Source organism: Hibiscus syriacus, unplaced genomic scaffold, assembly GCF_006381635.1.
Source record: "Hibiscus syriacus cultivar Baekdansim isolate YM2019G1 unplaced genomic scaffold, ASM638163v2 tig00116970_pilon, whole genome shotgun sequence".
Classification (NCBI taxonomy): domain Eukaryota; kingdom Viridiplantae; phylum Streptophyta; class Magnoliopsida; order Malvales; family Malvaceae; genus Hibiscus; species Hibiscus syriacus.
The window spans coordinates 778,267-901,377 of NW_024063494.1; the positions used below are offsets into that span (position 1 = coordinate 778,267).

Here is a 123,111-nt window from a genome sequence, read left to right on the forward strand (position 1 = left end):
TTAGGGTTTATAATTTAAGATTTTAAGTCAGAGGTAGGATATAAAACGATGCAATTGAGCAACTTCGAATGCTAAATTGATACGAAAACACGATAGAGACGAAACTGATAAATTGAGTCTACTACGGAGACAAATGTGACCTTTAAGCCTATTTTTTATTTTAAAATAAAAAAAATATTCTTTTAATTTAATAATAATATAAATAAGTATTAAGTTCAATATAATAAATAAAAGATTCACATTATAGTTGAGCAGCTAAGTTTCGTTTATTAATTTAAAGTGTCATATATTTAAATTTTACCGTCATCAGAAAATATTGATTTTATTGTTAAACCGTTATATAAGATGAAAAATCTAAATAAAAACCACGTCCGATTAAGCAGGGACGGAAACGCATGTGTGGTGGGAGGGGCTATATTTTAGGTTCAATTCCTTATTTAGTCCCTTTTAATTTTAAAGTAAGATAAACGAATCCTTGATTCGTCTCAATTTTTTCGGTTCAATTGTATTTTAGGTCTTCTTAGCGTTGAGGGTAGGCAAATTAAGTATTGGTTCCTCAATATTTTGGTCAGATTACTTTGCAGGTCCTTTTTAGTTTTAGGTTAATCTAAAGTTGGATTAACACGTGCTTTTATTTTAGGTATACCGAGACCCGTTCATTGATAAGTGTGGTTTGTGACACATTACATAGTCTCAAAGTTTGGGGGTCTAACTTCGGGGAAAAAATCTATTAACCTCAAAAAATATTTTTCTTATTGTACACGTGAAGAAAATATATGTTTGGATATTTTTATTTTGTATGAAATAATCATGATATTATAAACTTTGATATTTTATAAATTTTTTTATTATAAAATAATTCAGGGGCTTATTTTAAAAAGTATGACAAAACCTCCATATATTTCGGGACGGACCTGGGTACACCTTCGGTTGATGGGTATTCAGCAAGGTGGAGTTGCTTTACCGTCAGATGCAGTTGAGGAGCTCGTCTTTGTAAATGCAAAGCAATACCATGGCATCTTGCGAAAGCTGAATCAGAAAACAAACTTGCCAAATCTAGGAAAGTATGTTAAATTTCAGTTTTCGTTCGTGGGGTCGGGTCGATTCAAATGTTTGCCTTTAGTTGTGATATTGAATCTTGTATTCCCCACTGCAGTGTTTGCATGCATCCAAAGAAATGATCAGAGGATAGATCACAGTCCAACGTCAATCTGAGATTGGACAAAACTGTGGAGGGAAGAAGCAATAAGCTGAGAAAACAGGTTTGACACCAGCGTCCGGCTACATCGTTCTGTCTAGCTCTGTATTTACAACTCAGCAGCCTGTATAGATTTCCATGTAATAGGCATTAGGCAGAGGAGCATTAGTAGTTATGCTGCACATCTTTTCCACAACTTGGATAATAATTTGGAGCTGGTTTAATGGATTTCATGTTATATGGCAATGGCATGGCCAAGGTAAATGGAATGCTTTTTGAGTTAAAGATGAAAATTTGCAAGAGAGGTTTATGCATTTACGCCGGAGTTGGGACAAACTGTTAGCACACATGTATAGTCAACATAAGAAGAAAATAATGACACCTGCTTTGGGCTGGTAATTTTGGCAGCATGACCAGGAGAAGCAAATCGTGTTATTTTACGTAAGGTTTCAGCTGCATTGGCATGCACCTCAGCAGAGTCCTGTAAAAAGACATTTGAACGTTTTTCAAGAACTTAACCACTATCAGTGCCATGAAAACCCTGAAGTAGAAGAAGGCAAGCTAATATTTTCTACCTAAAGGGCTCCTCACTTGGGAAAGGGTGGAAGGGATAGAAAGTGTCAAATCATTTGAAAAAATTGAGGGATATTAACCTAAAACAATGAAGGAGAAATGAAAGTAGGTAAATGCAGCAAAGCAAGTTACTGAAGAGTTGAATTTATCCACAATCATCTCCAATACATCTGTATCCTCTATCCATTGCATTGACTCATTATAGTTTGAGTACATATGCTCATCAGCACCAATAAGACGTATTGAAACCTGTTTAACAAGAAATGACTAGCATAAGCTAACAAAACCTTTCACAGTGTTAGGGAGTAGCAATCCAAGGTCAAAAGTTTAATTTATTCATAACAAAACAAACTTTATTTAACAACCAGATGCACAAATCCTTTAAATGAATAGAAATATAAAAAACTATAGTGAGATATTCATTTACACAAAATAACAACAAAGATAGACTAACACCAACCTCCATTACTGAAGTTATGCCAATCAGATCAACTAAACGCTTGACAAATTCCTGACGGCCCTGGACAAGATCATAAAGGCAACAAATTGGACAAATAAAACAGATGCATCTTTGAAGCCAATTCAAAAGAACAGCTATATTTGCTGTACACAGTATCACATCAAGTATAAGCATCCGCAATTTCAACACAGCTATAGAATAATTCTAGAAGAAAAAGTTTAAGAGTCCATTTCGTGCTACATTGACAAGCATGCAACGTCTTAGTCCAAGGGATTCAACCACGTAAAGAACCCCACATTCGTGTTATATTAAGAAGCAACAACATCTTAGTCCTTGTTACATTAACCTATTGAATTTATCTTAGTCCTTGCCAATAATAATCCCTCTTCATATAGGCCAGTATATTACTGTCGCACAAACTTCAAACTTCTTTAAGTATGGACAGCAACATCTTCTATTACACTACATCCTTAAAGCAAAACAGGCAAAGAAGACAAGGGGAAAAACATCAAACTTTACATCTTTAACTGCTCTATTAGAAACTAAAAAATGAAGTATAAGACTGCAGTTTATTTCACACAGTTTACATGGCTGAGTACATCAGTTTTATAGCTACAAATGGTTGAAACCGTCTGCTAACAGCTCATCTAACTAACTAACAGCTCAACAGCCTAAGGCTTTGCTTACATACATCCGAGAGCACCCTAATTATGTACACATTTTACACACCATGCACGTGATCTCTCAACATGCTCAAAGAAGATATGAACAGAAAATCAGAACAGAGACAAAACCACCTCCCAAAACAAGCGCACAACCAAATTTGATAGGTAGATGGACACAGAGAAAAGCATATAACAATGTCGTAATATTTCAAGGTCATTTGTTTAAAATTTTGAAACAGTCAATCTTAGAATACTATATTGGCAATATATAATATTAAACTAAAATAAAATTAGATTTTGTCAAAACCACAATGTTGGTGAATGAAAACATTTTATATAAAAAATATATTTGTAAAATTTATTCAACAAACAATTAGAGGTGAAATGGTAAAGGATATGTATATAATAATTCATTAGTCACATGTTTAATTCATAAATAGTAGTTTTTAGTTGTTTTATTTAAATATTTTATAGAGGTATTAAAAGGAAAGATACCTTACAATAATAATTTTAGAAATAATTTAGAAAAATGATTTTTCAGTCATTTGTTTAAATCGAATTGAGTATTGTTTACTTATAGTTGGTTAAATCTAACTTTTAAATCCTAAACCCAACATAATCACTTATTGTTATGGACCCAAAATGAACTAAATGTTGTTGATTATGTTGGGTTAATTAGTGGGGAAATTTAATATTTAGGGTTTAGGGTTATTGTTTCAAGTTCAGTTTGTTATGGTAGATTTTGAGAATGAATTGTAAATTTGGGGTTGGGCATGTAATTGAAGTATTTTGGAATTTGAAGTTTAGAATGTAATTGAAGCATTTTGGATTTTGGGGTTTATAATGTAATTTATGACTGTATTGCAAGTTTTAAAAGTTGGAAGACCTAAATGCAAGCGCCTGAAAAATTAAGTGACCATTTATATAATTTATCCTAACGGCAGTGAAACAGTCGTTACGCCGGGGACCATATTGCAAACAAACTAAATGTTTGGTGATTGTATTGCAAGTTTTAAAAATTGGAAGACCTAAATGCAAGTATCCAAAAAGTTCAGTGACCATTTATATACTTTACCCTTTTGTTATTAATAAATTTGAGAGGAACGGAGAGATTTCTTACGATTTGAACCCATGCATATCTTTCGCCGGACAATCAAATCGTATATCCTACACCGATCCAACTTTTTTCTATGGAACAAGCATCCATGTGACTCATTAAGCAAATCATTCGAAAACTAAACGTCGATGGATTTAACTTTAAATTTAGGGTAAATTATACCATTGTCCACTCAATTATGCAATCCTTTTACTTTTGCCATCTATCTTTCAATTTTGTCAAACAAACCACTTAACTATTTAAATGTTTCAGTCGGCCCACTAGCCGTTAATGGTTGATAGAAATACTGACGTGACAGTTAAAGAAATTGACATAATTATACATTTAGTCTTTAATATTTATATATTATATCAATTTGGTCCTAATTTAAATTTAATAAATTTAATCCTTTAATCATATTATGACATGTGTCACAACACGAATGGAAGGTATTTTTTAGTTTAATTATTTTATTTTCATCCAACCATATGGTGACACGTGTCACCATCAAATTGGACAAAAATTTGAAAGTAGAAGTGAAACCCCAAAGTAGGGGGGAATTAAGGGAATCAAACCTAAACAAGGATGGATAATAAGCCACTGCCCAACCCAGCAAGCTAGGACCACTAATCGGTTTCAAAATGCAACATGTATATAACATATTGTAACAAACGAGAAAAAAAAGTTAAAAAAAGAAGAAGAATTTTTATTTAAGTTAAAAAATAATGTAATGATTATATATATATATTATTGTTAATTATATCAAATAATTTATTTTTAAAATAATTTCATAAATATTCTAAAAAAAATAAGGGTAAAGTATAGTAATGGTCACTGAACTATTCTGAAGCTTGCATTTAGGTCCCTCAACTTTTAAAACTTGGAATACAGTCCTCCAACATTTAGTATGTTTGCATTATTTTCCCCGACGTAACCGTCCGTTTGACGCCGTTACACTGCCGTTAGAAGAAGATGATGTGGCAGTCCTCCAACATTTAGTCTGTTTGCAATATGATCACGAAACGTTTCAGGCGCTTGTGTTTAGGTCCCCAAACTTTTAAAACTTGCAACATAATCCTCAATTTCATTCTAAACCCCAAATTCCAAAATAATTCAATTACATTTTATACTCCAAATTTGAAAATACTTCAATTTAAGGTTTAGAATGTAATTGAAGTGTTTTGGAATTTTGAACATGAATTTGCTATTTGAAAGTGTTTACTTCAATATAAATTTAAGGTTTGTTGCATGCACATCTAATGGGTTGTCGCACATTGAACAAATTAAGTTAAATGGATTTTAAGATTTTCCAAATGATTTTCTAAGTATATTCGATATAACTATTCGAATATCAAAACATTACTCCAAATATTTCAAAAATCATTTTTAATCCTTACTTAAGTGTAAAATTAAGTTTTAATCATAAAACAATTTCAAAATAATTTTACAAAGTATTTCGAACCAATTCAAAGCCAAAATTTCCAGATTGCTCAGAGGGAACCGATTCCCCCCATAGGAGGAACCGATTCCCCCTGAATGGTTTGGCTCCGAGAATTCCAGTATGCTCGGAGGAAACGATTCCCCCCAAGGGGGTACTGATTCTCCCCTTGTACAACAGTCGAAATATTTGAATTTTACACTTAGGGAACCGATTCCCTATGAGGGGGAACCGATTCCCCCCACGCTCCAAGCTGTTTTATTAAATGTTTTCACACTAAAACGGCTATAATATCTTCTCTAATAATCCCCAACGTTCAGAAGTGATCCAAGGTGTATTTAAGCAAGCTTAGAAACCATTGATCAACAACAAGAAACATCAAGCAACTAGAATCAAGAGAGAATCAAAGAGAAAGCATCAAACCTCAAGTTTAAGCATTTCAAAGCCCATTTTCATTCAATATTCATTTTGCTTTCAAGAACACTTTTTGTGCTCAATTGTATTCATCTTTGAGTGTTCTTTTCTTTGTTCTAGAATTGTGCAAACATCTTACCTTGTGAGGTTTTCTTGTAAGTTTGCAAATTTGTAATCTTCTCTTTGAGAAAAGAGTGTTCTCAAGAGTAGGGGTATACTCTTGAGGGGATTGTAAGGTTATCTCTTTGGCCTCAAAAGAAAGAACAAATTAGTGAATTTGTTGGAAAATCCTTAGTGTGGATAGCTAAGGTAGTGGACGTAGACTTTGTTTGAGAAAGTCGAACCACTGTAAATTGCTGTGCAATTACTTTCAATTTTCTGCAAAAGCTTCCACAAAATTTTTATTGCCAAATCACCCCCCTCTTGGCCAATTTCGTCATTCGATTAACTCAACAATTGGCATCAGAGCCTAACTCATTTGAAGGTTTTATCGCCTTTTGAGTCGATTCGGGAAGAGTTATATCGATTATTAAAGTCATCAATGGCCTCCGCTTCAAACTTCGACTCCGGTCTCGATTCGATGCCCGTCAACAAGCCTCCTTTCTTCAATGGAGCTAACTACGCCTATTGGAAGAATAGAATGATGTACTTCATTCAAGCAAGTGACATGGGAGCATGGAATGCCGTAGAAGAAGGATACATTAAGCCTATCACTCATCCAAGGTTGTGGAGTGAAGGAGATACTAAAATGTTCCAGCTCAACTCCAAAGCCATCCATATTATCTTTTGTGCTCTTGGACCAGATGAATACGGAAGAGTTTCATCGTGTACAACCGCCAAAGAAATATGGGACAAGCTTCAAGTCACACATGAAGGTACCGATGAGGTAAAGAAATCAAAAATTAGTATTCTAACGCATAGCTATGAAAATTTCAGGATGAAACCAAATGAAGACATCAAAGCTATGACGGATAGATTTTCAACGATTGTCAATGGTCTCAAATCATATGGAGAGATCATCTCAAATGAAAAGCTTGTGAGGAAGTTAGTATACTCCCTCCCAAAATCATGGCAATCAAAGAAGACGGCAATCATCGAGTCTAAGGACCTATCGTCCTTAACTCTTGAAGAACTTATCGGTTCACTCCTTACTCATGAGATGATTCTTGAAGATGAGGTGGACCTTGATAAAGTTGAAGAGACACCAAAGGAGAAGGAGAAGAAGAAAAACATTGGCGTTGCTCTCAAATCCACAAAAGATGAGAGTGATTCTAATGATGATGATGATGACGAGGAAATGGCATTGTTTGCCAAACGGTTCAGAAAAATGATGAGACCTTACCAAGGAAGAAAATTCAAACGAAACGAAGGCCTCAAAAATGAACCAAAAGAGAAGGACCCAATCATTTGCTATGAATGCAAAAAGCCGGGGCATGTCAAATATGATTGCCCATAATTGAAGAAAAAGGGTCAATCAAAGAATAAGCACAAGGCTCATGTGGCTACATGGAGCGATGAAGAAGGTTCCGATGAAGAGGAACAAGAAGTAGCAAACTTGTGCTTGATGGCATTTGGGGAAGATTCTAAGGTAACCTCTAACTCATCCGATTTTGATGATTTATCTTATGATGAGTTATTTGAGGAGTACAATGGGTTGGCTTCGGATTATGAGAAATTGTTTTTAAAATATAAAAATGATGTTTCAAAATTGAAAAATGAAAACAAACTCATATCCAAAACCAACAACGATCTTGAAAGTAAAATCAAAAATTTGCAAATCAAACTAGAAGAGTTTGAAAAGAAAAATTTAGATTTGCAAAATTTACTTTCAAAGATCAATGATGATCATCAAAAGAAAATTGATGATCTTAAAAGTTCTTTTGATAAAGTTGGAACAAAACATTTTGAAAAATGTGGAAATTCAAAATCCAACTTTGTTAGAAAAAGTTTTAGAAACTACAATCATAGAGGTCCCCAAAGAACATCTAATGGAAAAATCATTAGAAGTGTGTGGGTTCCTAAAGAACTCATTACTACTAAAGATAAAAATATCCTACACAAATGGATACCTAAGGGGACTAGGATTTTGGAAACTAATGAATATGGACCCAAAAGAATTTGGGTACCAAAAATCAAAAATTAATCTATGTTTGTAGGGAAAGGAGCATTGCTACAAGGCACGGGAAACAAATTCAAACTCATGGTACCTTGATAGTGGATGCTCAAGACATATGACCGGAGACAAAAGCCGGTTCATTGAGCTTAACGCCAAAAATGGAGGAGAAGTGACTTTTGGAGACAATTCAAAAGGTTACATTGAAGGTATTGGTACAATAGGTAATACCTCTTCCATACAAATTAAGAATGTTTTATATGTGAATGGATTAAAGCATAATCTATTGAGTATTAGTCAATTATGCGATAAAGGATTCAATGTCTTATTTGAAATTAATGGTTGTAAAGTCATTGACATTGCATCTAATCGGATTATGCTTGTTGGTCATAGAATAGGAAATATTTACATGGTGCATTTAGATTCTATTGATATGACTAATTTATGCCTAGTTGCTAAGGATGAGCATGATAGTTGGTTATGGCATAGGAGACTAGGTCATGCTAGTATGAGTGTTTTGCAACGGTTAATTCAAGGAGACTTAGTAAGAGGGTTGCCCAAGCTTAAATTTGATAATGATAAAATCTGTGATGCTTGTGCTAAAGGAAAATAAAAACGAGTTTCTTTTAAATCTATTAATGATGTATCAACTAGTAGAGTATTACAATTGATTCATTTAGATCTTTTTGGGCCAACTAGAACTACTAGCTTGGGAGGAAAACAATATGCATTTGTCTTGGTAGATGACTATTCTAGATACACTTGGGTTCTATTCTTAAGTACTAAAGATGAAGCATTAGAAAATTTCATCACATTTTCAAAAATAATCCAAAATGAAAAAGGTTACTCTATCACTAGTGTTAGAAGTGATCATGGAACTGAATTTGAAAATCTTGGATTTATTGAGTTTTGTAATTCTAATGGTATTAGCCACAATTTTTCAGCACCTAGAACCCCTCAACAAAATGGAGTTGTTGAGAGGAAAATCGAACTTTAGAAGAAATGGCTAGAACCATGCTTTGTGAAAATAATTTGCCAAAATATTTTTGGGCGGAAGCCACAAATACCGCTTGTTATGTTGTAAATCGAGTACTGATTAGGCCAATTTTTAAGAAAACTCCATATGAAATTCTCAAAAATAAAAAGCCTAACATTAGCTATTTTCATCCTTTTGGATGTAAATGTTTTGTTTTAAACAACGGTAAAGAAAATCTTGGTAAATTTGATGCTAAAAGTGATGAAGGAATTTTTCTGGGTTATTCCTTAAATTCTAAAGCTTATCGTGTATTTAATAAAAGAACTTTAGTTATAGAAGAGTCTATACATGTTGTTTTCGATGATAATCCCCTTCCGAGGAAGGATTCTTCTGTTAATGATGATGTAGGTATTGTACAAGCAAATGACGTTAGACATGACGTTGGAGAATCATCATCAAAGGAAGAAACAAAAGATGAGGAAACTCATGATCCCCTCGAGAATCCAACCATTGAAGAAAGGGAAGTATCTTTTCCAAGAGAGTACAACTATGTCAAGGATGGTGAAATTATAGGTGATCCATCAAAAGGGGTAACTACTCGATCTTCTCTTAGAAATATCTGTAATTATGTTGCATTTATTTCATGCATAGAGCCCAAGAACATCAAAGAAGCATTAAAAGATGAACATTGGATTATGGCTATGCAAGAAGAATTAAATCAATTTGAGAGAAGTAAAGTATGAACATTAGTTGAAAGGCCTAGTAATAAATCTACTGTAGGTACTAGATGGGTTTTTAGAAATAAACTTGATGAAAGTGGTAATATAGTGAGGAACAAGGCTAGACTTGTTGCTCAAGGCTATACTCAAGAAGAAGGCATAAACTATGATGAAACATACGCTCCCGTAGCTAGGATGGAAGCAATTAGAATGTTATTAGCATTTGCATGTTTCAATGAATTTAAATTATATCAAATGGATGTTAAAAGTGCATTTTTAAATGGTTTTATAAAAGAAGAAGTGTACGTGGAACAACCTCCAGGTTTTGAAGATTCAAATTTTCCGGATCATGTTTTAAAATTGACAAAAGCTCTTTATGGTTTAAAACAAGCTCCTAGAGCTTGGTATGAAATATTGTCAAATTTTTTAATTGAAAAAGGTTTTTTAAAAGGAAAGGTTGACACTACATTGTTTTTAAAGAGAAAAGGTAAAGATTTATTAGTAGTTCAAATTTATGTTGATGATATAATATTTGGTTCTACTAATGATGTTCTTTGTCAAGAATTTTCTAAGCTAATGCAAAGTGAGTTTGAGATGAGCATGATGGGGGAGCTCTCATTTTTCTTGGGACTCCAAATCAAGCAAAGAAAAGATGGCATCTTCATTAATCAAGCTAAGTACGTCAAAGATATGCTCAAGAAGTTTGGACTGGAAAATGGGAAACCTCATGACACTCCAATGAGCTCTTCAACAAAGCTTGACTTAGATGAAGGAGGTAAATGTGTAGATGTTAAATTATATAGGTCAATGATTGGCTCTTTGCTTTATCTAACTGCAAGCAGACCGGACATTATGTTTAGTGTTTGCTTATGTGCTAGATTTCAATCATGTCCTAAGGAATCACATTTACTAGCTGTTAAGAGAATCTTTAGATACCTTAAGGACACTCCTAGTTTAGGACTTTGGTATCCTAGAGACTCTAGCTTTAACTTGCATGCTTTTTCTGATGCGGATTATGGAGGATGCAATTTAGATAGGAAAAGCACCTCCGGTACTTGCCAATTCCTTGGAAATATGCTGATTTCTTGGTTTTCAAAGAAACAAAATTGTGTTGCATTATCTACCACTGAAGCCGAATACATTTCAGCTGGTAGTTGCTGTGCACAAGTTTTATGGATGAAACAACAACTTTTTTATTATGGAATTGAAGTAGGTACCATTCCTATCAAGTGTGACAATACTAGTGCTATTTGTCTCACTAAAAATCCCATCCAACACTCTAGAACCAAACACATTGAAATAAGACATCACTTCATTAGAGACCATGTCACTAAGGAAGATGTAGTTCTAGAATTTGTTAATACTTTGCACCAATTAGTGGATATCTTTACAAAACCCTTAGACAAGGAAAGATTTTGGACACTTAGGAGAGAATTAGGTTTGACCAACCTATCTTCACTTAGTGTGTAAAATAATTTTAGCACTTTTAATAAATCTTGAAAAATGCTTATAATAATAATTTTTGATTGCATTCTTGCTATTAGTTAGGGGGAGTTTGTGATTCTTAGTGAAAATTAATTTTATGTTAAAAATTAATTAAAGATTAATTTAATTGTTTGAACATAATTAATTTTTGATATATGAGTTGCCAATACCACTAGAAAAGATTAATTTAGCATTTTGTGCTTAAAAAATCGGATTTTAGCATTTTGGTGCAGAGGGAATCGATCCCCCCCTGAGGGAACCGATTCCCCCTTTGAAGGGGAACCGATTCCCCCCACAGGGGAATCGATACCCCCCTGGGGTTCTGTTAAAATCGGCAGAACACCCCCAAAATCCCAAAACCCTCTTCTCTTCCTCTCTTCCGCCGTTCTTCACCTCCTACACCCTCAAATCTCCATTTTTGTCTCAAATCGACGATATTAATCGGAATTTACTTCATATATCATCTTCTAAACCTGTTGAAATCATTAAAGTCGTGCAAACAACATCTAAATCCCCTCAATCTTCATCTTTCAAGGTAATTTTTCTAAACTCTTTATTTCATTATTTTTTAACATAGGATTAGTTTTAATTAGTTCTAGATTGAAATAGTGATCGGGCATTGATTATTTAGTGATTAGAAACTAGATGTTACAACTAATTTCATCAAAAACACAAGAATTTTTCAAATTTTTTTAATTTTCGAAATAAAAAAAATGTTATTTTTCAAATTATTGTGTTTTGATTAAATTATGTTGTTATTATGAAAACTATACATATATTGTTTCTCAAAACCATATTTTTCAAAAGTTTCTCAAAAACTTTGCCCATTAGGATTGATTTAGAGAACCTTGAAATATTGAGGACTCAATTGAGTTTTGGGATTAATTGAGTTGCATACATTTGTTTTAAAATTGCAGGTTATTCTATCTATTCCGATTTCCTTCACCATGTCAAATCCTAAACGTCCTAGGTCTTCATCTAGTCGTTCTAGTCGTCAACCAAATCCACCTCCAAATCCTCCTTCTATTCCAATTTCTAATCCCAATCCCACTGATCCTAACTTGACTATTCAAAATTCGTGTTTTAATCATCCTGGGTCTAGAAATCACCGATTTTGGTATTATCAATATTTCGATTCTTACAAAATCCGGGAAGAACGTATTCCTTCTCGTCAAGCTATGTTAGCTATCGATTTTAAATATCTTCCCATTTTACAAGAATGGAAATTTGATAAACTATTTGATCTTGAACCCATCGTTTACCATCAACTTGTTCGTATATTCTACTCTAATGCCGTATGTGTTAAAAACCAAGCTGAAACCGAAACCATAGGAATTCGTTCCTACCTCCTAGGACAATTCTTATATATTGACCCGGCATATATAGCCAATACATTTGGATTAGATAATGATGGTATTTCGAATGAAAAACAAATTTTAGGTTCTCGTTATAAAAGAAGAGATAGTGCGAGTGTCTTAGACCTACATGAGCGTTTTCTTCATCTAATGATTTCTTGGTGGTTTCGACCATCCGGAGGTCTTTATTCTACTCTTAGAGCTTTGGATCTTTGGTGGTTACATTGTTTCGAAAACCGTATTAAAATTAACCTACCTCAGATTATTTTTGCTGAAATTGTTGAAACCGTAAATCTTGTTCCTAACAAGAAACACTGTTCATCTCTAGTTTACGGTTGCTTTTTGAGTAATCTGTTTTCCAAAGCTGGGCTTAGAGTCGGTCTAGATGTCGTTTTTCCTCTTAAGAAACAAATAAATCTCCTTTCCTTAACGAGAGCGGGATGGGTAAAGAACAAAGAAACCTGTGAATGGGTTCGATCTTCTACTCCGGGAGCTAGTTCTTCACAAGCTCCACCCGAAGCTGACGAAGATCCCGAGCTTGAGCAATTAATGCAAGATATCGATGAAGCCGAAGATGAGCCTGATCAGCCCGAAGAGCAGCCCGAGGAGCAAGCACAACAAACGCATCAAATGCCTCCATATTTTCAATCCTTTATGGAGACATTCGATTTCCGATACGCTACCATGGACTCGCGCTTTTCCTCTATAGAGTCTCATTTATCCACAATGGGAGCTCAACAATTAGAGATTCTTCGGGAGATGCGTGCAAACAATGAATCAACCAACGCTCGTATCAATGAACTCACACACGAGATGGCCGCTATGCGAGCCCGTTTTCCTCCTACCGATCCGGATGTTTGATTATGTGTTTAGTTTTAAAACTTTGAACAAAAAGAATATTGTTTCAACATTTTGGATATTTTGGATTGTTTGATTTTGTGGATTGTTGGATTTTGGATTTATGAATGGTGTGAACTTATATGTTTGGTGTTTTATTCATTTTTGCATCATTTACATCATCATTAGCAATATGAGCAATTTTGCCATATCACATTATTTATGAATATTGATTTATAAAACTAATGGCTAATCTCTCTTTTGATTGTGATCTTAGCAGCTAAAGCTTATAATTAATAAATCAATTGGATAAATGATTTCAAAACCTTGTTTTACAATGTCTTTTTGATTTAACAAAAAGGGGGAGAAGAAAAGGTGTTAAATGTTTTTACATAACAAATTGAAGAAGTGTTAAAGTAAGGGGGAGTAATTTTAATTTCAAAACTTGATTTCAAAAATCTTAAAATTACTAAAATGTTTTGTTATATCAAAAAGGGGGAGATTGTTGAAACATTTTGATATTTCGATATAACAAATTAAGTTAAATGGATTTTAAGATTTTCCAAATGATTTTCTAAGTATATTCGATATAACTATTCGAATATCAAAACATTACTCCAAATATTTCAAAAATCATTTATAATCCTTACTTAAGTGTAAAATTAAGTTTTAATCATAAAACAATTTCAAAATAATTTTACAAAGTATTTCGAACCAATTCAAAGCCAAAATTTCCAGATTGCTCAGAGGGAACCGATTCCCCCCATAGGAGGAACCGATTCCCCCTGAATGGTTTGGCTCCGAGAATTCCAGTATGCTCGGAGGAAACGATTCCCCCCAAGGGGGTACCGATTCCCCCCTTGTACAACGGTCGAAATATTTGAATTTTACACTTAGGGAACCGATTCCCTATGAGGGGGAACCGATTCCCCCCACGCTCCAAGCTGTTTTATTAAATGTTTTCACACTAAAACGGCTATAATATCTTCTCTAATAATCCCCAACATTCAGAAGTGATCCAAGGTGTATTTAAGCAAGCTTAGAAACCATTGATCAACAACAAGAAACATCAAGCAACTAGAATCAAGAGAGAATCAAAGAGAAAGCATCAAACCTCAAGTTTGAGCATTTCAAAGCCCATTTTCATTCAATATTCATTTTGCTTTCAAGAACACTTTTTGTGCTCAATTGTATTCATCTTTGAGTGTTCTTTTCTTTGTTCTAGAATTGTGCAAACATCTTACCTTGTGAGGTTTTCTTGTAAGTTTGCAAATTTGTAATCTTCTCTTTGAGAAAAGAGTGTTCTCAAGAGTAGGGGTATACTCTTGAGGGGATTGTAAGGTTATCTCTTTGGCCTCAAAAGAAAGAACAAATTAGTGAATTTGTTGGAAAATCCTTAGTGTGGATAGCTAAGGTAGTGGACGTAGACTTTGTTTGAGAAAGTCGAACCACTGTAAATTGCTGTGCAATTACTTTCAATTTTCTGCAAAAGCTTCCACAAAATTTTTATTGCCAATTCACCCCCCTCTTGGCCAATTTCGTCATTCGATTAACTCAACAAGTAACAAGATCAATTTGTCTTGTTCGTAGCTACCGCACTTTGGTATGACAATCCAATAGGTTTGCATGGAACTTGAGCATGCACATCCAACGACTGCGAAAATAATAAAGAGTTTTAGTTCATAGGACTACAACATACAACCAAGCAATAACTAAAATAAAACAAGAATATCAATTAATAACTCATTCAAAAGGAGGACTTAATAAATAAAGGGAAAGAGGTTCGGTCATAGTCACTCCAAAAGCTAAGGCGTCAAATGGGTTGTTTAAGATAGACATTAGATGCCAAATACAATATTATCAGTTGCAAATGCATTAATGACCTACCCTTTTAACATATAATTGCTTCTAATGCTCCATGTTTAATGTTCCTCAATAGCCAAACATGATAAAAATCTAAAGCAGATAACGGAACTAAAATCATAGGACCCCATAATTCTTGTAAATTCATGGCATGCCAGCAATAAAAGACATTGTAAAACATAGAGGGCACTGCAACAAACATATATATGCCAAAAATGAAGGTGCAAATGTGCAATGAACGAGCAACATATCAAGTAGTTGCTCCAAATATACTACCCTGTCATGATGTCTTTCGAGTTACGTGCATGCAGGATTGTCTGCTAAAACTATAATTCAATACAGATTCAACTGTAAAATTTCCAAAACATGTAAAAAAATCCAATTCGTTCATGATATATCAGTCCCATAATCAACATAAACTTATTAAAAAGAATACAAGTTCATAGGACACCAAAAACCACATGTTCGATCAATACAATTCCCAGTAAACTAGTACCAGCAGTCTCTCGGATTAAGCCTGACGATTTCACCATGTCGATACTCACAACCAATTCCATGATTTAAAGAAAAACCAAACAAGAAGATTAAAAAAATTTAGCTTAGGATCCTCTTTCACTTATATTTTGATGGACTGAATATCTTCCATAAGAAGTACTAAAAGTTTTTATTAAGAAGAAAGAAATAAAATTAGATGGTTTTGGTTCAAAACTAACACTAAATATCCAGATCCTTGACATGCAATTCAAGAAACATAAAAATTTCAACAAAAAACACACAATGCGAGCTGAAAATGGGAAAGCGCAAAAGAGGAAAAGCTTACTTCCGGATAACCTAAAAGAGAAAATAAATACCTTCTTGCAAGTGAGGGGAGAGGCTAAGAAACAAACGCAACCGATGTTGCGTTTCAGCAATTCTTCCTCCATTTTTTCTTTGTAAATAAAAAGCTGAAGGACATAGCACTGCTTGGCTTTACAATTTTACATGGCGGAAAACTGAAGAACAAAAACCAAACGAGAGTGCATGTGAGCGAAAGAGACTGAGAGGTGAATGTGCTGTTTGGGATTTCATTATATTTGATCATATGTTGAAAAATATTTAACCACAAGGATTAAACAAAGAAATTATTATATGTCATTTATACAAAATAATTTCAATTGTTGTTGGCGACTTTCAACAATGATACTTAGTTCATCTCAGTAGTATTTGTCAGCTCCTCATTTCTAACCCCATTTTTTTCTCACAAGCATTTCATCGAACATCTATGCTTCACCTGAGATGACATGTATCTAACATTACACCTTGAATCGTTGATGGTCCCGATAGTCCCTTGATCGAGTATTCTCTCAATGAACCCTTATTCAAGTCAACACCTCTACAAAATTCAAAGTTAGATCAGAATTTCCCATGCATCTCCGACTAAAAAGTTATGCTGAACATGAGAAGAGATAAGCAAAAAAGAAAATTCGAGATCGAAAATGAATTTGGAGTTTAGAATGAAATTGAGGATTGTGTTGCAAGTTTTAAAAGTCGATGGACCTAAATGCAAGCGCCTGAAAAGTTCAGTGACCATATTGCAAACGTACTAACGGCAGTGTAACGACGTCAAACGACCAGTTACGTCGGGGACCACATTGCAAACAGACTAAATGTTAGAGGACTGTATTGCAAGTTTTAAAAGTTGGGAGACTTAAATACAAGTTTCAAAAAAGTTCAGTGACCATTATTATACTTTACCCTAAAAATAAATTAATTTATATACATGTAATTATTAGTAAGTTAGTACTTAAATTACAAAAATAAATTTAATGATTATATATTATATATATAAATGTGTTTATGTATATTGTTGTTGTTAACTTGATCAAAAAAGTGTATATATTTATTAAAAAAATAAATTGAATTATATATATATATATGTGAGATTATTACTTCTTTTTTAACTTTTTTTTTCTCATTCATTACAATATCTTATATATTATATTTTACATTTTGAAACCAAGCAAGTGCTCCTAGCATTTTAGTGGTTTAGGCGTTGGTTTATTATCCATTCGTGTTGTAACACGTGGCACAATATGATTAGAAAATTAAATTTATTAAATTACATTTAAATTAAAACTAAATTGATAAAATATATAAACATTAAAGACTAAATGTATAGTTATGCTAATTTCTTTAACTGTCACGTCATCATTTTCGTCAATCATTAATGGTTAGTGGCTTAATTGAACATATTTAAATAGTTAAATAATTTGATTGACAAAATTAAAAGATCGATGACAAAAGTAAAATGACTATATAATTGAGTGGTCAATGGTTTAATTTAACCTTAAATTTATCTTTTAATCCTAAAGTACACTTTCGAACCAAAAGACAAAACTCAAATACAACATTCATGACACTGGGTTTACGATTAAACCCTACAATGATACAGAAACATTAGCAATCCAAAATTTGAGTATCCACAACAGCTAAGGTTACTCGTTTCTATCCTGCTCCATCTTATCCCTAGTAATCAATAACTCCCAAGACCACCCCTAAATTACATAATCTGATCTAGCTTTATCGACAGCAATCTTACATATCCGAAGCAACTTCGATTAAACTACGAGAATAGATGGCATGTTTGTCGATTGTGAATAGATGGCATGTTTGTCGATTGTGTCCACCTCCTTGGCACTTGCTGCAATGCATTAGCCGCTTAGAGGGTCCTTTATGTGTGTTTCTTTTCCTTTTCCTCTTGGAAGGATCAGAGACATGACGGAGAGCAGGCGGCCGTACTTCAATTGTGGAGGATTTCTTTTGCACAGCCATATCTGGCATTGCAACTGGGTTTATAGAGTTTGAATATGTTGACCGGAAAGCATCGGTTGTGAAGTAGTCGGAGCAATAATCATATAAACTCCTTCCCAATTGCTGTAGGACAGAAATTGCATGGCAACACGGAAAACCATTCAGTTGCCATTCCCTGCAGCTACAATCCCAGAGATCAATGTTCACTACAGATATTGCACCCAAACTGTCACAGACTTCGAAAGTGCTACCGAGTGACACTAGCACTTGAAGCATGTTAGCTTTCAGAATATGTTGTTCTAATTTGAATTCCAGCGCAGGAGTTAATTTTGTCAACCACTGGCTTGAATCTGACTTTTGGGAACTCATCAATTCCATCATCTTACAGCAGATGGTCTCAATCAACTTAGCAATTGGTATAATTGGAAGTTTAGTTACCCAACTATAAAATGTCTCTGCAATATTTGAAGAAAAATGTCCATATCGTGAACCTTGAAAAAGAGCATTTGACCAGTGTTCAGGTCCACTTTGCAAGATCCACTCACAAGCCTCTGGTGAAATATTTCTGATATTCTCAATAGATTTTCTGAATCCATTAAGTGTAGTTGCGCGAGCAGCATCATAGAAATGCGTGATAATTAATTGAAGAACTTCTTCAGTACATGAGCCACTGAAATCCCCTTTTAATCCCTCTATCAGACGATAGAGACAATAACCATGGTGAGAATTCTTAAAGATCATCGAAATAGGCTTTAAATACCCAACCTGTCTATCTGCCACAAACGTTATTGGTTGGAATATTGAAAGTGCAGATTTCAATTGCAACAAAAACCAATGCCAATTATCATCATTGACAACATCAACTACAGCAAAAGCAACAGGGAAAATGCCCTCATTTCCGTCCAAAGCTGTAGCAGTCAGCAGCTCAGACTGATATTCTGATTTTATGGTCACAATGTCAAGGAAAAGGAGGGGGCGGCAGCCATTCCTGAAGCCATGTAATGAAGCTTGCAATGCAACAAATAGAAGATGGAAGCTTAAGTCCTCTCTGGTGACTAGTGTTGCTATGCTACCAGGATTGTTCTCGAAGATCTGCTTAAATAGACTAGGTAATTGATTGTAACCCTCGTCATATGGAACTTGAGGCTTTTCTTTGGCAGACTCTAGTCCTCTCCACACCTGTGCATATCTTGCTTTGAATCCATAATCCTGAAGAATTTCATTAATAATTTCCCTTGGTTTAGCATTTGGTGAATCTCGTAATTTTTCCCTTACCAGAAAATGGACCAATGTACTAGAGACCTTGGGATGCCGAGATGAACCTTTTCCTGCTCCGCATGTATGAGTTTCACTCATCTTTTTAATCCGAAACAACTTCGTGGTAGATAACCTTGCAGCTTGGATGGTCCAATGACAACCTTCAGCTTTACAATTTGCAATTTTACTCTTAGGCCTGTTAGTCTTAAATGTATATTCAAATCCATGAGCCATGGAGAACTTGTCCAAAGCAACACGAAAATCGTGAGCATTATTAAACTGTTGCCCCGGACCAGTTAAGCAATTCTCCCATGATTTAACAAGTTTCTGAAGTGCACTAGCATTGGGAGCTTCAGGAGTAAAGTTATTTGGAATGTCAATATCTCTCGCAAGAGAAGCCAACGAATCAAGCTGCTCAGTGTCTCCAGAAACAGAAGCAGCATGAGTAAAACTAGGAGTCACAGGATCATCCATCAATCCGGACCTGCAAAGCATCCACCAAAATCACATAAGATTTTAAAGGTGATACGGGAGTACAAGATTAATCAACCATAGGGTTGGACTTTCTTCCTAATGATGTTATCTTGAAGATGAATTTAGTTATAGCCACAAGTCCACAAGGCATCTTATTTGTTCCAGGTAGGAACCACTATAATTCCTCATTACCTAAGCATTGAAAAGTGAATACTACCTACTGGGTGACATAGTCAACTGGTCACTTGTTTGATCCTCATTTGTTAAGACATAAACATCCACAGTTGCTGAGTTTCCGTGAAAATCCAGCAAGTGTTGCAGGTCTATGTCGTTAGAAACTGTGATAAGCGTCTTATTGTTGTGTGGAAGAAAGTACTTAATGGTCAAGGAATCAGGATCATAATTCCACATCTCTGCCAGTTCTGCTTTCAGCTCGTCATATTTGCTTTCAGTGTTTATACTAACAGCATGAGCTTCTCCACCACAATATGACAAGGAACCATCATCACTTAATGTAAATTTTCCCCCCGACTGAGAAATTACAATAAGCTTTCCCTTAGCCATCCCTTTGCAAAGACTCTTTGAAAATATCCTTTCCCTGCGCCCAAAACAAAAGGTAATAAGCAACACTGTAAGAAACTAGTCTTTTCAATGAGGATCAAGGGGTCTCTAACAATATATAAATCTGCCACCAAAGATAATAATTGACAAACTTATATTTCGTCACCTGTTTTCATTATTAATCTTGTGACCTATATTACTCCAATTCTTCATTTCCTTGAAGAATCATGTCTGACACATATTCAGGCATGGATATGGGTGCACGATCCTTCAAATATATTGAAAAACTTAGAAAAAAATGACAATATCCGTGTCAGGCACATATCTATATCCTACCCTCACCCCCAAACACAACTTTTGATTCATATGTGGTGACAAGAATTTTAACGATTGTCACTGTCAGACACAAACAAAATATAATTGTCACTAAAAAATCCTGCTAACTAGCCACTACCATTAGAGAGTTCAGAATTGAGAACAAGGCCAAAGTTTTATTTGTTGAGACATTTGAGAAACAAATCAATTCAGCCATCGAGTACCCTGGCTGATAAAAGACAGAATAAGAACAGCAGTTTCATATCTCAGTGCTGAAAGAACGAATTACCAAGATTTACTACAAATTGATATGAGACAAATTACTACTAAACAATTTACATAGTATGAACACCTTTTACAAATAAAATTTCACTATTACGTTTATTATTTTCAAAAGTCCATAAAAACAGTATTATGAAATTGCTATCCACCGCGATAGAGAAGATTCACACACACGTAGCGGTGTCTCGAGGTTTCAGATACTAGCGTTGTTGCATTTTGGTTCTGATACAGTTTTTCCATTTCAAATCAAAAACCCAATCCCGACCGAAAAAAGAACCATACCCAAACAGAACAATCAAAACCCAACAAATTTATGCTTCAATCAAGACGATGGAAAAAGAGGGAAAATAAAGAAAGATAACTCAGTCGCCAAACCTTAAGAGCGGAAACCTAAGTTGTTTGGAAAAGAACGCCGCTGGAGTAGTCAATTGAAACAAGAGAAAATGGGGGAATCCGTGATTCTTCATTTTCTGTAAAGGCTAAAATTTAAAGGTAAACTATAGGTATAACCACTTGATTATTGCAACTTTTTACTTTGACCACCTATTTTTAAAATTTTATTAATCAAACCATTTAATTATTTAAATGTTATCAATCATACTACCTAAAAATTATATGTTTACACAGTCAATCAAATTACTCCTGATTATTTTTATTAGAATATTTCATTTATTTTATTTTTTAATAAAAAAATAACGCGTATCACAATTTGATTGAAATAAAACATAATTAAAGAATATATAAGACGCGAAATATGAAACTCGAAACACAAAGGGAAGATTCCACGTACCTCAAACATGGGGGCAAATCCAATTGACAGTTATGAATTATAACATTTGTTTTATATTTCAACAATTACGTTAGTTATACGTACATGATTTATACTTCTCTCTGTGATTATCAATTTCCTTAAACCAAAAGGCAAAAGTCACCTTTACAATTATCAAGACATCAGCTTATTTTTCTTTTTTTCATAAGGGATTAACGGGGGAATGATTTATACGTTAGTTGAAGACGCATCTTCCATGGAAAAAAAATGAAATCGCATAGTAATTTATGCGTTTTTCTCTTGAGACTGTAGAAAACATTCTAATTTAAGAAATAATTTGATGAGAGTGAGGAATTTTTTTTCCAACGCCCTATAAGCGAGGAAGTTGGATTGGTAGTGAGATTACACTATCTCCTATGATATGATCATATTCATTACATCATCAGGTGTACCAATAAGGTATATAGGCTTTAGGGGAGGATTTAGGCATATCTCCTTATTCCATCAAACACTTTGTTGTTGTCTCATTTAATATTTTTAAATTTCACTTACCAATCATGTCTCATCAAATTATCTGTGTTGTACAATCAAAATATTCACGTGTTTCTCATTCTCCTTTATTATCTTTATGACATCCTCACTGTTTGTTTCAAGTTGAACTTTCCCAGCTACACTCGCCCAAGCTGCTTTTAATCCCTCGTACAAACTCCATAGTTAGGCATGTAAGCAGTAAACAAAACTGTTGTAAGTAGTTAGTAAAACTACTGTTAAAGTGGTTTGTCACACACCTTGTACATTCTCACGTATAGCAATTCCACTTTTTATGGATATGGGTATGGCATGAAATTTGGGTGGGTTTTTATGGGCAAACCACACTATAAATGTGAGACATAGCCAAGGTCCTAAACATAAAAAATATTTATTCCAAAGCATTCCATTTGAGAGCATTTGGAAATCTATTCCATCTAATGATGTTTGTTTTGAGTGCTTAGAAGATCTTTGGCGGCTATAGTTTTTGTGTAGCCAAGTTTAAAGTGCTCAAAGGTGGTTCACGGTGGTTTGACGTATTTAACGGTGATATATTCAAATCCCGAATTTCGGCATACATTGTACGCAATAACTTGAGGTATTTACAAAGATCTTTTTTCCGCTGCATTTATGCTCGATGTATAAATGCATGTCTAACATTTGGTATCAAGAGCGTGGTTAAATATCTATCTTGCTTATTTTTTAAAATTTTATATGTTTCTCAACTTTTTTATTCCATGATTTCTAAAGTTTGAGAAAATTTTCGTTGTAAACTTATTGCTGAACTCATTGGATTTTATTACAGAGATATTTTTAAAATTAAACATGTTTATAATAATGTAAAATTTTAAAAATATAATTTAAAAATATTATATGAATTTTATATGCCTAAATTATGATTAAATGTATGTAAATCGTATGGTTATTAATAATATATATTTTAGGTGCATGAAACTTTAGTATTATTGCATAAAGTATTTAGTAATAAATTATTATATTATATGTCTAGTGATTTAAATAATTTTATTTAATTATAGAATTAACCACAACAACTTAAATAAATTTATTTATTATGGTAATGAGACTATAGACTAGCCACAACATCTTTAGTTAAATAAAATTACTAAAGTTAAAAATCACATAAATAAAGCTTATGTATTAAATCCTATTAATTAATTTACTAAGGTAAAATTATTATATGCCTTACATAGTTACCCACGAGAATTATGAAAGTGAATTTAATAATAATCAAAGGGGATAGAAAATAATTCTATCATAAGATGAGTCTAATTGAATTAAAAAAAGAGAAAATAATCTCAGTGACCAAAAATCCCATATAATATACGATTTTAACCAACTTTTTCCGGATTTGCCAAAATGACCAACAAAATCGCAATGCGATCGCTAATTCGCAACGCGATCTCCATTATCGCAAATTCGCGTTGCATTTCGCGTTGCGATAGTTGGAAATCGCGTTGCGATGGTATACAGTGTCGTTGCGATTTTCCCAATTCGCTGTGCGAATAAGTAAATCGCAACGCGAATTGGGAAAATCGCAATGCGATACTGACTATCGCAATGCGATACTTACTATCGCAATGCGATAATACAAAATCGCAACGAGATATTGACTTTCGCAACGCGATTCTGACTTTCGCAACGCGATTTACATAGCGCCATTCGTATTAACGCGTATTTTTTTCAAATTCCAAACACGAATTATTTCTTAATAAATCGGAAACTGAATCGTCCACAGTAATCGCAACTCATAACCTCAAACCCAAAATCACAACACTCAGTCCCATCTCCATCTCAGACTCTCTACGGCGAAATCCGTCCCCATCTCCGAAGATTTCCGTCCCCATCGCCGGCGAAATCCCTCACAACCATTCACAGTCAAAAATCCCTCACAATCATTCAGAAATGGAAAATCAACCTCCGAGTGTTAGTTTTTTTTTTTTTTTTTTGAATATTTTGCATTATTTTAGGTTTTTCATATTGAGATTGATGATAAGTTTACTGGTAATTTCAATAATAGATTAACCATTTCACTTAGATTTCTTATTAAATTCATTTGATTGCTGCCAATACTGCTAAACTGTTTAGCCTGTGAAGTTAGTATTTGTCTTTGTTTTGTCTTTTGGTTGAAGTAATGCAGAAGAAGAATAGTTTCGAGAATGAAATTTGCAACGCGGAAATAACTATCGCAACGAGAGAATCGCAACGCGAACTAAAAAACGCAACGCGAAACAAAAATCGCTTTGCGATTTTCATTTCGCGTTGCGATTTTTATTTCGCGGTTGCGATTTTCATTTCGCGTTGTGATTGTCTGGTCGCGATAGTCATTTCGCGTTGCGATTCTCTCGTTGCGATTCTCTCGTTGCGATAGTCATTTCCGCGTTGCGATTCTCATTATCTCGTTGCGATTTTCATTTCAACCAAAAGACAAAAACAGTGTTGCAAATTTTAGTTTCAAGAATAAACTACTATTTATGTTTATTGTTTTGTTTTTGGTATATCTTGACAGTGTAGTTTTTGGTATATCTAACTTGGTATGTTTATTGTTTTTTTGTAGAAATTTTTTTCGGCTTCATTGACATTAAGGAATAAAGTTAGCATAGCCACTACAATTGCTTCGAAGCTTTCACCTGCACAAAGAAAATTGTTTGAAGAAACCTGCTTCGGGCCATGGCTGAGAGTACAGCATCCGGGTGGAGATGCTAGTTTGACCCATTTGTGGCTTCAGACCATGACTAGCGATCTACCCGACCGTATACAACGTGGTGAGGAAGAGATATGGTTTCATTTTCCACCGGCGTATACTTGTTTTGGGCGGAAGGAGTTCTGCTTAATCACTGGTCTACGATTCGGACACGATGATGTAGGCCGGTACACTCGTCATATCACCCGCCCATCATGGTTATCCAGGGTTTTTCCTGATGAGTCAATAGAGAAGCCGAACTTACACGTCGACGACATGAAGAAATTGTTTAATAAGAAATATGGTTTTACTCGGATGAATGACGTCGATGTTGTCCGAGTATGTCTTCTACTACTTTTGTATGCCGGCTTTTTAGGCAGAGAGGCCAGACAACCTATTCCTCAGGAGCTAATATTATTGGTAGAGGACCTAAATGCATGGAATCTGTTTCCGTGGGGTTCGTATATATGGAAAGCTACCTGGACTAAGTTGTCGTCTGCCTTTGATGACCGCAAAAGTTTGCGGGGCGATGGGTCGAAATACACTTTGTCAGGCTTTGTTTGGGCCTTTAAGGTAAGAATTTCTATATAATGTTTTCAAAATTATAATTAATTATTTAACAATTACTAATGTTTGTTATTATATTGTTTGTAGATTTGGATATTCGAGGCCTTTCCCGCCATGAAGACATATGCAATAAAAACTTCAAATGATATTCCCAGGGCTATTTCCTGGAAGAGGAAACGTCTGTTGGATTGGGAAGACTTAATACCATATACGACAATAAATAATGTAAGTTAACACAAATACTATCATATATAAACAAGTTATTAATAGTAGACGTTTAACTTTGTTTGAGTTTTTATATTTTTAGGAGGCCAACATTCCATTAATGAGACTGACACCCATGGAGGCTGAGCTTGTCACTGATTGGTGGCAAGCTAGTCAGCGTTTTCTTGATGGCACGAATGATGAGCAGCCTCCACTTCCTCCACTTCGAGAGCCATCACCTCACCTAGAGCCATCACCTGATCGACCCGACTATACACCTCTACAACGAGAGCCATCACCTATCCCGTCACATCATCGAGCCTCTTCTCCACCATCACCTCATGATAGGCGACTGGCAAAGATGCCACGACTTCTATCTCACTATTCTCCACCTCCATGGGATGAGTCAAGGGAGTTACGTGATGAGGTCAATGCCTTGCATGAGGAGATCGGTACTCTACTTGATAACGATGGTGCATGGCGTGTGGAGGTGTCTACTTTACGTGGTGAGGTTGCCGCTCTATGTGAGATGGTAGTATCGTTGCAGAATGAGGTTCATACTCTACGCAACGAGGTAAGTTTAAGATTTTCCATATTTAACTTGATGATAAATTTACTCGTAATTTCACTTAAATTAACCATTTCACTTAGATTGCTTAGTAAATTTATTCGGTTGCTGCCAAAACTGCTAAACTTTTTACTTTAACACTGTGAAGTTAGTATTTGTCTTTGTTTTGTCTTTTGGTTGAAAGTTTAAAATATATTTATCTTTGTTTTCACTGTTTAAATATCATGTCTGTTTATTTACTTATATTTGTATTTAATTATTTAGCAGACCGATAAGGTGGATGCTTTACGTCGGGTTTTTCTTGCACGACAGAGTTCACGCATCAGACGGCGTGCACGTGCTATTAAGTCTCCGTATACCCCAATAGTGCGAAGACACCGCAAGAAGAAGCTCGACTCGCCTGTCATCCCTCAAGAGTCCACTCCTATCGTTGAAGAGGCCCCTATCATTCCTCGAGAGTCCCCTCCCACCGTTCAAGAGGCCACTGTCATCGTTGAAGAGGTCCCTCCCACCATTCAAGAGCCTGATTCATATGGCGTCATATGTAGGATTCTTGAGAAACCCTCTGACGTGCCGGACATGATGGATTCAAGTTGGCTCTCGTATGAGTTACCGGCCAGTACCATACCGGTATCTGAAGAGGAGAGGAAACAACTACCGGACACAATTCTGGATAACACCCTTTGGGCTAAGACCGTAGTTGATTTTTATCTACATGAGCGAAGCCAGGGGTGTTTCACTGACATATGCAAGCTCAATGATGATATCTATTTGTTGCTTGATCAGTCTTGGTGGGGCGTATTATTAGGGGTCGAAGACAATGGCTATTTCGATGGAGGGGTAAGTCTTATATTTTTCTTATATTTTCATTTGATTATTTTTTTGTAAATTTATGTAAGTTACTAATATATGTCTTTTTTGTAAAACAGCATATCGATGCATGGGTGTCACGTCTTCTAATAATTAGGAAACTTAAGGAAAATAAAAGAAATACACGATATACAATTATGCTGACGTCTTTTAACGCCGTTCACTTGAAGAATCAACGAGATGAATCATTTGCGTTGGGCAATGGACAAGCTAAACTTTATCCTGCATGGTGGGAGGTCGATAAGGTTAGTGTTTATTTTAGATTGAGTTTAAAGGTATTTAAGTGCGCAAATGAATGAATTATTACTTATGATTGCAGGTGTTTATCCCTGTTTTAGAACGTAACCATTGACTTCTCGTCGAGCTTCAGATCCCATCCCTTAAGGCAATAATATATGACAACATGATAAATTACATATCATTGGCTGATTTAAGAGATATTATTAAGGGATGGAGCTCTTATTTGGCTAAATTCTTGGATGCGATAAATTATTGGACTCGTTCTGGAAACAAGAAGCCAAAGAAGCTCAATATTACAGTTAGCAGAGACGAGACCGCACCACAACAAATGAAAGGACCCAGAGGGGATTGTGGTCCTCTCGTATGCTTGGCGTTGGACCGTTTGATCACAGGAAGTATAAAGTATCTACCTCCCACCGATATAGATAGAGCTGTAGTAGGCTTGTGGTTTCGACATTATATGGCTAGATCGATATATACGAGACGCTGCCTACCTGCATCCGCGTTATAAAAATGTCCATAAACAATTGGTATGTTTATAGGCTTGTGGTTTGAAAATGTTTGGTTAAGTACCTAGAATTCAATAATTTGCTGTTTGTAGGTTTTAGATGTGTAGAAAGTGTTGTTTGAGCAAATGTTTGGTTTATGCAGGTTAATCTTAGAAGTGAGCTGCGTGAAAATGATGTATGGCTGCAAAAGTTGATTCAATAGTAGAAGTGTTATTTTCTCTAATAATTATTGCTTATTTTTTGATTGTTTAATTGATTTGTAAAAGGTGATTTGTAAAAGTTGATTTGTTTAATTGATGTTAACATAATTCTTATTTGTGCTTGTTTAATTGATTGAAATGTAATGGTTGATTTTGTTGATTTCAATCTGCATTATGTTGAAGGCAAAAAGTACTATCGCAATGCGAAATTAGCGTTGCGATTTTCATTTCGCATTGCGATTCTCTCGTTGCGATTTTCATTTCGCATTGCGATAGTAATTTCCGCGTTGCGATAGATATTAAGATGATTGCCTATTAAGTGATAACAACTGAACAGATCATAGCAATTTTCAAACTCAAGTTACTAATACATGCCTAACTGAAAATGTTAAAAGTTCACACATAAAATCTACATAATACAACGTTTGCATTTAAAAATCACCTAAGTTAACAGTCCCAAAAGGTGAGGAAAAACTTGGGTTCTTGAACATGTATGTTTATCAATAAAAGTCCTAACTTGAAACATTGCGCAATCTTTTATCCTCTTTGCAATCATACGCCACGTACAGTTTTTGTCAATCGTATACCTTGTTTCGAAACGATCTTTGCTTGATTTGTTAACTTTTAGTTGATAGCCATCTTCCACACATTTCGTATACAAAGCTATCTTCAAGTCTTCCTTTGTATCAAAACAATCATCTTTCTTGATACGAATAACTTTTGTGTAACAATCAACTGCTTTCTTTGCCAACTCTTCTTCCGGTAGCTGAAGTAATTCTGGCATATTCCAGTTATACTCCCGTGGCATTTTCTTTTCTTCGGGGACTTTTTCTTCTCCTTTTTCTTCTTTAGGATTATATGAATTACAGAATGGATGTTCAACATGTTCATTCACAGTCGTAACTTCCTCCTCATTATCATCAACAACATCTTCCTCGGCAACGGGTGTTTCATCATCAAAATTCGGGTATTGACCAATATCAAAATCATTACACGCAGGGTCTGTTTCTTCTTATGAAACATCATCAAAATCCGTGTATTAACCAATATCAAAGTTCGGGTATTGACCAAGATCAAATTTCGAATACTGACTAGTACTCACAATTTTTTCTCTTGGCTCATCATCGTCTAATTGGTCAATACGAAAACCGGAATTTGGTGCTGAAAGTTGATTTGGATTTGGATTAGAGAAAGGCTGTGGGTTTTGAGACCCACTTAGTTGATTGCTACCCGCTACTGACCCAACAATACTACTTCTACGTTCAACAACATACAATGTAACATCATCACTTGAAACATTAATGTAAGCAATGAATCGTTCAACATCTTCATTGTCGGTTAATAAATAAACTTTACCATTTCTCTGATAAGATAGCCTAAATCCACTTAGGGGCTCTAAATTCAATTTCTTTGAAACACATTATATTAGGGTTTCATAAGTTAACTTCTTTAATGACAGTTTTAGTTGAAGATTCATGGGTAAAGGCATATATTGTAAAACACCATGAACATTCTGCCATGACCCTCCAAAATACAAATCTATCCAAACATGATCAACAATAGATGATTTCATGGTTGTAACTAAACAAACGAGATACGAAACTAAGACCTGTTGCCGGATGGGGAAGGATGTCGTTGGATATAGGAACGGATGTCGCCGGAGAGAGTGATAGATGGAGATGGAATGAGTTGCGATTTAGGGATTTAGGTTATGAGTTGTTGCTGCTGCGTAGATATATAAACAAAAAATTTGGCTTGCGAAACTAAAACCTGTTGCGAACTTTGAAACCCGCATTGTGATTCTGTATTATCTCGTTGCGAAAGTCAGAATCGCGTTGCGAAAGGCAATCATTTGACCATCGTAATGCGAAATGCAAATCGCAACGATAGAATCGCAATGCGAAATGAAAAAGGCAACGAGGATTAACATGCATAAACTTTTAACAATTATTGAATTCTAGGTACTTAACCAAACATTTTCAAACCAAAAGGAGTATATATGTTAACAAAACTTGCATTATGTGTATTTTATGTGTGCACTTTTAACATTTTCAGTTAGGCATGTATTAGTAACTTGAGTTTGAACATTGCTATGATCTGTTCAGTTGTTATCACTTATTAGACATTCATTTGACTATCGCAACGCGAAAATGGCTATCGCAACGCGAAAATGGCTATCGCATTGCGATTTTCTCGTTGCGATAGCCATTTCGCGTTGCGATAGTCTGTTTTGCCTTCAACATAAAGCAGATTGAAAATCAACAAATCAACTATTACATTTCAACACAAATTATGTACACATCAATTAAACAAATCAACATTTACAAATCATCTTTTACAAATCAATTAAACAATCAAAAAATAATAATAATTCTTATTTCTTCATCAATTATTGAATCAATGAAACCACAACTTTGTGACCCCGTACATCCATTTCACGCAGCTCACTTAAGGATTAACCTGCAGCAACCAAACATTTGCTCAAACAAGACTTCCTACACATCTAAAACCTACAAACAGCAAATTATTAAATTCTAGGTACTTAACCAAACATTTTCAAACCAAAAGAAGTATATATGTTAACAAAACTTGCATTTGACTTACAAATTAACAATGGACACTTTCATAACGCGGATGCAGGTAGGCAGCGTCTCGAATATATTGCTCTAGCCATATAATGCCGAAACCACAAGCCTACTGCAGCTCTATCTCTATCGGTGGGAGGTAAAAACTCTGTGCTTCCCGTCGTCAAACGCGCCAAGCAAAGGCATACGAGAGGACCACAATCCCCTCTGGCTCCCGGCGATTGCTGTGGCACGGTCTCGTCTCTGACAACTGTGACATTGAACTTCTTTGGCTTCTTGTGTCCAGAATGACTCCAATACTTAATCACATCCAAGAATTTAGCCAAATGAGAGCTCCATCCCTTGAAAATATCTCTCAAATCAGACAGTGATATGTAATTGATCATGTTGTCATACACTATTATCTTCAGGGATGGGAGCTGAAGTTGGACGAGAAGCCAGTGACGACGTTCCAAAACAGGGATAAACACATGCGATCATAAGAAATAATTCATTTATTTGCGCACTTATTTATGAACACCTTTAAAAAATTTAAAAAATAAACACTAACCTTATCGACCTCCCACCATGCAGGATAAAGTTTAGCTTGTCCATTGCCCAACAAAAATGATTCATCTCGTTGATTCTTCAAGTGAACTGCGTGAAAAGCCGTCGGCATTATTGTATATAGCGAATTTTTTTTATTTTTCCTAAGCTTCCTTATTATTAGTAGACGTGACACCCACGCATCGATATGCTGTTTTACAAAAAAAATACATATATTAGTGAATTACATTAATTTTTAAACAAATTAATCAAAATCATATATAAGACAAATATAAGACTTACCTCCCCATCCAAATAGCCACTGTCTTCAACCCCTAATAGCACACCCCACCAAGACCGATCAAGCAACAAAAACATTTCATCGTTGAGTTTGCTGATGTCAGTGTAACACCCTTGGCTCCGCTCATGTAGATAAAAATCAACTGCGGTCTTAGCCCAAAGGGTATTATCCACAATTGTTTCCGGTAGTTTTCTCCTCTCCACTTCAGATACCGGAAGGGTACTAGCCGGTAACTCATATGAGAGCCAACTCTCATCTATCATGTCCGAAACCGGTGGGGGTTTCTCAATACTTCGATATATTACCCCATGTGAATCGGGCTCTGGAATGGTGGGAGGGACCTCTTCAACGATGACAGTGGCCTCTTGAACGGTGGGGGGAATCTTGAGGGAGAATAGGGGCCTCTTGAACGATTGGAGGGGACTCTTGAGGGATGACTGGTGAGTTGGGCTTCTTCTTGCGGAGTCTTCGCACCATTGGGGTGAACGGAGACGTAATAGCACGTCCACGCCGTCTGATGCGTGAACTCCGTCGTGCAAGGAAAACCCGACGTAAAGCATCCACCTTATCGGGCCGCTAAAAAAAATTAATACATAAATCAGTAAATAAACAGACATGATATTAAACAAAGACAAATATGTTTCAAACTAGCATTGTATTCACCCAAGTCATTATTCTATCATAGTTCATAAAATGCTCAGATAACATTCCAGAAGTAAGCACTTATATAAACATTTAAAAGGACAACATATATAAACATTCCAGAAGAAGAATAGTTTACTTTCGCAACACGAAACTTAAAATCGCAACGCGAAAATGACTATCGCAACGCAAAAATGGCTATCGCAATGCGAAATGAAAATCACAACGACAAAATCGCAACGCGAAATGAAATCGCATTGCGATTTTGTCGTTGCGATTTTCATTTCGCATTGCGATAGCCATTTCCGCGTTGCGATAGCCATTTCCGCGTTGCGATAGTCATTTTCGTGTTGCGAAAGTAAACTATTCTTCTTCTGCAAATTGAAACTTGAATGGATTGCATTACTTCAACCAAAAGACAAAAACAAAACCAAAAACAAATACTAACAAAAACAGTTTAGCAGTATTGGCAGCAACCGAATGAATTACGAGTATGAAAAATCTTAAACTTACCTCGTTGCGTAGAGTATGAACCTCATTCTGCAACGATGCTACCATCTCACGTAGAGCGGCTACCTCACCGCGTAATGTAGACACCTCAACACGCCATGCACCATCGTCTTTGCGTAAAGTACCGACCTCCTCACGCAAGGCATTGACCTCATCACGTAACTCCCCTAACTCATCCCGTTGAGGTGGAGGTGGAGAACAGGGAGATAAACGTCGTGGCATCTTTACCGGTCGCCTATCTTGCGGTGATGGTGGAGAAGAGGCTCGATGATGTGACAGAATAGGTGATGGCTGTCGTTGTGGAGGTGTATAGCCAGGTCGATCAGATGATGGCTCTGGGTGAAGTGATAGCTCTGGGCGAGGTGATGGCTCCCGAAGTGGAGGCTGCTCATCAACCGTTCCATCAAAAAAATGCTTACTAGCTTGCCACCAATCAGTGGCAAGCTCAGCTTCCGTGGGTGTCAGCCTCTGTAGAGGAGTGTTGGCCTCCTAACAATATAAAAGCTCAAACAAAGTTAAACGTGTACTAGTAATAACTTGTTTATAAACATATGGTAGTATTTATGTTAACTTACATGATTTATTATCGTATACCGTAGTAAATCTTCCCATTGCAAGGTTCGTTTCCTCTTCCAGGAAATAGCCCTGGGAATATTATTTGAAGTTTTTATTGCATATGTCTTCATGGCGGGAAAGGCCTCAAATATCCAAATCTACAAACAATATAATAACAAACATTAGTAATTGTTAAATAATTACTTATAATTTTGGAAACATTATATAAAAATTCTTACCTTAAAGGCTCAAATAAAGCCTGTCAATGTGTATTTGGAACCATCGCCATGCAAACTTTTTCGATCATACAAGGCAGACGATAACTTATTCCATGTAGCTTTCCATAAATACGAGCCCCACAGAAATAAGTTCCACGCATTTAGGTCTTCTACCAATTTGATTAGATCATTTGGAATAGGTTGCCTGGCCTCTCTGCCTAAAAAGCTGGCATGCAAAAGAATTAGAAGGCATACTCGGACAACGTCGACATCATCCATCCGAGTAAAACCATCTTTCTTATTCAATAATATCGTCAGGTCTTCCACATGTTGATTCGGCCTCTTCAGCTCAGGAAAAACCCGGGATAACCATGATGGGCGGGTAATGTGTCTAGTGTACCGACCTACATCATCGTGTCTGAAGCGTAGACTGGTGATTAAGCAAAACTCCTCCCGCCCAAAACACGTATACGCCGGTGGAAAATCAAACCATATCTCTTCATCACGACGTTGTATAGTATCTGGTAGATCCCTAGTCATGGTTTGAAGAAATAGGTGTGTCAACATCGCATCTCCACCAGGATGTTGTACTTTCAGCCATGGCCCGAAACAAGTATCCTCAAACATTTTTCTTTGTGCAGGTGAAAGCTTCGACGCAATTGTTTTGGCCAGGCTGACTTTATTTCTTAAGGTTAATTGAGCCGAATAAAATTTCTACAAAAACAATAAACATACTAAGTTAGATATACCAAAAACTACACTGTGAAGATATACCAAAAACAATAATAAACATAAAGAGTAGTAGTTTATTCTTCAAACTTAAATTTGCAACACTGTGAATTTATTATTTGTCTTTGTTTTTTGGTTGAAGTAATGCAATTCATTCAAGTTTCAATTTGCAGAAGAAGAATAGTTTCTGAAAATGAAAATCGCAACACGAAAATGACTATCGCAACGAGAGAATCGCAACGCGAAACTAAAATCGCGTTGCGATTCTCGGTTGATTTAATAAGCAATCTAAGTGAAATGGTTAATCTATTATTGAAATTACCAGTAAACTTATCATCAATTTCAATATGAAAAACCTAATAATAATGCAAAAATTTCAAAAAAGAAAATAATTAAAAAAACCAACCCTCGTTGGTTGATTTGGTTGATTTTCCATTTCTGATTGTGAGGGTGGCTCTGAGAGATGGAGATAGACGGATTTCGCCGGAGATGGGGACGGATTTCGTCGGAGATGGGTGAGAGAGTGAGAGATGGAGATGGGACTGAGTTGTGATTTTAGGTTTTAGGTTATGAGTTGCGATTACGGGATATACTGTGGACGGTTCAGTGTTCCAATATATTAATATTCGTGTTTGGAATTTAAAAATAAAATACTTGGCCAGGATACTAATGGCACTTTGAAAATCGCATTGCGATTATGTATTATCGCGTTGCGAAAGTCAGAATCGCGTTGCGAAAGTCAGTATCGCGTTGCGAAAGTAAGTATCTCGTTGCGATTTTGTATTATCGCATTGCGATAGTCAGTATCGCATTGCGATTTTCCCAATTCGCGTTGCGATTTACTTATTCGCATTGCGATTTTCCCAATTCGCGTTGCGATTTACTTATTCGCATTGCGAATTGGGAAAATCGCAACGACACTGTAGACCATCGCAACGCGATTTTCAACTATCGCATTGCGAAAATGCAACGCGAATTTGCGATAATGGAGATCGCTTTGCGAATTAGCGATCGCATTGCGATTTTGTTGGTCATTTTGGCAAATCCGGAAAAAGTTGGTTAAAATCGTATATTATATGGGATTTTTGGTCACTGAGGTTATTTTCTCTTAAAAAAAATTATGTTACTAGATTTATTGTTTACATAATTTGCATTGATAAATTATGATTTATGTTTGCCTCAAAATTTTTATTAAACATGTATGTTCATTATTTCTTGCAGTTTTACAACCTATGAATATGTTTGATAATCGAGTAAATATCCCTGAATTAACCAGTGAAAACTTTAAGATCTAGAAGGAGAGTATTATTCTTTAATTGGGGTGTTTGGATATTGACTATGTCATAAGCAAATATGAGCCACAAATCACTGAAACCAACACTCAAATTGATCTTGCTCTATATGAAAAGTGGGAACGATCTAATCGCCTTGACATTATGTTTATTAAGAGCAAGGTTACTGTTGATGTTCGATACTTAATTTGAGCATTATGAGAATGTACAAGAACTATTAATGGCTATTGAAAAGCAATTCAAAACTTCTAAAAAATCCTTAATTAACACACTAATTATTAGGTTCACGTCCATAAAGCTCATTACTATGAAATGCGTACGTGATCACATCAATAAGATGTTTAGTAGCTCGATTTAAAGCATTAGAGGTTGAAATGTCTGACTCTTTCCTGGTGCACTTTTTACTGAACACTCTTTCACCTCAGTATGGGCCATTTAAGATCTCCTTTAACACACATAATGATAAGTGGTCTATTGATGAACTTTTGACCATGTGTGATCAAGAGGAGGGTAGACTCATACTAGATACGGGAGAGAGTAGGCTGACAATTACTCATAGAATGAGATCAATCCAAACTAAGCCAAAGGGAAAGGTTAAAATCAAACCTCAAACTAACATTAAAAAAGAGTCCAGTGTTTCTTTTGTAAAAAGAATAAACTCCTAAAGAAGGACTGTATCAAGTTTAAGATCTGGCTTGAGAAGAAAGGTAAATAAATCTTACTTGTTTGCTTTGAGTCAAATATGATTGATGTTAGTTATAACACATGGTGGATTGATTCTGGTTCTACAATTCATGTATCAAATTCCTTACCGGGATTAAGGAACTTGAGGGAATCAGTGGGAGCTGAGCGATATATCTATTCAGGAAATATGGTGCAATCGCATGTGGAGGCTATCGGGACCGGCGAATCAGTGTTTAGTAGTGACTTTATTTTAATTTTAGAAAAGACATTTTATATTCCAAGTTTTTCTAGAAATTTAATTTCTATTTCAAAACTTGCACCATTGGGTTATTGTTTTAATTTTTCAAACAATGAATTCAATTTATTTTATAAATCATAACTTGTTCGAAATGGAATTTTATCTGATGGTCTTTACTTTTTAAATTTACAAAATGATGCCACTCATAACGTTATGCACATTCAAACTGATTCTAAACATTGTGTTATAAATAAAGATTCTTCTATTTTGTAGCACGAGAGATTGAAAAATATATTCATTGAAAGGATACAGAGAATAGTAAATAATGGTGTACTTAGTACCTTAGATTTTTCTGATTTTGATACTTGTATAGACTGCATTAAGGGTAAGCAGACTAACATATAAAAAAAGTGTCAAGAGGAGTTCGACCATATTAGAAATCATTCATTCTGATATATGTTACCCAAATATGGATATACAAGGTCAGAAATACTTCATCACTTTTATAGATGATTACTCACGATACATTTATCTCTACATGCTTCATCACAAGAGTGAAGTATTAGAAGCTTTAAGGTTTTCAAGGTTGAAGTAGAGAAACAATATGGTAAGCAAATTAAGATTGAGAGAATTGATAGAGGTGAATATTATGGTAGATATACTAAAGATGAACAAGTACTTGATCCATTTGCGAAGCTTTTTTCAATATAATGTTATAGTTGCCCAATACACTATGCCAGGATCACCTGGTCAAAATGATATTGCGAAAAGAAGAAACCGAACTTTAATAGACATGGTATGAAGTATGCTTATTATCTCTAAGCTACCTAAGTCTTTATAGGTTGAAGCTCTCAAAACTGTTGTGTATATATTAAATTGAGTTATAACCAAGGTTGTCCCAAAGACACCTTTTGGGCTGTTTAAAGGTTGAAAAACGAGTTTGCGATATATACTCATATGAGGATGCCTATCTGAAATGAGAATTTATAACCCACAAGAAAAGAAATTGGATCTGAGGACCATTAGTGGTTATTTTGTTAGATATTCTGAAAGGTCCAAAAGATACAAATTTTATTATTCTTCACATATCACTATAAATGTGGAATCAAGAAATGGAAAATTTTGTGAGTATGAATCAATCAATGAGAGTGATGTGCCTCAAGACTCAATTCATGTAGATCAACTTTCCACTTCAAGTGAGAGATTAGTTATCTTACATAACACTCCTCACGTACAGCTGGGTGTTGAACAACCAATCAATGAAATTTCACAAACTGTTAAAAATATTATAGTAGATCAAGTTGTTCATGAAACTCTAGAAATTATTAAACAACAAGTTGAACAACATGATCCACAAGAAAATGTTGATTCAACATTGAAATCAACATTGAGGGGATCTACTAGAGAAAGGAAATCAATAATTTCTAGTGACTACAGTGTGTATCTACAAGAGTCTGACTTTAATGTTGGAGATAAAAATGATTTTGAGTCATTTCCATAAGCCATGAGCTGTAATTGATTGAAATTGTGTTACAATGCTATGGAAGATGAGATGAACTCCATGGAGAGCAATGATGTTTGGGATCTTGTATCGTTGCCCGATGGTATAAAAGCTATTTAATGTAAATGAGTCTTTAAAACAAAAAGAGACTCAATGGACAACGTTGAAAGATATAAAGCAAGACTCGTTACGAAAATATTCACTCAACGAGAAGGAATTTATTACATTGAGACTTTTAGTCTAGGATATAAGAAAGATTCTTTACGCATGTTAGCATTAGTAGCTCATTTTGACATTGAGTTACAACAAATGGATGTGAAAATTGCATTTCTCAACGATAACCTAGAGGAAAAGGTACACATGAAACAATCTGAAGAGATTCTCCTCTAACCATGATGAATAATTGGTATGCAGTTTGAAAAAGTTAATATATGGACTGAAACATGTCTCCCGACAGTGGTATTTAAAATTCCATGAAGTTATATCTTCATTTGGTTTTGTTGAGAACATCATGGATCAATGTATATACAAGAAGATCAGTGGGAGTAAAATTTGTTTCCTTATTCTATATGTGGATGACATTTTACTTGAAACAAATGACAGGGGTGTGCTACATGAGGTAAAATAATTTATTTCTAAAAATTAGGTCTATCTCAGGAAACATATATCAACAAAATTTTAGAAAAATTTCAGGTGAAAGATTGTTCACCTAACGTTTCTCCTATCGTGAAAGGCGATAAGTTTTATTTGAACCAATGCCCAAAGAACGATTTTGAGAGGGAGCAAATGAAAAATATTCCATATGTTTATGTTGTTGGAAGGTTGATGCATGCTCAAATCTGTACAAGACCTGATATTGAATTTGTGTTTGGAATGTTAGGAAGATATCAAAGTAATCTGGATATTGACCACTGGAAAGATGTAAAGAAAGTTTTGAGGTACCTAAAAGGGACAAATAACTACATGCTTACGTACAAACAATCAGATAGTTTATAGGTGATTGGTTATTGTAGACTTTGTTGGTTGTGTTGATTCACATAGATCAACATCAGGGTACATATTTATGTTTGCTAGTGGAGTTATATATGTGTCAAGTAAACCTTACCTGCTACTTCCACTATTAAGGTTAAGTTTATTTTGTGTTTCACATGGTGTATCGTTACAGAGTTGTATTTATAGGCTTAGACTTGTGGACTCAGTTTCTAGGCCATTACTGTATATTATGACAATTATGTTGCTGCCTTTATAGTTAAGAATAACAAAAGTGGAAGTCAAAGTAAACACATCAACATTAAGTATTTGGCCATAATAGAACGTGTTAAAGAAAATAAAGTGGTAATTATGCACATTAACACTGAGCAAATATTAGTTGATCCTCTAACTAAATTTAAGGATCATAAATTTAACTAAAGGGTCATAAATTTAACACTGAGCAAATATTAACTAAAGGCATGCCACCACATAAATTTAAGGATCATGTTGTCACTATGAGGCTTGTTTCCACTTTGTAATTTTTCGTTGTAAGAACGATTTTAATGAAACTCTATTAAGTTTGATATTTCTCATTTTGTTTTGTTCACATTAATTTTAATTATTTCGAGAAATATCACTAAAGTTTGGAGCTAGAATACACATTGAGTTTATTCATTAAGAAATTTGGCTAAGTGTTGAGACATGATACATTGTGATACATAGAATATATTACTCAAATATAAGAGAAAATATCGCTATGGTTCGTGCATTATGTTTTGACTTTATGTACACAACAATATGAACCAAGTGAGAGAATGTAACCATTAAACAAAACTGTTGTAAGCAGTTGATAAAATTGTTGTTAAAGTGGTTCATCACACGCCTTGCAAATTCCTACATTTGGCAATTCCACTTTTATGGAATTTGGGTGGTTTTTGATGGCCAAACCACACTATAATATATGAGACATAACCAAGGTCCTTAAGTATGAAAAACATTCATTCCAAAGCATTCTATTTGAGAGCATTTGAAAATCTATTCCATCTAATGAGGTTTTAAGTGCTTAGAAGATTCTTAGCGGTTATATCTTTTGTGCAGTCAAGTTCGAAGTGCTCGAATGTGGTTCGTGGTGGTTAACGGTGGTCGACGATGGTCTAGCGGTAGTCCGACGTATTTGACAGTGGTGCATTCAAATCCCCGATTTTAACATACAATGTAGGCAATGGCTGGAGCTATTTATAACGATCCATTTTTCATTGTATTTATGCTCGATGTATGAATGCATGTCTAACACAACCTCGAGCTCTGGGCACGTTCTTATTCTCTTCGCAAAACCTCTTAACCACTTCCCATTACAATCGCATATAGCTCCTCCACAAATTATTTCTCCCGATTATTTATTTCTTGCTCTGTAGTGTTAACCTTTATCCACGGTTCTATCGGTGCTTGCTAAGTTGTGCTCTCTTCCTCTTGGGTTCTAACATTTCTTCTTCGGATAGAGGATCTACTGCAGGTTATTTCCTCTGTCAGTCTTTTCTGACTCTTAAAATTAGCTGACCTTATTCCCATATGTAATGGGGTAAAGGAGAGGTAGGTTAGTAGGCTGCCCCAACACCAGGTTGAGAGCAGCTTCCGTGAACGACCACAAGGTTAAAAGCCTTGTAGGTTATTTTTCCTTTTAATTGTATTTTTGGTAGAATTATTTTTAAATGAATACATTTTATATGTAAATATCATTTTAAATAGTGATAAAGTATACTCATGTGGAAATTTATTTCGTGTTTATCTTTATTTTATTGTCTATATATAGAATAGTGGAATACCCATGTGCATATACAATATAAGAAATATATAATTATATTATCATGATAATTTTAAACGTGTAATTAGTTTCAAATTTGTATAAATTATGAATTTATAAAAAAATTGTATAAATTATATCATTGATTTGTGTATGCTGTTCATATTTACGTTGTAATAATTTATTAAATTTTTTTTGAACAATTTCCATTTTTCCTCGAAATATTGAACAAATTCAAATGTATAACTTGATTTTAAATTTATTAAATTCTGATTAAATAATATGAATGGTACGTTTTAAATAACATGAGACTTTAGGAACAAAATTCTTGGATAAACATGTTTTCTCACTAAACTATAAATGAAATTTTGTTTTGGTCATCAAATTGTTAACAAAATTTTATTTTATTCATACTTTTTAGTAAATCGGTTATTAATATCCTATTTTTTATTTTAAAACAGTTACGGGTCATTTAATGAAGATATTGTTACAATAATAGTTTTAATTTTTAAAATTTATAGATTTTTATTATTTTAGTCCCAATTAAAAAGTAATTTAACAAATTTAATCATAAATATTTATATATAATTTTAATTTCATTCTCATCTCAATCATAAATAATTTAAAAAATTTAACCATTTAATGAGATGGTATCATATGTCATCATATTTTTATTAAAAATCAAAGAAAATATAGATGAATGGGAGGAAATCGAGCTTGAGACCTAATTCAAAGGTGTATTTATGACATAGTTGACGAAAATAATATTTAAATTAAACTATAATTAACAAAAGTAATTAGTGTTACCTACCTTAAGTCCGAAGTTTGGTCATCAAATTCATTCATATTTCCCTCAATTTTCATATATTAAATTGATAAAATTTTAAAATTTTAAAATTATTATCATATGAGGTCACATTGTTAACTTTACTAAAATTTAGTAGAAATTTAACGGTCGGTGTAGTAAAAGAGAAAATAACCTCAGTGACCAAAAATCCCAGATAATATACGATTTTGACTAATTTTTTTTTGGATTTGCGAAAATAACCAACAAAATCGCAATGCGATCTTTAATTCGCATTGCGATCTCCACTATCGCAAATTCGCGTTGCATTTCGCGTTGCGATTTTCCATTTCGCGTTGCGATAGTCTACAATGTCGTTGCGATTTTCCAAATTTCAAGTTGCGATTTTCCATTTCGCGTTGCGATAGTCTACAATGTCGTTGCGATTTTTCAAATTCGTTGCGATAGTCTACAGTTGTCGTTGCGATTTTCCAAATTCGTTGTGATAGTTAAAAAAAAGATTTTGTTTCTTAAGAATTTTCTCTAAAAAGATAGTATCCGCGCGGACGTGTCGAAGACACGTATGGCCACGACCACGACCACGACCACGACCCGAGACGAGACGGACGGCGGTGGCGCGCGAGAGTCCTCCTTGTTCTCTATCACTCAACAAGGAAGTGTGAAAGCCAAGCCTTAAATACCATTCCCAATAGTGTTTCCAATACTATGTGGGATTTGAGCATTACCAACACTTGTTCCCAATACTATGTGGGATTGAGCCTTAAATAGTGATATTATTTTTGAATGTTTTGCTTAAAATTGCAATAATCGCTATTGATTGTAGATTGACTTTTAATTATGACATATTTAATCGTATAATACTAATGCAATTGGTTGCTGATTCAGTTGTTTTAAGGTGCATGATTGTTAATTGTTTCCTGAATAATCACATTGTATTGGAAACAAGTGTTGGTAATGCTCAATCCCACATAGTATTGGAAACACTATTGAGAATAGTATTTAAGGCTTGGCTTTCCCACTTCCTTGTTGAGTGATAGAGAACAAGGGGGACTCTCGCGCGCCGCCGCCGCCGTCCCGTCTCGTGTCGTGTCGTGGTCGTGGTCGTGGTAATACGTGTCTTCGACACGTCCGCGCAGATACTATCTTTTTAGAGAAAGTTCTTAAGAAACAATATCTTTTTTTAACTATCACAACGAATTTGGAAAATCGCAACGCTAACTGGAAAATCGCAACGCGAACTGGAAAATCGCAACGCGATTTTCAACTATCGCAACGCAAACTGAAAAATCGCAACGTGATTTTCAACTATCGCAACGCGAAATGGAAAATCGCAACGCGAAATGGAAAATCGCAACTCGATTTTCAACTATCGCAACGCGAAATGGAAAATCGCAACTCGATTTTCAACTATCGCAACGCGATTTTCAATTATCGCAACGCGAAATGCAACGCGAATTTGCGATAGTGGAGATCGCAATGCGAATTAGAGATCGCATTGCGATTTTGTTGGTCATTTTCGCAAATCCAAAAAAAGTTGGTCAAAATCGTATATTATCTGGGATTTTTGGTCACTGAGGTTATTTTCTCGTAGTAAAATCCTAACATCAGTGGCTAAAATAAAAATAAAGATAGTTTGATGATAAAAACAGAAATATGGTAATAATTAGGTAACCAAATGTGTTGTTTAAGCAAAAATCTAATACCTCGAAATAATTGAAAGCCAAAAGAACCCTATATTCTGACGTCCTAAACCGAAACCTAACGATTTTCCGACAAACAACAGCACAAATTGCTTTCTCTTTACATTCGTGGAATCGATAGTATAATGGTAATTCAACGGAAGTGAACACTGAACAGACTACTTCATCGTCTGCACCAGTTTTCCCGAGCCACAGCCTCTCTTCCATATAGATTCCCATTCCAATTCAAAGCAACAATCCCTCCAGCGGCATGCTTTCATCACTTGTCAAACACACTGCCCTCCGCTTCCGTAGAACCCCCGTCGGGATGACGTCGTCCTGGTCGTTTTGGCGCCAAAAATGGGACGGAACGGAGGAGTACGACCACATTAAGGCTGAAGTGAACTGCCCCCGGTGCTCCAGTCAGATGCCCGTGCTTTTCTCTAATCGCCCACTCTCCATCACGGTTAGGGAGCCAGGTCTTTTCCAGGCTCTCAATCTCTGCCGTAACTGTAAGACCGCCTTCTATTTCCGGCCGTTTAAGCTGGTTCCCTTGCAGGGGAGCTTCGTGGAGTTGGGGAGGGTCAGAGGAGATGCCGAGGGGATTTCGAGGAAAGAGTCTGGACAGATTCGGAAACTGAATGATGATTGTGATGCCAACAAAGATGACGACGATTCGGGGAAGTTAGAGAGGAAATTACCAACCCCCAAGGAGATTTGTGGGAGGCTGGATGAATTTGTCATCGGCCAACAAAAGGCAAAGAAGGTGGTTCCTTCTACCTTTGGTGCCTGTTTTGAATTGAATTCAATGACTATTTGGTTGAGTATTTTCAGAATTTGAACAAATAAAGGTTAACTATGCTTCAACTCAGGGGACATAACTACATTGTTTGTTTTAATTCATGAATACGGGTAATGATGATTTTCCATCTTAAAAAGGTTTTCCAAGGATTCCTTCTACGTGTTTATTAGAATGGAAGAGAGGAAAACGGAGGGAAGGAAAGAAAGTGGATTTTTGTTTTTCACTACATATGATTAGTACAACATATGGATAATGGAAAGAAGGAAGCAAGCAAATCTTAAAATCCTAAATAAAATCACTATTATTTTGTTGAATGTTTGATTTGCATCCTCTTTCCTCAAATTTTTCGATGGTTTGATTTTTGAAGGAGAAGGAAACAGCAAATCATAACACATCTATTCCAACACTAACGAGGAAAAAGAAAGTCACCTTTATCCCCCCCCCTCCTGGTTCCTGCTATTCCCTAAACTTCCTCCCAAGTTGAAACCCTTACTTCACATTCATCAAATTTGTTTGGCCTGCAATTATTATTATTATAACCCTTTTTATGAGAAATGTTAGGGGGAAAAATACCATTGTTAAGTTTTCCAACAGCAGTTATCATTCATAATTTCATTGTTTTTTTTAATGAGACCTCCTATTCCTATAAAAAAAATAATTTCATTGTTTTATTGAAGGTCTACTCATGTAACAGGTGCTATCCGTGGCAGTTTACAACCACTATAAAAGGATATACCATTCCTTGGAGAAAAAAGAGTTAGTGCTCTCTGGTCTTTTTGTTTAATCAGTTTATTACTCAATGAGTCCTCAATTAGTTGTTTATATAATTTCTTCTATAACAGATTGTTGGTCTGTTTGATGTTACTTTTTTAGACTGAATATTTGCCTCACAATGCTAGAGCATCTGAATTGGGTGACAATGATGAACAAGGCGTGAATGATTTTGTTGAGCTGGATAAGAGCAATGTACTGTTAATAGGTCCCACTGGTTCAGGTATGGTCATATTTTCCGAATAACTTCTTGTTGATTCTATTGTTTTTTTCCTTTTTTAATTTTGAAACCTTGATTATGAGGACAGGAAAAACATTGCTTGCCAAGACACTAGCACGCATTGTGAATGTACCATTTGTCATTGCTGATGCAACAAATTTAACACAGGCAAGTAGATCCTCAGCTCAGATCTGAATTCAACATTCTTTACCATTTGCCATTTCCAAGACACTTGCACACATTGTGATGTATGCATTGCATTTTCCAAATAAAAAATTTTCATGTTCAAAACATAGAATTAGTAATCATATGCATGCTCATATTGTTTGCAGTTGGTAGAGGCACTAGGAAAGAGTGATGTACTCATTAGCCAATCTTTGTTTCAAATATATTGTTAATGACTGAATGATTTCTAAAAATAGTTAGTCCTAGAGGACATTTTTAATTTCAGCAAAGAGCATAATTAACAATAATGTTTATACATTCGGTAGCATGGGCAACGTTGACAGCTTTGCATCATTGAAGTGTGAATATAGGAATTGAAAACGAACTACTGGTCAAAATATTTTTCTTGCTATGAAATTGCTTCTCTATATTGTAATGAGAAACCAATTTCTTAAATGTACTGTTTTTTCTATCTTCTTGATCTTTTGCACTCTAAAAGGGGAAGCGATGATAAAAGTTGACATAAAAGGTAGCATGATTGTAGATCTTTTTGGACTACTTATGCTCATGTTCTGAAGTGCAATGAAACGGTGCTGGTTTTGTTTCTCGTTTAGTATGGATAGGAATATATTTTTGCTGCTACTGAGCTTGAGGTCTGCTAACAATTTGGCCTTTTATTCTCCAGGCAGGTTATGTTGGAGAAGACGTAGAATCAATATTGTACAAGCTACTTGTGGTATGTCATAGTTTACATAGACTCATACATAGAAAATATGACACTCCTCTATCTTTCGTCTCCCTTATGTTTTTCTTTCTTCTGTTAGTTCTGATTTTTTATATTAAATAATTGAAGGTGATGTACGTGGAAAAAACTGATTTAGGCAAAATTGTAGAAGACATAGAATCAATATTGTATAAGCTACCTGTGGTATGTTTCACCATTATAAATTGGAATGTTGTCTTCCCGTAGTATGTCCTAGTTTACATATACTCACTCATACACAGAAAATATGATACTCCACTATCCTTCATCTCCCTTATGTTTTGCTTTCAACTGTTATTTCTGTTTTTATATTATAAATATCTGAAGGGAGCAAAATTGACTTACCTTAGTAATGTTTCTTCCCCTTCATCTTTATTGCCTCTTTTTTGTAATCTTGAAGCATGAGACTGTACTTTAGCTCTTAAGCTTCTGAAATTTTATGCCTTATCTTTGCATATCCTGTCGTATCTTATATCAAGTGGTACAATTTGTTTGGTATTATCTTGGCGTATAGGAAGCAAAGTTTGATGTTGAAGCAGCTCAGCATGGGATTGTATATATTGATGAAGTCGATAAGATAACTAAGAAGGTATTTTGAATTGCTAATAAACCATGCATATTGATGCTGGTTATTCATTTTGATAGCTTATATTGTTTTTCCTTCAGGCCGAGAGTTCAAATATTGGGAGGGATGTATCTGGAGAGGGTGTTCAACAAGCATTGCTAAAAATGCTGGAAGGAACAGTGAGTGAACTATTTTGCTAATTGGTATTTTCCTTTAACATATTATATGTTATTACTTACTATAATTGAAATCAGTTTAGGATCCCATTATACTGTCACTAATTTGCCTTATACATAGATTTTGAAAACAGTTTTGGATCTCCTTATACTGTGACCAAAGCAATGATCCCTTATTCCCGGTATATAGAAAAGGAATCCCCTATTTTCACCACCTGAGATGATGAATATTTTGTTGTCAGATAGTGAATGTTCCCATGCCTGATAAAGGAGCTCGTAGGAACCCTCACGGTGATAGCTTTCAGGTATACTCCACTCTCTCTCTCTCTCTCTCTCACTCACACACAGAATATTTCAAAAACTTTGTCCGTACTTAAATAAGAAAACTGCCACAAACCCTAATTAGCTAGTTATCATACATTAGCCAGTTTGTTTTAGGTTGAATGCCTAACAGTGGTATGGTAGTATTATCAAGAAGCTAGGAAGTTTTATCCCTTGATCGGTAGCTTTCTACTGACTTCTTTTTTGCCGTAAACCAAAGCACAAATTTGCAAACACACACACACACTCGTATAGGGATAGGATCCTATTACATAGTGTAAATCTCTTTTAGTTTTATACAGCTCTCTTTCCTTCTCCAAGTTACATACCTTGAATTTTGATTCCAAAATTCACTCAAACAAAGGGTTTCAAAATTTTAATTTCTAGATTAAAGGAAATAAGTGTTTAGTAAAACATTGCTTCTTTCATTCATGCATTGTATTTTGCCAAATGAAAATGAATGATTTAATAAGTTTTTAATCACTGCATTTAAAATAAAAAATCATAATCCAAATTTAATTTCCCAAACAGAAACTAATTGTTCCGGAGAAAGGTATTCCGCATTCAATTTACTGATTTCATCTAATTTAAATGACTATCATTTGATTTAATATGTAATGATATGGGATTCTCTTCAGCTAATTATTATTAGCTGGAAGGAACACATGAGGATAACATATAATAAGAATCCGGAATTATTAAATCTTTTACTTCAGTTTTAGTGTATTGATATGTTAAGTTGTTAACCTCGTAATGTTGCAGATAAATACAAAAGATATACTTTTCATATGTGGTGGGGCATTTAATGATTTGGAGAAAACCATTTCAGAGAGGTAACACTATCATTCAATGCCTTAATACTCATGCCCATTGTTTGTTGAACTTTTATTTTATCTGTGGTTTTCTTTTCTCAGACGGCAAGATTCTTCTATTGGCTTTGGAGCACCTGTCCGTGAAAATATGAGGACCAATCCCGTGATTACTGCTGCAGTTACATCATCATTGTTGGAATCTGTGAGAATCAAAACTCAATATGGCTAAAATGCAACTAAATATCTTTTCACTATATTGGAAAGCTAACCTCATTCTTGGTTATGAATCCGGAGGTCGAAAGTGATGATCTTATTGCATATGGATTGATTCCTGAATTTGTTGGCCGCTTTCCTATTTTAGTTGGTTTGTCTGCTTTGGATGAGGACCAACTTGTTGAGGTGCGTTCCATTTTGTGCTCAGTATGAATTTTGTTCTAGGACCTTGGACATGTATATTGCTCTGGAAAGGGTATTCTACCTGTGATATTAAATTATATAATTGTTGAGTGATGTTTAGAAATTCAAAATAAACTAAATGGATTCGCTAAATTTGGTGAACATATACTATATAGGGTAACATTAAAGAGTTCCCTGAAGACACTTCCCAAAGAAGAAAAAAGGCTCTATTCCGGACCCTTTTGATCCTTGTTTAGTGTCTTTCTTTCTCACCAACTGATTTCTATCTTCATTTTCCCCACCAACCCTTCCATTGTCCTTTCATTCCTTTTTCTGTGAAATGGGAAGGTCAAAATGGTAGGTTTGGGCAGTAGTAGTAAAAGAGAGGAGAGAGCCAAAAGTGGGTGCCACATGGACAGCTCCATCGAGCTCCCTCATCTAGAGAACGTTGTAGGGATGGATTTCTCTGTTTCAGACATATTTGTTAGGATGATTGACAGAATGTAACTGTTTGTTCATTAACAGGTCCTCATGAAACCAAAGAATGCTCTTGGTAAGCAGTACAAGAAAATGTTTAACATGAGTGGCGTAAGCTTTCTATCCTTTTCTACTGTTGGTCAAGAAACTTTTTAACCTTTTTCTCTCTTTTCTGTTGCTTTTTTAGGTGTTCCAGAAAATGATTCAAGCATTTCATTTGTTGTACCTTTGTATTAATTGTTTCAGTTTAGCTTCTCAGGTCAAATTGTACTTCACTGAAAATGCACTGAGGTTGATTTCAAAGAAGGCAATGGCTAAGAACACCGGTGCTCGTGGTTTAAGAGCCATACTAGAAAACATTCTTACAGAAGCTATGTTTGAGGTATATACAGAATGTTTTTGTACTTTGTCATTATAACTTGATTGCAAACTAGTTCCTGTTAGTGCTTTTTCCTACGCTGGTTTTTCCAAAAGCCATTATACAAGATGGCAGGCTTTCTTTCACCAGAAGACAAGATGTCTGCTCATGGACATTATATTATATTCTACATAGAAAACATAGTTTTTAGTTGCAGAGAATTGATGTTTACCTTTTCTTTTCTAGAAGTGACATTTTTGAAGAAGTCTATTCATTTTATGCCCGGTATATTCCATACATTTTGGACAGATTCCAAACACCAAGATGGAATCTCACAGGATCAATGCGGTTCTGGTTGATGAAGAAGCTGTTGGGTCAGTGGATGAAACAGGATGTGGAGCAAAAATTCTTTATGCTGACAATGAAATGGATCGGTTTCTTGCTAAAGAAAAACATTGAACAACTTTGAGGTAACTTCTAATGCACCTCTTTGTAGTTGATTTTGAACCTCAAGCATCTTTTTACTATTGTTTGCCTTGTCCTTGAGAATCGGTGGAAGTGTTGAAACACTTAGAACTCCCATTAGGAAAGCAGGTCACAAAAAGAAAAGAATAGTCTCAGCATGTGAATTTAAAAAAGCGCAAATTTCAGAAATTAAAACCTGTCAGGATTCATATGAGGTCGGTCCCTCAGAACATTGAAAATCTTTAATGTATTTACACTAATGGGAATTAAAACTATGTTGATGCCAACTTCGTGAAAAATCAATTATTTATCTCCTTTCAGTCCGTCCTCCATCCCCTTTTTTCCACTGCTGCGAAAATCTCAAATCTCTCCTAAATAGTAGCCTTGGACATTGGATAGGTCCAGGGTATCCAGGAAATACATACACAAATCTGCATTGCATATGGACTCTGATAACAGGGTGACAGTGAAGCCTGTTAGAATTATGTTTTCTTAAGCTGAAAGGTTTTCGGCCTTCATTTATCCGAAACAGATACGCTACAGAAGGACGTAAGGAAAGAGGAGGTAATAAAAAATTAGAAATCATAGTATGCTCTAAAGCAGTAACAGAAGTTTGTGCCTATGATGTAGTTTTATTTAATAATAAAGAAATAGAGTAAGCTAGCTTTTATGGATGATTATTCTAATTGAAACATGTAATAGTTTCTTTTACATTTTAAAATGGTATGACAGAGTGCTTGAAGATGTTGATCAAGTTTGGTTGGCAGGGGAGAGAATGGAGGTCAAAGACACCCAAGTTTTGGTAAAGTTGGGATTCACTCAACATGACAGTGGCAGTCCAGAGTTTGTGAATGCTTTTGTCGTAAAAATGTGTATATATACTTTAGGCTTAGATCGAAGTGCTAAAGCTGAACTGACTCATTAGGAAGAGGCCTCGAACTCACTTATTACCCAAAAATAAAATAAAAACAGTGATGATAATAATATTAACGGTAATAAAATTCTTGCCACTTGTTTTTTTTTGTGTGTGTACGCGTATACATTTAGCCTTATCATTACTAAATGAATAGTGTGATTGAACATTTGTTTGAAAGGGTGATTAGGACCTTGCGTGAGATGAATAAATTGACAATGCACATCTTCCTCGTTTCACTCTCATCACTCTCTTTTTAAATTGTGTTGGCCTTGCTCTTTGATTAGCTAATGGACATATTAGAATTAACCAGCTGCTTATTACTTATCCATGGATAATAATGGTAATAAAATACAAGTATATAATTAACTATTTGTGCTTTCTGATTAATAAATTACATTATTGATTTATATAAAATTAAAATGAATATGATATTAAAATATGAATACATCAAAATTTATATAAATTAAATTAATAATTTGTCAATCAAAATTTTATTAATATATATTTTAAAAATAATTATAATGCGTTAAGTAGCTAGCTAGCAATTTACAATGGCCTCAAAACTTAAAATCTTAAAGTAATGTATTTATCTGTTGGAGGTATAAATTATTCAGGTTGCATTTTGACAACCGACCACAATATTTATCACTTGTAATCCGTGTGTTACCTAAATTCAATTTATTGAAAGCCTTAGAATAGCTAAATGTATTGTATTCCTATTAGAATGAACAACTTCAAGTTTTGAGGAAATTTGTATCTTAAAATTGTCTAGCTTCTTTTGTTTGTACTGTATATCAGTAAATCAGAAGCTTATAAATTTTGTTGAAATTGAATCACATGTTATGGTAAACAATAAGTTTACAAGTTTGAAAAAAATTAATTAGTTGACATGGCTGGTTAGACCATCCCAATCAATAATGATGCGAAGATTATTGAGATTTGCATAAATCTAAAGAACATGAAGTTCATGTGTTATTTGTTCTCAAAAGGAATTTAGAACATTACTAGTCAAAGTTGAGATTTAATGTCTTGCATATCTGATTGAAATATGACTCATTTATTCACAAAGTGATTTTTTTATATGATTTCAATAGATGCATCTACGAGATAAATTACATATACATTATCAACTTGAATCGAAAAAACACGAACCAAATTTTAACCCGAGCCGAAAGCAACCTGAATCGAATTTAACCCGAACCAAAAGCAACCCGAATTGAAACTAACCCGAACCAAAAGTAACCAGAAACGAATTTTAATATGAATTGAAAGAAACCCGAACTGAAAGAAACATGAACTGAATTTAACCTGACCCGAAAGCAACTTAAACAAAAATTAATTTGAACCGAAAGTAACCCAAATCGAAAGCAAACCGACTTTAATTTACCCAATTTGATTTGAACGGAACATTGCCCTATTTTTTACTTAATAAATGAGTAAAAATGGACGAGTGATTTATTGTTATTATATATATTTTAACAATGTGATGGATAGTAAAATAATATATTTTTTATTCTTTTTTTAATTATACTCCTAGTTAGCCACCAACTTTGGAAATAGTTTAATGAATATCAATATCACCTTTGATAATAGTTTAATGATTTAATATTAATTTTTAGTTTAAAAAATTATATTCATATTTGATTCGATAATTTTTAAAAACAATGAAAAAAATTTTGAATAAAGAATTATAAAATAAATTTACTACCTAGTATTTTGTTTTATATGATTAACATTAATTGTCATCATTTAGATAATATACTCAATACTGTATATTTTAATTAACTTTAAAAGAAAAAAATTCACTTTTTTATAAACACAAATTAACATGAAACACAAATCTCAAATAAATAATTCTCATTTAAAGAATAAAAAATGATATGTAGTTACTACTCTTGCACATCAAACTCAATTACATTTTCTCAATAAAACTTTCTTAACAAAACTTAAAAGATCAATAAAATAGTTTAAACGAATCAAATTCAACCCTCTTAAATCTTAAAATATCACTAGACACAAATACTATATGCATCAATTGTTGAATTAAATCCAATCCACATCAGAACCGACAAACTCATCTTCCTTTGTAGCTACATAAATTAAAAGAAGTTATTAATTTGTTTACCAAAATAAAAAATGAAATAGATTAATAATAATAATAAAAAGATGATGTGGTAAACAAAATTTACTATAAGAAATTGAAATAAATCTAAAAGGAAATAAAAACTTACATTCATAACCGAATAACCAACTACGGGATGTTATCAAAGCTTCCACACTTTCAGGTATATAAGAACTTTTTCACTTATTCAAAATTCGACCTCCTATACTAAAAGTTGATTCTGAAGTAACAGTTGTAAGAGGTACAGTAAAAAAATCCCTAGCAAGATGAGAAAGTTGTCCATATCGATGCTCATTTTCTTTCCAAAAATTAAGGATGTCAAGTTCTGTTTTTGTATCAATTTTGGGGTCATATAAGTAAACATCTATTTGTGTCTTGGCACAATAAGAAAACATGGTCTCTTTCTTTTCATAATCTTGTAAAAATATAAAAAAATAATATAACTTGTATTATATAAATTATAAAAAAAGATAGTAAAAATGAAATATATTAAATGAAAAATAGAAAATAAAAAAAGTTAAAAATATAAGAAATTTACTGCAAAAAGGTCGAATTTGCGCTTGTGATGTGTAGATGACATGCTCAAAGTATCTGAGTTTGAGCTCGATTCTAAGGACGATTCATGTGAGATGTGTGTTTCTGAAACATATTCTTTAAAAATCATCTCTAACTTAAATCTTACATCACAGATTTTTAAAATGACATATGTTTCATCCTCAAATAATTTTTCATAACAATAATAGAGAAAATACAACTTACAACGAGGATCAAGAATCACCGCAAAGGTAAACAACGTGCCATAGTCATCCTCACTCGAGTTGAACCAATACTTATCAAACTTTTTCTTCATTTCTATTGCCATTGTTTTCAAAACTACATCATTACTTATTGTCAACTTTCTTAAAAGTATAAATTTTTTTCAAACATTCCCAAAGTATAAATTCGCAGTACAATAATCATTTCCTGAAAATAACTCAGTTATATCAAAGAATGGTTCTAAAATATCTTGAATTTTTTCAAGCATTTCCCATTCTTCGGTGTTTGGACAGTGACAAAAAGAAGAATCAACAACAATCATTTGTTTAAAAGCTTCACGATATAAAATAGCTCTATCAAGCATCATGTATGTAGAGTTCCATCTTGTAAGAACATCAAGCCACAATACTTTAGTTTCTTTTATCTTGACTAATTTCACACTACGTAAAAAAGCATTTTTTCTTGTTTATGACCATTTGATATACTTCACACATTCTCTTATCTTGACAACAATATGTTCAATGACCTTAAGTCCATCTTTAATAATGAGATTCAACACATGTGCAACACATCGAACATGAAAGTAAGCCCCTCGAGCATTAAAAGTTTCCTTCAAGTGATCCTGCATTTTATCATTACTAGAAGCATTATCAAGTGTAATGGATAAAATCTTATAGTCAATACCCCAATCCTGAAGTAAGTCTAGAAAAATACTATACATAGTACTTCCAGTATGCGGTGAGTCAGTATGACAAAAGTTTAAAACTTTATTATTTAACTTCCAATTGACATCCACATAATGAGCGGTTAAACATAAATATCCCCCTGTTTGACAAGATGTCCACATATCACACGTCAAAGAAATACGATTAAATATATTACGAAGAGTTTCTTTTAAGTTTTCTTTCAAACTTTTATGTAACTTCAAGCCATTTGTTTTTGCAGTATTTCTACATATGCTTCTAACTTGATTGTTCAAATGTGCATGAATTTTCTATTACCTTCATGTTCAACCCAAGAAAAAGCATATTCATGCTTTATAATTGCTTTAGCTACCAACTCTTAATAGATTTTTTGGTCATAAACATTACCTTCTAGTCTCTATGTTCTCAAACTTTTATATTGTTTACATTTTCAAAGTGTTTTTGCATATTGGAGGTTACATAATGTGAGTTACAAATAAAGGAAACAATCTTACAATGTTTGCAAAGTGCCCACTCTTTTCCATCTTTAGTTTTTGTGGAATTAATAACGAGAAAATGTTTTCAAAACTCACTTCGTCTCTTAGGAAAATATTGTGATTCTGCTACAACATTATTAGTATCACTTGGAACCTCACATGCATTAACATTAGATTCCATTACTACAAAAGCAAAGAAAAATATTATTAGTATTAAGTTGGACCTTATATGCACATCAAAGACACATAATGAATCACACAAATATATTAAAAAAAGTGTAATAAATACACACATAATTTTATTAATAATATAGAACCAAAAAAATATGAATAGAAATTTTTTAAATAAATAATGTACTACGATATATAAATATACCTACAGTCGCGTAGAGTAATCTTTTTTCAAATAAGAATTTTTCTTGACTGACGAATAAGATATTCGAATTAGCGTGAACGAGACATACAATAAGATAAAAGTTATTGATGTTACCACTTTTATTACTAAAAACTCTTGCACTTAAATTTTTTAATAATAATTATAGTAGAAAATAATATTAATTTTTAGAATAATAATAATGATCGTAACAGATTTTAGTAATGAATTAATAGTGTTAATTGTAAATAATAATGGAAATAATAAAGTGATATGATATTAAAATAACTAACTAAAAAAATTAAATTAAAGTGAATCTTGAAAAAAAAGTGAAATATGATGTATTTGGAAATTGGAAGTTATCAGTTACGGCAATAAGCAATACAAGGACAAGGTGCTCGCGCAATAAGGTAGGAGGAGTTGGGCACTAGGTGAAGAAGCACTTGCATGTGAGAGTTGAAGCAGATTCAGAGACACCTGCATGTGACAATTGGAGTTGACAAGAGTTGAGCGACGATTGAAACTAACAAGATTGAGCGATGACAGAGGGAATTCTTGAATTTTGAATTTCTTGAGTTAAAGAAAAACATCATACTTATATATATATATAGTATTTATAAATAATATATAAAAGAAATTCTATATAAATAAAATTATATTTTAACCTAAATAGTGAGGTCTTTTTATTATTTTGAATATATATAAGGAAGATTATTTTAATTTAATTGATAAAAGTTATTTTGAATAATAAATTAATTTAAATAAAATTGGTAATATATTAAAAATATTAGATTTATAATAAAAAATAGAAAGTTTAAGAAGAATATAAAAATAAGAATCTAATCGTAAGATTAAAAACAATAATGAATAAAGTTTACTTATCTTACTTGTAATATAAAACGACTAAAACAAAGGAGATAATATTAGATTCATAATAAAAATAATAGAAAACAATTAAAACAAAGTAGATAATATTATATTCATAATAAAAATAATATAAAGTTTACTTATGTTACGATTAAAACTTAACAAATAAAATTATTTATTGTTTTTTTAAAATTTAATAAAATATTAAATTTATAATTGGTAATAAAATTTTTAATAAAAAATTATTTATTTATCAAATAGTTTTCATTATAAACTTTTCATACGAGTTTAATATAAAAATTTGATAACAAATTCTAACACATAATTTGTAACCCCCTAGACCCGGCCTATGCGTTTCGACTAAGTCTAGTGGATCACATTATGATTATTAAAGACATTTTCCGAAATCGTTATTCCATCAATATAAAATCACATTATAAATAACATGAAATTATAAACAAATTATACTATCAAAATCCAACTCGTAAATATAGTACCAATAAATAATAATTTAATTTAAAACATGTCTTCAAATTCAAAATCACAATAAACCGAGCAGTAATAGCAAAATAGTCATCATTATAAAATCTGATATTTAAAATAAGGTCAATGTCACCAAAATAAAGTCAACTTGCAAGATAAAAACATTACAATCTGATTTACTTCAAGAGATATGTTGATCCTCCAAGTGCTCGAACCGAGGTATCTAACCAACAATATCTGAAAGGGGGAAAACATTTTCAAAAGGTGAGCTAGACTCAGTGTGTCCCAACATTTCCATAAAATGTCAATAGGTACAAATCATAGTCCAGTAATCTCACAAATTCGTAAAAGAGTTTAACTTTTGAAAATCATAGTTTAAACCCTTTACTGGTACACCATCAGTAGTTCCCAAAATTATTTTCCATATAGCTTACTTTATGCACATAGCAAAAAGAAAGCCGACTTAAGGATAGGCTCTGAAGCTTGTATCCTTAAGCCCAAGTCAATAAGTCCATATAGCTTACCCTAAGCACACAGCAAAGGAAAGCCGACCTAATGAAACATCTTGGGGCCCTCAAGAGTCACATTAGGCCCAGTTAGCTTGATCAGAGCTATTCCATCGTAATTCAATTCCAAAATTCAATTGCACCGTGACATAAATTCCATAAATCCAAAAACATGGTAATCATATACCATTTCAAAACAAAAATTAGATAGCAGCCATATTCCATAAATTGTCACATTAAATTGGTGCATCCATAAAACAATAACCAATGAATTCGGTGTACCACATATTAAAACCAATAAAACAGTTCAATAATAAGTAGGGAACACACCTCGACAATAGATTCAAATAGTAAATCTACTGATTGCTTGTAACATCCCCAAAAGTCGGATCAGTGACTAAAATGTAAATTTTGGAAACTGTGTGCTCAATTTTGAAATAAGTTAAAAGTATTGGGATTCAAGTAAAGAATTTTGATGATGGATTGAATAGCATAGATGGATAATTAAAGGGGCAATTTAGTCTTTTCAGCTTAAAGGATATTTTGTATTTCCTTTAAATACAGGTGATATACGTGGGTTTTGGGAGAGTTCTGGAAGCCTTCTTCTTGCTCTCTTCTTCTTCTTCTCGTAGCTCCAGCTTAAAGGTAAGTTTGATTTTTAACTGTTAATTTCTGGAATTTATAAGTTGGTTTTGAATCTTTGGGGGTTATATAAGCTTAAGGAAAGCTTATATAAACTTAAAACATCAAGAAGGGAGAATTAGAAAGGAATTTCTATTAAAAGATTAGAAATGAAATTTTGATATAGAAAGGTTTTTGAAATTCTAAGGATGAATTTGACTTGTCAAGGGTTAAATTAAGAAGTATGAAGTGTTAGAATTGGAATTAGAACACATTGAAAATTTGGTATGATTTTTGAATCTCATATGGAAGATAGGATTTTGAGGTTTAAGATGAAATAAATGAATATAGATTGGTTTAAGTATGTGTACTAGAGTTAAGAATGAAAAGGGGATGATATATGAAGTGTTTAAGTGGAAATGAAGTAATTTTCGGGTTGAAAATATGATTTCTGGGCAAGGGGAATCGGTACCCATTCAAGGGGAACCGATACCCCTTCAAACGACAAAATTTCCAGAATGTCATGAGGGAATCGATACCCCCTCAGTAGGGAACCGATTCCCCCTAAAGGAAAAATGGGAATATTGGTTTAATAAGTTCGTTTAAGTTGCTAGTATCTAATTAAAAGGTGTAGGTATCTAATGATTACCTCGAAATGTACATTTATGTAGATTCTACACATAAAGAAATTCCGGAACGTTTGGCAAGTAAGATCGATCAAGGGAAAGATAAGAGATTGGAATTGACTAGTGAGGCCAGGTGAGTGCATATTCAATAGTATACGATGTGCGATGGGAATAAGACTTGCGATGAGTCTATTTCCTAAAGTGTTACACATGAATTCATGATTAAAGGCATGAATGGAATATGCATGTATGTATGCTTGATTATATGGATTGATCTGTTCTTTTATGTGTTAGATGATAAAGTATAAGTAATTACATAAGAAAGGTTATGAATTATATGAGATATAAACTATGTGATCATAGTAAAATATAATTATTACTATATGATAAGTGAAATAAGCTGGATAATATTGATCTATAGGATGAAGTGAGAATAGTACACTAACTAGGAGATTTGAACATAAATGATAAGATGAACATATAAGATAAGCTAGATGGGAAAGATTCATATGTTTAAATAAAACTATAACACATGGGTTGTATGATAGAAAATTATGAAGTTATATGAGAAGATTATAGGAGTTATATGAAATTGAATTAAGTAAACAGATTAGATCATATAGAGAAATAATAGAAGTGAGATATGTTTATAAGTCTGCCCTAGATGAATATGAATACGAAATATAAGAGTGCTATATGATTTATATTAGGATAATCTTGAGGATATATATATATAGATATGAAATGAAATGAAATGAGTTATATGAATACACAATTATGTGATGAAATGGTGGATTACCTGAACATGTGAATATATATATATATATGTCTAAGAGAAGGCATAAGATTAAGATATAAGAAATGTGACTATAAGTGTATGTGCTCTAAGTGATATGACTTATAGGTATTTCTATTATAATGTTACATGATATGTTATGTATGTTAAAGGAATTATGTGATGGTATAAGAATTGATATGAAATATATATGTGAAAACAAGTATATGTTATGAGACAAAACCTATGATTATAAGCTACGTGAAAGTGTTCCTATCTGTTATATGAAGTATATGATCATATGTGAACAAGATATGATGAGTATGTGTACATGAATAAATGTGGTTGGGTGAGAAATGATAGAAATTATATGAAAACATGTATAGGTGAATTAGCTTTATAATTAGGTAACTATAGGAAATCATAACTATGAATTATGTGATGTGAAAGTAATCTATGTGATTATATGTTATATGAATACAAGAACATGAGATATGTGACATGTGAATTATATGGAAATGATCTACGTGTAAGTGAACTACGTGACTATGTGATAATATGAAAAGAAGCTATGTGATAAGTGATATGTGAAAGTGAATTACAAGTTATGTGAATATTTGAAATGAAATAAATGATAACACCCATGTTATGTGTCATGAGAGCTACGTGTATAGTTGGCATGCCAAGAGTCGAGGGTCTACGCGGTTCTTCGAGACATATGTATATTCTTTGGAACATGTGTGAAGTCTAGAAAGACACATACTTGATCCCTAGCATATGTATATGATTCTTAAATAATTCTATGTGGTCCTTATGGACATTATTATATGGCACTACGGTGCAATTCTACGCGGTTCTTCGGGACATATGTATATTCTTTGGAACATGTGTGAAGTCTGGAAAGACACATACTTGATCCCTAGCATATGTATATGATTCTTAAAGAATTCTACGTGGTTCTTATGGACATCATTATATGGCACTACGGTGCAATTCTACGGGGCACTTCGGTGCATTTATACGAGTTGTGGTGACAGCATAGTGCACAACCTCTATAGACTCACATATCGATAGTTCTCACATATGTACATGGGCTAATCCAGAGATATGAACAAATATAAGTTAGTGGTATGATAAATGCTATAGAAATGATATGATGTTGTGTGTGTATAGTGTTTGATTGAAAAAGTATGTGATTATATGATAAACTGTTAATGATGAATTATGTGTATATATGTATTTACTGCAATTAATCTGATATGATTTTATACGATATGAAAAATGCATGGAATTGCTATAACATGATAGAACAGAACATGCATGTATCAATATATGTTTTAAAGTGCATTATAAGTTGTTATGCCTCACTAAGTCTTCGACTTAGCGTGTGATTGTTTCACACGTAGGTTTCGAGAAGAGTAAGGAGTGATGCGGAGCAAGACAGGTCAGTTTTCCTTACCAAAAGATCAGATCAGAAATATTTGACAAAGTATGTATTTGGTTATGTATAAAGTGTTGGCATGTAATAAGTCATTAAATACGAGCACTCTGATAAAGTCTTTATTTTGATTTAAATAAAGTTTTAAATTTCCCGGGATTTTTCTTAAGAGTCAAGGTTTGAAAAGTCAATGTGACACTTCAGACTTGTATCCGGGTCGGATACGGGTTGGGGGTGTTACATTTAATGGTATCAGAGCTATGGTTTAGCCGATTCTCGGCATAAACCGAAGTCCAAAATGTCATAAAAGGTGTACATGCCAACATAGATTAAAAAATTTCTGATCTGATAGTGTAAGGAATACGTTGTCTTGCTAATAAAATAAGAATAGTTTAATACAGTAGAAATCCGATCGTGATAATTTCGAAGTAAGTGAAAGGTGATATTCCTGATTGTGATAGCTATTCACTTGCCCTGGCCAGGCAGGATGAAGAGCGGACACCTCAGGAAATGCCTAGTAAGATCAAAAGTTGATTTCAGAAAGCTGAAATCATATCTGAATAATGATAGAAAATTTTCATTGTTTGGAATCGGAAAAACGATGTAGAGTAGTTTTGCTATTATGTGAATAAGATAGAAGATGGTGAACGGGTGTCACCATAAGAATGTTAAAAAGATCTAATGACGTGATGATTACGTATAGAAGAACTCAAGGATAAGTGCATCAGTGACAAGCGTATAAGATGTATAAGTTAGAGCTTATGAGTTTGAAACGAAGTGATAATATTACGCATAAACAAGAGTATGTTTATGATAAGGGTTTGCAGTTAAGATGGAAAGAGTTAGCATTGGCTAACTAGAGTATGTGATAAAAATGTACTGGAATTATAAGATTATAAGATATTGTCAGGATATGATAACCAGATCTGCAATGGATCTGGATACAGTTGCATAATTGGATCATAGTAATGTGGTATAGTAAAGGAAAAGGAAGTAAGAATTTGTATATTTAAATAAAGCTGAGGATTGATAAGAAGAGTTTGAGAATATGTATATCGATGATCAGATTATAAGACACAGGAAGTCAGAATGTTGAGTTTGAGCAAAAGAAATTTCAGGATATATGAGAATAGAGGTGAAATTGATAAGTTGAGTAAGTGAATTTTTAAGATAATTTCGATTTGAAAGGATGTATGTGTTTGGTTGATTAGAGTTTGTACCCTAGATTGAACATATATTATTGACTAGCTGTCAGAGTAAAAGTGATAGAGTTATAAGATTGAAGGAAAAGATAAAGTTGAGTTAATTGATTATGATGTGAATTTGAATATGGTTGTATATTCTGAGCAGATAGCTATGATGTAGAAACTGAGATAAGTATTTGCATGGAACCTTCAGAAAGAAAAATACAAGTATAAGAATGATAAAGAATGAAGTTATGTATAAGAAATGAGTTATTAAAGTAATGAGGATGCAATGAAGATTGGTACATAAAGATGAGTATAAGTAATAAGACAAGAGTATGTGAACATGAAAGGAAATATATGATTTATGTATAAGGAATAAGGAATAAAGAAATGAAAGGGATTGATTTAAAGGATCAGATACGATAAATATGGAAGTACAGAGGACAATTTTGATATAGAAATAAGACAAGTGTGCAAGGTGATGTGAAAATATTGTTTGACTCCTTAAAGTATATGTTTAATCACATTGAAGAAGATTTAAAGTTGTGTTTTGGTCAAATGATGACGAAATACAAGTTTGGTATGGTTATAAGGTAATTAAAGATTGATAAAGAATTTGATTGATTAAGGATTTTGAGTGATAAGAACTGATGCTATTGGTTATATGATAAGTAACATGATAAGGATGTATAAAGGAAAAAGATAGTTGGAAACTTAAGGATTGAAAAGTAAGTTTCTTATGATGACAAGAAAGAATAAGTCAGGGAAGCAACATAAGAACATTAGAAGATATGTTCTTACAAAGATGTTCAGTGAAAATTCGAGGGCGAATTTTCTTATAAGGAGGGGAGATTTGTAACATCCCCAAAAGCCGGATCAGTGACTAAAATGTAAATTTTGGAAACTGTGTGCTCAATTTTGAAATAAGTTAAAAGTGTTGGGATTTAAGTAAAGAATTTTGATGATGGATTGAATAGCATAGATGGATAATTAAAGGGGCAATTTAGTCTTTTCAGCTTAAAGGATATTTTGTATTTCCTTTAAATACAGGTGATATACGTGGGTTTTGGGAGAGTTCTGGAAGCCTTCTTCTTGCTCTCTTCTTCTTCTTCTCGTAGCTCCAGCTTAAAGGTAAGTTTGATTTTTTAACTGTTAATTTCTGAAATTTATAAGTTGGTTTTGAATCTTTGGGGGTTATATAAGCTTAAGGAAAGCTTATATAAACTTAAAACATCAAGAAGGGAGAATTAGAAAGGAATTTCTATTAAAAGATTAGAAATGAAATTTTGATATAGAAAGGTTTTTGAAATTCTAAGGATGAATTTGACTTGTTAAGGGTTAAATTAAGAAGTATGAAGTGTTAGAATTGGAATTAGAACACATTGAAAATTTGGTATGATTTTTGAATCTCATATGGAAGATAGGATTTTGAGGTTTAAGATGAAATAAATGAATATAGATTGGTTTAAGTATGTGTACTAGAGTTAAGAATGAAAAGGGGATGATATATGAAGTGTTTAAGTGGAAATGAAGTAATTTTCGGGTTGAAAATATGATTTCTGGGCAAGGGGAATCGGTACCCATTCAAGGGGAACCGATACCCCTTCAAACGACAAAATTTCCAGAATGTCATGAGGGAATCGATACCCCCTCAGTAGGGAACCGATTCCCCCTAAAGGAAAAATGGGAATATTGGTTTAATAAGTTCGTTTAAGTTGCTAGTATCTAATTAAAAGGTGTAGGTATCTAATGATTACCTTGAAATGTACATTTATGTAGATTCTACGCATAAAGAAATTCCGGAACGTTTGGAAAGTAAGATCGATCAAGGGAAAGATAAGAGATTGGAATTGACTAGTGAGGCCAGTGCATATTCAATAGTATACGATGTGCGATAGGAATAAGACTTGCGATGAGTCTATTTCCTAAAGTGTTACACATGAATTCATGATTAAAGGCATGAGTGGAATATGCATGTATGTATGTTTGATTATATGGATTGATCTGTTCTTTTATGTGTTAGATGATAAAGTATAAGTAATTACATAAGAAAGGTTATGAATTATATGAGATATAAACTATATGATCATAGTAAAATATAATTATTACTATATGATAAGTGAAATAAGCTGGATAATATTGATCTATAGGATGAAGTGAGAATAGTACACTAACTAGGAGATTTGAACATAAATGATAAGATGAACATATAAGATAATCTAGATGGGAAAGATTCATATGTTTAAATAAAACTATAACACATGGGTTGTATGATAGAAAATTATGAAGTTATATGAGAAGATTATAGGAGTTATATGAAATTGAATTAAGTAAACAGATTAGATCATATATAGAGAAATAATAGAAGTGAGATATGTTTATAAGTCTGCCCTAGATGAATATGAATACGAAATATAAGAGTGTTATATGATTTATATTAGGATAATCTTGAGGATATATATATATAGATATGAAATGAAATGAAATGAGTATATGAATACACAATTATGTGATGAAATGGTGGATTACCTGAACATGTGAATATATATATATATATATATATATGTCTAAGAGAAGGCATAAGATTAAGATATAAGCAATGTGACTATAAGTGTATGTGCTCTAAGTGATATGACTTATAGGTATTTCTATTATAATGTTACATGATATGTTATGTATGTTAAAGGAATTATGTGATGGTATAAGAATTGATATGAAATATATATGTGAAAACAAGTATATGTTATGAGACAAAACCTATGATTATAAGCTACGTGAAAGTGTTCCTATATGTTATATGAAGTATATGATCATATGTGAACAAGATATGATGAGTATGTGTACATGAATAAATGTGGTTGGGTGAGAAATGATAGAAATTATATGAAAACATGTATAGGTGAATTAGCTTTATAATTAGGTAACTATAGGAAATCATAACTATGAATTATGTGATGTGAAAGTAATCTATGTGATTATATGTTATATACAAGAACATGAGATATGTGACATGTGAATTATATGGAAATGATCTACGTGTAAGTGAACTACGTGACTATGTGATAATATGAAAAGAAGCTATGTGATAAGTGATATGTGAAAGTGAATTACAAGTTATGTGAATATTTGAAATGAAATAAATGATAACGCCCATGTTATGTGTCATGAGAGCTAGGGGTATAGTTGGCATGCCAAGAGTCGAGGGTCTACGCGGTTCTTCGAGACATATGTATATTCTTTGGAACATGTGTGAAGTCTAGAAAGACACATACTTGATCCCTAGCATATGTATATGATTCTTAAAGAATTCTATGTGGTCCTTATGGACATTATTATATGGCACTACGGTGCAATTCTACGCGGTTCTTCGGGACATATGTATATTCTTTGGAACATGTGTGAAGTCTGGAAAGACACATACTTGATCCCTAGCATATGTATATGATTCTTAAAGAATTCTACGTGGTTCTTATGGACATCATTATATGGCACTACGGTGCAATTCTACGGGGCACTTCGGTGCATTTATACGAGCTATGGTGACAGCATAGTGCACAACCTCTATAGACTCACATATCGATAGTTCTCACATATGTACATGGGCTAATCCAGAGATATGAACAAATATAAGTTAGTGGTATGATAAATGCTATAGAAATGATATGATGTTGTGTGTGTATAGTGTTTGATTGAAAAAGTATGTGATTATATGATAAATTGTTAATGATGAATTATGTGTATGTATGTATTTACTGCAATTAATCTGATATGATTTTATACGATATGAAAAATGCATGGAATTGCTATAACATGATAGAACAGAACATGCATGTATCAATATATGTTTTAAAGTGCATTATAAGTTGTTATGCCTCACTAAGTCTTCGACTTAGCGTGTGATTGTTTCACACGTAGGTTTCGAGAAGAGTAAGGAGTGATGCGGAGCAAGACATGTCAGTTTTCCTTACCAAAAGATCAGATCAGAAATATTTGACAAAGTATGTATTTGGTTATGTATAAAGTGTTGGCATGTAATAAGTCATTAAATACGAGCACTCTGATAAAGTCTTTATTTTGATTTAAATAAAGTTTTAAATTTCCCGGGATTTTTCTTAAGAGTCAAGGTTTGAAAAGTCAATGTGACACTTCGGACTCGTATCCGGGTCGGATACGGGTTGGGGGTGTTACATTGCTGGTTTCACCACGCTCTGCTACAGGTTTCGAACGGGTGAATACTGGCACACGTGGTTTAACTGATCTAGAAGAGCTGGGTCGAGCTATCGAACGATCCGGAGAGTCTCTTGTACCTTCAAACAATAATATTTATCAGTCCCAAATCCTATTTAATTGTTCAAAGCTAAACTTCTTAAGTATATAAGCATTTGTCGGGTTTGACTATCAATTTGAGGTATTTCGAGTCTGAATTTGGCCAAACGGATTGCGGAATCGGAATCAGTGCGTCGAAAAACATAAAGTATGACTTTTCGAAAATTCAAATTCTTGGTCAAAGTTAAAGTCAACCACTTTGACCGTCGATTCGTAGACTTTTGGGTTCGAATTTGACAAAACGGACCACGGAAACGGATTCGGCACATTGAAAACTATCAGGATAGGTATACTCGGAAAAGATTAACGATCGTTTAATAGCCGGTCAAAGCCGATCAAAGTTTTGGTCAAAGGAGGTCAACAAACTGTTGAACATTTTACACAAATAGCACACTTTTTAAAATATTTACCAAAATAGCACCCATTTCTAATTAATTATCATAATAGCACAAAACCGAATTATTTACCAGAATAGCACCAAAACTGAATTATTTATCAGAATAGCACCAAAACTGAATTATTTACCAGAATAACACCGGTCAACAGTCAACGGGTCGGGTCAACGGGTCGGGTCGTGACCGGTCAAACTCTTAAGAAAACCGATTGAACCGGTCACTCACTCGCCCTACGACGACGCGTGTGGCGCGTGAGGTGTCCTCCGGGGCTCTAAAAATTACGGAAAAATTTCTAAAAATTATTTTGAGCGTTTTCGAGATACTTACAAAGCTCGGTTCAAATTTTTGAACGTCGGAGAGCTCGAATTCATCAAATCGGGAAGTTTGACCGGTTCACCTCCACACGCGTCGCCTCCGCCGAAGAAAAAGGGGAACACCGGTGGACTCGGAACGGCACAAGGAACATGATGGTGCGGGAGGTGTCGTAAACGGAGCAACGATCAACGGTGAATTTAAGATTTTATCGGCGATAGAGCTAACAAAACCGTCGCTACTTTGACTGGAAATTCCCGACGTTTGGCCGCGTTTCGCTTCAATTAATTTGAAGGGTTTGTTCCTCGCTCGATGATGAACACAACGGTTATTTCAAAACAACGATCGGAATTCGGACGACGTCAGAATCGAGTTTGGAAGTTGTGTGCGTGAGGAAGGATTTGTGAAATTGATTTCTGTTTTTCAAAACATAAATCACGCCTATAACAATTGCCTGCCGACACTCCAAAGTTAAATTCAGGGCTTGGTCCTTGAATTTTTTTTAACTTTAAAACAAGCTCTAAGTTTTAAAATCTTTCAATTCAGTCCCAAATTTTCGCCAAATTTTCACAATTAAACCCTCAAATTTCAATTAAATATTATTTTGAAAATCGGGTTGTTACATAATTTTTTGATAACAAATTCTAACACTTATTATAGGATCGTATTTGTATCTAACCGATCCGAACTGAAAATTAACCGATCCGATAATTACCTGACTCGATACGCTACCCGATCTGATTTACCGTATACCCGAAATCAAACGATCCGATATTGATCCGAACTGAAAATTAACCGATCCGATAATTACCTGACTCGATACCCTACCCGATCTGATTTACCGTATACCCGAACTAGATCCGATCAAAATTAAACTGAATTTAATATAGACCCAAAATTACCGATATGAATAACCCGTTTGTCACCTCTATTTAAAAGTAAATAAAATTTATGATTTATATATTAAAATATTAATAGTGAATTATATAAAATATATTTTCATTCTAACTATATTTTTTATTTGTATTTTTTATATTTTAGTTTAGTTTAAATTAATATAGTTCATATATAAATGTAAATATAATTTAATGCTATATTTTTAATTTACAACATAATGTCTGTAATAAATATTTTATCTTTTTAAATTTATTTTTTAATAGAAATCTCAAAAAAATTAAATTTTAATATGTATTTTTGTACGACTTTTAAAAATTTGTTTCTATAATACTTTTAAAATTCAATTTTCAAAAACTATACCAAACGGCCAAACATGTTCAAATTTATCCTCGTTTATATCACTAATTCTTTTATATTTTTAAAAAAAAATGTATAAAACAGATATTTTATCTACTTAAAAACATTTCACGACAACAATTCCGAACATTCAATCTTTAAACAGAGCAACCCAAAATTAATTTTCAGAATCACTCTTAAAAAGTACTTTCTAAAAGCATTACCGAACCGGAAACAGCCAGTATCAGATGATTTCCCGATGGATCAACTAATCCAGAATTGCGGTTGTTCGATTAACCTGTCATTTGTTACGAAACCAAACACCATGTATTCAACATAATCTTTCATTAACTTCATTAACAAATGTCAGCTGCATTTCTGGTTGTGCAACAAAGGATTGTGTTAAAAACCTAGCTATGTGCATGGGCTCAGCAATTCATCAACCTACTAACCAAACTACGTCATACCATTGGTCTTGCTGCCATAGACAGTCGATGGTAATGATGTTTGGCCTTTATTCATCGGTAACAGCGAGTGTACTTTTGAGCAATAGCAACAAAACAAAATTTTTCAAAGAAACTAAGAAAACATATATTTCAGACCTTACTATTCAGCGTGAAATAATAAGTTCAGTTTGTTCTTAGTACTGCAGAAAACACAATGTCCTTCAGAAATACACCATCGATTTATCAATTCGACGGTCACGGAGGAGAGACGCCAATTAAACAATTCAAAAAACAAGAGAACACCTTGCCAGAAAGAAAACTCATGATCAAACTTTAGGGATGACTTTGTTGGGAGAGACAACCCCCGCCCTTGAAGGATTAGTCTTCATATACCCAAAACGAATATAGAGGATATCTTGGTTCCACCAAATAAATAAATAAATGAGTCATGATAAAATTCGAATGGTGAACTGAAGACTATTTTTAACATCTCAATTCTTCATAAGAAATATAATAGTATGTATGTATGTACACTAAATGCGAATTGAGCCAATATAAAAAGTATGATGCATATTCAGCATCCTCTGCCATATAAAGTTGATCTCGAGAGCTTGGACACAGAATTTTGGGAAGCCTCAGCAAACTCAGCGGGTGGCACAGGGTGAACTGGGATATTCTGAGCTATTTGCAGATTAGTGTCAAGAGATGCCTCCGATGGTAGTGTACCAGATGCAGCAGGCCTGAAGTTCATATTTGGTAATGAAGGTGCCTTGATAGGGTAAACTTCGGTAACTTCTTCAGTGTTCTCATCCAGATATACAACATCCTGCATGGTGAGTTGGTGGTATTCAACAACTTCCCTTAGGAAGTGATTCTCACGTGCATAAATGGATTTCTCATGAGCCAGTCGTGCCTTCTCTGCCAACAGTGTCTCAAATTGAAGACGAATCTGAAAACGGAAATATTTCTTTATCAAAATTCTGGAATGGTTTACATGTCGAAAACTTAATTACTTCCCTCATCACTTTCAATCCACACTGGAAATTAAAATGAACTTTATGTTACAAGTGGAATAAAAGAATAAAATGTCAGGTCAGCTCAGCTAGAAAATCTGATCATGTTTTTACATAATTTGAGTGCTTAACTTTGGGCTGCATAATGAGCCACTCATGCTGGTGATGGTGTTCTTTTTCATAGAAGGGATTCTGCCTACATGGATAATGAGGCACATCAGGACATTATGTAACATTGTAAACAAAATGAAGCTCTGATTAGGCTATCTTTCACTTCTGTTCCTATTATACATTCCCTTCATCCAGTGGGAGGTAGAAAATGCTACATGCATCAGCTCCAATCATTTGAGACATCTTATTATTACAGAAAATTAAGTGTGGTTTTAACAGCAGTTTTTCTTTATATTGGTTCAAAAAATGGTACAAGTTTAACAGTAGAAGGAATATTATGATATTATGTACAGTTAATTTCTTACAAATTTTTAATCAAATTAGTAGTAAGATGTTAAAAATGCAGGTTGAATAATGTGCGGGTAATTGGTCCTTCCAAGGAGTAAATATGAACCCTATTGCAAACAAAAAAGGCACCCAGATCCTTCAGATGAGTAAAATATAATAAAAGATAAAATGATGAAACTGCATACCAAGTCATCATCATCTGTGTTATCTCCTCTTTCATGATTCTCGCGAAGGATTTTATTTTCTTCCTCCAGCTGAGCACATCTCTCCTTGGCAAAAGCCAAATCAGCTTTGACAGTGTTTAGCTCTCGGAGAAGAAGCTTTGCCTTGGCAGCCATAGCCATAGCAACCTGTTAAAATGTTAAAGAGAAAATCATGCATCCAATTTCGTACGAAAGTTATAACATAAAAAATTAAAATAATGAAGAAAAGATCTATGCAATTTGTTTCACATCACCTATAAAACAACCTGTCTTCCACATGATGAATACTATTTGATTTTATATTGTCATGCTCCTAAATATATGCCATTGATCTTATAAACAGCTTTTCAGAAAAGGTTTCAAGACATCGTTAACAGAGAGTTACATCAAAAATAAGAAATAAAGAAGAAAAACAATCTTATATTTTTTGAATGTTCAAAACAATTGTCACTTCTATATTGCTAAACGAAAATCTGAAATGAGGCCTCTAGAGCAAGAAAACCACAGGTTATGAATTGCACACAGCAAAATATATCCAACGTATGAACCAGTGACACAAAGTGGCCACCTTACGTCGCGAGATGCCTTCAATTGGATTTCTGTATCAGCTTGCACAGATGTTCGTTCTTGGTGCTGCATTTGTTGTTGCTTAGAAGCCTGATTTGGTGCCATAGAACCACTAGGCTTTTTCCTGATATGCTTGCGGGTCTCTTGAATGATACCTACCGTCCTATTCTCCACAACAGAAGACCCTCCTGAATGCAAATTGAAGAAGAATGAATAACTATAGGTTTGTAATGATTTCACGAAGTACGAGAGAGGCATGATAGTGGTATGACAAATAGATTGACATGTGGTAAACATTTGGCTAGCAAAAAAATTATAAGCAGAATGGAATAGTTTAAATAAATCTAAAGTGTCCATTCTTTTTTCATTTTTTCCCTTTCTAATTATCAACAAACAAATTATAAAATCAAGCTAACTGATACTAGAAACATTTGTATATTTATTACCAGCAAAAAGTAAGGGAAATGAAGAAATGAACGAGTAAAGAAGCATATCCATCTATGCTGGCACACTTGAACAAGTGATTATATCAGGAAAAAAGAAAATCCAAAGAAAAATAAAGAACTTGGAATGGAAAAGGAAATGAAGTGTATCATGAAGCCGCAGCTGCTTATTAGTATATAGTAATGTGTTGACCAAGAGCGCAATGTTGGACTCTGACCTTCTCAGGGGTTGGCCCTTGATGCATCTCAGATTTAGATTGTCCGCCTGACTCAAATTGGTGGTGCTCAGGATCGTCATCTAAAAAGGCTTTAGCTTTCCTAGCGAGAGAACCCCAAAACCCTTGCTTGGATTCATCTAAATTTCTCAATGAGGCATATTGATGAGATTGGGAGTCCTGGAGTCAAAAACGAGATAGAAAAGTTCGGATTTTTAGGAGGAAAAAGACTAATCAGCACACAGAGGAAAAAAACGTAGATCGAACAGAAGGGTTAAAAGAACCTTGGATGTGACGGTGGGAGTGGAGAGAGGAGCAGATGAGGAATGAAGGGAACCATAGCCGTAAGCAGCGGAGAGAGAAGAATCTTTGCGGGCGGAAGATGCCCTTATGGCTTTGGCTGTATCCACTTCAACGCTTATCAAATCATCCGCTGATGGTGAAGAAGGCAACATTTCCTGCTGTTGCTGCCTCCTTCTGTAAGCCATTTCCTTCCTAATCCTTGTTCCTATTTATTTGCTCAATCCATCTACCTTTACTACACGTTTTCGTTCCTGCTAGCTTCAATCTCTCCAGTCCCAAATCTATCTTTCCATTCCCAATGCCTATAGGCCAAAACGAATTTTCTTTTCCTGTTTCCCTTTGATAAGAAATTAAACTGCAGGTTTAAATGATGCAGACATCCCTATAGCCATGCATCAACGCAGATGCTGATGAGCTTGCGAAACTAGGAGCAAGGAGTCCATGGCATTTTTGGTCTTCTTTTTTATACCTGTCTTGTAACTTTGTATCATTTTGTTCTTTTGTTTCAAGACATCCTGAATATTAAAAAGGTTCAGTAACCAAGTAAAAAAAAGGTTTAGTAACTAAAACTGACGAGGACGTCAGGCCGGGTCATTCAAGTAAGGTAATTTTTAACACACGTTTGGTTCACGGAATATAAGATTATCAGTAAGAATAAAAGATTATCAGAGAATAAGATTATAGGAAATGTTGTATTTTGTGTTTGGTTGGTTTAGCAAGAACATAAGATTACCGTGTTTGGTTAAATGAATAAAAGATTATTGGAATGTATATTTGATCAAACTGTCCTTATTATATATTTATTTTTTTAACAAGTTGAAAAATATTTATATATTTTCTTTAAAAAATTTAAATTCATAAAATTTATATATTTTTTACAAAATTGAAAATATAATAAGGTTTAGTGAAATTGTAAAATTTTATTTTAACCCTTGGACTTCATATAAAATTTTAATTATAGATTTTTTTTTTGTAAATCTAAAATAGTTTAAAGATAAATTTGTAATTTAACCTTCGTAGAATTTTTATTATTCAATGATAGAATAAAGATATTTTTGAAAGAAAAAAAAAATTAAAGGCATTTTAGTCCAAAACATCGGTAATCCAACAATACCTGAGGAAAGGGAGATAATGACATTCCCGGTAATATACTCAAAAAAATTTACTATTAGTAATGTAAGATTAACAGGGGAATATGGATTTTATTCTCATGGGAATCTCACATTCCCCTAACCAAACACACCCTTAGACTCGACGATATAATATTTTAAGTATTAACTTGACAATATAATATAAACAGAGAGTTGATCCACAAAATACAACTCAAACAATTTTAAGATCGAATTTTATCATATCCTAATTAACATATTAATGATCACCTCAGACGATCACCATTTTTTTTTATAGAAAATTATAAATTTAAAATATATAAATAGTCAAGTGATCATTTTGTAACTTTTGATAATCGGAGTACTCAATAAAATATCATCCTATAATTGAAGGATCATAATTTTTAATAGTTATAAGATTTAACAAAACAACACCATATAATCATTACCATATGTAATTTACTTTTAAATTTATTACTTAAAAGAGGGTTAAGAAGAAAAAAGTTTATAGATGCATGATGCCATAAAAAATTATTACACTTAAATTTATGATATAATATAATTAAATTATAGTTTAATTTTTAATTTTTAAAATATTTTATATTTAAATTATTCTACAAATGTAGTGTACTTGTCGAAAAAACTACTACTAATAACAAAGAAAACAGACAAGGATGGTTGGCCGGGGTGAGGCGCAGATTCGAATCCCAAAATGTAAAATTATGTTGGATTGAGTTTGAGTAGGTTATTGGGTTTAACTTCGATTTGGCTTAGATATTTGCTTCTGGCATTCATATTTCAGTTTTTATTTTCAACATATTTCTTGGTTATGGGTTTGTGTTCTCAAAATTGAAATCCATAAACTGTAAAACGTTTATTCCTTCCTCACACTCCACCGTTCTAGCCTCCAGCTGTGCGCTCTCGGTTCGCAGTCGTCAACGGTTGCTGGGTCATCGCAGCAGAAGGAAGATAAGAAGAAGAATTTAGCTCGTTCCCTTTGCAAAGCCACACACTGGCAAAAAATCTATGTAAGAAAACCAAGCTCGTCCACAAAGGTATTTTTTTTCAATTTGTTCTTTTAATCAAAATCATTATATGCAAATTTTAGCCGTGAACATAGTTTCTTCCTTTGTTAGAAATTGTTTGTCGGTGACCACCATTGACTAATAAGGTTCCCACAGCTTTGTTGTTTTTACTACATTTGATTCTTCCCAAACAATATCCATTCCAAACAATAACCAAAAAACTAAATATTTCAAGTTGTTAGAGTTTATGATCCGAATTCTGTAACAATTCCACAGCTGACAACAAATTACATGTATGCATCAAACATTAACGTTAGTTTTTCAAAAGATAGCAAGATGAACAAAATCCAAAGAATCCAATTGCGAAAACTAACCTATCCAAAAGACAGATAAAATGATTCTAAAACATAGCGATTAAAGCTTAACCAACTCTGATTAAATTGTAAAATGTCGACTGGTGCATGCTAGAATAGAAGGTGTCATTCTCTGGTCGGGGGTCATTAGGTTGAAACATAGGTGTTCTGTAAGGAATCCAGAGCAAGAACAAATGGCAAAAGAGATATCATTGTTTTGTTTTAATGGAAGGGATTTGAAGTGTTATCCAGAAATGGTTGAGCATTTACTTTTCCTTCTTTTGGTTTGTTTAAGTGGTCCTTCAGGAAAAGGTGTGGGAGCTGTTCCTTGAATTTGACAAGCTTGATTATTATTATGAGTGTAAACCATTCGAGTTAAGCTTAAATTAGGCTCCTTTTTCAACTCAAGCTTAAGCATTAATCAACAATAGTTAAAACCCGAACAACTTGTCGGTATACATATCTATGTACCTTTATTCCCTGCAAAAGGAAAAGGTTGTTTTTCTGTAATATGTTCTTAGTAAATTCATTTTTTTGTGCTCTGCAAATCTGCCATTTTTTCTTTTGATGTGATTGATGGTTTGGCAATTGGCATTGATGAAATTCTTAAAAGACACATCTCTTGTGATTTCACTTGAAGTGATACAGTAATTTGGTGATTGCTTGTAGTACTGTGAAGAAATGAAGCGTACTGGAGTTCCAGTTACAAAGCATATTTTTATGGCACAAATAAATGCATATGCAGCTTGTGGGCAAATTGAGAAGGCAAAACAGGTACGTATGCATTTAGCACTTAGCAACTATAGAAGTCGTATACTTCTCATCTGTTAAATAAGCATGTCAAACTAATGAATGTAACTCCCGTACATAAAGAAATCCTTTGTGAGTACCTAATTATATGGAATATATTTCAAGTACAATTTATGCATTAAACCCATTTTGACGTCTCTTATGGTCTTAAAGGATCTATTTTATATTTTAGGTAGTCTTGGACAAAATGATACATGTTTGCAGCATAAATGAAATCAAGAGTGTGCTCGTGTCAGCTCTTGCGTTGAATGGGATGATGCCTAATGCATTAAACCTTTACAAGGAAATCAAGCAAAATGGGGGGACTTTGGAACCTAAAGTTGCTATCGCTCTTATTGTAAGTTTACGACATAACCTTTGTTTTCTTTTTTCCTATAACTACAATAATCTTAATTATCATCTCTACTATCTCTTGGGAGCATTTTACATCCGAGGGAGAGTTGAGTATATTATTTCAAGTACTGGAGGAAATACAGGATCCAGACTATTGGGTTGATGGATGTTGCAGACTAGTCTTACATTGTGTTAGAAATAAGCACTTAAGGTTGGATAACTCAATAATTTTCATTTTCTGGGGAATTTATCTACTTTACCTAGTTTTCTCATTGATCAAACTCTTTATATAGTAATCTTTTATCTTCATTTTGTTAATTGATTGTTTGATCTTAGATCGACTATTGATTTGCTCAAGCAGCTTAATGATAAGCTTCATACCAATGATTTGGCTATGGAAGCTATTTTCGACGAGGTTTTTTCCTATTCTCTTTCTTGATTTTGTGTATACATCTTGCTTTTAATGCCCTTACCCATCTTAGTATGGTTGAAACTCGAAAAAGAAACTTGAACACTTGGTTGTTGCACTCAGTCATTAGAAGACAACAAGGGGGGCTTTCTATCTCCAAATGTATGCGAGTTTTTACAAATGTTGGTTGGCAAATGTTTTATGCCTTTTTCTTTTCTGCACCTCTCATTAATATGTTATCTCGTGTGTTTATCTGAATGCATTTGCCTTACATGGTTCCATCTCTTAATTGAATATATTCTGTGTAATTGCTGAGAAACAACCTAATTATTTAAGGCTTGTCCTGGCTTTGTTTTAAGTCATAAAGGATGAATTTGGCCTTACCTCTTCTCGTAAAAGTCTTGACTTTCTCCTTACTTCTTGCTAAACGCAAAACATTTACAGAACTCTCTTTTAATTTGGAGTGAATATCAGGCAGCTAGCCTTCGTTTCAATGTTTTAACATTCTTAAGGTTAGTAATCCTCCCTCAGTCTTCTTTTCTCGGCTTTGTTGCTTTGTTTTTAAAGTCTATGTATAACCATTTCATCAATCAGTCGTCTCCTTTGATGGATTGAATTGTTGTGTTCTCTTGCAGGATGTATCAAGTCCTTTTGGCTTCAGGAGATCCCAAGTCTGCGAAGAGTTTGCTAACCAAGATTCCGATGGACGACCCGCACGTTCGATGCATTATCAAGGCATTTCAAGAGACTTATCTTCAGTCATCGAGCATAACAAAGACAGAGAAGCAGAAGCTGAAGAATAAAACATGAAAAATACAATCATCCATGAAATAGTTAACATGAAGGAAAGCTAGAGGAATCTACATGTCTTGATTAAAATGTGTAAATGACATTGATCAAGGGAATTATACCCTAATGAAATCCTTAATTAATGTCGTGGACATTGATGATCATTTATGAAAGTTTTAGCAACAAATTGAAGCAGTGAAATTTAACTTGTCAAATTTGAATCCAAACATGAAAATGATTCGAACAAATATACTTATTTGTTATATCGAAATATCAAAATATTTTTAACAATATTATCGATGAATTTTTATTTAAATATTTAAAATTTTGCTTGTTAAAAAATATAGAACAAGGACAATTTGGTAAAATATACATTCCAGTAATTTTTTATCCCTTTAATCAAATACTATAATCTTACATTTATGTCAAACAAATCAAATATAGTAATATAACATTCTCAGTAATCTTATTCCTTATCTTTTATTTCCACTGATGATCTTATATTTCGTGAAACAAACACACGTTTAATCAACCTTGTAAAAACCAACACTTTAAACCTGCATCCAAACACACTGATTAGGTTTTTGGTTCCTCACATTCTCACTTCAATACCCTTCCTTCGTTATTCGCTTGCTGGCAACGACACAGAGTCAGGAATAGAGTAAGGGACAGACATATCCGAATATTTGATAGCGATTCCCCGGAATTGAGCAGAAGATGGCTTCCAAGTTTGGTTTAGCTGGTGGAATTCCGGAGCGTCGGGTTCGACCCATTTGGGACGCCATCGATTCTCGACAGTTCAAAAATGCTCTCAAAATCACTACGACTCTCCTCTCCAAACATCACAATTCTCCTTACGCTCTTGTACGTTTTTAATCGGTTTAAGCATCTTCTTTCGCAGTATGATCTCTTCTTTAGCTTATATGAGTAGTCATATTTTTCGGATTTGATTATTTGCAGGCTCTAAAAGCTTTGATATTGGAAAGAATGGGAAAACCCGATGAAGCACTGTCTGTTTGTTTAAATGCGAAAGAGCTTTTGTATAAGAATGAGTCTTTGTTGATGGACGATCTTACTCTTAGTACTCTGCAAATTGTTTTCCAACGACTCGATCACCGTTAGTTTTCTTTTCTTTTTGGCTAAATCGATTGACTCATTAATTGTGTTCCCCGTAGTTTTTCAGTTGCCTATAAGTATCATTTTATATGACATTTTTGGTAATTTTCAGTGGAGTTGGCTACTAGCTGTTACGAGCATGCTTGTGGTAAATTCCCAAACAATTTGGAACTAATGATGGGGCTTTTCAACTGTTATGTTCGAGAGTATTCCTTTGTAAAGCAACAACAAGTTCGTGTTTTCTTGTTTTTTAAATTCTATCATTCCTTTACGGGCATATCTCTCTATGAAGACGAACGCATAATTTGTGTTACTTATTCAGTTTTTATGTTTCTGCCAGACAGCCATCAAAATGTACAAGCTTGTTGGCGAAGAAAGGTTCTTACTCTGGGCAGTTTGTAGCATCCAGTTGCAGGTTCTGCTGGTTTCCTTTGATGCTCCCTTTTTCTTTTTCCCTCGGTTTGTTGAGCATGTCTTCCATTGGTACTGGTCTTAATAAATATGAATTGAAGTTAGTGCTTTCTTCATAAATAGAATGAAAATGTTATAAAACATTGGAAATAATCTTTCCAATTTACTGAGAAAGATGAATTTTACCCAATTTTGGAAATGAAATCAAACTGCCATCCATTATTGATTGGCCCTGACTAAAGTTTTGCACATTGTTTCTTCTAGTTGTGGCCATGACTAAACATGTAAAAAACAAAACATTGGAGATAATCTTTCCAATTTAAAATTTTAAAATAAAGCATAATTTTCAAATGAAACTATCTTGAAAGAATATCTTACATGTAGGTGGGTTACATCGAAAACTTACTGTCTCCAAGATTGAATCTGTTGATGGTTGCACTGGTAAAACAATCCGATCTAGGTTCAGGTTTGAAAGTGTTGCAGTCCTTTCTGTAAAGAAGATTTGATGAATGGTGTCAGTTTAGTGAAGTGAAGTTTACCTCTGGAGAAACCAACTGCTAAGAAATATATAGCCTTTGTCCAGGTTTTTGAGAAATATAAAATATGTACCGAAAGTTCTGGTATTTGTGCATAAAAAAGCTGTTGGGATTTATTTATATGTTTTCAATAGTTTAACGGAAGTTCTATTCTTCAAAGGGATATGAAGATCTATTTGGCAGTGTTACTTGTTTGTAGAACATTGGAAGACTATTGAGTAACATATCATCCAAAGGGATATGAAGGCCATAATTTTTTTTACATCATTCATAAAAAATGGACAGACATGTCACGTGTTTATTTGATATGTATGTCAGGCTGCAGCTCAGGCCTCCTTGGTTTATCTTGTTTTTCGATATTATTTATAGTCTTCTTGATTATCTCAAGGCTTCATATACTGGAATGCCTCTGCAAGAGTGATATAGATGTTTCAGAGCTAATTATAATGTAGAATATGTCTACTTCTACTGCTTAATTTGTGGGGTCTGAACTTCTTCAGGTTCTTTGTGGAAACGGTGGAGAGAAGTTGTTACTCTTAGCTGAGGGTTTACTTAAGAAGCATGTTGCTTCCCATGGTTTGCATGAGCCAGAAGGTACAGTTCTGTTTCATCTCTTTACCTTTGTTGGTACCGTGAAGTTTCACTTTTTGGCTCTAAGTTGCATATCATATCTAATCCTACATCTGTACAGCTCTTATTGTCTACTTTTCAATATTGGAGCAACAAACTAAATACGGTGATGCTTTGGATATTCTCGGGGGTAAACTAGGATCCCTTCTGATTGTTGAAGTTGATAAGCTACGGATACAGGTATTTTCTGAAGCTTATCCCTACTTGTTAAGAGTATATTAGTATTGATATTGAAAATATCTTTTGGACGTTGATGTCGCCTGTTCAAAATCCACTGTTATGTGAAAGATTGAACATTATTTTCATGTGGAGATTTCTGCTTTTCTTCTCTTATCAAAACTATGTTCTTCGATTTCAAGTTGACAGGGGAAGCTTCTTGCTCGGGCAGGTGACTATGCTGCTGCAGCCAATGTATACCAGAAAATCTTAGAACTATGGTATGCTTATGGATGTTACAGAAATTTACAGCACAACTTTGCACGAGTAACTATGGCAGTTTACTAGTGTGGACTTGGGCTTTGAGTTGAATTATTCATTCCTGAACATTTGTCTTTAACAGTGGTATTTCTTTCTTTTCGTTGTAACTGTCAGTGGGGATGATTGGGAGGCTTTCCTACATTATCTAGGCTGTTTATTTGAGGATGACAGCAGTTGGTCCTGTGAAACCATCAATGCTTCAATTAATTCCCCAAAATTTGTGGAATGCAAGCTTGCTCACTTAACAGATGAAGTGGTATATTAATTATAACTTTTGAATTTTTGCTTGCTGGATTTTATACTTGTTAGTTCTCATGTAGTTTTATGCAACGGTAATAAAATCCAATCTGGTCTCTCTACAGTTCAATTCTTGTGTGGAAAATGCATCAGCATTTGTTCAAAAGTTACAAGCAGAAACTAGTAATGATTCTTTAAGAAATCCATACCTGGCACATCTTGAAATTGAAAGGAGGAAATGCCTATTTAGGAAGAACAATGATGATGGTGTTATAGAAGTTCTTTTGCAATACTATTCAAGGTATGCTTTGGCCTTCAATTATTACTAAAAATTCTTCTTGAATTACTGTCTTCCAGCCAGTCCTTTATGTACTTGGTGAAATCTTTTCCAAAACCTTGTATTTATCCTATCTTGCTCTCTTACTGCAACATTTTCCAGCCAATGTGTTTCTTTTAAGTTTGAATTGTTATTTTTTATATTTTTATTTTTTATTCTTATTTGATGTAGTTGCAAATGTCTGCTTCTATTCCTGTTTTTGGTGCTCTCTTTAGGCTGTCTGATTGACGGATTTAGCTGTTGCAAAAGTTATCTGCAGTAATGATGCTGTGGATTCTATTCTATCAGTTCAAAGAAAAGAAAATACACGTGGTAATTTTTATTAATATTATATAGAGCTTTTCTTTCCTGGATGCAGGTTTGGTCACCTTGCTTGTTTCACTTCTGATATTGAGGCCTTTCTTCAAGTGTTATCACAAGAAAAGAAGATAGAGTTTCTGGATAAGTTGATGAAAAACTCTAGTTCCCTTTCAGCAGTGCCAACTAAAGCACTGGGGCAGTCAATAACACTCTTGAAAACACAAGAACTGATTGGAAACATGTTCAGGCTTTCTGTGGCTGGTGAGTCCAATCACTCATTTAGTAGCTTCTAAGAGGGTTTTGCTATGGTGTATTGCATTGTTTCCTTGTACTTTGTTCTACTATTGGATTGTAGTCAATTATAGATCTATCGTATAACCCAGCTGTTCATTCCCAGAACTTGAAGGCTCTGCTGTGCAAATGGCTGAGTTGTACTGTAAAAACATTCCACTTTCCAAGGATTTAGATCCACAAGAGAGTATGCATGGTGAAGAGCTGTTATCAATTGCCTGCAATGTGTTGGTTCAGGTCCACTGCCTTCTTTTTACTTCTTCCATCATTCAAGTCTGTTACATTTCTTTTTCAAAATGATTTGTTAGATCACAGTTTGTGTTTATTCATTTTGGTTTCTACTATTTGTGTTCCTTGACCCCTCTATAAGGGTTTTCAACAGTTATTCCTTTTTTGGTTGTTTTTTATACTTTATTGTATATGCCTGATTCATGCTCTCGTGGTGCATCCATATTTTCCACCAATGAAACATCATAGCGTGATGGTAAAAAAATTGCTTAGGTTATGTTAGGACATGTTTTGAAGGAGTAGGAAACGACTATTTAGTTACATGTTATCAGCTTTGTTTCTGTTTTAACTCCATTGATCCTAGGTTGGTTTTGTATTTCATTTTGGATTTAGAACCAAATGATTGAAATATGTTTGATATTTTAACATGTTAGGAAAAATAAATGGGGTTCTAAATTTAGAACATGCCTATTTTATAAGATGTAATGATGGAGTATTAATGCCTCATGGTAATGATTGCACGTTTGATTGGGATGAACCAGAATTAAATCTGCAAAGAGATAGGGGGTATAAATATATGTTCTTGAAGTTCATGGGTCTTTGAGGTGGACCTCAATGCTTGCGTGGGCTATAAAAGAGCAAAGCTTTCAGTAATTGTTCATGAATAGACTGGGGTTACTTTTTATGATTGTTTAGTAAGTTACAGAAATGAATTTGAACATGATTTCAAGGCTTGATTTCAAATGAGAGTATGAGACCAGCGCAAACTTCTTTTTATTCACGAACAAGTTTAATGAATGTTTGTTTCAATCCTTTGAAGATTTAACAAGATTTTAATCACAATTTATTTTGTATTAATATCATTGAAAGTAGATTTAAAAATTGAAAATCTTTCATAATGTTTTAGAAACTATTGTTCTAGTTGTATTTCTTATGTGCTTAAAAACCAAATATAAACAAGTTAAAGAATCTAGGGAAGGAAATTTTTTGTCTTCTGTTTCTACTGACATCATGCATTGCGTGGATGCCGAAGGCAAGGAGGGACATTTCCCGATAAGTAGAACCTAAGCCAATGGGCATTTGAGCTACGAGAAAGTACATTATTTTGTGGGTGTATGTTATGACACATTAGTTTAGGAGTTTTCATCTCACCATATTTTACTCATTGAGATGCCTTATTTATAGTATATCTCTAAGGTTAATATTTACATGCAACAAATTTCATTTTGGATTTAGCTATTTTGGCGCACGAGAGATCTTGGTTATTTCATTGAGGCGATTATGGTTTTGGAGTTCGGGTTAGCCATCAAAAGGTCAGGAAATGTTTATATTTGTACTTGGCTTTGCAATTTTTTTCAAATAGAAAGTCCTCGGTTGCTTAGTTTGACTTGATTCTTCTTGGTTAGTGAGGTGACCATGTTTGAGAAGAGAGGGGGGTGTCAATGGTATTAAAAAAATTTTTGGCTAAAATTTTGGAAAGCTCTTTGTTTCACTAAGGAGATATTAAAATAACTCTTGGAGATAACATCTGTCTGTCTACTCTTTTTGCAGATATGCATGGCAGCACAAAATCTTATTGTTGCACTTGTATTCGTACTTTGGTGCCCTTTCCTTGGCATATGAAAGGTAAGTTATGTGATTAATACTGAAGAAAGCGTTACTTTGTCTCCGTAATTAGCAACATATTCACTTTTTTGGCATGTTTCTAGGTACTTTAAATGCATTTTGTTCTCTTCTCTAGGTATTAAATTTACTCCTTTGTATCCTTTTAGGTATAAATCATTGGATGTGAAGAACATCTTGATGGAAACTGTTTCACATCACATTTTGCCCCAGATGTTGGCATCTCCTCTGTGGGCAGACTTAAGCAATCTGCTGAAAGATTACCTCAAGTTTATGGATGATCACTTCAGAGAATCTGCAGATCTTACTTTTCTTGCCTATCGCCATAGAAATTACTCTAAAGTATGTATTTTACCTTTGTAGTTACTGCTTTCAAATCCAAATTTCTCTTAGACTTTTATCCACAAAAAAAGAACAGAGGTGAAACAGGAAAGTTGGGTTTGCAATAATCTCAGTGAGAGCAGTTCAAGTTGATAGTAGTTTGTGACTGCTTTTTTGGTGCAAATACTTAATTTTAGTCATTGATGTTATGTTTAAAATTATCAACAGAGGAAAATGACATACAGAAAGATTCAACATTTTCTGTTGCAAAGTAACATGGATATATAGAAAAACTTTATGCCCGCAGGATGATGAAAATTCTGTTTGCTTTCTGGCCAACTTTTTAATCTGCTGGTCAAATTCATGTGTTGCTGCCTTTTTAGTATGTGAACTTAGGAAATGTTTCTTACCTTGTACTCCAGGTAATAGAATTTGTTCAGTTCAAAGAGCGGTTGCAACATTCCAATCAGTATTTGGTGGTGAGGGTTGAAGCACCAATTCTACAGCTAAAGCAAAATGCAGACAACATTGAAGAAGAGGAGGTAGCGTATTTGATTGAAACCCTTCAGGAATTAACATGTATGAGGTTTTGCTGTATTTGGAACACATTTGACATTACTATTTCTTCTTATAGAGCATTCTTGAGAGCTTGAAATGCGGGATTGATTTTGTAGAGCTATCAAATGAGATTGGATCAAAATCGCTGATCTTCAATGAAGATTTCCAGTCACGACCATGGTGGACGCCAACTACAGAGATAAACTATCTTTTAGGTCTGTGTAGAACATGTTGCATGGAAATGTCTGATTGGTTTATTGTGCATTATCTTGTTGATAGCGGTTGAGGTCTTCCTTTTCAACCCCTGTTGTATTCCTCTGGTTATATTCATTGAGCCATTTTGAAATTTTTGCTGCAGGCCCATTTGAAGGAATCTCCTACTATCCTAAAGAAAATTTGGTACTATACTCTGCCCCCGATTTACTCTACTCTTTGTATAAGCTTTTACTGTGTAGGGAATTTATTTTCTGTGATTTTCTAATCTTTTGTGTCTCTTTTGTTGATCACATTTTAGACAAAGGAAAGGGAAACAAGTGTTCGGGGATTAGTTGAAAGGAAGTCTCTTCTTCCTCGGATGATATATTTGTCTATTCAAAGTGCGTCAGTCTTATTCAAGGATAGCAGTGACACAAATGGTTCTCTAGCTGATCATAAAACGTCATTAGAACTGAAGTCTTTGCTTGAACGCTATGCAAAATTGCTTGGGTTTTCCTTAAATGATGCGATAGATGTGGTTATGGGAGTTTCCCGTGGACTGAAGACTTATGAGGTATCTGTTTAACTGTATGCATGTCCTCAATTATTTGATGCTTGTGCATTCTAATTGTTGATAGGTCATATTTGGTTTTACTGTTTACTATTGTGGCAATGAGATCATTTTCTGAATATTGTCCTTGTCAAGATTTGTTTCAATCGTACGGATATAAAAATTTGAGCATTCTTGCTCTGAAGTCGATACATGCTAGGATTTGTTGGTTTTTTGGGTATACATTTTTCTTGTTACCAATAGAAAAGATGCTTGTGAGCCGTCATTTATATACCAAAAGGTTGGTGAAGCGGTTTTCCTAGATTTGTTAGCAGATATTGATGCCCATACTTCTGAAGTATCATATAATGTTAATTTCCTTGTGCAAAAATTAATTTTGAGGATTTATACAGGTTTTTGGTTCAGATGTTATTGACTGGTTGAACTTTGCCGTATTCTTCAATGCATGGAGCTTGAATTCTAATGAATTTGGACAGCATGAAGGCAAACGTACACCTGTTAGTTGGCAGCTTGTAAATTCTCTGCTGGAAAACTACGTTCTGAGTAAGTTGAGATCCATGGGTCCTCTGATTCAGTCTCCACAGGGTGATTTACCTAAATTGGTCCAAGCAGTTACTGAACCATTGGCGTGGCATGGCGTTGTAATTCAGTCTTGCGTCCGGTCGTGTGTGCCATCTGGAAAGAAGAAGAAGAAGAGTGGTTCTACAGGTCAGTCTATCTCTTTGTTATCTCATGCAGTTAGGGATGCTATACAGAGTTTATGCAGCATATTAGAAGAGATTGTGAGATGGTCGCAAGATCAGATAAAGAGCCCAGAGGACAATAAAATAGACATCTTGGTGTCATCTCTCAAGACAAATGGACAGAATGGAGGACCCGGACATGTTTTCCACATTTTGGAAACATTGGCATCTTCCCCAAATGAGACAGAGCTTGGGAATTGGATATCTCAGGCTTTAAGAGCTTGGAGTCCGGTTGATGTGGGAAGAAAAATAATAACCGGACAGAGTAGAGTACTCTCTGAATTTTGCCGTATTTGTGAATCAAAAATAAAGGCACTGAAATCTTTGAAGCAGCAAATAGCGCAGGTGTGACTAGAAGAAGGGTATTTCTTCCTCATTTTTAAAAATGTTAAGTGGGGATCCAACATGAAGAGTAGAGGTTCGACGTTGGAGTCGTGTCTGTCTGTTATTGCTTTTTTTCTATCTGCAGATCAGATTCTGAATCCCATACAAATGTTGGTTTGTGATTGGTGTATAAGAAATGTAAGGGTCAGTTCGGTTGTTTTTGGTATTCTTGTTGTGGAGTGTGTATTGGTTCCTCTTTGAAATTCATTTCGGGTTGTAGACTTGTGTTTTAAGTTTAGATTCTTGCACAATGGGAGATGGAGTGCTACTACATCTTATTATCTATATACCAAAAGACGGCCTCTCCTCAGTGGTACCAAAAGTGGCAGCCCTCATTTTGATGAATATTTTTTAGTTTCATCTCCCATTTCTATGCATGATTTCTACATTCCTCCTCCACAACGAAAACCAAGATGACGTTGGCTACTACCCCAAATTAGATATTCGAAAATATCATTTCAAAATGCAAAGAAGAAAGAATTATCATCCCAGACTGTAATTGACAGGAGAATGTAATTAAAGAAGTGAATAATATTCTTTATTTACAAGTGTTTGCTAATGTTTTCGTGATCAGATGGATGTTTTAATAATTTGCTTTGGCATGTACGTAGACTTTATAAGCCGTTAGTAATTTATGTTGAATATTTAAATGATGATTAACGTACGGATTTGATTTTCAAGTTTAGTTGTTTTGAGGAGGATAAATGCTTGTGAAATTGTTATTTTTTTTTATTGCGGGAGGGAACTATACTGATTTTTTAAATTTATTTTTACATCGATTGATTAATTGATTCAACTAAGTTTGGGATTATAGAACTAATTCACAATGAAATTTGTGGCATCCCTTACTGAGATCGGCCTACCGGAGTACCGGTGCTATGGTACTAGTGGTTTTATTGTTGGGTCCCTTGGCACTCAAAACTTGCTTCTGAATGACCAAGACGGAATCCCCGTTAACACTATCAGCAGATGAAACATAATCCCCGATGATCCCAAGCTCCTCTTGATTCTCTGTCCAAGTTGACAATCCCTCCAATAGACTGGGATTGATTTCTTGTTTCCTCCCCACGATCCACATATCATAATAATTCTCTTTGGCCATTTCCAATATGGCTGCAACTGTATCAGCCCCATTCCTTACCACCAACTCTCTGTAGCTCACTCTATCGTTTCCTTCGTTCTGCACCCAGAATGAAGTCATCACCCCATCGTCCATCTTCTTTTGCAATTCATCATCTCCTTCATTGTCCCCTGAAAGAAACCTTATCACTGTTAAGGACACTCTAGGGTTCTCGGCCATCCTACTTGAGTATGATAGAGCCTCTCGAGAATCTGGTCCTCCAAGGAACAGCACAATGAAGCTGAATGAAGCTTTCTGTGGGAGTTGCCAACGCTCAGCCTTTTCAACAAGAAGCCCAACAGAGCAAGGTGCATTCTCCAGCACTTGGATGATCACCGACTGATTCCCTCCACCCCACTCCTCTGTTGTTGCTATCTCTCCGTCGTATTTCTTCTCCAAAGGTAATATGATGATAACTGACTTGCTTATCAATGCCAGCTTGCACACATCCTGATACATTGTTGCTTTTGTTGTCGAAGTGGATAAAAATTGGAGGTCTACGCAGTCTTCTTTCCCTTCCTGATACAAGTTTAGAGCATGGTGGATTGTTCCCCAGTCTGGGAACCTAGTGACGAGCTCTTTCAGTTCCTGGTTTTGGTGGTCTATGAACAGTGGGTTAGCACGGCCGATGAGCTCCACCAGGTGAAATACGTGGATGGAGAATGGGTTTTGAACAGTGGGATAAGAGACTTGAAGAAGGTTAACAAGGCTCGGCAAGTGCCTTTTGTCCTTGATGCACACTAGTATCCTTAGATAGTCATTCGGAGCTGTATGTTGAATGGTCCTCCTTTGGTTTACCATGTATGGCTTTGAGGGATCGTACAAAATGCTGATCAAAGGTGCATGAATTCCCATTAGAATTACAGTACCGAATACCATCATTGAGAAACCTGGTACCCCGATGATCTGCTTGCAAACATCCAACTATTTAATAAATAAAATGAAATTAAGTGATGCGAAAGAAAAAAAAAACGAAGAAATTAGATCAGCAAACCCAACACACATCTTTGTCCACCCAATGGACGTATAGAATAAGCTCCGCATGACCCCTCATGCTCAAAATAAGGCCCATTGCAAAGCTATCCCTCCATGACAAACCTACCATCTTGGATGCCAGCATAGTGGAGATGACTTTAGACAAGTAACCTGAAATAAACAAGCCCAACAAAGGGCTCAAGGCAGACCAGCTGGCTTCCTTCATTGCATAAAAATCAGTGGAGAACCCAATGTACGTGAATGAACAAGGCAAAATTATTTCCATTATAATTGTCTCGCTTTTCTCTACCAAGGTTGCGCCTAGAGGTGGCCCGTCTGGAATCACCATTCCTAGCCAAAAGGAGCCGATACAAATGGCTAGGTCGATCATGTCTGTAATAAATCCCAACACAAATGCCGACAGGAAGATGACAATCACGTAAAATTGATCCACTGGTTCTCCATCTGTAGTGTTTTGGATAATCCACAACATTAATCGTCGGACAACAATGGCCAAGAATGCTGTAAAAACCACCGATGATATCATATACAAGATAGCATTATGAAGTGATACTTCATTTTGTTTCATTGCCCCAAAAGCCACCATAAAATTTAGCGCAATGGTGTCGCTAATTATTGTTGTGGACATTGCCATATTCCCAACCTCGGAGCTAAGAAGGTTTAGTTCTTCAAGTAGTGTATAGTGAATGGGAAATGCTGTAACCGAAAGAGACAAGGCAATTGCTTCAATGGAAGCAACTTTTTGTAGGTCTGCGTCCATTGATTTTCGAGTACTAAATCCTACAATGCTGGCTACTGCGAGAGGTATGAAAACGCTTGGGAGGGCAATACACAATTGTTTTTTTCCGGACCGTTTTAACAAGCCCATATCCATTTTCACTCCACTTACGAAAAGAAATAGCATCAACCCCATTATTCCCAAGTTTTTCAGCAAGAAGTCGGATGTAAGCGGAAACACCATGCTCACAAACATCGGGCTTTGCGCCATGAGAGAGGGTCCAAGGATAATGCCGCCCTTGAAACCATTAATCATCAATGTCAGACCAAAATAACATCGATCTTACAAAGAAGAAAAATTATAATCCAAAGAGAAAAAGAGTAAAGATACTTACTAGTAACTGAGAAACGAACCTACACTGTCTGAGAGGCTTGAGAAGAAAATGAAGGGATCGAGAGAAGAGAATGGTTAAGATTAAAGAAACAAGGATGACATTGAAAGAGAACTTAACCGGCTTTCCTCCATAGAAAATGCTATAGGGATTAGATACTTGAGATCTATAGCACATCAATGGATATGCTGCAGTTCCACGGTTGGAGGTCTGGAATTTGGCACCTGTTGTAATTCCCATGGCGTGAAATGGGTTACGTAGGAGCAGGGCAAAACTTAAGCATGCAAAAAGGGCTAGTATCCAAGATCAATGGAATTGTGGATGACAAGTATGTGATGAGGCTGAAAGGAAATCCATTTCGTATTGAGAATTGTTCTTGACAGTGGCTTGCATTAAAACCTGGTTTAGTTGTTCTATTTCTATATCTATACAAAATATGAATGCAGTCTAAAGTTGTGTGTATCTTTGTTTTAGATGAATTTTAGGTGCCTATATAATTTCCTATACATTCGTTCAAGCAAGCATGACATGTTCTATTGTTAGGTATGAAGCCTGATTTGATGTTGGAGAAGTTAAATATGTTGTACCCACAGGTTTAATTGTTGTTGGCATCAAGTGTGATATTTTTTAGTAATTTTGTAGCGGATGGGGCATTTCGGACAAGAGGAAGCAATGAGAATTGAGAAATTGAAGGCAGAGCAGCTACAAGTATGGCGTCTTTTATGCTTCTGATGTCATGTGCTTCCTGAGTTTAGACGGAGAACGCACAATGTCCGAATAAGAAAATGCCGCATCAACACAGATTGGATTGGACTTTCAAGTTACACTCTCATTCTAACTTAAAATTGACTCTCTATCTTTGACCATTTATTAACAAAAAAATGAAGCATCTATTCGATGCTATTAACCTAAATGAATTATAAAAAATATTTTTTATCATTCTCTATTTGACTCGAAAATGAATAATATTTTGATTCGAATCCAAACGTAATATTAATAACAAATTTAACCCGAAACTTTTTGGTTTTTTATAATTAATTTCTTCCTCTTATACAAGGATTTATAATGATGGTATGATGATGATGAAACCAGTTAGTGTGGTGGAGGATTATTATTTGATTGAAATATAACATGTTTTACAATGGAAGAAAAATCAAAGAGCAAACCAACAACAAGTTTGTCTAGTGGGATAACGTATTAGGTCTCTTAAGCAAGGTCAGGGTTCAAATTCTGACGTTTACGAATGAGCAAACTGGGTTGAAAGGGTCGTCATTGTCTCTGTAGTACCCAATTTAAATGTACCCGCTACGTTGGGTTAAAGAATAATTATATAAAGTTTTTGTTTTGATTATAGGTTTAAACTAAAAAAAATACTTAAATTTTTTTTCTTTAAGTACCTAAATTATTTTTTTGTCAAACTAAGTCTTTAAATTATTATATGTAGCTACTTTAAGTACTTAAATTATCTTTTGATAAAAATAAGTCCCTAAACTATAACTCTTTTTTTCTTTTAGCTCTTAAACTATTTTTTTGGTCAAAACAAATACCCAATTTTGTGTCACGGGTTAACATCTTAAACTATAACTCTTTTTTTCTTTAAGCCTTGATTATGTTAAATAACTATTCTTTAAGCAAATAAATTTAGGGTGAAGTACATAAATAGTACCTCGACTATAGGGTGCTGCTTTATTGAGCCCCTCAAATATTCAACGTTATAAAATAGTCTCTCAACTATAGGACGTTGTTTCGTTAAGTTCCAACTATTAAAAGTTACAAAATTACCACCTGACTATTATTATGTTCCAAACTCATCATTTTTTGTTAAAAAAATGATGGCAGATTGAACTGGACATTAGCCACTTAACTTGAATATGATATAAAATGATTACATAATCTCAAAAAACTATCATATCTTAGTCAGTATGTTAATGTCTTACTCAAATCATCATCAAATTTTTAATAGAAAATGAGGAGTTTGGAACACAATAAATAGTCGATGTCCATTTTGTAACTTTTAATAGCCGAGGGACTCAATAAAATAACACCTTATAGTTAGGAGACCATTTTATAACTTTTAATAGTCGATGAACTTAGTAAAACAACACCAAATAGTCATAGACCATTTGTGTAATTTATCCATAAATTTAAAATTAAACACATTTTTTTAAAAAAAAAATTCATGGGCCTAATTAAAAACCCTTTCTTTCCACCAACACAAGGTTAAGGTCTTATGAGGGGGAAAAAGTGCCCAACTATCCATTAATCAAGATGGTAACATACCATTCTTTACATCATGAGCAATGAACTCGAGATACTCCAATCCAAAGATAAAGGGAATATTAAAGTCAAACACTCGTTTAGTCAGTCCATGAGTCACCTGATTCGTCTCTCTACTAACATAACTCACAATACAACTATTAAATTTAATACAATTGGTACAAATGAATCGCGTGTGAACACCAATCGTGGAATCGTCACCAGCCTCATTGTTGAATGTATCCACAACCATGGTCGAATCAAGCTCAATGATAATGTCCCATCACTCTTCTTTCAAAGTAAGGTTCACAGCCGCAGCAAGGTTGTGCAATTCCGCAAGACCTGGATCTAAGCAAAAACGTGGTAGCTAGATCACCTAGGACTGTTCCTATGACATCTCGAGCAATTACACCAACTGTTGTGAGCTTGGAGATGGGGTTGAAAGCATCATCATCATTTAGTTTTATTATCTTCCCTGGCGGTGGTTACCATTTACCCAAATTGAAGTTACGATGAATGACGAAAGTTAAAAATCGTTGAGCAAGAAGGAAGTCGCAGTAGAGAACTCTGGCATTGGTAAAGAGTACCTAAGGAGGTTGCGAATGTCCATCATGGACCAATGAGTTCCTTCCAATCCATATATTCCATAGGAGCACCAAGAATTTTGCAAAACCATCTAAACCAAACACATCAATTATTGATTCCAACCATAGTAAAAGAGGTGTATAATACGAATTGAGAAACGAACCTGAAATGCCAGCACTAAGTGAAACCTACTTTGCGAAACTGCAGTCACGTACTGCATGCGTAATTGTTTCAACATCCAGTTTACTTATTGGGCAGAGTCTATCACCTAAGTCGGTTGCTGTCACTTTATCCGGTAGTGTCCCATGGGTGGGTCAATCTCCAAGAAAAAAGACGTTAAGGAGTACTTTCAATTTGGGAACGGTCTTTTCAGAGTCCGAGAATTACTTTCGAGGTATGAGATGGTTTCTGAAGCCACCAATATAGAGATCACACGGAATACACTCCCGAACTGTGGTTTCCCTAGACAATACAATCGTTGAAGCATGGTGCTATCGGAGTCTGCAGTATCATGTCAGCATCCTTGTCAGAGACGAAAGCTATTACCTTGTCTTGATCCCAACGTGGTTGGTCCTTGTGCATGAAGTCCCCACATTACACGTCCATATGTCGTGCAGTGTTGTAGGTACCTGCAAGTTTGAGCATCTTTATATCACCCCAGTTATCCTAAACTAATACTAATCGTGCAGGACTATTACAGCCCACCTGCCAAAATAATACAGTTGAAAGAACTTGTAAGGTCTTATAAAGACCCTTCCATGTATATGAACTCCTATCTCCTATATTAGCATGCAAGATATCTCCACCAGGATAGTATTTTGCACGATATACACAAGCGAACAATGAGTCCGTCTCCTTAATAAGTCTCCAGATCTGTTGAATTACATAGCGAAAATAAAGGATCAGAGATCGAAGAATCCTAATCCACATATTCGCTTCGATTTACAAATTTAAAATTAAACAGAAAAATTATATAAAATATGAGATAATTGATGTTCTATAGGAAATCTTAAGATTTTATTTGTTTATACTAATAATATGACAAGAGAAATAATTGAAGTGCGGAGGAGTGGGAAAAAACGTACAAAAGAAAATAGAATAATGAAAATGATTAAGGGAAATAGACTATGATTGTAACACCTTAAATCCGATTGAGAGTAAAATGTCACATTGAAAATTAAAAGAAATGTCTCAAGCGTGTGATATGTGGAATGGAATTATAATTATCATCGAAACAAGTTCCATCTTCTTTCGTTCTCTTACCAAAACGCTTGGGAGGGCAATTGCTTCAATGGAAGCAACTTTTTGTCCATCGATTTTCGAGTGCTAAATCCTACGATGCTCGCTACTATAAGTGCCACCAAAACGCTTGGGAGGGCAATACACAATTGTTTTTTGAGAAAATAACCTCAGTGACCGAAAATTCCTTATAATATACGATTTTGACCAACTTTTTTTCGATTTACCAAAATGACCAACAAAATCGCAATGCGATCTCCAGTATCGCAAATCAGTTTCCAGATTCGCAACGCGATTTTGACTATCGCAACGCGAAAATACATAATCGCAACGCGATTCTGACTATCGCAACGCGATAATACATAATCGCAACGCGATTCTGACTATCGCAACGTGATTCTGACTGTCGCAACACTGAATTTCAAATTCGCAACAGGTTTTAGTTTCGCAACACAAATGTTTTGGGTATATAACTACGCAGCAGAAGCAACTCATAACCTAAATCCCTAAATCGCAACTCATTCCATCTCCATCTATCACTCTCTCCGGTGACATCCGTTCCTATATCCAACGACATCCTTCCCCATCCGTCAACAGGTTTTAGTTTCGCAGCTCATTTGTTTAGTAAATTAATTTATAATAATGAAATCATCTAATGTTGATCATGTTTGGATAGATTTGTGTTTTGGAGGGTCATGGGAGAATGTTCATGGTGTTTTACAATATATGCCTTTACCCATGAATCTTCAACTAAAACTGTCATTAAAAAAGTTAACTTATGAAACTCTAATGTTACGTGTTGCAAATAAATTGAATTTAGAGCCCTTAAGTGGATTTAGGCTATCTTATCAGAGAAAATGTAAAGTTTATTTGTTAACCAAAAATGAAGATGTTGAACGATTCATTGCTTACACTAGTGTTTCGCAAGATGATGTTACATTGTATGTTGTTAGAAGTAATGAAGTTGGGTCAGTAGCGGGTAGTAATCAACTAAGTTTTTCAACCCCAGTTTATGGTGCTCAAAATTTAATGGTTCCACCACAATTTCATCACCAAGCAAATTTTGTTTCACCACATTTCCAATACCAAACACAATCTCAAAACCCACAACCTTTCCCTAATCCAAATTCCAATAAACTTTCAGCACCAAATTCCAGTTTTCGTATTAACCAGTTAGACGATGATGAGCCAACAGAAAAAATTGTGAGTACTAGTCGGTATTCGAAATTTGATCTTGGTCAATACCCGAACTTTGATCTTAGTCAATACTTGGATTTTGATGATGTTTCAGAAGAAGAAACAGACCCTGCGTGTAATGATTTTGATATTGGTCAATACCCGAATTTTGATGATGAACAGCCGCTGCCGAGGAAGATGTTGTTGATGATAATGAGGAGGAAGTTACGACTGTGAATGAACATGTTGAACATCCATTCTGTAATTCATATAACCCTGAAGAAGAAAAAGAAGAAGAAGAAATCCCGAAGAAAAGTCCCCGAAGAAAATGCCACGGGAGTATAACTGGAATATGCCAGAATTACTTCAGATACCGGAAGAAGAGTTGGTAAAAATAGCAGTTGATTGTTACAAAAAAATTATTCGTATCAAGAAAGATGATTGTTTTGATACAAAGGAAGACTTGAAGATAGCTTTGTGTACGAAATGTGTGGAAGATGGCTATCAACTAAAAGTTAACAAATCAAGCAAAGATCGTTTCGAAACAAGGTGTATGATTGACAAAAAATGTACGTGGCGTATGATTGCAAAGAGGATAAAAGATTGCGAAATGTTTCAAGTTAGGAATTTTATTGATAAACATACATGTTCAAGAACCCAAGTTTTTCCTCACCATAGACAGGCAAACAAAAAGGTGTTGGGTGGTTTTCTGGTTGAGTTAATGTTTTTGAATGGCAGGGTATATCGGGGACATGAAATTATGACTGACATGAATGCTCGGTTCAAGATTAGTATCTCATATTCTCAAGCTTGGAGAGCCAAATGTTATGCCTTGGAATTGTTGAGGGGGTCGCCAGAAGCATCGTTTGCCCAACTGCCGGCTTATTGTCACAATTTAAAGCTGAAAAATCCTGGGTCGGTAACTCATATCAAAACAGATAGAGATGAACGCTTTGAGTTGCTGTTTATCGCCATTGGTGCTGCAGTTAGTAAATCAATATAATTTTGTTGACTCATTTTTGTTAGTTACATGCATTTCACATTTAAATGATTATATTTCTTGTGTATATGATTTTGTAGATTCGTTCGTTTATTACTTGCATGCGCCCAGCTATTATAGTTGACGGAGCACATTTAAAAGGTCGATACCTTGGAGTAAACTTATTAGCAGTAGCCATGGATGCTAATAATGGGATACTGTCAATAGCTTACGGGGTTGACAAATTTGAAACCTCTGATTCATGGACATGGTTTATGGGACATCTTAGGGATTGCATAGCTCCTATTAGCAATCTGATAATCATATCCGATAGGGCAAAATCAATTGACAATGCTGTTAGAAGGTGTTTCCCATATGCTTTTCATGGACTTTGTGGTGTTCATTTATATAGAAATCTAAAATCAAGGTCTGTTTGGTATAAAAAATCACAAATGGACATACTGGAAGGCTGTAAAAGCTTATCGGAAGTGGATTTAATAAGCATATAAATTGTTTAAGACGTGTTTGCCTCAGTGTGCTCAAACACTAGAAGATGTCAGGTTTGAAAGATGGTCAAGAGTACATCAACTTGGAGCAAGATATGGTTTCATGACGTCTAATAGTGCAGAATCAATCAACGCTCTAAGTTGTCATTCCCGAAAATTACCCATTACTATGTTAATGGAGTTTTTTCGAGCCTCTATTCAACAGTAGTACTACAAGAAAAGAAACCATGCAGGTATTATTTCTTTAAATTCGTACTTCATATATTTTACTAAGTATTATTTATTTAAATTTACAGGAACATTGGAACATCGTGTTACACCTTGGACTGAAAAAAAGATAACGAAACGTGTTGTGAAGTCAACGTCATGGAGAGTTGAACCATGTTCAAACACTTTGTTTGAAGTACTGGATAATAACTTAAATGAGCTTGTCGATCTAAATGCAAAGACGTGTAGTTGTATGAAATGGAAAACATCTTGTTATTCGTGTGGGCATGTTATAAAAGTTGCTCTTCATCTAAACCAAGATGATTCAAGCGCATACGCTATGGATTGCTACACTACAGAAGTATATCGACAGGCTTATGCCGAGATTATCTACCCTATTCCACATCCTTCTGAGTGGGACATACCAGATGACTTACAACAGTTTTGCCACCAGCCTGGACAGAAGGCTATCTACCGACCAAAAGTCACGATCGTACCGTCTAAGGGTGAAGAGAAGAAGAGATCGACATGTAGTCGATGCAAGGAAAGTGGTCATACAAGGTTGACATGTGGATCACCAGTGCCATCACAATCATCTTTTCCTCTACCAAAATATGGATCCTCATCAAAATCCAAAGCTCATATGGTGTCAAGAAAAAGACAATCAAAATCACAATCAAAATCAAAATCCCAATCACAACCGGCTTCACCTTTTGGGACTATTAACTTAGGTGATTTTTAAATGCAAACGTTGTATTATGTGTAAACTTTTAACATTTTCAATTAGGCATGTATTAGTAACTTGAGTTTGAACATTGCTATGATTTGTTCAGTTGTTATCACTTATTACACATTCATTTGAATATCGCAATGCGAATTTGACTATTATGTGTATTTTATGTGTAAACTTTTAACATTTTCAGTTAGGCATGTATTAGTAATTTGAGTTTGAACATTGCTATGATATGTTCAGTTGTTATCACTTATTACACATTCATTTGAATATCGCAACGCGAATTTGACTATCGCAACGCGAATTTGATTATTGCAACTCAAAAATCGCAACGTGAATTTGACTATCGCAACGCAAAAATCGCAACGCGAATTTGACTATCGCAACGCGAATTTGATTATCGCAACGGGTATTTGACTATCGCAATGAGAAAATCGCAACGCGAATTTGACTATCGCAACGCGAATTTGATTATCGCAACGGATATTTGACTATCGCAACGAGAAAATCGCAAAGCGTATTAGACTATCGCAACGCGAATTGACTTTCGCATTGCGATTTTGAGTTTAGCGTTTAGCGTTACGAAAGTGTACCTTCAACATGTCTTTTGCCTTCAATATGATGCATATTGAAATAAAAAAATCAACTTTTACATTTCAATCAATTAAACAAGCACAAATAAGAATTATTTACACATCAATATTAAACAAATCAATTTTTACAAATCAATTTTTACAAATCAATTTTTACAAATCAATTAAACAAGCAAAAATGATAATAATTCTTATTTTCCTCATCAATTAAACAAATCAGACTTTTAAGAATCAATTAAACAATAAAAAAAGTGTACCCCAAACAGTTGTTTATGAACCCATACATCAATTTCACGCAGCTCACTTCAGGATTAACCTGCAGAAACCAAACATTTGCTCAAATAACACTTTCTACACATCTAAAACCAACAAACATCAAATTATTATTGAATTCTAAGTACTAAACAACACTTGCATTTGACTTACAAATTGTTTATGGACACTTTCATAACGCGGATGCAGGTAGGCAGCGTCTCGCATATATGCTCTAGCCATAAAATACCGAAACCACAAGCCTACTGCACCTCTATCTCTATCGGTGGGAGGTAGAAACTGTGTACTTCCTGTCGTCAAACGCTCCAAGCACATGTATACGAGAGGACCACAATCCCCTCTGGTTTCCGGCGTTTTTTGTGGCGCGGTCTCGTCTCTGATAACTGTAACATTGAACTTCTTAGGCTTCTTGTTTCCAGAATAAGTCCAATAAATAATCGCATCTAAGAATTTAGCCAAATCAGAGCTCCATCCCTTAATAATATCTCTCAAATCAGACAATGATATGCAATTTATCATGCTGTCATATACTATTGTCTTCAGGGATGGGAGCTGAAGCTCGATGAGAAGCCAATGAGTACGTTCCAAAACAAGGATAAACACCTGCAATCATAAGTAATAATTCAAATTGTTCACTTATTTATGAACACCTTTAAAATATTTAAAAAAAATAAATACTAACCTTATCGACCTCCCACCATGCATGATAAAGTTTAGCTTGTCCATTAGCCAACACATATGATTCCTGTCGTTGATTCTTCAAGTGAACTACGTGAAAAGACGTCGGCATAATTGTATATCGCGTAATTTTTTTTATTTTTCTTCAATTTCTTTACTATTAGAAGACGTGACACCCATGCATCAATATGCTGTTTTACAAAAAAAGACATATATTAGTGAATTACATAAATTTAAAAAAAATTAATCAAAATGAAATATAAGAAGAAATATAAGACTTACCCCCCATCGAAGTAGCCTTTGTCTTCAACCCCTAATAACACACCCCACCAAGACCGATCAATCAACAAATGCATATCATCGTTGAGTTTATATATGTCAGCGTAACACCCTTGGCTCCGCTCATGTAGATAAAAATCAACTGCGGTCTTAGCCCAAAGGGTATTATCCAGAATTATTTCCGGTAGTTGTTTCCTCTCCACTTCATCTACTGGAATGGTACTGGCCGATAACTCATACGAAAGTCAACAATCATCCATCATGTCCAGCATGTGAGGGGGTTTCTCAATAATTCGACATATTACGCCGTATGAATCGGGCTCTTGAATGGTGGGAGGGACCTCTTCAACGATGACAGGGGCCTCTTGAACGGTGGGAGGGGACTCTTGAGGGATGATAGAGGCCTCTTGAACGATAGGAGAGGCCTCTTGAACGATGAATGGTGAGTCGGGCTTCTTCTTACAGAGTCTTCGCACTATTGGTGTAAACGGAGACATAATGGCACGTGTACGCCGTCTGATGCGTGAACCCCGTCGTGCAAGAAAAACCCGACGTAAAGCATCCACCTTATCGGGCCGCTAAAAATAAATTAATACATAAATCAGTAAATAAACAGACATGATATTAAACACTGAAAACAAAGACAAATATGTTTCAAACTTGCACGGTATTCACCCAAGTCATTATTCTATCATAGTTCACAAAATGCATCAGATAACATTCCGGAAGTAAGCAATTATAAACATTTAAAAGGACATCATATAGGTTTAGTGCATGTTCAAGGACAACATAAAGAGTAGTAGTTTATTCTTGAAACTTAAATTTGCAACACTGTGAAGTTAGTATTTGTCTTTGTCTTTTGGTTGAAGTAATCCAATCCATTCAAGTTTCAATTTACAAAAGAAGAATAGTTTTTGAAACTTAAAATCGCAACACGAAACTTAAATCGCAACGCAAAAATGACTATCGCAACGGGATAATCGCAATGCGAAATAAAAATCGCAACGCGAAACTAAATTTGCGTTGCGATAGTCATTATCGCATTGCGATTTTCACGTTGCAATTTTTATTTCGTATTGCGATTATCCCGTTGCGATAGTCAACTTCGCGCTGCGATAGTCATTTCCGCGTTGCGATAGTCATTTTCGCGTTGCGATTTAAATTTCGTGTTGCGACTATTCTTCTTCAACAAATTGAAACTTGAATGGATTGCATTACTTCAACCAAAAGACAAAACAAAGATAAATACTAACTTCACAGGGTTATTTTAGAACTGTTTAGCAGTATTGGTAGAAACCGAATGAATTTACTAAGCAATCTAAGTGAAATGGTTAATCTAAGTGAAATTATGAGTAAATCAAGTTAAATATAAAAAATCTTAAACTTACCTCGTTGCGTAGAGTATGAACCTCAATCTGCAACGATACTACCATCTCACGTAGAGCCGCTACCTCACCACGTAAAGTAGATACCTCGTCACGCCATGTACCATTGTCATCGCGTAAAGTACCGACCTCCTCACGCAAGGCATTGACCTCATCACGTAACTCCCCTAACTCATCCCGTGGAGGTGGAGGTGGAGAATAGGGAGATAAATGTCGTGGTATCTTTGCCGGTCGCCTATCATGAGGTGATGGTGGAGAAGAGGCTCGATGATGTGACGGAATAGGTGATGGCTCTCGTTGTAGAGGTATATAGTGTGGTCAATCAGGTGATGGCTCTGGGTGAGGTGATGGCTCTCAAAGTGGAGACTGCTCATCATCCGTGCCATCAAAAAAACGCTTATTAGCTTGCCACCAATCAGTGGTAAGCTCAGCCTCCGTGGGTGTCTGCCTCTGTAATGGAGTGTTGGCCTCCTAACAATATAAAAGCTCAAACAAAGTTAAACGTGTACTAGTAATAACTTGTTTATATATATGGTAGTATTTGTGTTAACTTACATCATTTATTGTCGTATACCGTAGTAACTCTTCCCAAATCAACAACCGCCGTTTCCTCTTCCAAGAAATAGCTCTAGGAATATCATTTGAAGTTTTTAATGCATATGTCTGTATGTCGGGAAAAGCCTCAAATATCCAAATCTACAAAAACAATATAATACACAAACATTAGTAATTATTAAATAATTAATTATAATTTTGGAAACATTATATATAAATTCTTACCTTAAAGGCCCAAATAAAGCCTGACAAAGTGTATTTGGAACCATCGCCACGCAAACTTTTACGGTCATCAAAAGCAGACGACAACTTATTCCAAGTAGCTTTCCATAGATACGAACCCCACGAAAACATGTTCCATGCATTTAGGTCCTCTACCAATAATATTAGGTCCTTAGAAATAGGTTGTCTGGCCTCTCTGCCTAAAAAGCCGGCATGCAAAAGTACTAAAAGGCATACTCGGACAACATCGACGTCATCCATCCGAGTAAAACCATCTTTCTTATTCAATAATCTCGTCAAGTCATCGACGTATAAATTCGGGTTCTCCATTGATAGCTCAGGAAAAACCCGGGATAACCATGATGAGCGGGTAATATGACTAGTGTATCGACCTACATCATCATGTCCGAAGCGTAGACCAGTGATTAAGCAAAACTCTTCACGCCTAAAACACGTATACGCTGGTGGAAAATGAAACCATATCTCTTCATTACCACGTTTTATACTCTCGGGTAGATCGCTAGTCATGGTCTGAAGCCACAAATGGGTCAACATAGCATCTCCACCCGGATGTTGTACTTTCAACCATGGCCCGAAGCAAGTATCCTCAAACAATGTTCTTTGTACATCTGAAAGCTTCGACGTAATTGTAGTGACTAGGCTTATTTTATTCCTTAAGGTCAATTGAGCCGAAAAAAAGTTCTACTAAAACAATAAACATACCAAGTTAGATTAAAAACTACACTGTGAAGATATACCAAAAACAATAAAGAGTAGTAGTAGTTTATTCTTCAAACTTAAATTTGCAACACTGTGAATTTCATATTTGTCTTTGTTTTTTGGTTGAAGTAATGCAATTCATTCAAGTTTCAATTTGCAAAAGAATAATAGTTTCTGAAACTTAAAATCGCAACACGAAAATGACTATCGCAATGCGAATTTGACTATCACAACGAGATAATCGCAACGCCAAATGAAAATCGCAACACGAAAATGACTATCGCAACGCGAATTTGACTATCGTTGCGATTTTCATTTCGCGTTGTTATCCTCGGTTTCAAATAGTCATTGTCTAAAATTGAAACTTGAATGAATTGCATTACTTCAACCAAAAGACAAATACTAACTTTACAGGGTCAAATACTAAACAATTTAGCAGTATTGGCAGCAATCGAATGAATTTAATAAGCAATCTAAGTGAAATGGTTAATCTATTATTGAAATTACCAGACTTATCATCAATTTCAATATGAAAAACCTAATAATAATGCAAAAATTTCAAAATAAAAATAATTAAAAAAACTAACCCTTGGTGGTTGATTTGGTTGATTTTCCATTTCTGATCGTGAATGATTGTGAGGGTGGCTCTGAGAGATGGAGATAGATGGATTTCGTCGGAGATGGGGATGGATTTCGTCTGAGATGGGGACGGATGTCACCGTAGAGAGTGAGAATGGAGATGGGATTGAGTTGTGATTTAGGTTTTTAGGTTAAGAGTTGCGATTACGGGATGTATTAATATTCGTGTTTGGAATTTGAAAATAAAATACGCGTTGCGATACTAATGGCGCTTTGAAAATCGCATTGCGATTTTGTATTATCTCGTTGCGATAGTCAGAATCGCGTTGCGATTATGTATTATCGCGTTGCGATAGTCAGAATCGCGTTGCGATTATGTATTATCGCGTTGCGATAGTCAAAATCGCGTTGCGATTTACATATTCGTATTGCGATTTTACAAAATCGCAACGCGAATTTGGAAAATCGCAATGCGATAGTCAAAATCGCGTTGCAAATCTGAAAACTGATTTGCGATACTGGAGATCGCGTTGCGATTTAGAGACCGCATTGCGTTTTTTTTGGTCATTTTGGCAAATCGAAAAAAAGTTGGTCAAAATCGAATATTATAAGGAATTTTCGGTCACTGAGGTTATTTTCTCTTGTTTTTTTCCCGATCTTTTTTCCCTCCCTTGTTTTTTCTGGAAAGGCTCTGATAAATCAGCTTCAGGTGTGAGAGTCAGTTGGCAGAACATTTGCAAACTGAAATCAGAGGGAGGATTAGGATTGAAAAATCTGAAAGATTAGAACAGAGCTTGTATGATTAACCTTATTAAAAATATCCTTGCAGGTGAAGGTTCATTATGGGTTGCATGGATCCACGCCTATGTTCTAAAAGAATCTGATTTTAGGCTTATGAACGGATATGCTAACACAAGCTGGAGTCTTAGAAAAATTTTCAAGCTCAGAACTGAAGCTCTTCCGTTACCGTTGAATGGCACCCATTATATTAAACAAATTTGGCAAGAGATTAGACACAAGGGAGACAAAATGACATGGCATACTTTGATATGGTTCCCACAACATATTCCCAAGCATAGTTTAATTGGTTGGATGGCAATCTTAGATAGACTTCCCACTAAAGACCGATTGCAACGTATGGGAATCATTTCTTCTGGGATTTGTGTTCTTTGTAATGACATGCAGGAAAATCGAAATCACTTGTTCTTTGACTATCATTTTGCTGCTCATTTAAGCGAGAATACCCTTCATCTCTGTGGTTTGAATAAGACATTCCGATCCTGGGAAGAAATGGTTGATTGGGCAAGTAAATCATGGAAAGACAAGTCTCTCTTAACCACTATTCTCAAAATCACTTGGAACGCCAACGTTTATGTTCTGTGGGAGGAACGAAATCGTAGAATTTTCAAAGATTGCTCTCGAAATCCTGACATCTTCAGAAGCATTAAAGATCTTGTAGGTATTAAGTTGAGGGGGAAAACATCAATAGACTTGACCATGTCAATTCTAAACTTTGTATATCTTGGGGTATAGATTAAACTGATTGTTTTTGTATTTTTAGAATGTAATTATTCCAGGTGATCAGATATTGATTTTTGTAGCATTTTGGCTTCTTTTGGTAATAAAATTTGAATTATCAAAAAAAAAAAAATCAGACTAGAGTGAAATAAATACAATATATCACGGGTGAAACTTAATGCGAAAGTTGCAAGACTTGTTTGCTAAGTGGAAGCCAAGAAGCAAAGAAAGAAATGTCTCAAGCGTGTGGTATGTGGAATGGAATTATAATTATCATCGAAACAAGTTCCAGTGCCGCATAAAAGTTTCTGTAGTTTCAGTAGTAGCAATACCAGCGGTACCGTTGGGTCCTTTGCCTCTCATAACTTGCTGTTGAACAACCAACACAGAATCTGCATTAACACTCTCAGAAGATGATACATAATCCCCAATTATCCCAATCTCCTCTTGATTCTCTGTCCATGTTGATAATCCCTCCAACAGACTGGGATTTATCTCTTGTTTCCTCCCCAAGATCCACATATCATAATATTTCTCTTTTGCCATTTCCAATATTGCTGCAGCTGTTTCTGCTCCATCTCTTACCACCACCTCTCTGTAACTCACTCGCTCGTTTCTTTCGTTCTGTACCCAGAATGTTGTCATCAAGTTATCATCCATCTTCTTTTGCATTTCATTGTCTCCTTCACCGTTTGATGAAAGAAACCTTATTACTGTTAAGGACACACTAGGGTTCCTGGCAACCCTGGTTGAATAAGATAGAGCTTCTCTAGAATCCGGTCCTCCAAGGAATAACACAATGAAGCTGCAGCAAGGTTTTTGGGGGAGTTGCCATCGCTCGGACTTTTCAACAAGAAGCCCAACAGAGCAAGGTGCGTTCTCCAACACTTGGTTGAGCACTAACCGATTCCCACCACCCCACTGCGTCGTGGTCGCAATCTCTCCGTCGCATTTCTTCTCTAAAGGTAATATGATGATAACGGACTTGCTTATCAAAGCCAGCTTGCACACATCCTGATACATTGTTACTTTCGCTGTTAAAGCAGAGAAAAATTGGAGATCTACGTAATCTTCTTTCCCTTCCTGATATAACTTTAGAGAATGGCGGATTGTTTCCCAGTCCGGGAACCTGGTGACAAGCTCTTCAAGTTCCTGGTTTTGGTGGTCTATGAACAGAGGGTTAGCTCGGCCGATGAGCTCCACGAGGTGGAAGACTTTAATGGAGAATGGGTTTCGAACAGTGGGATAAGAGACTTGGAGAAGGTTAACAAGGCTTGGCAAATGCCTTTTGTCCTTAATGCATACTAATATCTTAAGACGGTCACTCGGAGCTGTATGTTGAACGGTCCTGCTCTGGTTTACCATGTAAGGCTTCGAGGGATCATACAAAATACTGATCAAAGGTGCATGGATTCCCATTAGAATTGCGTTCCCGAACACCAACATTGAGAAACCTGGCACCCCGATTATCTGCTTGTAGAACACCCACTTGTTTAATAAATAAGATGAAATAAAGAAAGAAGAAATAAAGTTAGAAAACACACATGTTTGTCCACCCAATGAACGTATAGAATAAGCTCCGCATGACCCCTCATACACAAAACAAGTCCCATAGCAAGACTATCTCTCCATGACAAACCTACCATCTTGGCAGCCAACAAAGTGGAGAGGAATTTGGACAAGTAACCTGAAATAACCAAGCCAAACAGAGGGCTCAAGGCAGACCAGCTGGCTTCCTTCATTGCATAAAAATCAGTGGAGAATCCGATGTACGTGAATGAACAAGGCAAAATTATTTCCATTATAATTGTCTCGCTTTTCTCCACCAAGGTTGCCCCTAGCGGCGGTCCGTCTGGAACCACCATTCCTAGCCAAAAGGAGCCGATACAAATGGCTAGGCCGATCATGTCTGTAAGAAACCCCAACACGAATGCCGATAAGAAGATGGAAATCACGTAAAATTGATCAACTGGTTCTTCATCTGGAGTGTTTTGGATAATCCACAACATTAATCGTCGGACAACAATGGCCAAGAATGCTGTAAAAACGACCGAGGATATCATATACAAGATGGCATTATGAAGCGATACTTCATTTTGTTTCATTGCCTCAAAAGCCACCATAAAATTTAGCGCAATGGTGTCGCTAATTATTGTTGTTGACATTGCCATATTCCCAACCTCGGAGCTAAGAAGGTTTAATTCTTCAAGTACTGTATAGTGGATGGGAAATGCTGTCACCGAAAGAGACAAGGCAATTGCTTCAATGGAAGCAACTTTTTGTAGGTTTTTGTCCATCGATTTTCGAGTGCTAAATCCTACGATGCTCGCTACTATAAGTGGCACCAAAACGCTTGGGAGGGCAATACATAATTGTTTTTTTCCCGATCTTTTTAACAAGCCCATATCCATTTTCACTCCACTTACGAAAAGAAATAGCATCAACCCCATTATTCCCACGTTTTTCAGCAAGAAGTCGGATGTAAGAGGAAACACCATGCTCACAAACATCGGGCTTCGCGCCATGAGAGAGGGTCCAAGGATAATGCCGCCCTTGAAACCATTAAATCATCAACGACAGACAAAAATAACTTACTACATATATATAAAAAGAAGAAAAATTATAATTCAAAGAAAAAAGGAGTAAAGATACGTACTAGTAACTGAGAAACGAACCTACACTGTTTGAAAGGCTTGAGAAGAAAATGGAGGGTTTGGGAGATGAGAATGGTCAAGATTAAAGAAACAAGGATGACATTGAAAGATAACTTGACCGGGTTTCCTCGGTAGAAAATGCTGAAGGGGTTATTTACTTGTGATCTTAAACACATCAATGGATATGCTGCAGTTCCACGGTTGGCGACCTGAAATTTGGCACCTGTTGTAATTCCCATGGCTGGCGGGCTACCCGGTAGCCTTGTGAATGGGTTAGGGAAAACTTAAGGATGCAAAAGGGCTAGTATCTATTACTGCTACATGATCAGGGGAATTTTGGATGACAACTATGTAATGGGGCTGAAAGGTAATCCATTTGGTATTGAGAATTATACTTGATAGTAACATGCAGTAAAATGAGGTCGCAGGTTTTCTGTATCTTTGTTCTAGAAGAACTATAGGTACCTATATGATTTGCTATACATTCATTCATGCATGCATGCATGGCATGAGCTTGTATTGTTAGGGATGAAGCCTTTCTCTCTCTTTGATTTAATGTTCGAAAAGGTAACCACAAATTTAATTGTTGTTTACACGAAGTGTGATATTTTTTGGTAATTTTGTAGAGGTTAGGGCGTTGTGGATGCCACTGGACAAGAGGAAGCAATGAGAACTCAGAAATTAAAGGCAGAGCAGCTACAAGTAAGGCGTCTTTTATGCTGCTGATGTAGTGAGTTACCATCTACAACATAAAGAGAGAGAGAGAGCACAATGACCAAATAAGAAGAAAATGCCACACCTCACACATGGATTAGATTGGACCTTGGAGTTGCACTCAAATTCAAACTTGAAATTGGCTCCCCATCTCTGACCTCCCTTTAATAGTAAATTAAATTAATATCAATTATTTTTATTTGACGATTGATTAAATCCAACTACATAAATTTTTGGATAAATTACGCGTTAGTATCTAAACTATAAGTTTTGGCTCGTTTTAGTACTTAAACTTTCAATTTTTCAAAACCATACCTAAAGTTTAATTTTTATTTTAGTATCTTGTTCAAAATTTAGCATTAGATTTAAAAAAATGAAAGTTTATGAATTAAAACGGATCAAACTGATAGTTTAGATACTAAACACATTAAGTTTTTAATGTTGGGGTACTAAAATAAAAATAAAAACTAAACGTTAGGTATGATTTTGAAAAAAATAAAAGTTTATATACTAAAATAACTAAAATTGATAGTTTAGATACTAAATGCGTAGTTTACCTTATATTTTTTACTTCAGCTATTTTTCTCTTAATCAAATAAACTTTATTAAATAGAAAAGAAGACATAAAAACGTACTTTATATATATAATATTTAAATTATCTATAATATTTTACTCTTAAATTAAAATAATTATAGTTGAAATACTTAATTTATAATTTCTTTTCATTAATCCAGGGTGATAATAATATATGTTTTAGAGATTTTCAATTATTGATAATAAATATTCAAACCTTGTTATCGTTAATATTCAAACTCGAAATTTTTAAAGATAATATTCATCTTTCTAAACTTATATGTTATAATATTAGGTTGATTACGTTGCATACAAGTTTGATTTGCATATGCTAACGCTGCTATCAATCCAATATATTAACCCTCAATTCTAAACTAATGACGACAATAGAAAGTAAGTGTTTAGTTGTTAGTCCACGTTTTATATTTTTTAAAATTAGGAATTCCTTATATACTATTATCGATATGGATATTTAAACGGTTAATTTAGCCACCAACCGAACTGAATTATCATTAATTGAATTAACAAAAAAAATTCTTTAACTGATAATTGAACCGAATTTTATTTGAAAATATTAATTGAACCAAACTTTATTCGGTTAATTTGGTCGGTAACCGAATTAACTTAATTTTTTTATATTTTTTAGTTGGATTAATTTAAGCTTAATATAAATATTTTTTATTTGAATTAAAATTAATTATGTATTGATAATTTAATGGGTGTAAACTACATAGGGCTAGAGGGGGCTATGGCCCCCTTAAAATTTGGAAAAATTATTACAAGACCCTTCAAGTTTTTAAAATTTTTATTTATCACACTTAAAATATTTGGAAAGAATATTTTGTTCTCTTAAAATTGTCAAAATTTCATATTATTATTTTTTTGAAATGCAAAATTAATATACGTATATGTTTTTTGTTTATAAATAAAATTAAATTGATATTCTCAAAATATAAAATTTATATATACATTTTGAATTGTCATAAATAAAAATCATAAATATATGAATTTAAAACTATTTATTAAAATATTAATTTTTAAACTTATAATAGCTTAGAACTAAAAAATATTGATAATAATATAATTATTATACACATAAATAATTATTTTTGAGTTTTTATTTCAATATTATCTTCCATTTCTCATATCTTGATTTTCTTCTTTTCCCCTACTTTTAAATTATTTTAAATAAAATAAAATAAGAAAAATTATATTAGAGGAGACCAAATTTTTATTTTTCTTTAAAATTTTAATGGTCGAAAATTTTCAAAAATCTCACATAATATTTTAAACACTTTTAGCTCTTACTTTATTCTATAATAAAAATAAATTCCTATTACTTTCTTAATATTTTAGGTGTACTGTATACAGTTTGGGTGTCAAAATATGCTACTATAATTTCATATCATTTTCTTCCCAAGAAGATTTTAGTGGAGAATTTATAAAAAAAACATCTAATAAATCTACATTTGTTTAATGAAATCACATATAAATATACGAGCTTTAATAAATAAAGTTATTATTAAAATTGTTTTTGATAATTGGCCCTCCAAAGTTATTATGGAAACCCAAATATTTACAACCTTATGTCATCATCAGTTTATATGCATGATTGGTAGATTTATGACCATGCCATGTCCTTCCTAATTGCTAGGCGTGAGATGAAAAATAGGAGGGGGGTGGGGAATATTAAAAAAATAACGGATTCATTTGAAGAATAAAGCCCCGTAGTAATTCAAAAGAATCAAACCATACAAATTGAATGTGAAACTTCAAAGTTTCAAGTCATATCGCTAAGGGAACCGTTATTAGGTTAGTAAGAAGCAAAGAAAGTAAGTGTGTTATATGGAAAGGAATTACATATCACCGAAACAAGCTCCGCCGCCGACTAGTAGTTGTTGTAGGACTAGTGGTAGCAGCAGCAGCAGCAATAGTGTTGCCTCTCAAAACTGGCTTTGTTGGGAAATAAACCGAGTACAAGTAATTTCTCTATAACCAGATTAGTAAGAATTCGAAATAAAAGCGGAAAAATAATACCCGAAAATTGATAACGGAGTTCAGCCAATTGTGCTTACGACTCCGGACTGCTGCAGATCTTTTACTAAGAGAGAAAATTTACAGGTGTTTACAAAACACTCACTACTCACAAGAAACTCTCTAGTATTGGGAGAAAGAAATGATTTGGGATTTGGGATGATTTTGAAGCTAAATGAGCTAGGGTATTTATAGTTGAAACTTAGGGACTAATCTTTGAAAATACCCTACAGTGCAATGACTAAAGTGAATTTACCCATTCCTATTTTCAACAAACATCTACCAAACTTTGAAAAACATTTTTCAAAGAAACATTTACCAAACTTTGAAAACCATTTTCAAAGTTGGTTGCCAACCTTTGGACTTTTAACAATCTCCCACTTGAAGACTGATTTTAATATGTCTTCACACCTCGATCGATGCAACATCATTTCTAGTCTTGTTATTCTTGCATGCCAACTGAAGCTGAACACAACTTTAGTTTGTCCGTGGTTACCGTCTTTGTCAACATGTCTGTCGAATTTTGAGCTCCGCTAATCTTTTCAAGTTTCAAAATCCCATCTTCTAGAAGAGACCGAATAAAATGATATCGCAATTGTATGTGCTTCGTCCTGGAATGAAAAGACGGATTCTTTGCTAGATGGATAGCACTTTGACTGTCGCAATACAAGCCATTGTTTTCTTGTTTCTTGCCTAACTCTTCCAAGAAACTTTGGAGCCAAACCATCTCCTTGCTGACTTCCGTAACAGCGACATATTCTGTTTCAGTTGTGGAGAGAGCAACTATCTTCTGTAGTTGAGAAACCCAACTCACTGCGGTTCCTCCTAGAGTATAGACATACCCTGTAGTGCTCTTTCTGATGTCAACATTTCTAGCTAAGTCAACATCTAGCTAAGTCAACATCTACATAGCCTGTCAGTATCGTATATCCACATTTGAAACAAAGTGCTTTGTTTGTGGTACCTTGCAGATATCTGAGGATCCATTTGACTGCTTCCCAATGTACCTTGCCAGGATTATTCATGTACCTGCTAACAGCTCCCACTGCATGAGCAATATCTGGTCTGGTACAAACCATGGCATACATCAGACTTCCAATTGCTGAGGCATACGGCACCTTCAACATGTGTGCACGTTCTTCCTCCGTCTTTGGTGACTGTTCTTTGGAGAGTCTAAAATGAACACCTAAATGTGTACTTACTGGTTTAGCATCTTGCATATTGAACCTGGAGAGTACTTTGTTGATGTACTCAGCCTGTGATAACATCAAAGTCCCAGACTTTGTGTCTCTCTTGATCCTCATCCCAAGAATCTGCTTTGTAGCGCCCAGATCTTTCATTGCAAACTGCTTCGACAATTTTTGCTTCAAGTTTATAATTTCTTGCACGTCTGAGCCTGCAACGAGCATGTCATCAACATACAACAATAAAATAATGAGGCTATTGTCGAACATCTTGATATAACAACAATGATTTGTTTGGCATCTGGTAAAACCACTGCTACTCATGAAGCTATCGAACTTCTTGTACCACTGTCTAGGAGCTTGTTTTAAACCATACAAGCTCTTCTTCAACCTGCATACCAGGTTTTTCTTGCCTGCCTCTATGAAGCCTTCTGGCTGCCTCATATAAATTTCTTCCTCCAAATCACCATGAAAGAAAGCTGTCTTCACATCTAACTACTCAAGATGTAAATTCTCTGTAACTACAATTTTTAACACCAGTCTAATTGTAGATAGCTTCACGACTGGAGAGAAAATTTCATTGTAGTCAATACATTCTTTTTGTTGAAAACCTTTGACAACCAATCTTGCTTTGTAGTGTTTGCTCCCATCATGCTCTTCTTTGATCCTGTAAATCCACTCGTTGTGGAGCGCTTTCTTGCCTGGTGGTAATCCAGCTAATTCTCACGTCTGATTTGACATAAGCGAGTCCATCTCATCTTTCATGAAAGACTCCCACTTGAATGAATCCTCCACTTGCATTGCTTCATCATAGCACTCTGGTTCACCATTGTCAGTCAGTAACAAGTAATGCAAAGAAGGAGAATACTGTTGGGTTGTTTTAGGAATTCTGGAGGAGCGTCTTAGTTCTGGTGTGCCTGGTTCTTCTTGAACTGCTTCAGGACTGATCTGAACATCATTTCCAGAAATCTCCTCGAACTCAGCAAATTCCTTTGTTTCAGCTTTGGTATTGGAGCTGCTTGATTCTACAGTTGACCTGTCTTTGTACATCACATTCTCATTGAAAATGACATCTCTGCTTCTGATGATCTTCCGATTTTCATAGTCACAAAATCGGTAACCGAACTCATCACTTCCGTAACCAACAAAGACACATTTGTTGGACTTAGCATCAAGTTTACTTCTTTTAGCAGAGTCTATGTTTACATAAGAAATACAACCAAACACTCTTAAGTGTGAAAGGTTTATTTCTTTCTTGCTCCAAACTTCCTCTGGTATTCTGTCATCCAAAGGAACTAAGGGCCCATGGTTGATCAAGTAAGCTGCAGTGTTTATAGCTTCAACCCATAGAAATTTAGGCAATCCGACATGTATCCTCATGCTTCTGGCACGTTCATTCAGAGTTCTGTTCATGCGCTCTGCTACGCCATTCTGCTGCGGTGTCATGGGAACTGTTGTCTCCATCCTGATCCCATTGTTTGCGTAGAAATCTCTGAATCTACGATTTCTGTACTCTCCTCCATTGTCAGACCTCAACCGTTTGACTTTCAGACCAGTCTCATTTTCTACCATGGCCTTCCATTTTCTGAAGGTATCAAAGACTTCTGATTTCTTCTTTAGAAAATAAACACACACCTTCCTTGTAGAATCATCGATGAAGGTGACATAATATAATGAGCCTGTAAGAGATGGAACTGGAGATGGTCCCCATACATCAGTATGAACCAACTCTAACTTTTCAGCCTTGGGTGTTTTACCAATCTTTGCAAAGTTGACTTTCTTTTGTTTGCCAAAGATGCAATCCTCGCATAGTCCAACATCTACATTCTTTAGATCCGACAGCTTCCCTTTTGACAAAAGTGTCTTCATCCCTTTCTTGCTCATGTGACCAAGCCTTTGGTGCCATAGGTTTGATTTTCCATCAGCATATGCGGCTGCAATGATATTCTTTAAATTTGAGGTTACATAGAGAGTACCAGTTTTCTTACCACGAGCAATGACGAGTGCTCCTTTGGTAATCTTCCATTCACAGTCTGAAAAGGTTGTGCTATATCCTTCTCCATCAAGCTGTCCAACAGAAATCAAATTTCTTTTGAGACTAGGAATATGTCTCACACCTTTCAGCGTCCAAGTGGTCTGGTTTGGCAACTTTAGTCGGATGTCTCATCTTCCGACGATCTTCAATGTTTCATCATCAGCTAGATGAACCTTCCCAAAATCACCACTGACATAGTTCTCCATGATTTCTCGGTATGGGGCGGAGTGGAAAGATGCCCCTGAATCCAAGATCCATGATTCAATCAGACTGTTGACGCTTAGAATCATCGCATCACCTTTCTCCTCTGTCATGTTGACAGATCCCTGTGCACCAGTATCTTTCTTCAGTGCTCGGCAGTCTCTTTTAAAGTGACCATTCTTTCCACAATTATAACAAGTAAAATCTTTCTTTCTTGTTCTTGATTTTCCAGTTCTAGATTTAGATCTGCCACGATTTGAATTTCTTTCTGAAGTTCTTCCTCTGGACTCCGTGTGCAAGGATGAGAAGGTTGATGCTTCACCCGATTCTCTCCGTCGAATTTCTTCACTCAATACCAGATCCCGAACATCGTCGAATTTTAATTTGCTGTTTCTCGACGAGTTGCTGACTGCTGTAACAGTAGAATTCCAACTGTCTGGTAGAGATGATAAGAGAATTAAAGCTCGAACTTCATCATCGAATTCAATTTCCACGGAACTCAACTGGGTTGTGATTGTGTTGAGTTCATTCAGGTGTTGAGCCACTGATGCCCCTTCCGCTATCCGTAAATTGAACAATCGCCTCATTAAATGAACTTTGTTTGAGGCCGATGACTTCTCATACATACTGGAGAGAGCCGCCATAAGACCCGTCGTGGTCTTTTCCTTTGCTATGTTGAAAGCAACATTGCGGGATAACGTCAGTCGGATAACTCTGAGGGCTTGTCTATCGAGAAGAGCCCAGTCTTCATTCTTCATGCCCTCTGGTTGCTTTCCTGAGAGAGGTTAATATAGATTTTTCTGGTACAAAAAAATCTTCGATCTGCATCTTCCAAAAGCCAAAGTCCGCACCATCGAACTTTTCAATTTTCACATTCCCTTCGTTTGCAGCCATCGCTCCCACTCGAATCTGGTTTCGTTTGGATCGTTTCTGACAATTCTTGTGAACCACCGTGTATTAGAACACCTCCGTCGACAAACTCGTATCGCCGACAAAATTTTTACTATTCACAAAATTCGCTATTCACGAAATTCTCTATTCATAAAATTCGCTATTCACGTGAATAGTAACCTCACAAAAAATTGACAAAATTCACAACCAAAAGCTCTGATACCAATTGTTGGAAAATAAACCGAGTACAAGTAATTTTCCTATAACCAGATTAGTAAGAATGCGAAATAAAAGCGAAAAAATAATACTCGAAAATTGATAATGGAGTTCAGCCAATTGTGCTTACGTCTCCGGACTGCTGCAGATCTTTTACTAAGAGAGAAAATTTACAGGTATTTACAAAACACTCACTACTCACAAGAAACTCTCTAGTATTGGGAGAAAGAAATGATTTGGGATTTGGGATGATTTTGAAGCTAAATGAACTAGGGTATTTATAGTTGAAACTTAGGGACTAATCTTTGAAAATACCCTATAGTGCAATGACTAAAGTGAATTTACCCATTCCTATTTTCAACAAACATCTACCAAATTTTACCAAACTTTGAAAAATATTTTCCAAAGAAACATTTACCAAACTTTGAAAACCATTTTCAAAGTTGATTGCCAACCTTTGGACTTTTAACAGGCTTCTGTATCACCAACACAAAATCTGCATCAACACTCTCAGAAGATGATGCAGAATCTGCATCAACACTCTCAGAAGATGATGTATAATCTCCAATTATCCCAAGCTCTTCTTGATTTTCTGTCCATGTTGATAATCCCTCCAACAGACTCGGATTTATTTCTTGTTTCCTCCTCAAGGTCCACATATCATAATATTTCTCTTTTGCCATTTCCAATATTGCTGCTACTGTATCTGCCCCATCTCTTACAACTACCTCTCTGTCACTCTCTCGTTTCTTTCGTTCTGCTCCCTGAACGAAGTCACCACCCCATCGTCCATCTTCTTTTGCATTACATCATCTCCTTCACCATTTGATGAAAGAAACCTTACTACAGTTAAACACACTTTGGGCTTCCAAGCAATCCGGGTTGAATAAAATAGAGCTTCTCTTGAATCTGGTCCTCCAAGGAATAACACAATGAAGTAGGACGCAGGTTCTTGGGGGAGTTGCCATTGCTCGGTCTTGTCAACAAGAAGCCCAACAGAGCAAGGTGCGTTCTCCAACACTTGGTTGATCACTGACCGATTCCCACCACCCCACTGCTTCGTGGTCGCGATCTCTCCGTTACATTTATTCTCTAAAGCTAATATGATGATAACTCTCTAGCTTATCAAAGCCAGCTTGCGCACATCCTGATACATTTCTACTTTCGCTGTTGAAGCAGAGAAAAATTGGACCCTTATGGATACAACTTTAAAGCATGGTGGGTTGTGTCCGAGTCCGGGAACCTGGTGACAAGCTCTTCAAGTTCCTGGTTTTGGTGGTCTATGAACAGAGGGTTAGCTCAGCTAATGAGCTCAACGAGGTGAAAGACGTGAATGGATAATGGATATTGAACAGTGGGATAAGAGACTTGAAGAAGGTTGATAATGGATAATGGCCAATGAGCTCAACGAGTGGATAATGGATATTGAACAGTGGGATAAGAGACTTGAAGAAGGTTGACAATACTTTGCAAGTGCTCTTTGTCCTCAATGCACACAAGTATCCTATGACGGTCATTCGGAGCTGTATGCTGAATGGTCCTTCTCTGGCTTACCGTGTAAGTCTTTGAGGGATCATACAAAATGATGATCAAAGGTGCATGGATTCCCATTAGAACTGCGTTCCCGAATACCATCATTGAGAAACATGGCACCCCAATTATCTGATTGGTAAACACCCACTTGTTTAATAAATAAGATGAAATGAAAGAAGGAAGAAGAAATTAAATTAGAAAACTCAACGCACTTTTTTGTTCACCCAATGGATGTATAGAATAATCTCTGCATGACCCCTCATGCTCAAGATAAGGCCCATAGAAAGGCTCTCTCCATGACAAACCGACCATTTTTTCAGCCAGAAGAGTGGAGACGACTTTGGACAAGTAACCTGAAATAAACAAGCCGAACAACGGGCTCAAGGCAGACCAGCTGGCTTGCTTCATTGCATAAAAATCAGTGAAGAATCCAATGTACGTGAATGAATAAGGCAAAATTGCTTCCATTATTATTGTCTCGCTTTTCTCCACCAAGGTTGCTCCTAGCGGCGGTCCGTCTGGAATCACCATTCCTAGCCAAAACGAGCCTATACAAATGGCCAGGCCGATCATGTCTGTAATAACCCCCAACACAAATTCCGACAGGAAGATGACAATCACGAAAAACTGATCGACTGGTTCTCCTACTGGAGTGTTTTGAATAATCCACAACATTACTGACCGGACAACAAATACCAAGAATCTTTTAAAAACCAACGAGGATATCATATACATGAGAGCATTATGACCCGATTCTTCATTTTGTTTCATTGCCTAAAAAACCAGCATACAATTTAGCCCAACGGTATCGCTTATTATTGTTGTGGACATCATCATATTCCCGACCTCGGAGCTAAGAAGATTTAGTTCTTCAAGTACAGTATAGTGAATAGGAAATGTTGTCACTGTTAGATTTGTCTAGAAATTAAGTTGACAAGTTGGAAATTTCATCTTGGTTGGTGGCCAATTTATTGGAAATTTCATCTTGGTTGGTGGCCAAACTTTGAACATGTGAATTTCATATTTGGAGGCTAACTTGTACACATTGGAAAATTCTTTGGTAGGTGGCCAAACTTTGAACATATTGTTCTTGAAACTCAACTATAAATAGGCCTAAGTATTTCCATTAGAAATCATCCCAAAAACAAGTTCTCTCTTCCTCTTGTATTCTTCATTCTCCCACTTTGGGAATTCCAAAGAATTCCATTTGTTGTAATATTGGCGATATACTGAAGTTATCATCTGGTGTGGTGCCCGAGGAGTAGACGATATTCTCGTCGAACCTCGTAAATTTGGTGTGTTCTCTCCTTTATTTTTTTTATTCGGTTCTTTTCCATTGTGTTTCAATATTCAATAGTTTGACAGGTTTATCCGCTGTGCAACCTTTGGTGGTTTTAATCTTGACATTTTAGGTCAATTTTAAAACTACGTTCGTGTGAGAAATAACCCGTTTTCACCAACAGTAACCAACAGAGACAAGGCAATTGCTTCAATAGAAGCAACTTTTTGTAGGTGTGCGTCCATTGATTTCCGAGTATTAAATGCTACAATGCTGGCTACGGCGAGAGGTATGAAAACGCTTGGGAGGCAATACATAATTGTTTTTTCCCGATCGTTTTAACAAGCCTATATCCATTTTCACTCCCCTTACAAAAAGAAATAACACGAACCCCATTATTCCCAAGTTTTTCAGCAAGAAATCTGAGGTAAGGGGAAACACCATGCTCACAAACATCGGGCTTCGCGCCATGAGAGAGGGCCCAATGATGATGATGCCCTTGAAACCAACCTACACTGCCTGAGAGGCTTGAGAAGAAAATGAAGGGTTCGAGAGATGAGAATAGTCGAGAAAATGAAGGGCCCTTGAAACTCCTGGTTTCCTCTAAAAATTGCTAAAGGGGTTATTTACTTGTGATCCAAAACTCATAAATGGATATGCTGCAGTTCCACTGTTGGCGACTTGAAATTTGGAACATGTTGTAATTCCCATTGCTGGCAGGTTACACGGTAGCCTTGCGAATGGATTAGGGAAAACTTAAGCATGCAAAAGGGCTAGTATCTATTGTGAAACGAAATCCATTAATTTGGTATTGAGAATTATACTTGATAGTAACATGCAGTAAATGAGGTAGCAAGTTTTCTGTATCTTTGTTTTAGATAACTGTAGGTACCTATATGATTTGTTATACGTTCATTCATGGATGACTGGCATGAGTTTGTATTGTTCGGGATGAAGCCTTTCTCTCTCTTTGATTGAATGTTATTGAAAGGTAAAACTGTTATGCCTACAAATTTAATTGTTGTTTGCATGAAGTGTGATATTTTTGGTAATTTCGTAGAGGATTGGGCCTTGTGGATGCCACTGGATAAGAGGAAGCAATGAGAACTCAGATATTAAAGGCAGAGCAGTACCTCACACATGGATTAGATTGGACCTTTGAGTTGCACTCAAATTCAAACTTGAAATCGGCTCCCCATCTCTGATCTCCCTTGGATAATAAATTGATGGGTAAATTACACGTGTATTCACTGAATTTTACTTTCTTTTCTATTTCACTTATTTTATTTTTAATTTTTTTTCAATTCACTCGCTAAACATTATACATTGAACTTTTTTAGTCACTTAACCGTTAATTTTCTAATGATGTTATGACGTGACAATCAACACCAAAACGACGTGGTTTTAGATCTTATAAAAGATTAAATATAGACTAAAATGCAGTTCTGATCCAAATAAAAAACTAATATTTTTCCTTCATTTTGTGCTCTTTCTTCCTTCTTCTTATTCTCCTTCTCTTTCCATTTCTCTCCTCATTAACCCACCCTATTTGACGTCCATGCCAGAATCCAACCTCGTCAACACTGGAAGGATCGTGCTCAATCGATCGTTTAAAGCCTTGAACATCATTATTAGCAGCAAGCTCAAGCAACTTTGCAAAAGCGTCTTCAAAACCAAGCAATTTAGCATTTGGAGTTGGATACGAATACAACTTGTGATTTTCCCCAACTTTTCTTGCCCCTTCTATTTCAATTATTATTGATAAAACAGGCAGAACAAACAACGAAAAGAGAGACAAAAACGATTGTAGTTAATTCAAAAGATTGTTTTTTTTTTATGTCAACAAGCTTTAGCACCTTGCTGGTTTCTCGAGTTTCCAGCTTGATATTGCTCTGTGATTTTTCAACCCGAAAACGATAATGGATGGACTTTGTTTGAAATCAGGGATTCATGGAATGGCGCCATCGATCTCCGTGACTGGGGCACTAGAATGTAGGGCTCACACGACGCAAGTGAATGCGGTGAGTCGGTCTTCCATGAATCATAGATAGCCATCGACGTCTTCTTCGATTCCTCCGCAGAATACAACTTTTTCTATGTTCTCGTTTTTGGTATCCGTTGATATCTTTGTGGCCTGGTGGTGGAGGTGGGAATCCTAAGAGGTACAACAGGATGGCAGTTGAAGACGCCGTTTTGGTGGAGAATAATCCGGAAGAAGAATAAAGTAAGAAAGAGCACAACATAAATGAAAAATATTTATTTTTAATTTAGTTCAAACTACGTCGTTTTAGTCTATATTTAATATTTTATAAGTTTCAAAACTACTTTATTTTGTGTTGATTGCCACGTCCGTTAGAAAATTAACTATTGAGTGATAAAAAAAGTTTAATATCTAAATTTTTATGAGCAAATTGAAAAAAATTAAAAGTACAGTAAATAAAATAGAAAAGATGGTAAAATTTAGTGAATAAGCGTATAATTTACTCTACATTAAATTAATATCAATTATTTTTCTTACCGTTTATTAAATCAAACTTTATTTTTTTCTCAATTATGAGTCACTCCATTGTTAATATTTTTTTATGAATATGTGGTAAGTACATGATAATATATGTTTAAAGAAAACTCTCAATCTTTCGACATTAAACGCTCACACCTCTAGTATCTATGGTACTCGAACCCGAGTCTTCAAATCCATTGTTAATTTTAGTTGGTAAGATGGCGAGATTTTTAAATAATTAATATAATAATATATTTAACTTTTTATTTATATATTATATTAATTTAATTTACAATTAATATCAGTTTAATTCATAATTACAAAAAGCAGCCCTAAATATTTTTATGCTTTTCAATTTATTAAAAAAATACATCTTTTTTTATATAATTCTTTTTGAAAGGATACATATTCCATTAATTAGTCATAAATGGAGTAATTATGTTGTGTCGCTGTTTACTTTAAAGTTAATAAACAACGAAGAATTAGTGTAATCGAAAATGTAATAAAAATTATAATATTTTCGGTTATGCACAATTTAAAATATTATGATATTAAAAAATTAATATTTTAAGTTATATCAAATAAAAAAACGCTATGATTTTATAACATTTTTAATTGTGTGTATTCCATATACATTAATCCTTTAAATTTTACCGTCATAAATATCATCATACAGAATAAGTGAGGGTACGTAGTGTCAAAAGAAAAAGCAGCATTAGTAGAAGATGCATTATGTGCCAAAGTGTGGGCAACTTTAAATCTGCAAGCAAAGGAGACTCGGACATGAGCATGAGCATCCAGGAGGCGGCAAGCGGCAACAAGGTGGAAGGGTTCATAATTTGTTTTTCAAAATTAGAGTAAACCTTTTATTGCAGTTATCTCTGTTTACAATATCAAGATTCGAACTTTTAATCTTAGTTAAAAGATTTAATGTCTCGTCTCACTAAACCTTATTATCCTTGTTGGTTGCAAACCGGTTGAACTTTGGTAAGTGAAAGTAGTTTACCCTAAATACAAATGGTTTTTTAAGGCAAGTTTTGTGTTGTAAGTTGGTATTTTACAAAGAAATGGAAGATTAGATTAAGGAAAACCAATTATGTACAGCTTGTGTCGTTATCAGTTATTATGCATGATTAGTAGATTTATGAATTCATCCTTCAAACCATGTCATGTACTACCTAATTGCTAGGTGGGAGACGAAAAAGAGGAGGGTGGGTATATTAAAAAATATGGATTTATTTGAAGCATAAAACCCGGTGAACGACAACATAGTAATTCAAAAGAATCGAACCATACAGCTTGAATGTGAAACTGCAAAGTTTCAGGACTTATTGCTAAGGGGGAGCCTTATTAGGTTAGTAAGAAACTAAGAAATAAGTGTTCGCATATCACCGAAACAAGCTCCGCCGCCGACTAGTAGTTGCTGTAGAATTAGTGGAGGTAGTGGTAGCAGCAGCAGTATTGCCTCTCAAAACTTGCTTTTGAATCACCAACACAGAATCTGCATTAACACTCTCAGAAGATGATACATAATCCCCAATTATCCCAAGCTCTTCTTGATTTTCTGTCCATGTTGATAATCCCTCCAATAGACTCGGATTTATCCCTTGTTTTCTCCCTACGATCCACATATCATAATATTTATCTTTTGCCATTTCCAATATTACCGCAACTGTATCTGCCCCATCTCTTGCCACTACCTCTCTGTAACTCACTCTCTCGTTTCTTTCGTTCTGTACCCAGAACGAAGTGACCACCCCATCGTCCAGCTTCTTTTGCATTTCATCGTCTCCTTCACCGTTGGGTGAAAGAAATCTTACAACTGTTAGGGACACGCTGGGGTTCCCAGCCATCCTACCTGAATAAGACAGAGCCTCTCTAGAATCTGGTCCTCCAAGGAATAGCACAATGAAACTGTGGGCAGCATCCTGGGGGAGTTGCCTTCTCTCGGCCTTGTCAACAAGAAGCCCCACCGAGCAAGGTGCATTCTCCATCACTTGGATGATCACAGACTGATTCCCACCACCCCATTGCTCTGCTGCTGCGATCTCTCCGTCACATTTCTTCTCCAAAGGTAAAATGATGATAACAGAGTTGCTTTCCAAAGCGAGCTTGCACACATCCTGATACATTGTTATTTTTGCCGTCGAAGCCGAGAAAAATTGGAGGTCTACGCAGTCTTCTCTGCTTTCTTGATACAAGGTTAGAGCATTGTGGATCCTTTCCCAGTCTGGGAACCTACTGGCGAGCTCTCCAAATTCCTGTTTTTGGTGGTCTATAAACAAAGGGTTACCACGGCCGATGAAATCGACGTGGTGAAAGACGTGAATGGAGAATGGATTTTGAGAAGTGGGATAAGAGACTTGAAGAAGGTTAACAATGGTTTGCAAGTGCTCTTTGTCCTTGATGCACACAAGTATCCTGAGATAATCATTTGGAGCTGTATGTTGAATGGTCCTCCTCTGGCTTACCATGTAAGGCTTTGAGGGATCATACAGAATGCTGATCATAGGTGTAAGAATTCCCATTAGAATTGCGGTTGTGTACATCAGCATTGTGAACCCTGCTACCCCTATTATCTGCTTGTAAACATCCAATTGTTTAATAAAAAATGGAAGTGAAGTGAAAGAAAAAAGAAGAAATTAAAATAGGAAAGGCCACACACACATCTTTGTCCACCCAATGGTAGTAAAGAATAAGCTCCACTTGACCCCTCAAGCTCAAAACAAGGCTGACAGCAAGGCTCTCTCTCCATGATAAATCAACCAACCTCGCAGCCAGCAGAGTGGAGAGGAATTTAGACAAATAACCTGAAATAATCAAACCAAAAAGTGGGCTTAAGGCGGACCACCCAGCTTCCTGCATTGCATGAAAATCTGTGTTCAATCCAAAAAACACATATGTACATGGCATAAATACTTCCATTATAATTGTCTCGCTTTTCTCCACCAAGGTTGCCCCAAGCGGCGGTCCGCTGGGAATCACCAAACCTAACCAAAATGAGCCGTTACAAATGGCTAAGCCGAACATGTCTGACAAAAACCCAAACCCAAACACTGATAAGAATATGGTAATCACGTAAATCTGATCCACTGGTTGTCCCTCTGGGGTTTTCCGGATAATCCACAACATTGCCTGATGAGCGGAACCCAGCAAGAATACTACAAAAACAAATGTGGACAACAAATACCACAGAGCACATGCAGTCGATACTTCCGATTGTTTCATTGCCTCAAAAGCGGAAATAAAATTAAACCCAAATGAGTCGCTAATTAATGCTGTGGACAATGTCATAATCCCGACGTCGGAGCTAAGAAGGTTCAGTTCTTGAAGCACAACGTACTGAATGGGAAATGTTGACACCGCCATAGATGAGGCAATTGCTCCAGTCGAAGAAAATCTTGCTAGTTGTTCGTCCATTGATTTCCGAGTACAAAATGCTACAACCGTCACTACTACGAGAGGTGAGAAAACACTCACCAGGGCTATACAAATTTGTTTTTTTCCTGATCGTGTTAACAACCCTATGTCCATTTTCACGCCACTTAAAAAAAGAAATAACATCAACCCTATTAGTCCCAAGTTTTTCAGCAAGAACTCGGCGGTAAGGGGAAACACCATGCTCACAAACATCGGGCTTTGCGCCATGAGAGAGGGTCCCATGAGAATGCCGCCCTTGAAACCAGTTAATCATCAATGACAGGCCAAAATAACTTACTACTAACTAACATTGATCATACATATATAAAGAAGAAGAAGAAGAGGAGTGAAGGTACTCACAATCATGTCAGAAACCAACCTAGGCTGTCTGAGAGGCTTGAGAAGAATTTGAGTGGTCCGAGAGATGATAATGGTCAAGATTAAAGCAACAAGGATGACATTAAAAGAGAACTTGATCGGCTTTCCGTCATAGAAAATGCTGAAGGGATTAGATATTTTTGATCTAGAACACCTCAATGAAAGTGCTGCAGTTCCACGGTTGGAGACCTGTAACTTGGCGCCTCTTGCAATTCCCATGGTTGGCGGTTGAATGGATTACAGCCTATCCCTGTAAAAGTACTCGTAACTATCAGGGGAGTTGTGGACGATCACCATGCAATGTGGCTGAAAAGGAAACTCGTTTCGTGTTGAGAATTATCATTGGCACTAACATGCATTAAAATGAGGCTGAGTGTTGTTTTATTTGTTCTACTTCTATTTCTGTACAAAATATAAATGAAGTCTTAACTTTCCTCTATCTTTGTTTTAGATGAATTGTAGTTTCCTATATAATTTCTTGTAAAACCATGCATGCATGACATGACATGAGCTTCTATTGTTAGGGATGAAGCATTTTTTCCCTTTATGGCTTAATTTTAGAAAAAACGGTAAATATGTTCTGCCCACAAATTTTATTGCTCTTTGCATGAAGTGACATTTTTAGTAATTCTGTAGAGGATAGGGTGATGCGGATACCAGAAGACAAGAGGAAGCAATGAGAAGTTAGAAATCAAAGGCAGAGCAGCTACAAATAAGGCGTCTGTTATGCATCTGATGTGCTTTCTGAACAAGTGGATAGGGTGATGTGGACTGATACTATAAAACAATCGAAAGCAGGCATATATATATATATAGCAGTGATCGGATGCTGTTAATTGTTTTATAATGTATTTTCTCTAAATATAATTAAAAGGACATTTAGC

General features: G+C 35.0%; 7 protein-coding genes and 1 pseudogene across 12 annotated transcripts; 2 read left to right on the forward strand and 6 right to left on the reverse strand.

Annotated features, from left to right (window-relative positions):
* Positions 1–17,466: 17,466 nt before the first annotated feature.
* On the reverse strand, positions 17,467–21,313 carry LOC120191464. Its single transcript, XM_039194408.1, has 3 exons — positions 21,247–21,313; positions 19,931–20,311; positions 17,467–19,723 (listed from the first exon to the last, which is right to left on the reverse strand). The coding sequence occupies exons 2-3, from the start codon at positions 20,275–20,277 to the stop codon at positions 17,767–17,769; spliced, it is 2,304 nt and encodes a 767-aa protein (XP_039050339.1). The 5' UTR covers positions 20,278–20,311; positions 21,247–21,313; the 3' UTR covers positions 17,467–17,766.
* A 21,843-nt stretch (positions 21,314–43,156) lies between these two features.
* Positions 43,157–63,516, forward strand: LOC120191572 (CLP protease regulatory subunit CLPX2, mitochondrial). 6 transcript variants are annotated; one of them, XM_039194509.1, is made up of 16 exons: positions 43,161–43,830; positions 44,561–44,622; positions 44,766–44,860; positions 44,946–45,025; positions 45,708–45,758; positions 46,300–46,374; positions 46,452–46,529; positions 46,769–46,831; positions 47,610–47,680; positions 47,762–47,861; positions 47,954–48,058; positions 48,581–48,643; positions 48,792–48,914; positions 49,200–49,360; positions 61,684–61,688; positions 63,507–63,516. In XM_039194509.1, exons 1-14 carry the CDS (start codon positions 43,336–43,338, stop codon positions 49,347–49,349), a joined length of 1,611 nt encoding a protein of 536 aa, XP_039050440.1. In that variant the 5' UTR covers positions 43,161–43,335; the 3' UTR covers positions 49,350–49,360; positions 61,684–61,688; positions 63,507–63,516. The 6 variants fall into 6 exon arrangements, 4 of the variants coding, with proteins under 4 accessions (XP_039050441.1, XP_039050440.1, XP_039050438.1 ...); XM_039194507.1 differs by lacking the exons at positions 61,684–61,688; positions 63,507–63,516 and adding an exon at positions 50,123–50,336 and having other exon boundaries at positions 49,200–49,372; XM_039194508.1 differs by lacking the exons at positions 61,684–61,688; positions 63,507–63,516 and adding an exon at positions 50,088–50,336.
* Positions 63,517–68,483: 4,967 nt separating this feature from the next.
* Positions 68,484–71,483, reverse strand: LOC120191597. The gene is made up of 5 exons (XM_039194524.1): positions 71,102–71,483; positions 70,788–70,997; positions 70,166–70,570; positions 69,575–69,739; positions 68,484–68,866 (listed from the first exon to the last, which is right to left on the reverse strand). Exons 1-5 carry the CDS (start codon positions 71,303–71,305, stop codon positions 68,492–68,494), a joined length of 1,359 nt encoding a protein of 452 aa, XP_039050455.1. The 5' UTR covers positions 71,306–71,483; the 3' UTR covers positions 68,484–68,491.
* Positions 71,484–76,530: 5,047 nt separating this feature from the next.
* On the forward strand, positions 76,531–85,387 carry LOC120191633 (N-terminal acetyltransferase B complex auxiliary subunit NAA25-like). The gene is made up of 19 exons (XM_039194543.1): positions 76,531–76,812; positions 76,909–77,065; positions 77,177–77,295; positions 77,405–77,479; positions 78,512–78,605; positions 78,703–78,821; positions 79,008–79,078; positions 79,233–79,374; positions 79,481–79,656; positions 80,051–80,253; positions 80,390–80,520; positions 81,748–81,824; positions 82,063–82,137; positions 82,284–82,476; positions 82,878–82,997; positions 83,090–83,228; positions 83,372–83,412; positions 83,528–83,782; positions 84,172–85,387. Exons 1-19 carry the CDS (start codon positions 76,666–76,668, stop codon positions 84,871–84,873), a joined length of 3,036 nt encoding a protein of 1,011 aa, XP_039050474.1. The 5' UTR covers positions 76,531–76,665; the 3' UTR covers positions 84,874–85,387.
* A 378-nt stretch (positions 85,388–85,765) lies between these two features.
* On the reverse strand, positions 85,766–88,371 carry LOC120191598 (cation/H(+) antiporter 24-like). Its single transcript, XM_039194525.1, has 3 exons — positions 88,135–88,371; positions 87,030–88,037; positions 85,766–86,932 (listed from the first exon to the last, which is right to left on the reverse strand). The coding sequence occupies exons 1-3, from the start codon at positions 88,369–88,371 to the stop codon at positions 85,766–85,768; spliced, it is 2,412 nt and encodes an 803-aa protein (XP_039050456.1).
* Positions 88,372–102,887: 14,516 nt separating this feature from the next.
* Positions 102,888–105,510, reverse strand: LOC120191599 (cation/H(+) antiporter 24-like). The gene is made up of 3 exons (XM_039194526.1): positions 105,271–105,510; positions 104,159–105,166; positions 102,888–104,084 (listed from the first exon to the last, which is right to left on the reverse strand). The coding sequence occupies exons 1-3, from the start codon at positions 105,505–105,507 to the stop codon at positions 102,888–102,890; spliced, it is 2,442 nt and encodes an 813-aa protein (XP_039050457.1). The 5' UTR covers positions 105,508–105,510.
* Positions 105,511–113,554: 8,044 nt separating this feature from the next.
* Positions 113,555–117,984, reverse strand: LOC120191600 (annotated as a pseudogene).
* Positions 117,985–119,817: 1,833 nt separating this feature from the next.
* LOC120191601 (cation/H(+) antiporter 24-like) lies at positions 119,818–122,446 on the reverse strand. Its single transcript, XM_039194527.1, has 3 exons — positions 122,210–122,446; positions 121,097–122,104; positions 119,818–121,008 (listed from the first exon to the last, which is right to left on the reverse strand). Exons 1-3 carry the CDS (start codon positions 122,444–122,446, stop codon positions 119,818–119,820), a joined length of 2,436 nt encoding a protein of 811 aa, XP_039050458.1.
* Between the last annotated feature and the right edge of the window lie 665 nt (positions 122,447–123,111).

What these genes read in the sequence shown, in the direction of transcription:
- LOC120191601 (XM_039194527.1), bottom strand. Translation starts at nt 122,446, where the DNA reads ATGGGAATTGCAAGAGGCGCCAAGTTACAGGTCTCCAACCGTGGAACT. An exon ending in GGTTGGTTTCTGACATGATT is followed by an intron (nt 122,105 to 122,209) that starts GTGAGTACCTTC and finishes ACTGGTTTCAAG; the next exon opens with GGCGGCATTCTCATGGGACC. An exon ending in ACCATTGGGTGGACAAAGAT is followed by an intron (nt 121,009 to 121,096) that starts GTGTGTGTGGCC and finishes GTTTACAAGCAG; the next exon opens with ATAATAGGGGTAGCAGGGTT.
- LOC120191599 (XM_039194526.1), bottom strand. Translation starts at nt 105,507, where the DNA reads ATGGGAATTACAACAGGTGCCAAATTTCAGGTCGCCAACCGTGGAACT. An exon ending in GGTTCGTTTCTCAGTTACTA is followed by an intron (nt 105,167 to 105,270) that starts GTACGTATCTTT and finishes AATGGTTTCAAG; the next exon opens with GGCGGCATTATCCTTGGACC. An exon ending in TTCATTGGGTGGACAAACAT is followed by an intron (nt 104,085 to 104,158) that starts GTGTGTTTTCTA and finishes TTCTACAAGCAG; the next exon opens with ATAATCGGGGTGCCAGGTTT.
- LOC120191598 (XM_039194525.1), bottom strand. Translation starts at nt 88,371, where the DNA reads ATGGGAATTACAACAGGTGCCAAATTCCAGACCTCCAACCGTGGAACT. An exon ending in GGTTCGTTTCTCAGTTACTA is followed by an intron (nt 88,038 to 88,134) that starts GTAAGTATCTTT and finishes AATGGTTTCAAG; the next exon opens with GGCGGCATTATCCTTGGACC. An exon ending in TCCATTGGGTGGACAAAGAT is followed by an intron (nt 86,933 to 87,029) that starts GTGTGTTGGGTT and finishes GTTTGCAAGCAG; the next exon opens with ATCATCGGGGTACCAGGTTT.
- LOC120191597 (XM_039194524.1), bottom strand. Translation starts at nt 71,305, where the DNA reads ATGGCTTACAGAAGGAGGCAGCAACAGCAGGAAATGTTGCCTTCTTCA. An exon ending in ATTGCGCTCTTGGTCAACAC is followed by an intron (nt 70,571 to 70,787) that starts ATTACTATATAC and finishes AGTATCAGTTAG; the next exon opens with CTTGATTTTATAATTTGTTT. An exon ending in AATTGAAGGCATCTCGCGAC is followed by an intron (nt 69,740 to 70,165) that starts GTAAGGTGGCCA and finishes ACATTTTAACAG; the next exon opens with GTTGCTATGGCTATGGCTGC.
- LOC120191633 (XM_039194543.1), top strand. Translation starts at nt 76,666, where the DNA reads ATGGCTTCCAAGTTTGGTTTAGCTGGTGGAATTCCGGAGCGTCGGGTT. An exon ending in CTTTTGCAATACTATTCAAG is followed by an intron (nt 79,657 to 80,050) that starts GTATGCTTTGGC and finishes TCCTGGATGCAG; the next exon opens with GTTTGGTCACCTTGCTTGTT. An exon ending in TTCGGGTTAGCCATCAAAAG is followed by an intron (nt 81,825 to 82,062) that starts GTCAGGAAATGT and finishes CTCTTTTTGCAG; the next exon opens with ATATGCATGGCAGCACAAAA.
- LOC120191572 (XM_039194509.1), top strand. Translation starts at nt 43,336, where the DNA reads ATGCTTTCATCACTTGTCAAACACACTGCCCTCCGCTTCCGTAGAACC. An exon ending in GAGAAAACCATTTCAGAGAG is followed by an intron (nt 47,681 to 47,761) that starts GTAACACTATCA and finishes TTCTTTTCTCAG; the next exon opens with ACGGCAAGATTCTTCTATTG. An exon ending in CATCATCATTGTTGGAATCT is followed by an intron (nt 47,862 to 47,953) that starts GTGAGAATCAAA and finishes ATGAATCCGGAG; the next exon opens with GTCGAAAGTGATGATCTTAT.
- LOC120191464 (XM_039194408.1), bottom strand. Translation starts at nt 20,277, where the DNA reads ATGGCTAAGGGAAAGCTTATTGTAATTTCTCAGTCGGGGGGAAAATTT. An exon ending in TTGACTATGTCACCCAGTAG is followed by an intron (nt 19,724 to 19,930) that starts GTAGTATTCACT and finishes GATGCTTTGCAG; the next exon opens with GTCCGGATTGATGGATGATC.